This window comes from Drosophila hydei, unplaced genomic scaffold, assembly GCF_003285905.1.
Source record: "Drosophila hydei strain 15085-1641.00,03,60 unplaced genomic scaffold, DhydRS2 tig00000211-arrow-pilon, whole genome shotgun sequence".
NCBI lineage: Eukaryota > Metazoa > Arthropoda > Insecta > Diptera > Drosophilidae > Drosophila > Drosophila hydei.
Genome location: NW_022045685.1, coordinates 533,080 through 670,019, shown reverse-complemented (window position 1 = coordinate 670,019; position 136,940 = coordinate 533,080). Strand labels below are relative to the sequence as shown.

Sequence of the window (136,940 nt, the reverse complement as noted above, 5' to 3'; positions counted from 1 at the left end):
CAGAGGCTCGTATTTGGCCAAGAGCGGGCGCTGCCGCTGAACGCCTGTGGTCAAATCCCAAGTCATCGGCCAATTTGGCCCAGCGTCGATTCTATCGATATCGGGAACGACTCATAGCCCGCGGAATCCATCCAGATGCTGTCGTGCCTCACTGGTGTGTCCTTCACGAAGGACAATGCCTCTGAATGAACTGCCCCTATTCCATTGTTATTTGTATCAAATTAAAAAAGAGACTCGTGTTCTATTTTTAGTGCAATTTTTTTTTCAAATTTCAATAGCTGGAAGACCTATGTCTCTGTCTCTATTTCAATGTCGCATTATGATATATAATATATTAGAATCCTTAACGGCTATGCGCCATCTTTCAGTTCAATCAGTTGCTTAATTAGTAAGTATGGCAACGTAACTCAGCTGTTGTTTTTCGGTCTGGCAACCCCACCAATTACCAGTGCTTGTATACAAAGTGCAGGCTATTTATCTTAGTCATCTGTTTACTATACCATCTGGCAGCCCCACCTAAACAGTATTTGTCTCAATCAGCTGTTTATTGGCCGATCTGGTATTTGTATACAAAGCCGGTGCATTTCCAAGTCGTCTTATTAAATTCAGTAGAAAATGCTTTTACTGCTTTATGTAGCTTGCTTTGTAAGCTTCCTGCACTTTGGCCAATCCAATAATCCAGACTGCAACAACAATAAGAGCAGCGATAAGAATGCCAATGGCACTGTTCTGCCCGTCGTACTATGGCATGGCATGGGCGACACTTGTTGTTTCCCGTTCAGCCTAGGCTCCATTAAGAAACTAATCGAAGAACATACAAACGGCACTTATGTGCGATCCTTGCAAATAGGTGCGAACATTGTTTTGGACTATGAGAGTGGCTTTTTTATACATCCGAACAAACAGGTGGATTACGTATGTCAGCAGCTGGCAGAAGATGAAAAGCTGGCCAATGGCTACAATGCCATTGGTTTCTCGCAGGGCGGCCAATTTTTGTATGTAGCTATAATAAAAATTTGATTTCATTGTAAGCACAGCAAGCTATTTCACAGACGAGCGCTGGCCCAGCGTTGTCCCAAGCCACCAATGCGAACACTCATCAGCCTGGGCGGTCAACATCAGGGTGTCTATGGTTTGCCAAAGTGTCCCACGCTTAGCGTCAGCAGCTGTGAATATATTACCAAACTCCTCAATTATGCAGCCTATGAGGAGTAAGTGCAAAAACATACTCCATACATATAGTCATTGTTAATTCGACTATGATTCTCTTTTCTTAGCTGGGTCCAAAACGAACTGGTGCAGGCTACATACTGGCATGATCCGCTTCATGAGAACAGCTATAGACTAAAGAGCAGCTTTCTGGCCGACATCAACAATGAGCTGTACATTAATGAACGCTATGCAGAGAATCTTAACAAGCTAAAAAAGTAAGCTGTTGGACTGTTTTATTTGGTATTTTAGTCTAATCGCTGATTTTATTGCAGATTTGTAATGGTCAAATTCCTCAACGACACCATTGTGCAGCCCAAGGAGTCGCAGTGGTTTGAATTCTACGCACCTGGCCAGGACAAGCACATACTGCCGCTCAATCAAAGCAAAGTCTTCAAATATGTAAGACGTAATCTTAACCAGTATAGTAAATGTAAAATTAAATTATTACTTTGGCTTTAGGTTGGCTTAGAACTTATGCATAAATGTAAGAAGCTGTTTTTTCTCAGCGTTGAAGGTGATCACCTGGACATATCGAAGGAGTGGTTTGTAAAGGAACTCGTACCATTTCTACTCGAAGTTGACTAGAAATAACAGTCACCCTGTTAGACATCTGTGTTTTGTCATACGCGCAAACAAAGAAAAGTTTTAATAGCATATATAGCTGATTAACGTACGATATGGCATATAGAGTACGTTCATGCAATATTCTACATATATATATTTATTAGATGTGTTAAGCTGGTAATTAATATTAATAAATATTTACGGGAAATATTTAATTCAAGGCAGTCGCGTGATCCGACTATGATTCATCGCGTATCGTAATCATATTAATAACGTTCTTGATATCTACATACATATTTTTATATTTATATGTAAGAATATATATATAATGTATATATATATATACATATATATATATATGTATATAGCTATGTACAATTAGCATTTAACAAAAGCTTATTGACAACCATAGAATTATAGGATTTACTTTTGACATTCAATATATTAAAGCAAAACAAGTAGATAACCAAAACCAGCACAGATCCAGTGTAGCACAGAAATCGGTGTACATGGTGTAATATGGGAGTGAATATGGTGATGGTGCTTCAGAGTAAGACTTCATGTTGGTTCCTTTTTGGTAGATGCTCTACATCCACAAAGCATTGGAGCAGCGATGTTAGCAAGCACATCATAACTTGGACTTTGTATTCGTATTGCGTGCGAAAAAGATTTCTGGATCCTTTAGAGGACGCTGAATCTCACGGTAATTGTTGACTATCTTCTTAGACTCATCTTTGGGGCATGATTGCAAGTTCCGAAACACGCTCACCTAAATGGTGCACAATGAAGTTCGTTAATATGTATTACTGAGATCTAGCGCTAATCATAAAACACACAGTTGTCACATCTCATTGAAAAAGAGAGATTTTCTAAACATATTGGATGAGATCATCTGTGTGCTATGGTTAGTAATAACATCGATTTAGATGCCTTGGCTACTAACCTGTCCCCGCGAAACATAAATCGGCGTACGGTAGATTATCCACGTGACACTCTCAAAGTACGGTGCCGTTGTCAACGAGCCTTTGTATGTGTAGTAGTGTTTGCTTAACTCCTGTAGACCTATCCAGGAGAGACAATCTGCAAATTGAAAAATTAACAATAGATTAGAGCGAGTCAACGGGCTGTTGCATTGAGCTAGAGTCTTACCCGAATCGAGAGATGCGCTTGTATGTATCTTTTGGACAATCCGTATGCCCTCGGTGATCTTCTTGAATTCGGGACAGTCTTTGTCGCCGCAGGCCTGAATGAAAAATGCGACAACTGCCAGTCCGTCCGGTTTGTTTTTCGCTTCAGCAAAGTCCTTATACTTGGCATTATAGTGAACAGCGTGTGCCTCCATCGAATACTTCATGCCCTCCAACGTGTGCTCGCATCCAGACTCATCCGAGTCCGACCAGTGAAAGTGCAGCTGCTCGAACACATACTTATTTGTGTCCAGTCCGCCCCCAATGATATATGGCTGTTGTTTACGCTTGCTAAATGTGACCACGGCCGAGGTGCCAGTGTTTTGAACGCGGGCGACACCGACCGGCTCCCAATGGCCATGATACTCGAGCGGATCCACATCATCAATATGCTCGATAGCACGATTGCTAATCTCAATGGGCGACTGCACGGGCATACTGTGTAGTCTGTCGGCTCTGATATGGCTGGTCTGGCTGCTCCGACCCGCTACCTATCTATGTAATGTTCGCGGCGTTCAAGTATTTCTTCTTCCTCAGCTTGTAGACACGCCCGCGATCGGCAGCGCTGGCGTCGTCCAAGTGCTCGGCTGACAGAGGTGGCGCTTCCGGCGGCGACGTCGTGATGGCGATTGTTCTCCTCGACGCCGGCGTGTGGAAGGAAGTGTGACGGCTCTAAATCGAGCCCGCCCGTCCAATTAGTTAGATCTCCGCACCGGCCTCAACTGCCTTAACTGCCTGAAAGAGACAACAATAAAAATCAACATGAAAATGTCACTTAGTAATTGAAAAACAAAAAATAAATAAAAGTAAAGGCTACAAATTGAAAACTGACAACTCGTGGCCGACAATAAAAGCAATTAAATGGTTCAATACTTCCGTGACCACCAGCTGACCAGCTGACCAGGACCAGCTTAACAGTAGTAGCGTCGCCTGAGCTCTTTATTTGCAATTGTAATCAACACCTACGACAATGCATTCGACCACCCCCAAACCCCCCACGCCACCTCGCATCCCTGTTTGAGAAGCCATTTGAGAAATTGAAAAGGTTTGCGTGAATGTCTTCATTAGCTTGGCGACAACCCAATGACCATTCCACTTGGCCAGCTTTAAATATTTAGCGGCTTCGGCTATACACATACTGCTGCCTCCATTTCTTTCTTGTTTGCACCTTTCATAGCTTCGCTTCGATTGATTCGTTAGCTAATCGACAGCTGTTGCATATTTCATAAGTGACAATTGATGGGCTACAAATCGCTTTTTACTACAGACAGCGCTTTCTAAATTGCGTGTTCTGCATTTCCAGTGTATGAATTGAAGAGCCCATTTACCTTTCTTTGCATACCCATTGAAAGCGGGGTCAGCAGCCAATGCCAATGGAAGGGTAGAAGGGTTTCATGCCACTCTATGTAACACCTAGTAGAAAGTTTCTTTAGTAACAACAAGATCTAAGATTATACATCTGTCTATATATCCGTTTACTTCAAACGCAAACGAATCGATATTACGGAATATAAAAGATATTTTTGCGAGCGTGGAATCCGTCTTTGAGTATTTATCACTAATTATTTACGACTGGAAACTTTTTAAGCTCATATATCACATAGTCTACATAGATATTAATTTCTTACAAAATATAGAATATATATCTATATATATTCAGTATAATATTATATACATCAAATTCGATATCTTTAAAGATGTAGAGATAAGTCTTATGATTAAGTATACAGAATTTCGAACATTTTCCAATCAACCTTTTTACTACAAACCAAATCAAATTGAGAACTTTTGTGAAATAACGAAATATAAATTATTAATAATTTTGGAATATTCTTTTTTGGACACTAGACTAAACTGGGATTTTGACATATTACAGTTTTGTTGTCAACACGATAAAAAATAATATGAAATTCCTAGAAAGCCTTGCACGTAGTTTCTATTTTATGATTTGAGTATTCTGTCCTTAGATAGTGCTCAAGAGCTGGTCATAAATAATTTGAAAGGCATTAAAAAGTGCTTAGTTAAAGTTTTTAGCACAGATATTTATACATGAATTGATAAAATCAAATATGATTTTAATTGACATTTATACAATGCATTAAATACTCGCAACAAGGGCTAATCGGGCTGCTCCACAGACAGTATTGGCCGCTAATGCCGCGATTGCGAGATGCGGGCGAGGCGAAAGGTGGTCTCGTTACCTGCTGATTGGCGGTTCACGGGCTTGTAGACTCGCAGCAGAATGTGAATTTACGACAGATACTCAAAGCTTATGGTTATTATAGGTAGACATACATATGTATGTGCTCATATCAAAAGCATTCACTGATAAGCCAAGGAGGTCGAGAAACCAGCGGTAATATTTTTTCGTCTGATGTTTCGCCTGGTCACAGTCAATTTCCAGCTAACCAAGCATTCGCAAAGTAACATTGACTAACATTTCAAAATTTCCGTTCATAATGGGAGTGTCAAGCATTATATTGTTCTTTGGACTCGATTTTGGAGATTTTAGAAAACAGAATAGAATTCGATTTGATATCTTATCTTACACATGGCATCTAGAGCGAGTGCAATATGTGGCTGTGGCTGTGGCAATGGCTGTGGCTGTGGCTGTGGCTGTGGCTGGCTACGCGCGTCATAAGACAGCAAAGACAAACATATTAATCCTATATCAATGTTATACATATTAACGTTATATAACCATCACGTGATTTGTTTGCTGTTTGTGCTTAATGGATTCGTTACGTGATTCCACATTTGATTCAATTGGTACAAGCTCAAGAGATTCATATCTTACATTCGGATCATAAGCTTATCTGTACGCTTTACCAAGCGTCCCAAATTATATTCATGTATATATTAATGCCCCGAATATACCCAATTCGATTGGGATTATAATCGTCTAATGGAATTGTCCACTTTTAATACAAATTGATTGCCGTAAACCTGAAAGATATACCATTTGTAAGTTTCTTGTTAAAACAATAAAGATAGATACAAACACATACCCGACCATGCATGGCCCACGACTCAGGCATCCTTCATGAAATTTCTTATCTAAATAGACTTACACAGTTAATGGTTTAATAAGCAGAGACCAATATATTCATCTATCTACGATATTTTATTCATTTGCTTTATCTGTATAATCTATTATTATGCAAAAAACTAAAATGGGCATTGAGATAAGCAGAAGGCACGTTCTCAATGCTGCCGAATGGAACATTGATAGAAGTACTGCTATATATATACCCATATATATATATATATATATATATATATATATATATATATATATATATAGATAGAGATAGAGATAGAGCTGGTCTGAAACGATGTGGAAAATGAACATACAATAGTCAAGTGGCGTTTAGATATATTAGTTAAGGTCATGTGACGGCAGTTATCTGACTGATTGATGGATCAGCCAAGTAGCTTCAAAAAGAAAGTGTAGTTAATTGATAAGTCTTTACTTATCATTTTATAAGAACGAACACGTACCAGCTCAGCTAAGTATGCCAGATGTATGACTATATCCACACACATGCACACACACACACACATACACCGAGTTGGATTGAGTAATTACTTAAGTAAGGGTTCTACTGTGATAAACCATATCAGTTGGATCAACGTCGACAGAGTCATACTTGTAAGGAAAAACAAATATATGTAGAGAAACAATTAAGTAATAACTTTGAAATGGCAATCGAAAACTGTTCGAAAGAAGTAGAGAATAAATAGAACCTAAAACCTCCAAGTAGCATGCAAATTTAGCTAACTTTAGCTACGCAATGACCTCATCCAGTTGGCATGCGTTTTATGGGACAGCAACAGGAGCAACATCAGCGATATCAGCAGGAGCTACAGCAACAGCAACTGCGATGAATTGCCAACATCGACCAAATAACAGCACTACCTCGCCCTCTCTAGAAAACTCTCGAACTATGCGAATGCTCTGTAAATAGTTAAATATCAGTTCGCTATTCGCAAAAAAAAATTGAGATGTTTGCCATAAAAATGAAATTGAGAAGTATTATGTTTATTGTATAATTTTAACAATTATATAATTAATAAATACATATAATTAAATAGAATCCAAAGGTCTGTTTGTAACTATTTACTACAGGGTATGGCGAATGTAGTAGTATAACAGCTGTTATTGTAGCTGCTGCTCCCTAAGCAAATCAATAATTAAGCGCCAAGTGCAGTGTCACCCACCATACACACGTACGTGCGCACACTTAAACATATGTATGCATGTGTGTTTGTGTAGCTGACCTTCGCACTGGCATTTGAGGGGCGAGCGGCAAATGTGATGCCGGGCTGGAAAATGTTATTAGCGAAGTGGAGAGAGAAATTCTATTGCCCAATTGCCCTACCATTTTACACCTTTACCTACAATGTTTTTAATTTTAAAGCGCAATTTAATTTGTTGCTGTCACAATGACAGCAACAATCGCTCTCACTGCCGGCATTGTCTTATTGTTGTTGCTGTTTTTGACATTTTGCTGTGCAGACAGACATTTTTAATAACAGAGATGCTCAGAAATACTCGACATAATACATTTACATATATATGTGTATGTACGCACACATCAAAATAAATGCATATGTATATAAGTGTGCCGATGTATTCATGCCATGTAGATAACTGACTAATCACACATACAGAGATACATAATACAATATATCTACATTCATATGTATTGCACGTACATATATATAATTGCACATACATATGTATGTCCGATTTGTATTAGTATATTTACCTGTTGATTTTGACTTGCTTTTGCTTTTGCACTTTGTAGTCGCCGTTGCTGTCGTCTTGCGTTCAATTAAAAAAAAAACTAACAACGGGTACAAATAATGTATGTAAATACAAAGAAATATGTTGACACACACGCACCCAATTGTTTTTTTTTTTTTTGGTTTCTTGTTTTTTGCGCGTTATTGTTGATTAATATTTATTTGTATATATTATTGAGTACTAACAAGAAATACCGCATTGCAAATACGTTTAATGTTGCGTTAGAAAAAAAAAACCACCGAACGAGGACAAGAAACAACGCAGTGTTGACAAAAATTAAGCGCAACAGAAGTCGGATGTTAATTAACAGTTTCAATAACTGCTAATGAATCCGTTGAAAACTGAAAATAAAATTCTGTTAACAAGCTGTTGACTGGATATATGAAATTCTAGTAGTTTTTACTGGTATTTCAAATGTGACCAGCTTATGTCAGCGGCGATAAATATATATCGATAACTTACTTCAAGCATGACTTCTTAAAAAATATAATTATTTTGAATCAAATATAAATATTACAAAGTGCTAACAATTATACAGAAAAAGGCAAAATGCCTTTCGGAAATATTTATTAGAAAATTCGTAATTATATGTCAACCAAACAGCTGCTGACCGCTACCGCTCAGATTTTTAACTGGAATTTCCCGTGCTTACCTATAAAAAAAGAATATCGGAGAAATTCATATTCTTTTACGTCGTATAAAAATACGATATATGCCATTCAAACTGAATCGAATGAATTTACAGAGTTGCAGCTCTGGCCTTAATACACTTATCGATTACATATGAGTCGCAAAACGCAAAGTACTTTCGGACGTGTATATTTTACAATAGATTAAATTTTAATTTATATTTCTTAGAGTCGAGTTTGTTGCGTGTTTTTTCATAGCGAAGAGACCTTAAATTCAAATTAAAATAAAAACTTGTTTTAACCGAACTTCACTCTTTTCCAAATTTGTTCAAATCTTACATTTTATTTGTAGCTGTGGTAAGTATGCGTGACATAGACAATATACGCAGACTTTGTAAAAAAAACTAATTTTAAAGTAATATTGTGATGATATTTTCTTAAAATGCATGTGCATGCGTTGGTTAATTGTTATTTTGCTATTTCACAATTCGAAGTGTGTATATTGGTGTGTGTGTGTGCAGGTTTTGTGTAACCGGACAGATGCGTTTATTTACAGCAAGGGCTACGCACACACACATACGCACATGCTTATGCATTTACATATTTAAATGCTTCCCGCTTAGTATTTTGAACATGAATAAAAGAAAAGATAAATGTATAAATTGAACCATTGCTGAATTTCATCGTTTGCAGATCAACATGCCGAACATCAAATTGCAATCGTCTGATGGGGAGATTTTCGATACCGATATACAAATAGCGAAGTGCTCCGGTACCATTCGCACTATGTTAGAAGACTGTGGTATGGAGGATGATGAGAATGCCATTGTGCCATTGCCGAATGTCAATTCGACCATATTGAGAAAGGTGTTAACTTGGGCCAATTATCACAAGGATGATCCACAGCCTACTGAGGACGATGAGAGCAAGGAGAAGCGCACCGACGATATCACGTCCTGGGATGCTGATTTTCTCAAAGTGGACCAGGGCACACTTTTCGAACTGATCTTAGCCGCCAACTATTTGGATATCAAGGGCTTGTTGGAGCTAACCTGCAAGACTGTAGCCAATATGATTAAGGGCAAAACACCCGAGGACATTCGGAAGACGTTTAACATTAAGAAAGATTTTACTCCGGCCGAGGAGGAACAGGTGCGCAAGGAGAACGAATGGTGTGAGGAAAAGTAAATTATGCACCCAGCTTTGTCGCGAAATGGTATATGGCTTCGTAATTAATCAGAGATCCACAACAAGAATTTGCAAATTAAAAGGATGAAATACGATTCATTCGCAAGCAACACGGAAATTGCTTGAACATTTGCGTATTAAATAACTTTTATCTAGTTTATGTATAAGGTTGAATACACACATGAATATTTTTTCTTAAAAACCAAATTTAATTATATATAACTTGAGCAGAAAATTGCAATAAAATGTAAACATCGGTTGAACATAATGCGTAAAAGATACATATATATGTATATATATATATATATAAATTTATATATATATATATATTTATATATATATATATATATATATATATATATATATATGTATAATTGCTATAGAAATATATATACGGTCCATTGTATATTTATAATTTATAGAGTGAATCATAAGATTGGCATACCTTAAAACAGTCGTTTCTTGATTAAGTATTATCTGTTCGAAGTTATCTTTACCACAAATATCTCAAAAAAAGATTACCGAAGTATACAAAATGGGAAAAACAATTTTAAAGCATTCACTTTTAATTTCAATCGTTCTTTATTTTCCTTTACTAATGTCTTTCATTTAACCGAAATCGAATGAATAAAACATAACCTAGTTTAGAATTTGTTGTAGTTTTTGTAGATTTTAATCGATTTAGATATCACTTGATCGTGAACCGAAAAGGTTGGAAATCGTAGTTTCACCGTCTTAAGCAAGCGAACCTCATTTGAGTGATACGGCAGTGTTTTGAACTCTACTTGGAGCTTCCATAAAAAAGCTCTATTTAAATCTCTAAGCCAAAATGTTTAGCCTGCTTTTTGGCCTCAAAATCAAGGCAGTTGGTACCGTTAGTTTTTACTTTGATAGAGTTGAGCGTACAAATAGAGAACATCTAATACACTGAGTTGACTATGCAGGTGATATAACTCCGAGTCTTGGCTTATATAGCTGTATATGCAGAAGATAATCGTTATATATCTACGATTTGGCTTAGGCGCATATATCATAGCCTCGGTTTAAGGTGATTCCAACGTTTATCTGGTTAGCCAGAGTATTGAATTTATACACATACAAATGATGTATCTGTATATACATGCATCTCTTTTGCTCCCGCTGCAGTTATCTGTCTCTTTCTGATTGATACTTTTTCATTTAAATTTTTACGCATTTAGTTGGTTTTTAATTTTATTAAATTGTTTTAAACACTACAATTAATTTGTTAAAAGGCCATAAACAAAAATTTTTGTTCTTAATGTGTGTGTGTATATGTGTATGCATGTGCGACTGGTTCGTCTGTGTGTATGTGTTTCTTTGCTAATTTTGCAGTTATTATATTTTGGGCTTTTCTGTTTGGGTTATAATATGTATAATAATTTCTTGGGTCTTATAATTACAATGGCAAACAATAATTACATTTCAATACGTATTCTTTTCTTATATGCATAATAATGCGCCAAACATGAATCATTATTATTATTGTTGCAAAATTACAATTAATGCGTGTTTGTTCCTGTCTGTCCGTGAGTGTGTGTCAGTGTGTGTATGTGTATGTGAGTTGGATGTATTTGTGTGCGTGCATTTCTCTCTTTCTGTGTGAGTGTGTGTGTATGTGTGTGGGCTGTGTTAGTTTCCTTTTCTTAGTTTTTATGCTGAATTTTTTTTTTGTTTGTTGCATTTTTTTGGTTGTTTTTTAAACGTTTTTCAATAAATTATCAATAAACAATTGAAAGGTGTTTGAAATAAAGATGTGCATGGCAACATTTTGCCGCTACTCTTGCTCTAGTTGTTGTTTTTTCTCTTTTTTTTTTTTGCTGTTGCTGCCTTTGCATTAGTTTTTCCTTTTTTTTCTTAATTTTTTTTTATATTTTTTGTATATTTTTTTTTTTTTTTTTTTTAATTAGGACGTCAATTTAATGAGGGCATGTGTCCATCGTGCCAGTTGATCTCAATGTTGGGCCATTTGGTCTGCAGGCATGTGACCATCGGATTTGAGGTGCAAATCGACTTGAGATCGCCCTCTAGCAATATCGCCGAGCCACAGTAATAGCGCACCTGTAAGGAACAAAAGAAGTATCTAGAGTATTCAAGCGATAATAGAAAGAACGGCAAAGTAATTAAGCAATTAAATATCAAATCGATAAAGAATTCATACGTTTTCGTATTTTTATATACATGATAAGCTTCTAATCGTATTGTTTATCGAATGTAAAGACTTTCGATTCGATTTCATTAAACTATATTATTTTCTAATTGGCTGGATACGTAAAGCTAAAGTCTACATCTCTTATATGCCAACTGGCTTTGCTTATATCTGAGATGCTGCACTTAATATATCGTTGCAGTCTTAATATATACATTTTTCTTATCTGAATAACACAATGTGACTTTCACATGTCAACTATATTGAAAAACGATATACATATATTTCGTGGACGACATTAGTAATCCAAAAGATGTTTACCTTTATGTTGAAAGCATAGTAAATGAAAAATAGAGCCTGCAGTCCTAATGACAAATCTATGCAAAATGTTATAAATTCAGTTTTAAATTTAAATTTGGAAACTAGCAGCAAATATCCAGTTAGCCGCAACCTCACGCTCTCCCCATTAAGTATATGTTTTGCTGCGCTACAAAATCTTAAGCAAGTCGAATGTTCGTTCACCTTGTTGTTATCATTAGAGCCGGGTATGCCATTGTAATGCAAAAGCTCGAACGTATCAGGCGTTGAGCGGCGCTCCAATGGAAAAAACTCGTCCATGAATGCATTCAAGAGAATGATACCGAGATTCTCTGGATCCAAACGCTTTTGCATGAGACTTACACTAGGAGATGAGATGAGATGAAATAATTCTGTTATTTAGCTAGCGTCAGAGATTTGGGAGAACTTACTATCCCGGCTCGCTGACCAGATTCAATGCGGCCAGCACATCCCGCAGCAAAGTGCTCGATATGAAATTGTTGCCCTCAGGATCGTATGACTTGAAGATCCGACGTCCTGTCTCCGATGGTGTCTCTGGAGAGACAAGCCTCTTTTCGTTGCTAAACAAAACTGCAACATATGAATGAATAAATGTAAATATAAAAAAAATATATATATATATCTAGATCTATGATATCTGAGATTATGTACCAGTTAAATGCGTATCTGAGCCCATTACCCAAACTGGATAGCGTGGATTCTTGAAGAACGAGCCCACTGTACAGTAGCGCATCTGCTCCATTAGGGTTATAAATCCAATATCGCTCTGCTCGCAAATGCCTCGTAGTTTCAAGCCTCCCACATCCTGCTCATTGTCCCAGACATGCGCCACGGCACGTCCAGTTAGCATTAGATTAATTAGCGACTGTGCCCCATAGCCATATGTGCTGTGTATCAGCGGCTCCGATGTGTCCGATATATCAGATGTCACCTGCTCCGTGCCCTTGGTTAGGAATACCGAATACATAAACAACAGCACACCGTACGTATTCGATAGCTGACTATAGTTGTCCACATAGTAGCGGGCCACCTCGGCAATGTGCTCAAAGTGGAGCGTATGCAGGCGCTCATGAAATTGCTCCGGTGTCAATTCCAAATTGAAACGTGTGACCATAGCTGCATCGTTTTTGGTAGAAGTAGCAGCAGCTGAAGCCGGATCAGCAGCATCAATACCAGTTGACTCCTCCGCTTCTACAGCATTTTCAATTGGATCAGTGGGCGGCGTCAGGCGACGCTCTTTGGTTGATCGCCGCTGTAGTGTGACAATTATATATCGCGGCGCTCGACAGTTCTTCAATATGTTGCATAGTGCCTGAATGAGTAGACTCTGGCATTTGTCACTGGGCAGCTGGTAATGAGATTAAATAAAAATTTAATTTCTGTTGACATTAGGAGAGTGTGGGCGGGAGGGGGGTAGGGAATAAGGGTGCTTACCTTTGTTAATTGAATGCCTGGCATGTCCATGATAATTATCTTAAGCAAGTACGCCTGCACGGGCGCTATCACAGCACAAGGACCGCCCTGTTTTTGCACCAAAGCCGAGGGCTCCACATCACTAAACTCAAAGCCTGCAATTGCATATAGTATGTATTATATATTATACAGAGATACACACACAAAAAGCGCGCGCGCTCGTTAACGGCTGCCACTATCTGTTTGGGTGGTGTAGTCGAGTTAAGGTTCGGGTGTGGGTGGTGCAACAGCAACTTACCTTGAGACCAACGCTTGAATACATCTTCGCGCACACTGGCGCCCCACAGCAAGTGCTTAATCTCGCGCAGCTCTCGCATGTCACTCTCACTGGAACGCAAATGCGGTTGTTGTCGTCCAGCAGCTGGCGCTATTGACGATGGTGTACTGCCACTGGCCATAGATAATTCTTGTTGTTGCTGCTGCAGCTGCTGTTGTTGTTGTTGCTGTTGTTGCTGTTGTTGCTGCTGTTGCTGTTGCTGCTGCTGCTGTTGCTGCTGTTGCTGTTGCTGCTGCTGTTGCTGTCCTACTGTGTTGTGTGACTGCGATTCCAAGGCTGTTGACGCCAACGTCATCGACGCCGTAGCTGATGCAGTTTTCGGCGAGGCGCACTTTTCGCTGCGCTGCTCCCGTTCGCATGCGTCGCTCATCTCGAGTCGTTTTCTTTGCTGTAGGAGGAAGGGGTGTACGGGTATGGAATCACAAAATGTATTCGTCTTTATCGAAATCGAAATACAATAAACGCAAAGTCAACTATTTAGGTTGGCATTTTTTGGCTATGCAAATGCAACAGTGTAGGGATGTAGAAGATATGGGTGCATCAATTGCTATCGATACGGTTGCACGATATCACAAATGCAAGTGCTGCCAATGCATGCTAGTGATGTCACTCAAAGCAAAGTTTCATTCGTGACATCTATCGATTGCTGTAAGCACATTTATCGTATCGTAATTGGTAATATTAGCAAACATATTGAATCTAAACTTTTTCCGACCAGCTAAAATTTAGCAAAAAAACGAAATAAAATAAGTTCAACCCTTTCTTCTACCAATTATTACATGTTTTTCTAAATGTATCGGACCAATAAACTTCAGTGTGTACAGATAACGCGTATTCAGTATCGATCTATCGATAGTCTAGCCATAAATTGTATCTAACTGGGCACCCGTTTATAAACACAATTAAGATATTGGCGCGCCATGGAACTAAGAAGCATATTGCCAAAAACTTCAAATACAAATAATAAAATCATCTTGCCTACAGTATCGAATGTGAAGAAACCGGAAACTGGTCGTCTCTACTACTGTCGTTCCTGCCTGGTGGCGTTTCCCCGGTTCCTTGCTTGCAAGGTACATGAGCAGCTGTGCGATGCACGTATAGCCCGGCTGCACATATGCAAATACTGCCTAACGCTGTACGGTGATGAGCAGCTGCATCAGCGTCACATCCAACGCAAACACACGGATCGGCGGTATATGTGTTTGCAGTGCGGTACATTTGGTAAACGCTATAGCTCCTCGATATTCCTCTTCAAGCACGTCGTGTCGTGGCATGGCGAACAGTCGCTCTTTTACTGTGCAATGTGCGCGGATAACTGCAACGACGCGAAAGCGTTTAACTGCATGAATAACCTGATTGCTCATGCTGAGAGCGAGCACAGTCTGCATGGCGATGGCAGCGTTGTGGACGAGACGGAGGATCTGGAAATGCTTGAGGAGAACATTGACGAGCTGCTGCCAACGGTTGACTGGGATGATGACTTAACATTTGGATGGCCCATGGATTTGGATAAAGAGTCCTGCATCGCTGATCCAAAGCCCAAGCCCAGCGCCTACGTTTGTCCAATTTGCGCCAATGGATATACCGGCAGCATCAGCCTATTGAAGCATATTGAAAAATCGCATCAGCGTAATCCTCTTGACTGCATCTTCTGTGGCAAATCGCACAAAAACCGCGAGGCCGTAAGAGTACATTTGCAGCGCCAGCACGTTCTACTGCGCGCCCACATCTGCAAAGTGTGCCAGGCGGACTTCACCACCGCCGATCACCTGTTGAAGCACATGAGAAGCCAGCATCTAGAGCGTGCCTATGTCTGCCCCGAATGCGGCAAGTCCTTTGCCCAAATAAGTCATCTAACTGAGCACATGATGTCCGAACGTGGACATATCAAACATATCTGCACTCTATGCAATACGCAGTTCTTTCGATCCATCGATCTCACGCGGCACATTCAAAGCCAACACTCTGCGAATCCCTAGCAAGGTAAGTAAAATCGAACATATTGCTCGAATACTATGCTTACTGGCATTCAACTGTTACAGAAGCAGTTACAGGTTATTATATCTTTAGCAAACCAGAAACATCCTTCTTTCAATCGTTGACAAAGTGTAGAAGAAACTATTACTCTTAATTTGCAAGCTTATTGATAGCCTGAGGGCGATCTGCTGCCAGAGGTAGAGGACCGAATACGTGCAGAGTATGGAGTAACGTTCAAGGCACATTTATTTCATATATATAAAAAATAAAATAATATATTTTGTTAGGGTTCAATATAATGAGTATGAATTAATTAAAAAAAAATGACTCAACAAATTATATTTATAAAATTATACTCATAAAAAAATGAATCTATTTACAAAACACCATCTATCCAACATTAGCTTAACAGCACTTTAATACAAATTGCCCTATAAAGCTCTGCACATACATACATATAGATAAGTAGATACATACATAGATTTAACATTCATAAATATGCGTGTACAAGTGTGTGCAAAGTTGTTTCGACTGTTCATAAAAGCTCCTGCGAACGCTCTGTTAATTAACAGTGCACCTATGCAGGGTGCAGTTTGCATACATACATGCACGTCAACCAGCCTTAACAGTTAAAAAATTTCAGCGACGACGATCGCAGCAGCCGACATGTGAGCGCCTCGTCCGTTCAAAACTGAGAGCGTCAGAGCGCAACAACAGCAGCAGCAGAGGCAACGCCAGCGGCGAAATAAACGTTATTGTCATTAAAAGTCTCGCTGTTGGCCCACACAGGCGACAGTTTTGAACGAATTGTGCTTGTGTTTGGAGTGTGCGTCGCCCGTCGCCGTCGTTGTCGTCGTCGTCGTTGAAAAAGTTAATAAAATAAATTCTCGTTTTGTTTTTAGTTTTTTTTTGCTGCGCCAAAAAAAGTTAGATAATTAAAAGGCTTGTGTCAAAACATTGAGAGCAGACAGCTACGTGTAAGTGCATATTAAAAAACCAAAAAAATAAAACTCATTAAACTTTACGTCAAAATAATCCATTAAAACTGGCGATCAAGCAATGCGACCCTCAGCCGCCAGCAACTTTTTGTTGTTTTTATTTGGTATACATTTTTGTTTTTGTTTTTGTGACTGTTTTTGTTACTGTTTTAACTAAACGGGCTCAAAGCTTTTGTGCTGCATGCATTTGGCGAGTTGCCTTTGTTAACGGTTGATAATGTCGCTTCGAAAACTCAACTAAAAATTAGAACAACATTTGATCACTCATCGAAACGAATTGTAATTTCTGACGATTGTTGTTGATGAATATACAAAAGTAAAAAAACCACACACAAATTACAAAAAATAAAATAAAAAATTGAAAAAATCCCGTGGAAATTGTTGCGCTTGACTGAACGCACGTTGTATTTTATTTTAACCTGTTGTAGAATCATTCTGAAGTTGAATAATAAAAAAATTCGAATAAATATTTAATTTACATTTAATTAATATTTGTAAAAATAAAAAAAAAACCAAAAGAAACTTAAAAAATAACTATGAACAATTTCGATATGCGAACGTTGAGAAAAGCGAATATGTAGAGTTTACCTGAACACACCTGAGCATTATAACACACCCAATCGGATTGCATATCACAAATGTTGTGTTTTGTGTTCATTTTAAACAAATAAGCAGTTGATTATTAAAAATAAAACCCGCTCTAAACTGGACTTGCAGGTGAATCAAGCATTTGAGCCGGTCGACAGGTTGACAGCAATCGTTTAATTATCATAACGAGCAACAACTGCTAATAGTTGTTGTAATACGATTTCAATTTGAATACACGGAAGGGCGGCAGCAAATATTATCCAACTGCTTATCAAAGCCGAAATCGAACTGCTTATCAAACTCGGGTTTTTGCCCCCGGACCAACGATCTCAACTGAGCTGAACTGTGCTGAACTGAACTGAGCTGAGTTGAGCTGAACGATCACTTTACCGATCCGCTTGGGAACCATTAAATCCATAATTTATGTTGCCCTTTATACCTCAGCTGTTGCAGACATGCTAGTTATTAAACATGCAAAACATCAAGCTGTCCCCTCGATGTAGTAAGAATCATACTACGATGCCCATTGCAACATGTAAAGGGCATCGTAGTATGATTCTTACTACATCGAGGGGACAGCTTGATGTATATATATATATATTAACCGGCACTGTAATAGTCACGAAGTTGAAATGGCTATCAAATATACATAAATATTGCAACTAGTCTGTCAGATCGGCGGTGCCATCGCTTTGGTTAGGGTATTAGCTAGTCGTGCCTTCGCGACTGCAGCACTTTTTTTTATAATTGTAATTGATTTGCCTTTTTGCGTGCGCAGACGTTGCTCTTATCTGCCTCTTGCTATGTCCCTTTTGTTTTCTGTTGCTGTCGGCCGCTGTGGTTTGTTGTTGTTTGTTGGCCTGACAGCGCTGGCAATTGAAATTGGCGCTCGTGCGCAATAGCCGAGCTATGCTGACGAAAATGGCTGAGAAGCTTTAGCCAGGTAAAGCGGGATCGCAGTATGACGCACCGCTCTGCTATGTCTCTCTCCGGCTATGCGGGTAAAACCGACATCGACGCAGCAACAACGACATCGATCGGTCAACGGCAATACAAATGCAAACTCAAACGCATTAACTTATTAATTAAAACGTGCTGAATTTATAATCTGTACGCAGGCAACGTACTTACAGAGCAGCATTGGCATGCGCTGTTATTGCTGCTGCTAATGCAACACATGACTAAATATTGCACGATTTGTGTGATAAGCGACGCCGGCAGACGCACGCACACACACGCACACACACATACACTGATATATGCACGTCTTGTCTACACCCTGGCAAAATAGCACAAAAGAAAATTGACGAAAACTACAGACATCGCACATTAATTTGCATTTAACAGAATTTGAGTCACTGCGCTCTGTTAACTGACTAAGTTTCATATATTTTTACTGCTGCTTCCTGCAGCCACCCATGATTCACGCAGGTGAACAACAACAAGAATAACAACAGCAACCACGACTACAGCCGAATCGCTGTCATATCAATCAGCATTTGTTTACTCAATGGCAAAGAAAAGAAAGACAGAAGAAGAGAAGACAAAAATGCTGTCGCATTGATAGTAGCGCACACACGATTGTTGTTTTTGTCTCGCTGATTACATAAATAAACACTTCTACGCGTGCGCATGTGTTTTGTGTGCAGGCATCTCCACTGTGCTGTATACACAACAAGTGTGCTTAAACATAAGCATTTATGCTTTTTTTCTTCTTATTGGCTATGCGGTAATGCGAAGCTTTTTTAAATACCTTTAAATAAATCTCTTCTTTAATCGCTGCGCTGCTGTTCCAAGTAAGAGCTTGAGCTATTTTTAAATAAAGTGCAGGCCCACAAAATACACACACACATACACGAACACGCACACATACATATACACCAATACACTGCTTAGCGTACTATCGCCCGTTACTTGTGGTATTCCGTTTGTTTTTGTTGCTGTTTTTTTCCTTTTTGTCTCTTATGTGCGTGGTGCATTCTTAAGCTCGCGCGAGCTTTCAAATTTGCCTGCCACAACTTGTGGGAGGCCATTTTGCATATATTTTTTGCATTTTTATGAATGAATTGCGATGCATTGTTGTTATTATTGTGGCTGCTTAGTTGATAAACTGCCTTGAGCGTTTCGCTATCAGCGTTTGCATATATTTCATATATATTTTTGTGTTTGTTTTTGTTTTTATTCTTTGCACCATTATCTCCACAACAACACCAGCAGCAGCAGCAGCAAATGAAAGTGAAACGCGCTAACTGACCTATAATAAGCATTTTCAGATTTATGCATGCCATATGTATGTACACACAGAGACAGACAGGCATACATAAATATGTTCATATTATGTATGTATATGTGTAGGAAAGGCTACACATAATATCCCTACGCACATGCACACATTCATATATACCCATAAATCAGCATGCACACGCCTGGTGCATATGAATCTTTAATTAAAAATTCATTTATTCCTTCAGTTTTCGGTGTCTTCGTTGAAGTCACGCATAAGAAATACTCTAGTAAAAAGAGTAAATCAAATTTATATTTACTTATGTAGAATGTAACCATTATATGTCATAGTTCTCCACTTTAATCAATTTTGATGATATATTAATGATATAATAATAACTGTTCAAGTGGAAGTGTAATCCTAATAATTATGATCAATTAATCGCTATCAATATCTTGCCTTATAAATTGACCCGATCTGTGTGGAATGTGACCTTAGAATAAAAAAAAACTTTCAATATCTGTGCTTAAATTAAACTTTAATTTCTTCAGGCTACAGAATTTCGAAGTCAATTTAGTATATAGTCATAAATGTAGAGCTACGAAAATGTTAGTCTCTTTTTTCTAGCTGTTGCCGCAGCTTAAGTTACTTTTTACTTTAAAAAACTGTTTATTAAAAACTATATATAAAATAATATAGAGAGATTGTAGACAAGAAATAAGAGCAGTTACTTATATGATATATACAATCATGTCTGCCCGAGTGCAAATGTAAATCAATATCAATGCATTGCACGACTGCGAAAGAGCATTTCGTAGTCGGCTGCATTCGAGTGCAACATTCTTAGATGTTTTTCCTTATGCACTTCGACTATTTTTACTGCTTCCGGACAAGAAACCCACCCGCTCGGTAACTGCTTATCGAAATGGTCAGCTGATTGAGGAGTCGGATCAACCAGGCCAAGAAAACAAACATTGTTCATTCATGGCCAAAAGCGGCAAATAAGCATTTGTGTCACGCACTCAAAATGTCCTACAATCGAGCAGTATGCCAAAAGAGGGTATGCACGACAAATTCAAGTTAACTGACAAAAAAAGGACTTGATATATATGATATGATATACATATATATGATCTATGTGAAGCAATAAAAATTCTATGAATTTAAAGTTTTTCAGTCTGCTCAACTGATATATGGAATACAGGGTATTTTCAAGTTCATCAATTTGACTCTTACATTTTTGTAATAATCAGCTTGCTGATGATTTACTTATTGATATGCCCAACACATAATTGTAAACACCCATACACACACACACACCCCCGCACACACACATACTTTTGTCTGTATGTCTATTTATGATAACGCTGCATTTGTTGTTGTTCTTTATATATTTTGTGGCGTGTGTACTTTTGTATCAATGTCAAGTTAACCATACACAAAAAAAGGTTTTGTCATCTACAGTTGACAACAACAACCGCAGCAACAACATTTACTGACCCCAATTATTAAAGTTACGTTTGTCTGCCAATTGGCGTGTGGTATACGGTGTATGCCAGAGTGTTGGTGTGCGTACACCTGTTGCATTGACTCGACTGTAACATAAATAAATCAGCTGTCAGAAGGGCAGCCACATCTTGGCTGACGCCTCTGCCGCTCGTCATAAAAAAAGCCATAAATCATCGCCCAAACAGAAGTGAAAAGCTTAACTATTTACATAAATGCTAATGAAGTGTTGTTCTTCCCTCTCACTCACTCTTTACGCTGCTCTATTTGCAGACAACAAAGTGACAGCTAGCGATAATAACGGTACATTGGTTAACAGCGCAAGAACAGCCGCTTAGCCATGACACAAACCCAGCACACGATGCGCAGCTGCAGCAGCAGCAGTAGTAGCAGCGATTTACAGCATGCGCAACAGCGACGTCGACGCCAAATGTCAACGCATTTTTCGACGCTGTTGCTGCTGCTTGTGATCAGCTGTGGCATTTCCGTTGCCGCCGCTGCGACAGCGCAGTCGCGCTTCTCTCAAACCCAAGGCAGAATACGTCCGCCGCGCGAGATATATGACGACGATGCCGGCGCCGCTGCCGCCGACGCAGCCGCAGTCGCCGCTGGCGTCGAGGCTGCGGAGGCAACAAGCTGCTGCCAGGGCGCAGCAGCCACATCTGTCGAGCCTGTCACGGTAAGTACACATACACACGTACACACACACATACATACACACACACATACCCGCTGGGAGTTGGCGCCAAAGCGCCGCACCTCAACCAAGACGTAGACCGAGATCGAGACGTTGCATATTTGGGTCAGCTGCAGTTGTCGTCGCCGTTGCTGTTGCCGTTGCCATTACAGTTGCAGCAGCAGCAGCGGCAGCAGCAGCAGCAGCTTTTTTCACGCTCGTCCATTCAGTCTGTTTGCCTGATAAGCCACGCAAATGGACAGCGGCGCCTCGCTGGCAGCCTAAGGCTGCCCTGGCCTGGCATTGATAGTGGCCGCCTTGACTCCAAAGCCAAATAGCTGGCACTACGCCTTAACAATCGGGGGCGTTACTCATGCTCCCACCTCGCACGCGTATTTGCTTAGCACTTGTGTTTGCAACAATTAAAAGATAAATCCCTCTGCTTCTGACGCCTATACCCTAGCCCCTTCCCCGCCTCTGGCTCGACATCCCTCGCGGCGAAAGTCGCAGCGGAAATGAAAATGCGATTTTGGCTTATTTGTGCGAGGCGAAGCTCTTTACAAATATTTACTTAGATACAGTTGCAGATACAGCTAGAGATACAGTTACGGATACAATTACATAAACGTAAGCAAATACGGTTATCGGAACTAATCGGATCGTATTACGCGGCTTTGTACGCTTCTCAGAACGGGAGCGTCGCTAACTCTAAACGGGAATTTTGTGTATTCGGAATTTCTTCTTCTCCTAAATAGCTATAGAAAATCTAGTTTCCGATTCGGACTCCATATGACCGACCATATGAAAGCCTTTGGAAAATTATAGTCTGCTTTTTGGCTAGTAAATCCTATTGGCCGTAAGCCGCCCATTCTCGCAGTTTTAGTAGATCAAAAATTGTATATAGCGAGATATGGAATATGCAAGATATCGGACAAATTCGGGGTTCTTTAAAGTGTCATGGACTAAGGAATATGCTTGGAGTAAAAGATCTCGGCTTCCACTTACCACAAGTAGGCTCCACATGAATGCAAGTTGTTTGGTTTTGATATACGGATCCTTATATAATTTAGTTTTGTGTTTTTCTTTAATATATTTTGTGTCTGGATGGCATTTGTTGTACTATTGTGATTTGACTTGGATTTGGATTTGTGTTTTGCCTTCTTTCTAAATGCTACTACGATCAATGAATTCATATACATTTTTTTCATTTGTATACCATTGGCAAGCGGTCAAGGCCTACTAACACTATATACGAGCCGACGAACCTAGTGAAAAATGGGAGAACCTTAAAAATGGACGATTCCACAGATATATAGATATAGATATAGAATATAGAATATAGAATATAGAATGTAGAATATAGAATATAGAATATAGAATATAGAATATAGAATATAGAATATAGAATATAGAATATAGAATATAGAATATAGAATATAGAATATAGAATATAGAATATAGAATATAGAATATAGAATATAGAATATAGAATATAGAATATAGAATATAGAATATAGAATATAGAATATAGAATATAGATATAGATATAGATATAGATATAGATATAGATATAGATATAGATGCATATGTATATGTAGCACAAGAGCACTGTAGTCAGGGTATTTTTTAGTCGGGCAGTCTGGCATAATAATTGAAAAGTGTGAAGTAGAATGGAACGCAAATATATTTATATTTCAGGCAAAATAGATTTAGTTGTATTCAATAATATTTGCAGTTTGTAGTGCTTTAAATACCTATGTTTTCTTCCCGCTCGCTCTCTGTCTCTCTTTCTCGCTCTCGCTCTTTCGCTTTACCCCTGAACTTTACGTGCTAATTGGTTAGAAGCTAAATAACAGTTGGCAGCAGCAGCTGGGACGACACTGTGAGTCGAGATAGAGAGGAACGAAGGAACGAGGAATGAGAAACGAGAAACAGTGAAACGTCGTCTGACGCCAATGTTAGCGACGTGTCAATTGGTCAATCAGGCAATAGCTGTAACAGCGACAGTGGAACGTGTGTAGAACTCTATTGGCGGGCTCTAGAGCGAATGCCTCGCATACCCTTCGGGCCAGTTGACTCAGCTGGCAAAGATGTGGGCACAAACACCAACAGCAGCGCTGGCATTTCGAAATGCTGCGTGTGTTTCCATTGCTAGCGCATTGCTTGCGACAGCAAACTGCGATGTTGCGATGACTAATCGACAGCTTAGCTGAGACGATCGAATTGTCGCTACCGACGCACGACAGGTGTTTTTCTATTGTTTTCTTCAGCTTGAGTTGTCCCCAGAGCATTTTTGCAGCTGTTTTTTTTTTATTTTCATTTTTTGTCTGTTCAAAACAGCAACTGAAACTAACACAGGAAACTTTGAATATGCTTTGCTAGCTGAAGCCTGCCTAGAATGGCTAGGACTAAAAGAAAATTACTTCTTACTAAGAAGATCAGCATCGATCAGTGAGCGAGCTCCACAAATCCTTTGACTTTTTCACTTATTTTAAGTTTCGGCGAGATTATGTCGAAAAAGTGTATAGGAGCTGTGGCACAGCTGTTCTATAAGGTGAACTAGCGATCTTTAAGCAGCTGACCCACTTCATATCCGTGCGCCTGTGCCCACCAGTTCGGAAAGGTATTGCCCAATTCTTGTTAAACAAATATTTTGGACTGTGTTTTTTTCTTTCAGAATTTACTGTTGCCAGTTCCCTTTGCTTGGTGTTTGTGGCACTGGCTATCCCAGTCAAGCCACTCTTTACTGGCCACTTCAATAGCCAACGATCTTCATCTATCATAATGCTTGCAGTTTCAGTTCTATGTAGCACTGAGTCAATCTAAAGCTTTATCTGTGATCACACACACTTAATATGATTCATAATAGAAAACAGTTAATTGTCGCCTTCCTATTTGCTATTGACTTAATTCTTAAGGTGGCTTATTTTATGGCTCTTCCAAATGACAATTTTAGCGGATGTTGTCATAAAGGGTTTTATTTTGATATTAATATATATATAACAACAGTTATACATTACTTATCATAAAGCGATTGGTTATTGTTTTATGATTACCTGATATTTTACACGTTAACGTGTTTCATTCTTACCTTCTCTATAAATGCATTTATTTTTTATCTATCAGCCATAAAAGATATGTCTCACTATTCGAAGCATTCTGGATAGGTCTAGTCTATATGTGACTAATAGTTTATTATACTTTATTATAGTTTATATATATTCTGAGTAATATATATAGATATATATATATATATTTATACATATATTTATATGTATATATACCCTGACCTGAATGAAATGGGCATTCATCCACCAATTTATTGTTTTTTGAACTCCGAATTGTGATATTATACCGCCAACGTATTGAACTCCGATTTAATACATCGATATATACCTTTTACTCCGAATTATGCCGTTTTTTGTCCGAATTAATCGATTGATATATAAATTTCACTCCGAAATTTGCTGTCGCCATATTTAACTTCGAATTATACCGTCGACGTATGTATGCATTTCACTCCGAATTATGTCCTCAACGTATTTTATATGCTTTTCACTCTGAATTAAGCCATGTCGTTGCATTTTACTCCGAACAATGTCGCTTACTTAATTAACTCCGAATTATTTTGTCGACCATCATCAATTTACTCGATATATTTTACTCCGAATTATATAGCTAACATAATTAACTCCGAAATATGCCGTCGACATATGCATTTTAGTCCGAATTATGTCGTCAACGTGTTTTAATACGAAATATGCCGTCGATATATGAATTTAACTCCGAAACATAATATACTCCGAATAATGCTGTCGACATATGCCTGCATTTTACTAATTTACATAATTTACTCCGACTTATGCTGTCGACATATGCATTTAATCAGAATTATCTGGTTAACATAATTTACTCCGAATTATGTCGTTGAATCATATCGATCTCTCGACATATTCAACCCCAAACTACATCGTCTCCGTGGCTTTCACTCCGAATCATCTTGCCGTCATATCTCTGTGCATTACCCCAAAATCTAGTGACATAAGACACTGCACGAGCCGCAGAGTAGTCTGCAGAGCGAGTTTAACTTGTTTCCTAATGTTTCTCTCTCTCTCTCTCTCTCGAACAGCTTTCGCTGGAACTGGGCAATGTGACAACAGACTACGATGGCTCCGTCGAAAACTCCTCCAAGGGTAAGCTAACAGACAGACAGAAAGAGGAAGAAACAATCGAGCAGAGGAACTAATTATAGCATTGCTTTGTTTTTGTTTTTCTATTTCATTGCCACAGAGAACTTTAAGCGCAGCGTGGCACGTGGTAAGTGTAAACAGAATGAATATTCGACGCTTAGCTCGTTGCTAATTAGTTTACATTTGAATCTGTTTCAGCTGCCATTCGGAATGCGACGCCAGCGAGCTGCTCGCCGCAGCCGACGATTGTGGAGCTGCGGCCACTGACGGAGCAGGCCGGGGAGCAGACGGCTTCGAATGTCTACTATTCGCCGGCGTGCACGCGCATCAATCGCTGCAATGGTTGCTGCGGCTCCACGCTGATCTCGTGCCAGCCGACGCAGATAGAGACGCTGCAGCTGCGCGTGCGCAAAGTGGAGCGTTTCGGGGCGAGCAGCAAGCGGGGCTATGCCATTGTCAATGTGGATCAGCATTTGGCATGCAAATGCGATTGCCGCATCAAGGCCGAGGACTGCAATGCGTATCAGGAGTACCGCAAGGATCTGTGCCGCTGCGAGTGCCAAAATACGGACGCGCGCGACAAGTGCCTGGAGCAATCGGATCACAAATATTGGGACGACGCCAACTGCACCTGCGCCTGCCGCTACAACCAGAGCTGCACCACCGGCACCGTCTTCGACGAGACCCAATGCAAATGCACCGATGTGAGTGACGTGCGCCAAGTGCTCGCCAAGCTACCAACTCGATAGTTATAGATAGTTCAAAACTGTTAGCTCCGGCTTTGGTTTGGCTGGCTGGGCTCGGGTTCGGGTTCGGGTTCGGGTTCGGGTTCTGGTTGTGGGTTTTTGTTCTTGTTCACATGACTGGTAAATGGTTTTTACTACTCCGAAAGATGCCCGTTAGTCATAGTGGCACAACCCGACTCCTTATCAAATCCAGCTATATGAATATGTCTAAGTTTGCGGAAGTGCTTCTAGTTTCGCTTAGCTTCGGCTTGGCTATGTTAATTTGATATTCGATTAGCTTAAGTTGTATTGCCTCCATGTGTTTTCGTCTTAATTTACATTGTGTTTCTGTTCTTGTTTCTTTTATGTTTTATTTTAGATCAAGAGTCTCGAGTATTATTCCTAGACTACGTACATTTCATATAAAACTTACTTAAATAGTTGTTGTTGATGTAGTTGTTGTTGCCGTTGTTGCTGCTGCTTGTTGTTTGTTTGATTGCAGAGGCAGCTTTAGCATAAATCACTCCAAATATTTAGAAATAAGCATCATAATCAATGCAGCGACAGCAGCAGCAGCAGCAGCAGCAACAGCAGCAACAACAGCAACATTGATGACATCGACAATATTGTTGTTTCAACTACAATGTGATACGTGAAAAATTGCCAAATTGGAAATTGATATCGAAATACAAATTTGTTTAGGAGCATGTTTTTGTTTTAAGGCAATTGTAACTTATAGCTGAGTTGAGGCCAAAAGAGAAAAGCTAAAAAATGAATCAATCAAAGTATGAAAATATGATCAAATTCTGTTGCATTGTGTGAGTATTCGTTATAATTTACGCATCTACATTATCCATACATTTAATCCTGCATGTGCTTGAGTATTCCCAATCCCGCCCGGCTTGACTTTATCTGCTTTGTATTCCCATTTTAGTTAACACAGCTATTAACCAATTGATTAATTTGTTTATATGCCTATGAATATACTAATTAATTGCATCTCTCTCTTTCCCACTCTCTGATCTGATCGCAGCCATCGGCGCCCAGCGACGTGGCCGACCGCAGACGCTTCATAATACAGGCCGTGGCCGTGGAGCCGGACAACAGCACCATCTACAGCGTCTAGCAAGGCGACAACTAACAACACTTATTTATAGAACCTATAGCTTTACTATATACATAGCTATAGCACAGATATATGTACACACCTATACACATATATCCCGATCATTTAATTCAGTATTGCTACTCCTTTCTTCCTTGTGTGTACCTGGCTCCCAGAAGTCGTGCATTCCTTTACCATTCATTTTATATGTTCTATCTTCAAGTTTTAGAGTTTGCGCATTTTAAACCCACTTCTCTGTCCATTTGGCTCTTTGTCTATCTTTGTATGAATTAGTTGTAGACTGCATTATAATATGTTACCATAATTCCTATATTATATATTATATAGAACATTTTCGTTACATTCCAAAAGCCAAAACAAAAAACATTTTTTAAAGGAATAAAAAAATTATAACTAAAACTATTGAGTTTTGCTTTGATTTAGCAGTAAGCTGCAACTACAGTGATCTATCATGAAGGTGAAACCTTGATTCCACTCAAATTTATGTTCATTTCCAGCAAGTTTTTTATATTTTTATTTGGAGGAACTTTGCTATAGAGATACATAGGAAATCCGAGAACCTTTCGAGGCCTTAACCCATGATTTGACTAACTTTAAGCTCTTTGCTTAATAATAATCAGTTGCATTTATTAACTAATCTGTTGCTGTACCATTGAAACTAAGTAGCTAACTGAGAAGTTTGAAGACTCAGGGAAAATAGAGTAAAGCAAGCGGAAGCTTTTCCACTATTCAAGCATTTTCGACTTTCTATCAATGTTTACGAATATTAATTTATTATAGCAAATTAGAAGCATCGTCGTTCACTTCAATGGCAACCTGAGTTAGTAGAACGTTTAGACGGTGTTTGATAAGGCTAATCGATAGCAATGAAGCACTCATAAATCCTGTTACTGAATGTGGCCAGATAAGATATCTGAAACGAGCACTGAGCACCGAGCGGCGAGTGGCGACTTCTGCGATAGTTTCTTGGCCAAGCGCAAATGCCTTATAAATAGACAATGGCTAAGCAGATGTGGCTATAAAAACCCATTGGCTAGCTGTGTGGCGACTCAGTTGGTGCCACGATGAATGACCGTTTGCTGCCTGTGATTGGCTACATACTGCTGCTAGTGAGCGTTGGGCAGACGGCGCCTGGTAGCCTCAATGGACGCATTGTTGGCGGCGAGGATGCCGCCAAGGCGCAGTTTCCGCATCAGATATCGCTGCGCAACGCCGGCTCGCACAGCTGCGGTGGCTCAATCATTTCACGCAACTGGGTGCTGACCGCGGCTCACTGCGTTTCCTATTTCGATGACGACGGCGAACTGGTCATCAATCCGGCCAGTCGGTATAGCATTCGTGCCGGCAGCAATGATCGATTCGACGGAGGCGTTCTGCTTCAGGTGGTCGAGATCGTCGTGCACGAAAAGTATGGCAACTTCCTTAACGATGTGGCCGTGCTGCGTGTGGAGTCGCCTTTCATCTACTCGGCAAGCATCCAGCCCATCGGACTGCCCTCCAAGAACACGCCAGACAATGCCGATATCATTGTCTCGGGCTGGGGTCGCCTTACCCACGGCGGTGATATACCACGGTATCTCCAATGGACCACACTGACATCGCTGTCGCTGCAGGAATGTGAGAGTCGCATTAAATATGGATATCCGAACATCTTGTGCCTGCTGCACGAGGCGGACAATGGTGTCTGCAATGGAGATTCGGGCGGCCCGGCCCACTACAATAATGAAGTCGTTGGCATTGCCGGATTTGTCTACGGTGGCTGCGGTACGACCAATCCCGATGGCTATGCTCGTGTCTACGAGTTCGTGGACTGGATTAAGGCCCACACCGACATTAAGTAGGGTCACACTAGCGGGCGAACTTTGTACAGCTCGAAATACATTTAAAGATTGAGCTTCATAAATACATGGAAATAAAAATCGATTTGTGTTTTAGAGGGAGCGATAGCTGGCAGCAAGCATGACGTAATTCTAGACAAGCTGAACGATCGATTGGGGACCGAGACGTGCCCACTAACTGATCCATTAACTACTGGGCCAGCTAATTGGTAGTCAGCTTAAGTAATTCTCATCGTAGGTACAATTGAAACAAGATTTAGTTTTAATTCAAGTGATCCACTAAGATACATTAATGTTGTATGATTTGATAGCTACAATTATTGGAATCTCGGACATTATTAAGGTATTTAAGGTAGAGCACAAGTGATCTCGCTGGCATTACTATTGGGCATCATATTCAACATAATCATTATCGTCATTGCTATCCAGTGTCGTCGTCGATTGAGACATTGTTCGGACATTGCATATAGATTTGTATATCTAGTCTATAGCTGAGATGCTCGAGCCGACGTCGAGCGATCGGATCTCATTTGACGTCGAGCGTGCGCTGGAACATGTGCATGGCCAACGATCGCAATCCCTCGCTGACAATGGGCACGTTGCGTGGAAAATCGCATTCGCGGGCGGGCAGGCCGCACAGTTGGCGCCGCAATCGTAAATCCTGGCGCGAGCTTAACGCCCGACTGCCCGGACCGCAGACATTTCCGACCAGACGCTGTCGCTCGGCGGCGGCGCTGCGCAAGCCCATCTGGACACAGGCAAGCGGCTCCACATGCTCGGTATCCAGCAATTCACGATAGTCGTGAGCCGGCGTCGTCTTGCCGACCTCAACCGTGTCACGTTCGTGCTCCGACTTGACAAGCGCCTGACTTTGTCGCGCTTTTTGCTCCTCCAGCAGCAGCTGCTGTCGCGATTCCTCGATAATTTGATGTGCATATTTCGTGCCAGCCATGCCAAAACTGATGCCCATATCAAGCAGTACACGATGTGGCTGCCACCGCTGCTTGGCCGATGTGTTGCGATCGGCGCCCTGCTGTGCTGCATGCTCCGTCGCCTGCTGTCGCGTCTCCGCAATTAAACCCTGCCAGTCGACGCCCAAAGCATCACCAATGCCTGTAAAGCGAAGTGCATGAATTAAAATTGTGCTGTCATCCTGCATCCAACATTGCTTGGAAGGCAGAGGATTTATTCATCCATTCTTATCTTAGAGTTCTTGCTGTTGCTGTCTCTTACCCTTGTGCCTCGCGTCCTCTTCCAATTCGCCATCGGATATCTCCTCAAAGTCCAGCACCTCGTCCACCTCCTCGTTCTTAATACTTGTCTGTGACTGTGACTGTGACTGAGACTGTGACTGCGACAGTGACTGCGACTGTGACTGCAACTGAGGCTGCATCTCGCCTTTGATGTGCTCTTCACTGTTAGACAATGTGTCGGTGGACAGCTCCTGTGTGCCAACCAGCGCACTATCCAGTTGCAGCTCGCTCTTGGGCTTCACCTTATCCGTTTTGTTAAGTATATCATCGTCACTATCACTAATCTCGCTTAGCTCGCCGTTTGGCTTTGGCTCTTGTTTCAGCTGGCGCAGGGATGTGTCTACAGCCTGCTCTGCTGCTGGCTCAGTGGCTCCGGTACTCTGACCGAGCTCTGGTGTGTCAATCGAGTCCTCGGATGCATCTTCCTGCTTAATGTTTGGCAACTTGCTGACCTGTGCCAATATTCCCGGATTGGTGGTGGCATTGGCGGCGCTCTGGGCCGCTGCCTTGGCTGCTGCCACCGCAGTGGTGGCCGCCGCTACAGCACTGGCCTGTGCAGCGGCATTACCTGGCTTGGGCTGGGCATGGGGCGGCGCCTGGGCTGTGGACACTGCTGTAGTGGCTGCTGTTGGGGGCAAATGTGGGTGCTTTTTGAGAAATGAGCCACCGCCAATGCCGCCGCCTCCGCCATAGGGTAGACGCTTGTGCGGAAAGCCACGCGTGCTGCCACCGCCTCCGTGATACCCACCGGGCGGCTGCACCGGCAACGTCATTAGCGGCGGTGGATGCGATCTATAGCCACGCTCGCCATGTTCATGACCATGCGATGGTGCACCGCCACCACGTCGAAAACCGCGTCCACCGCCCCGCTCGGCGCGTGTATGCACATGATGATGCGGCGAGGATGATGGCGGATGATGAGGCGGCTGCACCTCACCACCGGCGCCATTGCTGCGACCGAAGTTCGGCTCATCGTTGTCACGCCAATCACTGTTGGACTGCTGCCAGGGCCGTGGCTTCTCGCGTTGATCGTGCTCTAGCCATGCGGGCTCATTCTTTACCACACCGACGTTACCGTCACCGCACTCTTCGCGCTCATCTGCATCCCAATCGGGCTCCGAGGCGGAATGATGCTGTTGCTTTCCTGGCTGCTGATTTGGAGGCTTCGGCCGCTTAGGGCCGCCCACGAAACCGGCGGCACGTCCAGGTGTACCGTTGCCATTGGCGCCACCGCCACCGCCACCACCGGCATTACCGCCCCCACCGCCGTTATCCTCATCCCAGTCGCGTTCCCATTCGGCACGATAGTCGCCGCGAGAGGGCAAACGCTCGCGTTCCCGTTCTCTGTTCCGCTCACGTTCACGTAACATGCGCTCTTCTGCATAGAGAGCATCATCTGCGTCCAATTCACGATAGTCGCGCAGCTCGCGCGCCTCCAGCCACGCCTCTCGATCCCTGGAGTAGCGGGCATCCAAATACGCACGCTTATAGGCTCTGAAATAAAGAATTGCATAAAATTAGGCTTTGACATGCGAAGCATTTCCGAGTAGCTAATCTTGAATGAATGAGCATTGCCAGGAAGAGATTTCATTTAATCTTTGCAAACTGTTCCCGATTCTCGGGCCTCTTTGGGCAGTGCAAGTGCTTTAGGTCAATTTCTGTGCAGGGGCTTAGATGACAACCCTCAAATACAATATATAGTTACCGCTCTCGCTCCTCTTCTGAGTAGAGATCGCGTGGATCTCGAAGACGCGGCGGATAGTGGTCGGGCAAGGGGCTGAGCTCGCGACGTCTCTGATCACCGTAGCGGCGCATCTCGTTGATCAGACCGTGGCGTTCGGCCTCGATGAGTTCCTGCTCCCGTTCGTAGACATCCAAGTCGCGCTTATCGCGCACATGACGACCGGCGCGCTCTACGGTTTCCAGCGAGCGTTCTCGACTGCCATATGGCATGGCCATTTCTATGTCGCGTACGCCTGGAGCGCCATACGGCTTTTTGCCCTCTTCCTCCTCCTGGCGACGCATCTTTTCACGGGCCATGCGCTCACGTTCCCGCTGCCGTTCCTGACAGCGCGCCAGCGCCTCGGCTCGCTCTTTGTCACGAGCTGCTTCACGCTCGGCACGCTCTCGTTCACGATCTCGCCGATCCCGTTCCCGTTCTCGCAGCGATAGGTCATCATGGCGCTGCAGCTTGTGTTCGTGCCGCTGCCTCTCGTGTTCTCGCTCCACACGCTCGCGCTCCCTCTCTCTTTCGCGCTCTATGCGCTCGCGTTCGCGCTCCCTCTCACGCTCACGTTCCAAGGATGGCGTGCGTCCGCGCGCACGCGTTTGAATTATGATCTTCTCGCGTGACATAAGCTGATGATGCATGCGGGCGGCGGGCGTACCATTTGGACCCAAGCCCGAACCAGGACCGGGACTTTTCTGCCGCTTGCCCACCACATCCTGATGTATGCGAATTTTTGTGGTAGTCGTGGTGCTAGAGGCGCCAGTGGGTGAACGACTGCTACCTAAGCGATGATGATCTCGATCCCGTTCGCGTTCCCGTTCTCGATGCACACTCCGTAGCTTTTCGCGCTCCCTTTCACGCTGCTCTTTGCTGGCAACGCGCAAATGCTTGCGCTCCGCCAGCTTCTTTAGTTTGGCCTGTGTGGCTGGGGACAGGGCGCGATGGCCGTGTCCGCTCAACGCTGCAGCTGCTCGCTTCTTAAGACGCGCCTCCTTGAGCTTACGCTTGATATGATTGCGCTTGGCCACCAGCTTCTTCTGGACATGATCTCTGTCTCGATCGCGATCGCGCTCTCGTTCACGTTTATCGCGCTTGCGGCGCTCGTCGCCCGACGATGTGCTGCCTGTCCGACGTGAGCTCTTCTTTTTCCGATGATGGCGCTCAGCTGCACGCTGATGCGGATGGGCATGGCCATGATGGTCGCGCTCGCTGTCCGAGCTGCTGTACGAACTGCTACCGCTGTCGGTATCCGTGCTGGAGCTGTCGCTGCTTGAGTGTGTGTGTCGTGATTTCTTATACCGACGCAATTGGTCTTTGGCCTTTTTTTCCATCTCCATTGCGATGCACTTTAAAATTAAAACACAATTTAGTTGCACAATTCCCGCGCTTTCGCCGACTCCAATGCTTCTTTTTCCTTTTTTTTTTTTGTTGATGTTTATGTTTATTGTTTGGCGTCGTTTATTTTGCAATTTTGTAGCCACAACTTGTCAGCTTATTTATTTTTCTAATTTAGAATTGCATTTTTTGATAGTTATCGATATATTTATAGCGTTGTCAATGCGTTGGCAAAGTTGTGCGCTATTGTCAACAGGTGTCGCCCCAGTGTGCATACATCGTAGGCGCCAAAGGGTATGCAAATTTAAAATTAAATAAAATAAAGAACGAAAACGAAAAGAGCAATCAATTATCCTACGTGGCTAAACATTATTGTACAATTTCACTTATATTTATATTTTTCTATTTTCTAAACATGTATATATTAGTCAGCTCAGGTCCAGGCTATAGCTGCAATATATAAAATAACAATGTAACTAATAAAAGCCTCGGATTTAGTTTAAGGCATTTAGCTTATTGGCAATTAACGGGTTTTACAATAATTGCTACAATTTGAAGATTTAATGTACATTATGATGCTATGCCACGTTGTTTTGTTTCGATTGTGAGTGTTTTCTGTTTGTAGTTGCGCTAGCTCGGTTCCAATTGTGTGTTTGTATGTGGTTAATGCAGATTAGCTCAGCTCATGCCAAAAAAATTATTTAACAAAAATATAACAATAACAACTGCAATTGAAAGAAGGGCCAAGCCGGCGTTAAGTTGCTCTAGTGCTAGAGCTTGCGGAGTTTTTCAGGCACAACTAATGGATTATCACGGCGTATTTCGGTGGCGCCCATTTCGCGATAATCGAAGCTGCAATCGTGGCGATCGCTATAGCGATGGAATGCACAAAATGTGCCACCGCAACGGCAGGAGAATCCGCCGGTCAGGCCAAATTTCTTGCCACACTTGTCGCAGCCCTTCTGTTTCGGCTGCTCTTGTACCTGACCTTTATCATCATCGGCAGGTGCAGCAGCAGCCGCAGCAGCAGCAGCAGACTCTGGCTCCCCAGACGACTGCTGATTGCCGCCTTCGGCTTGCTCATCAATTTGCTGATGCTGCTTTAAGCCGTGTGCAGCATCGGCTACTTGCTCATCTGGTAGCTTTGCAACGCAGTCAGATAGAGTATCTGTCCCGGTGCCAGTTACATCCAATGGTGCGTTTGATTCCATGATCTTCGACTTGAGTGTGCGCGTGGTGCTGCCGTCATTAGAGATTGAATCAATTGTGTCCTCCTTCGCTTTGCCAAAGTCGCGTATTTTTCTATTCTCCATCTTAACCGGGTTTTCAGATTCGTTTGTCAAAGCCTTCAGTATAAAATTTATTGAATTTTGCTGCCCAAGTCTACTACGACTTCCAAGTGTCTGAACAACCAGCAGATGAATGTGCATTAAAGCTAAAAAACCCAAAATTCAGTTAGATATGGAACAATTGCTCCATCCCGACCGTAGCTACCTATCGATTATCGAATTTACTGTACTTATTTCTAGTTAGATCGAATAACACTGGATTCTCCAAATAGTCCTAATCAGTTTTCTCACTTTCAAAAGAGTTGACCAACACCAGAAAGGCCAACAAGTAGATGCAAATTGGCCGTATTCATTTAATCATGCTTCACAGCCCCAGCCACCTAGGCATTGCCATTGATGACATCTAGTATATGGCGTCGGTACCAATCGCCCACTGTGGTGCGCAGCACACAAACAAAGGCGCCATAGCACCAGTCCTGCGGCGTCCTAGCCGACCGACGAGCATGCGCGTTGCAGCCATTGATGGCTGGCACGGTTTGTTCCACATTCAGACGTCTCGGGCCGCCGAAGCTTTCAACGATGCGCATCGAATCAAATCCAGTGCCATCCTGCCAGAGCTGAAGGCGCGTCCAAAAGCAATATACATAGCGACGCACATACGGAGCATTACTGTACTGCTGTCTGTCCAGAGCCAAACGCTGTTTTGGACTAATCCGTTCGCTGCGAAAGCATTGATCCCGAGCTCGCAGTATGGCCAGCGATTGAGCGTTCCTGGCGGATAAAGTTGGCGGCGGCAGGGCGAACAGGCTGCAATGCGTCAGCAGCGACAACTGTGAATGTTAAAAGCAATGTGCAATTGTAAGTCTCGTGCTATCGATAACAGTGTGTTGTAACTTATTCGATAACAGCTTACATAGCGCACGGTGCACTGTCGTTGGCTTCAAAGTTCATCGAGCTTAAACTGGTTTTCCTTAACATATAATCTGACCATTTAAATTAGTTTAGTTTAGGTTTTGTATGCATTTATGAACTAGTTCTATATAAAGATACATACAGTCACAGTTAAAAGTATTTGCTCTACGTATTTCGCTTTAGAACTTATTTGCCCAATCCGTGCTAAAGTCAATGAAAAAACTGAACAGCAGAACAGTTTGTCGAGTGAAATCTTGCTTTTTGGACAGTCTCAAAAAATTGAAAATTATTTGGATATTGGAAACGAAATAGAAATGTAAAAAAAAGGGAATCGTCAATTTATATCTGATTTTATATTTCAAAAAATTGATAGAAGAAATAGGAAATTTACACAAAAATCGGAGCGAAAAATGTTGACTAGGCCGGTCGCCATATGAGAAACTATATAGTTTTGGAAGTCATCAAAAAGCGTCTAGCGTCAGCCCTAATTGAGCTGATGACTACTCACCAGCAGCGACATCGAGATCAGCATTCGTATTACTGTCATCTTTGCTGGACCAATAGAGCAGCACTGAGCAGCATCCGGATAAACGCATACAACATCTGTAAATTGCTGATTGCGCTTATCAAGCTGAGCATCGTCAACGGCAGCCTGCTAACCTTTCCCTTCCACACAGCCGCCCACCAGACCACCAGGTGATCGACTGCAGCAGGAATGACGTCAGCAAATTGGCATTTGGCACGTAACGTACGTAGTTGAAGCCAGAACCATATCCAGTTGGGTAGGCAATCGAATTGGATTGGCAGTCACAGCTGCCGTTCGTCATCTGTTTTATGTTAACACATAAGTCGGGCATATAATAAGTATTCACGATCTCTCCCTCTCTCTCTGTGTGTAGATAGATGATCACTTATGTAGATCATGTGCATATGGAACGCAGCGGCAACATTTTTGTAAGATTCCACACTTGTATTCGCTTGTAAACAATATTTTCGTTTCACTTCTCTTCTCCTTATATATATATAAATATATATATTTTGTATTTGATATTTTTGGGTGATCTTGCAAATGGCGCAGAAGCTAAAAATTTATATCCAAATCGAAATCCCCTGCCCCTTGGCCTTCTGCTGGCCATCACATCGAATAGCAAATCAAATTGAATTCGATTCGACAGGCAACCGAAACGAGCGCATTAAAATTGATTGCGTTTAAGTATATTAAAATCTAATAGAACTTTAGAGCAAATCTCCAAGGCTGCTGGGTTCTGCCTGTCTGCCTGCCTGCCTACCTGTGTGCCTGCCATCTGGACGTGATCACCACGTGTAAGCGCTCCGCAGTCTCCTCTGGCTGCGATCACTAACATTTTGTTGCAATGTTTTCTTAAAATGCCTGTGGCATTTGGCGTCGCAAGATCAGTCAGTTACAAATACGGAAATACCACATGATATAATATGTTATACATATTTATTATTGATATAGGACTTAATGATCTTCCAATAATATGTTATTCCCCCTAAAGGGAAAGGGAATTTTGGACTCTCTCTCTTTCTTTATACAGCAACAGACAGTTACAGATATTTTAATGTTTTTGTTCTGTTTTTAAAACTTTTCTCAAACTGAGTCTCTCCATAGTCTATCTATTTATATATATATATATATATATATTTTAATAAGCCATAAACAAATACTATCGAAACTTCTTCATTGTTCATTTATTTGCATATTCAAAACTCATTTTATATAGATTCATCTTGAATCACAAAGTGTCGACTTGCTTTACAGTTTACATAGTAACAGCGGATAGCAATCTTAAAAAAACGTGGAAGTTCCTATCTCGAACTTTTTGTATACCCTTAATTCACAAAAAATGGGAATTCTGGGTATAATGACTTCGGGAAAATGTTCGTAATTGGCATGAAGAAACGTAAAATAATGTAGGTCTGATTGGCTTCCGTCTATCCATCCTCCATCTGTCCATCTCGTAAGCTAGACGATTGACATTTGTAATTCCTGCATGCCAAACGCAGTACGAGCATTCTCTTTCGATAACTCATCGCATTTCTCAATTATCGATAACATTCGATCGTAAGCATAGCTTGGATACCACTAAAAACGGAAACTAAAAATTTACTGTTCACTTACTGTATTAAATACTCAGATTTACTATATATACTTTGAATTTTAGATACCACCTAATTTCCCCCAAGTTTTCAAAAGCCGTATTTCAAGTACCAGAGCCTTATGCTAAGGCAAACATACATCTGGTTGTTAAACATACGTCTGATTGTAAATCCGCTAAGCGCAGACCAAGAGCACCGCAAAGGCAGCCGAAAAGCAGCTCAAGAACAAACCAAGCGCAGCCAAAGAGCAACCGAAAAGTAGCCAAAGAGCAACCGAAAAGCAGCCAAAGAGCAGCCCAAGCGCAGCCCTAGCGCAGCCTTAGCGTAGCCTTAGCGTAGCCCTAGCGCAGCCCTAGCGCAGCCGAAGAGCACCCGAAAGGCAGCCGAAGAGCAGCCCAAGCGTAGCCCAAGCACTATCTAAAAGCGAAGTCGCTGCGTAAACTGCGCAGTAAGCAGAGCTTATGTCTAAGTATGCGTGTGTGTGTGTGTGTATATGTGTGTATATGTGTGTATATGTGTGTATGCTTGCGTTGCTTATCTATGTATGCATAAATGTAGCTGAGAATGACTGGAATAGCAGCTCTGGAGAGGGTCAGGGTATCTCCTAGTCGGGCACTATCGACTGGAGCACTCTTACTTGTTTTAATTTATCTTGTTTACACAATTCGTTATTTGCAAGTCATTTATTCTAAGTATATGCAAACGTAATGGAGCAAGAAGAAAACGCATTTTTCCCTCACTTACAAGTACTTACACACACATGCAAACACACTAGTAGACTGTGTGAGCAGTGGCTGGGGGGTGGGGGAAGTAGGAGAGCCAACTTGTGATATGTGGATGTCAACTCAACGCCAAATTTGCCGCCATCAACTGACGTCGCCGTCGCCGTCGCCGTCGTGACAAAGTCGCGCAAATATTTTAATTGCAATTTTTTTTGCGAGTGCCGTCGTGTTGGTCGCATCTCATCGTATTTTCCTACCTTAAAATTATAAGTTAAATTAACAATTTTTAATTGACTCTGAAAATTAAAACAGCAACACGACGCGAGCTGCATTCAAATTTTTCGCTTTTTTTCAGCAAATTTTCATAGATATATTGTGTAATAAATTGCAAAATATTATTTTAGATTTTAAATACCCTATAAAAAGGAATTAAAGACTATATTGACTCTCCTTAACAACTTTTTTAGACGAAATTGCTTAGAGAAATTATGCACAAAGTAACGAAGCGAAAGTTTCCATAGTCAAGACAAGCACATTAAATATATTTATATTTGGGCTTATTTATAATGAAATTAACATATTTATAAATAGTTTATATATATTCATTTATTTATATATTTATTATATTTCATTAACAATCTTTAAATTGAGCGCAAAAACCCAGCCCCAAAATACTTTTGTCAGCCTGAGAATAGTTTATAGCTAATATTATCTATTTACTATTTAGATTAACTATGCGCGCAAGTTACAGGGTATCTAGCAGCTGAGCTATGCTGGCAATGCAGCGCCTCTACTTTTTGTCTTTAGGCATTTACAGCAATTTGCTGCATTCGTCCCACGCGGCGTATGAGTGGCTAGATATATTTGTGTGTGTGTGTGTGTGTGTGTGTGTGTGGGTGTGTGTAAGCATTGAGTGTGCGAGCTGCTTTTCAAATCTATGTATTTTATTTTGATTCTTTTTTTAGACATTTTTTTTACATTTTAGCAGCGGAAGCAGCGCTGAGCACATGACACTGGGCAGAGGATGCAAGTGGCCAAGTGGATGCAAGTGGCCAAGTGGAGCGCCTGCTCGACTGCTCGACTGCTTGGCGAGCTGGAGAGCGGAAGCGGCTGCCGGCTATGAACTGTTGCCGTTATTTGGGCGACAATTTTTGACATGGCCGCTGACATGGCAATGCCGATGGCGATCTCGATCTCGATGGCGTCAAATTTTCAATGGCCAACGGCGCGTATCGCGGAACGCGTGAAAGCGCCAACAATTTGCACTTGTTGTTTTAGCAAGGCAAGCCACAAATTGTGCCAGGTATATTATTATAATATTATTATGCAAACATATTTCGGCTGTAGACGTGCAATTAATAAAAGCAACAGCAGCAGCAGCAGCAGCAGCCGCCACAGCAGCAGCCGCAGCTTGGTGCTCGCTTGATTTGTTTGGCATATTTAATTCAATTTTATTAAATTAAAGTTGCTGCCGTTGCTGGCACCAGTAGCCGGCAACGGAAATCTTGCGCCTTGGCAACGCTTGCGCCGCCGCCGCCAGACCAACCTGCCGAGCACCGCGGCTGCCTGCGAGTGGAGCCAAGTGTGATGAGACGATGTCAACATGGGCGTTAGTCAATTGTCATGTTGTTTTGATCTGAAAGCAAACAGCAAATTTAGCTGCAGATTCTATGTCTGCTTCTTCTTTAACACAATTATTAGCCCCGTCTTAATGTCTGTATATTACGCATTTAAACTTTTGTATATTAATTAATGCACAATTAGCAATTAGCCACTCTGCTCGACGTCTGCCTAGACACAGAAATCTCTGCCTGCCAAGTAGCCACCAGGTTGTCTGGCTTCGGCTGCGGCATAGGCAAATGGCTTAAACTGGCTTTGTTTGAGCCATGGCTAACTCTAGGGCATCTCGAGCTGCCGCTAACTGAGCCAAGATTCCTCTCGCTCTAGCAGAAGCCGCGCTCTAATGTAATACTATGCCAAGCCTTGATGCTACTGCCTTTAGACAGAGTACTTAGGCAGTTCAACTACTTTACTCAGGCCCAATTGCTGTTGGCTTAAGCCAGCTGCTTGTCCATGATAACTAAAAGGCAAACTGATATTTCTGGCCTTTCTTTGCCTTTACAAATATTGCACATCTATTAAAAAGTCATTCTAATGCCTTGCCACCTGCGTGGCCCAGGTATAACGAGCTCAAGCTCGCTGCGGTTCCATAGCCTTGCCTTTAGTTAGTTTGAAATCTGAGAGACTCTGCTCTGTGCTCAGCTTGTAGATAGAGTATTTACTACCTCCACTGTCAGTGTTTCGCTCTGATGTCTATGATTTGTGAACAGAGTGAAGAGAAACCGCTGTGATTGAGTTACTACGATTTGTAAGCTTTATTTTGTATGTAAGCATTGCTCAGGCGCTGTGATTCCTAACCAGTTTGGGCTCGTTGGGGCAGTTAAAGGTCACCTCAATGCCATTGGGCAGCCACGATCTGTCCCAGATTTCAACATCGCACACTTTCGTCTCCTGATTGCTATCGATCAGCTCCACGTTGTATCGCTCCAAGGTACCAGCGACGACCTGAACGCTAGCCGACAAAATCCTCGAAACCCTATTGAGAAATCGAGACAAAGAAAGTCACTTTAGCTGTGTGTGCGGCTCAAGCACATTGGGCAGTTAAATCTCTACCGGTAGTCGGGTCCTTCGCCAGCTGCCAGCTTAGTAAGCGAGCGCTCCAGCTTCTCCTTCGATCTTTCTAAGCCGTCGCCTGTTATCTGCCGAGGTGCACCAAATCCATCCGGAGCGCCGCTGACCAGCACAACAGCCGCACAGACCAACAAAACTTTTGCCACAAACATTGCTCACTTCAAATGCCGAATCAACACTGAGTCCAAGCACAGCGAACTGGAATCGATTTATATGGCATCAGTCCGATGCCTTATCAGCGCTTCATATAAACAATTTAATAAGCGCTTGACCCAATTGTATCAAGTACAATAATCTTTTCTAGACCTGCAGTAAAATATAGTGTCATTTAAATAATATAAATAAATAAATATATATATATATATATATATATATATATATATATATATATATATATGTGTGTGTGTGCACATCAATTATATAAAAATATGTAAATACTAAAATTTGTTTTGAAAATTTTGGGCTTTTGGGTTTTTGAAATGCGGTAGATGAAATACGCTAAAGCTTAGGCTTGAATGAGTGAACGAATAGGAGAGCTAATAAGCTATATATGTAAGATGTCAAGCACAATATATTTCTATATATATCATATATAACTTAAGCACTCATGTGTCTATATAGCCATTGGCATACAGCTGTGTTCATAAATTTAGTGATAATAATTCGTAATTCTCTTCTTTAAATTCTATTTTAACATAAAGTGAGCAACTTCTCATTTTTCAAGGTAAAAAGTACTTTTTTCATTTGGTTTATTTTTTTTACTACTATTTTTATGAACACAGATCTTTGTAGGTTATACTAATTAAGAAATGTTGTTCATATATTATAAATATAAATATAATTAGTATTTAAAATAATAAATCAATTCGAGTTCTTCGTTGTTTCAGAGAAATTTCTAATTAGACAGTTCCAATTGGAATTCCCATTTGCTTCCAAATTGAAAACATTATTTATTGTGCTCAGCGGACCTTTAAGATTTAGATTAAGATTTTGTTAGGGTATTATTAATATATTTGTATTTATTTTAATTAAGCATTAAATTTAACCCGAAAGGGGAAAGATTGCTCTTCGTATTTAGCTAATCTTAAGGGTCGCCGGCTTTAGGTGATTTTTTTATACTTTTATAAATCGCACATATAGCCGGAATCACTCACCTAAAGTTTATCAAGTCTATAATATATATTATAAATATATAATATTTATCCACAAATTTGATAAACTAGGAAATTATTTACATGACAGATCAATGTGCATCCCTTCCGTATGCTGCTGGGAGTCGTAAACCCCATAAATTGCTCAGCTGGAGGCGGCTGTTGCTTCCTCCCGTGGCTGTGGCTGTCATGTCCAATACGCTCCGTAATTGTGCACAGATCAGTCGACGGAGACGATTAATTGCGGATCGCATCAAAGTACGGGCACGAGTGTGCAGGGACAACGGACATTGGAACAAGAATGTCAAATGATTTGAGCTTGTCGAGTCTGTATTCTGCATCTCTCTCGCCGCGCTCCCACTCCGATCGCCCATTCATTTTTGGCGCTCCTCCAGCGGGCTGTCAGAAGTGCACAAATCTATGCCCCTATGCCTCGGGCACGGGCACAGGCACAGGCACAGACACAGCCGTGTGGTCGTCCATTCAACTGCCAGCGCATTTCAGACATTCAACCGTTAGGGGGTTCGGGCTCGCATTTGTTGGGGACCCGTGCCCATGGCTTATTCATCAATCCATCCAGCCATAGACATCTGCAGCCGTTGCTGTCAGCTATAACTTGTCGCCCCGTTATTTTATTATATATATTTTTTTCCGCCAGATTTTTGCGCTTAACACTTGTAATCCGTTTCACCTCTTGAGTGTGACGGCGCCAATGGCGATGCCCCCAATAGCAGAGGGGCAGAATAGCATTTTGACTGGGGCGTGGGCGTTGGCGTCGTTCCACTTCTGATTTATAGTTGCATCTCTCTCTGTCTCTCTGTATCTCTCTCTGTGTCTCTCTCTCTGTCTTTCTCTCTCTCTCGCTCTCTCTGTCTCTCTGTATCTCTCTCTGTCTCTCTGTACCTCTCTGTACCTCTCTCTGTCTCTCTCTGTACCTCTCTCTGTCTCTCTCTCTGTCTCTCTCTCTCTCTGCCTCTCTCTCTCTCTCTGCCTCTCTCTCTCTCTCTGTCTCTCTCTGTCTCTCTCTGTACCTCTCTGTCTCTCTCTGTCTCTCTCTCTGTCTCTCTCTCTCTCTCTCTGTCTCTCTCTGTCTCTCTCTGTCTCTCTATGTCTCTCTCTCTCTCTCTGTTCCTCTCTCTCTCTTTATTTCCTTCCTCAGCTCTGAATTTCTAACTTTCTCTTTATCTCTCAGGCTCACTCTGTATTTTCCCTTACATTTCTCTTTTGATTTCTCTCACTCACTCTGTCTCGTTCTACTCATATCTGCTCCTCGTTCTCCCAGCTCTCGCTCTGTATCTCTCTCACTATCTCATTCTCTCTCTATCTCTCTACATCTCTCTCTCTCTCTCTCTGTCCCATTCAAAATCGCTTTACACATGTCAATGCAAGTAGCTTCATTAGACTAGCAACATTGGCAGCTATCAAGAAATCATCATCATCAACATCATCATCATCATCATCATCATTTTCATCACGAACATTATCTACTGTTTATCATAATGAGCTGCTGCTGCTGCTGCTGCTGCCGTTGGGTTGGCTCGTCTCTGATCCGACTCGGCACTCGCCTCGTGCCATAAGCCGAAATGCCAAACGATAATTTCGAATTTTCGGATTTTCGCGCGAAATATTTTCCGACTTTTCACATAAAAATCATGTAAGGCTGGAAAACGGCGACAGTTTGCGAACGGCAGCCGTGAAACTCGTGGCAAGTGGCAACAAATCGAAGAATATAATCGAGTGTTGAAACTAAATACAAAATAAAAATTATTTTTGAAAAAATTGAAATTTAAAGAGAAATTGAAAATTCAGTTTGAAATTCCGATTCCGATTCAGATTCAGATCGAGAAGCAAGCAAAGCATTTGGACTTTTGGCAACTTTTTTCATTTTTGTTTGGTGGCATTCGTGAGATTTTGTGGTTGAACGCAGTTGCAGCTGGTATTGGAAGTGTTTGACTAGTGAGAATGATCTGCCCGAAACGCACCTCGGAGCTGCTGGATCTGCATCTGGCGCCGTTCAAGGACAAGGATCCAGCCTGGGAGGTGGGCGTCTCAAAGATAGCCGGCCGCGGCGTAATGGCCACGCGTCAGCTGAAGCGCGGCGAGATCATCTTCCAGGATAGCCCACTGCTGATCGGCCTGGCTGCCCACGAGGAGGATACGCTGAATGCGTGCAGCGTCTGCTTCAAGATGCTGCCCGATACGCGCTTCATGTGCCGCCAGGGCTGCGGCCTGCCCGTCTGCAGTCTGTGCGCCAAAAAGAAGCAGCACAAGACCGATTGCGATATGTTCAAATCGTGGGGCTCCAACGAGCCGGATGTGGCCAATTCAGTGATCATACGGCTGCTGTGCGTGGCGCGTGCCATCAACTTGAGCAAAGATCAGCGCGATCTGATCTATTGCCTGCAGGCGAATCTGGATAACAATCATCGCACCGAGGTGCGCAATGCGGCCAAGTGCTTTAAGAACTTCCCCACCGACAAGAAGATCGTGGAGATCATGAATCGCACCGTGGCGGTGCTGAGAACGAATGGCTTCGACAAGACAACAGATCGCACCACCGACAATCAGGAGTTCAACTATCGCGCGCTCTATCCGCTGTTCGCCGTCATGAATCACGATTGCATTCCCAACTCGTATTACACCTTTGAGGAGAAGACCAACAACATGATCGTGCGTGCCGCCGTCGACATTGCCGAGGGCGAGGAGATCACCACCACCTATACGAAGCTCTTTACGGGCAACATAGCGCGACATCTGTTCCTCAAGATGAAGAAGGGCTTCACGTGCAAGTGTCCACGCTGCTTGGACTCTACGGTAAGTTGAGCTGCGATCAATGTGGATCGATGTTAAGAGAAACTTGACTGGGTTTATACTGATTAATCGAGTAACTGATCGACTTACTGATCGGCTAACTGATCGACTGACTTATCGAACTGATCGAGTGAGTGAGCGATTGGCTTATCGACTGACTGATCGACTGACTGATCGACTGACTGATCGACTGGCTTATCGACTGACTAATCAACTGGTTTATCGACTGACTGATCGACTGACTACTGATAAATGGGAGCTTCAAACTTGTATAACGACTAAGTCTAAGATCGAATTGGGTTTTCTGAGCAGAACTTAAATTGCAGAAGCTAATGCATCAGGATTGAGCCAATCTATCAATGTGGCTAAAATTTCTTCTTTCTCCAAATTTACTGCCAATTGACAAGTTTTTTTTGTCTCAAATCTGTAATCGATCAAATTATTCGAATATTCATTGCGGATTGCCTGAATTGTTCAGATTTTTTTTTAGAATTTCCGATTAATTTGTTGAGTTGGCTTTTTAGTTGAACCGAAATTGCAGCTGCAATTTGTGTTCGCTCGGCGTCTCGACTTGATTGAGTGGCCAACGATTTGCAATTTCAACGCGAAATACACAACGCCGAGCAGGCACAATTTACAGTCGAAGGTGTTGACTGATCGAGCAGCTGTATAAACTACTTGTTCGACCACATGCGAGTACACACAGCAACACACACGCACACACACGTGTGAGTTATCGTCTCTATACCCTTACCAGACAAAAGCAGACATCTATTGTATTTAATAATCATATTCACATTGAATTATTATTAAATTAACTATTAAACTGACTCTAAACGGACTCTAAACTGTCGTTGCCATCTGTGTCATAAGCGAAACAATAACTTGGAGAAATATTGAATGCAAATTTGTTAGTCAGATAAGTCATATATATATATATCGCTAGTCGCAGCTGACTCCAGTCTTCGACAAGTGTATTTGATATTCGAACAGATTGCGTTTCTGCATTTATTCGCGAATTCTACAAGTGCTGGGCACATGTCGTGTTTACTTATTCCGCAAAACCTTTGAAATCAGAGCTGAAAATTTCAATATACTTAAATTTTACTTTTAACATGCTCCATAATGTGTTTCGAAAAAAGATTAGTAAAAAAATGTTAAAAATATTTTTAAAAAAATATTAATAAAAACGTGAAAAAATGTTTAAAAAAAATATTTTAAAAACATATTTAAAAAAATATTTAATGCTTTATAAAAATAGTCAGTACTTAAAAAAAATATATATATTTTATTAAAGTATTTTAAAAAAATATTTTAAAAAATATTTAACATTATTAAAAAATAATTAATACTTTACATATTCTTCATTATTTTATATAAATGCCTAAAATTTTGTTCAAGCGTTGCATAAAATTCCACAAAACATAAATTCTATCAAATTCTATTACAAAGTAAATTTTTTCTATAATTTGAGCACTTTTGATTCATATAGAAAATATTACTTAAGTTTTTATATTACTATACAAGAAAGAAAAAGCTTAAAGAAAAAACAAAAGCAGCTAAAAAGACAAAGTCTTCGTGTTGAAACTGAATTCGATAATAGAAGAAATATAAGAAGAACCGAAAAAAAATCAGAATAATGTACTCTATGTAATACTGATTTCTATAGCAAAAATATAAGAATATGAGTAAAACAACTAAAAGACGAAATTTTGTGTGTCGAAAATATCAGAAAAAAAACCGACCAAAGGTTTTCTGTGAAACAAATTGCAAAATATAAGAAATATTTAAAAAAGCCAGACTAAAGGCCTTCAAGTGCTTCTATAATCACATTCTAATATTATGGAAAAGAGTATCAAAGATAAGTTTAGTCTTAATATTCCAGTTGCCAGTGATTTCAATATCAGAATGCTACAAAACTTGAAGAACTCAGACCAAATTGAGTCTCCTCTATGACACTGACTTCGATATCATATCAGAAATGTTGGAAAACTTGAAAAACTAAGCTCAAGTATTTCTGATAATATAGAAAATATCACAAGAACTGAAAAGCAATCTAAAATAGTTCTATAACATCAGAAACACAGACTAAGTTCTACCACCTAAGATGAATATCAATATCTAATATTTCAGATAGGAGACTAAATAGAGCGATGGCATATAAGAAATATAAAAAACTTAAGAACATGCTAAAGTTTTCTGCATATATAGAAAAGCGTAGAGAAGGCAGACTAAATAGAGTTTTCGCTGCTCGCTCAATAAATCAATAACTTAATAATTACTTTTGAAATATGAGCTAGCCAAACTGTACTCTATAAGGTCTATAGCAATATATATATTTATATATATATATCTAGACGCACATATGTTTCCACATATAAATCAAGTATTTTTATTTCCTGACTTGTTGTCTGTAAACAGGCGAAGTCCCGGCCAGGGGATGGGCATGTCACTTGGAATGATCTATTTACGCTGAGAAAAGTCGTAGGAAAATGCAAAACTGCTGCTATGTTTTTCTTTTCGCCTTTTCCGGCCGAAGCAAACAGTGGCGAATGTACATTAAGGATTTCCTGTGCCCATCCACAGCCATCCGAAAGCGATTAAACACACACATTTTTGCAGGCAACAGCGCCATTCTGGCTGTTGTCTAGTTGTTGTTGTTCTTAGTCTTGTTCTGCTGCTTCTTCTTCTTGTTGGCTTTGCTTTTGTTGTGCTTGTTTCTGTTTTCGCTGGCTGGGCCATAAATTTGACCAGCTTCCAGGCGCAACAAGTGGCAAGCAGCAAAACGCGCCACGCCATGCAAACAATGCCAACAAACAAGCAACACAATACAAATCAAAATATAAGTAAGTGTGCGCTGTGCTCGCAGCATGACCGACTGCCCAGATGCCCTGCACGAGTGTTAACACTCAGATATAGATATGCACTGAGTGAGCCATGCCGCAGTGCTCAGCGCTGGAGCCATAGTCAGGCTCAGTTGACCAATTGATATCGACTTAAACTGCATAGATCTTTAGCTACAGCTGTAGCTTGACTCTGCAGGAACAGCAGCTTCGCTCTGCATAGTCTACAGAGTTGCAGTTCAACTCTTTCAGAGAGACACCTCTGCCAAGAGCCTGGGCTAGATACAGCGCCGTACAACTGAATAGGCTTGAAATATTTCGAAAGTTCGAGCAGTTATATCTCCTCAACGAAAACATCGATTTGCATGAAATAAATTTTGTTATATACAAAAATTATTTAGCTACAAGATAGAAACATTTTTTATAATTTTTTAAATTTTTTTATAATTTTTGTAAGTTTTTTCAAGCACAGCTATTTATTATTATTGCTATTTCTTTAATATGCCAATAATATCAAGTATACGCCTGGTTAAACAATTGAAATGTTTTTAATTTCTCTAAGCGCAGTAATGGAACAGTATTCTAAAATTAATGCAACTAAGCTCATAGAGTGTTCAACGTCTCATTTCATAGGGGAAATATGACAGCAAAGAAACTTTTGCCGTACAGTTTCAGGCATCGACTTGAGAAACTGCTTTAGCTATGACTCGACTCGGTTCAGTCGGACTGAGCTCGAACTTCAATATGCCGCACTCGCTGTTGCCATAAATGCAGGGTATAGGAAAAACAAACTGAAAAGCCAACAACGCCAACAACAACAACAACAATAATAATAATAATAACAAGAGCAGAACGAAACTCGATGTGTTTATTTTTAACAGCGAAAGCAATTCAATTAAATCACAAATAAATATGTAAATTCCAAAAAGCTTTTAATTTGCCCGAATATTTCTAGCATTTCGCACGCCTGCACACATCTATTTGTATCTGCGTATCTATAGATCTGCGGATCTATAGATCTATGGAACTGTTTGCTGGCGATTGTCTAACCTAGGCGCATCTGAAGCGCCTGTGCGTATCCACTACGTATATCCGCATCCGTTGGCAAATGGTTTTCATGCTGATTTTGATTTTGATTTCTCGCTGATCTACAGCATCGAAAATACTCGCCAAGAATTCCAATTTCCCTTCCAGCTGCCCGCCTGAATCGCCGTTCAGCTGCGGTGACAGTGGTTGTCGCGCGTTTTATGACTTTTAAATTTTTTATTGGCATATTTCATGCGCAGCTATACACACATTATATATGTATATATATATGTATATATAGTTGATTCACATATTGGATAAATAGCTTTTCTTGGCCATGGCCATAGAGCGCATACATGTCGCTAGTCATGAAGACGTTGTCGTTGCCGTTGCCACTGTCTAGAGGCCCAGCCAGACTCACTTACAATTTAGTGAGCAATTATAAAAGCAATTTAATGCCTTTGAATATCTCATCAAGTGCCTGAAATAGTTGCTAAAGTCTTTCGCCCTCAGCTGTCTATGGGACGGGGGCCGCAGGCCTTTCATGCTGGGGCCGGAGCTGAGCAGAAACTCAAGTTCATGTGGTTCACTGAACTTTTTGGGCGCAAACAGATTTGACACAAAAAAATGTTAAAAGAAAAAAAACTTTGTAAAATCCTTTACTAAATTTGTCAGCAATATCCAGAGCTATCAAAAGTTGGGTTATTCAGTTCATTTATGATTTCTATAGAAGTCTGTAGATGGGCATTTTGTATTAATATTGAAACTGTCCAAGAGAGTTCTGCTGGAGAGACATAAATCTAGCTATACATATGATGGCGTTTAGTATTAGAATTTAATTTTTAATACTAAAATTAATTTGAATAAGAACAAGGAATTCTATAAGAATTTAATAAAGAATTTAAATATATTTAATAACCTTTTCATTCAATAATAAATACTTTTTTTTTCGAAAATATCTTAATATATTGCAATGTAACGAACTGCTTAACAAAGATAACTGATATTTGACCTCAATAACAGCTATAGATAGACGTATAAATGTATATGGATAACTGAGTTATTTGAAGTCTAAAATTCCTTGGTCAGATATATAGCAAATGATTTAAGCTGAATATGATATATAACTAATTTTTGAGTTAGCTTAAATTATACATTTTGGATGTTAGCTTTTACATGGCTAATTCTTGAGCTCTATAGATATATAACTGAAGTACATAAGCCTCATATAATATATAAGATATATAAATATATATAATATATATAAATATATATAATATATAAGATATATAAACATTATTAATATCAATATAAACTGTTAGATAATATGTCTTTGATCTATATCAAAACTATTATAGCTATCCATACTCTTTCCATTATTTGGAATTCAAAAATGATTCATTTCTATGACCATGATAATAAATAACTAATTTTAGAGCTAGCATCAATACTACAGTGCGGGTATTACAATGGCCCGTCCTGAGCTATGCGACGTCTATGGCATAGATATGACTTGGGCTGATTATGAGCTACAACTAATTGGCTAATGACTACGCTTCGGATATCAGCTGGTAGATGATAATTTCGATAATCCCTATGGCCATATAACTGTTGATAGTTTTCGGGTTATTTGGAAGTCCATAACTCACTGGGACTTATTCAGTAATTTATTACTGTCGTACTTTTCGCCGAAATTTATGGTTGGCTAATTAGCGCAAATATTCGGAGACCTCGAAGCGAACAAATTGGATTCGAAGAGCAGAACGATGACGTGGCCAACCTTGGCGCAAGGAGCACGATCCGACTAAAGCTCTCCGAAGGCGTACGGATCTCTGTCAATCTGGCGGCGATCTGTTCCATGCGATCTCTTATTAAGCATCATGTTTTTTATGTGTCACATTATTTACGATCTGCATAGAGGCGGACGCACACAGACATAGGCGTACATACATATATATCTATATCTATATCTATGTCTTAGCTATATCTGTGGCGTATTTTTAGCACATCTGCTGCGAAGGAATGCCAAATATTTGTATATATGATTAAACGCAGATAATGCTCACACTGATCTTTGTTGTCTTTGATCTGGTCTTGCAGGAGAAGGGCTCCTTCATATCGGGCCTGTACTGCCGGGACACCAACTGCAGCGGGCTGGTGGTGCCGGAGATAACCGGGCTGCCGCATCCCAATTGGAACTGTTTGGTGTGCAAGCAGAAGTCGACGCACGCCCAGATGATGAAGTCGCAGGACTTCGCCAGCGGCGCCATCAACGCCAAGGTCAATTCGAATTCGCTGCGCACCCTGGTGCACTATCTGAACGAGAAGAGCGACAGCTTCATACCGAGCAGCAACTATGTGGTGATCGATGCCAAGATGTCGGTGCTGGCGCGCCTCGCCCAGGGCCGCGAGGACTGCAACGAGGAGCTGGTGTCCAGCACGCGCCTGCGCTACAGTCGCGACATCACACAGATCATGGACCAGCTCGGGCTGGGCGACTCGCTGCTGCGCGCCCAGCTGGAGCAGCAGCTGCACAAGGAGGAGGAGCGACGCGCCAAGAAGCAGCAGGAGCTGGCCAAGAAGCAACAGGAGCTGGCCGACCTGGAGCAGAAGGCAGCCGAGGCCGATAAGCTGCTCGCCGCGCTAGCCGTTGCCGAGGATCCAGCCGCTGCAGCAGGAGACGGTGCGGCGGCAGCGGCAGCGGCAGCTGCTGCTGAGCAGGCCTAGAGCCCATGCCGATCGCAGCTCTTGTTCGTTTATTCTCTATTCTATATATATATGTTTTTTTTTCTTATCGTATCGTATCGTATCGTATCGTCTCATACCGAACATAAATGTATTTGTATTTATTTATTTATAATCATTTAAAATATATATATATATGCGTACTTACATTGAAAGTGGTTTTCCTTTCATGTTTGCCTCTGAGATCGGAGATCTGAAGCGATCTACAAATAAATGACGCATCTGTTAAGTGCCAAAATCACATTTTCCGGGGCTTTAGCAACGATTTGTCAAAACGCTTTCTAATCCCAATGTCAGCAAATGTTTTTTATTATATTATTATTTGTTTGTTCTTTAACATTTGTTTTCTTTCTCTCGTTTCGCCTCGTTGGCATGTGCCGCAGAGTATATTCGCTTTCTGCTTAGAGGATTATGGGCCAAGGCTGGATGAATTTTGGTGACTTTTCCTGATCGAGGCCAGCTTAGTTCCAGGCCTTTGGCTGGCTTTCAAGCGCGTATCGCGCAGTCGGCTACCCTCGGTGTTGGAGCTTTATTTCTTGTATTTGCCATAAAAAGTTGCAGAGGCCGTTAAAGTTTTGCTTTGGGGGCCGCATCTATTTTGGTTGTGGCGACGCGACGGCCTCCTTTATATATTTTTATGCCTCGGCGCTACACACACACACACACACATGCACACACACAGTGTGTGTGTATATATACACTTGCATTCTCGCCACTTACATGCTGAACGCTTGTAATAAATAAATTTGACTGCGACTAAATTGCTCATTAAAAAGAAATTTGCAAAAATTTTCATTAAAATTTGCTGAAAATGTTGGAAAAGTTGGCAGAGATAACTTAGCTTAATGCAAATAGAAAGCTCTACTAAAGCTGCCAGTGAACGATATAATAAATACATATAATCTGTATATATATATATGTGCTTCGCAAGATTCTGAACTTTTCTTTTTCTACACAAATCCCAAAATGCCAACAATTTGATGAATTTTAGCGAAATTTATTAGCAAACAGAAAATAATTTTTTCGTAAGTTTTTCGACAAGCCCAAATCGAATTTGAAACGTGATCTATCTGGCCCCTGAACATGCCAAGTATCTGAAAGTGCCATGATCCAAACCCAGTTTTAAAATTTTAAAAAAATCTTTATTTCTCACAGAGCCAAAGAAAGCCATGAGCGAGAGGGGAGTGGCATATGGGTGTCAACTGGACAGTTCAACAGATCAAATCCCTGTGATAAATGGGAATGTTTACTTAACAATTTAAATGAGTTTGTGGAGCCGAGGATGTCCTTCTGTCCATCTATCTGTTTGTCTGTTTGTCTGTTTGTCCTTCTGCTCCTTTGTCCGCCTGTCCGTTTGTTTGAACGCCTCCAACTCAGAGCCTTCAAGCGCTAGAGACTTCAGTCCAGCACGCACACATCGAGTTGGTTTTGAATAATCGATAACTTTTACCGATTCATCGAAACAACTCGTAAGCCTAGAGCTTTCTTGTTACAGACTTTACTTTGGCAAAACATTCAAATAAATGCAATGCTTTAATTCTTGGCTACTCAGTTCTGTTGGCCTGTGTAATACCAAAACATTGGAGCAATCAATGGCAGTAGAAAAGCTCATTTCTACAAACTACAATAATATTAAATAGCAATATATATATATACTACCCATTATATTTATTTATATATCTACTAAATCTGTCTAATCACATAAAAAAAAAACAATAAACTGTCATGAATATTTGCTAAAGCAGAACCAACAACAGCAACAGCCAAATTTTGAGAGCTGTGAAATCGTAAATAAAACTGTAATAAAAATCTCAATAAATTACGCTACATATAGATTAATGAAGCAGCTATTCGCTAGCAGCCAACTGTGTATATCAACTATATCTAAAATATCTAAAAGTAGTACGAGTATGAGTATCTAACGGACTCCGACCCGCCACGCCCCGTTCCATCCCGCCCACTGGCATCACTTGTCTAATCACAAATTGCTTTTAGCATTGGCTAAAGTGATATTTAGATGTGTAAGACTAAAGCACTTGTTCTACAAGATATTCATCATATATATATATATATATGATATTCAAACAAAATTTTAAGTGACATTTTATTTATTTGGTTATTTAAAATTATTTGTCAATGTTCATTTGATATAACATCATTTGATGCTCCTCCTCGTCTACTTCTTTATACTTGAAAGATAGATGACGCGTCTAACTCGTATTCAGCTGCACAGTCGAGGCTAATTAGTTAGGTGTACTCATGAGACGAAGCTAATTTTGCCGTCAGCTTTGATATCGAACAACAGATGGCGCACTGATATTTGGCCACTGTCAAGTGATATCCCATGTCAACATTAGCTGGGACATTAACATTTGCTCTGACTGTCACTGCCTATCCAGTTGACGGCCATTGATTGGCGGCATTTATGTTCATTCTGTCAAGACGATTGACGTTTGACCATCAATCTGAAATTTTTGCTTGCCAAATGGCATGTGAAATTGGTGAAATAGTCATTAGTTGTTGGACTTTGCTTATTTTTCTTTTTAATTTCGCTGCAATTTATTATCATCTGTTTCATACAATATTAAAAGCATGCATTTTACGGTTCGACTTACCGCCCATGGCCAGAATCTCAGCAGACACCCCGACCTCCAAAGTAATTTATGCATTTTTAATAAACCCGAAACAGCCAAAATTATTGAGCTCATAAATTGTGCAATTACAACGCCAGATGGCGGCACCAACAGCTGCCTCGAATCGATCTATAAACATATATATTTCCGATTATTTGTGTTTCAATTATATTTAGGCATCGCCCACAACAAGGAGATTAAAAGAAGTTTCAACGTTGAAGTTCAAGAAGTTGACGTTGTCCTAAAGAAAAAAAAACACTCAAAACAGTACGAAATAAATGCAGCTGGAAGAATATATAACAATTTATGGAATTGCGAAATATTTAAGCCATAACGGTTTTTAAGCTTAAGTAAACTAGCAGGCTGCATCGATCCGCTAGCAAGTTCGAGTTTGATAGCAACAAGCTGCAAGTCGTATGCGAGTATCTCACCACGAACGCAAGCGCGGTGAGAAACTGTTCGCTAGCAGAGAGGGGCCCACGGATTAACGGAAGTGCACTTACATTTGAAATATACCAAATTCACCACTAAAGGGGCACGAAGACGTAATCATGAAAATTAAGAGAGTTTTTATCATTTTATTTATCATTTTATTTATCATGAAACTTGAAAAAGCAACGTTTTTTATGGAAGAATATGGAGATAAAGTGTAAGACAGACACAATATACGGTAGATTGAAGAGTTGTAGACAGACGCAGACACAGAATGATAACAATATATATATAACGTTAGCCTAACCTGTGCTTCTACTTTATCTTTAACTTTACATTTACAACATAATAACTGTTTAAGCTCTTTGACTCGTCACAATACTTTAACAATGTAGAGTTTTCCAAAATAAACTGCTATTAAAAATTTGAGTCTTTTTGCTTCGACAACTATTCCTGAATTAGAGCATACTTTTGAGGCTAGACGAACTGAAAGCGATAACTAGAATAATCCTTTAACATCAGGCTATCAAAAATCTGAAGCTTAAAGTTCAAAAATTGAGTTTTTAAGTTGAATATATCTGAAAACATCTTTTAAGTTTACGCTGAAGTCTCTTTTAACGGATGATACATCGATATCGGTATCGATATTAGACTATGTTGGTTTGTCCAATCGGCGCGAAGAATCTGGCTTGCTCAATCAGTGCGGCAAATTTAGCGGTTTTTGTTTTAAAGTAAACAAGATAACAGAAACGTATACATTTTTAATTGCAATTTTAACTGATAGTTGACAACGTTTTCCGCAGTTATTTAATAATGCATATATATATATATATATATATATATATATATATATATATATATATATATATAATTCGTGTGCTTTTTTCCAGCTGTAAGCTTTCATCGAGCTTTTACAAATGCTACAAGTGTAATGCGAAAGATGATCGAACGAACGAAAGAAAAAAATAACAATAACAACATAACGCCGACACCCAAGCGTATTGTATGTGTATGTATATGTAGCTGCAATGTTGGTGTTCGGTTAACGCCGACGTCGACGCCGACGCCGATGCTGACGCCGACGCCTCTGCCAGCCGCCTTCTGATTGTTTTTAAGCAAATATTTTCACAAGCAAAAAACCATTTGGAATCGGGCGTTTCCAGTGTGAAGACCGATTTCAGTTTTTTTTCCGTAAACTCGTGCAAAACTCGAAGAAAATACAATTTTTTTTTTGTTTTCATCTTCCATTCACTAAGTGCGAGTGAATGAGCGAGCGCCGTGTTGTAATCAGCGGATCAAAATCAACAACTATCAGAGGAGCGCATAGTTCAACTACGCAAAAGAGGTTTGTTCTAATTAAATTCAATTGAATCAACGAAAAAACTGACTTCAACAACATGCGATAAAAACCGGAATAGTTCAAGCTAAATATTAGAATAATTTTGGCATTTGTATGTGATCTTTACGGAAAGAACTATAAGCGGGCGAACGACGAAAATGAAACTGGATTTCCAAATAATATTAACTGTCAGCTGATAATGGAAGCTTTTTAAACAGACTAGGTGTGGGGGGGGGGGGGACGAGTCTTTATTTGCAGTGGCCATACAGTCAACATACACTATGATGAACTCGAGTCTATTTCAACCCAAACTAAAGTGGATCAGAAAATCAAATTCATTTAGTTTTGGAAAATAATCATTCTATAGACATTGTATGTAATTACGTAAAGAACGCTATATATTTCTTATCAAATTAGACCTAATCTAATTTGGCTTTACGCGATCAAGCCTGCTCAGCTAGTTCCACATTTGGTAGTGTCTATATCAACTTTGGTAGTCGCTTATTCAGACTCCTAGCTATATAGTTGTTAATCAATGATAATAGACTTAGACCCCCATGAAGAAATCTTCAGGCAAAGAGAACTTAGAAAACCAATGATAAAAATATATTTAAAAACGAATAGCTTGAATAATTATATAGAATAATTATACCCTGAATCCATTGAATATGGGAAATCGCCTATATATATTATAAAGTATTACTTGTAAGCAAATGAAAACAAATTTACGAATTGTAAAATGACGTGTTGTTTGTCATATGAGATGATACGGTAATACATAGAAATATATATATATATATATATATATATATATATATATATATATATATATATATATATATATATGTGGGCTTGTATCTGCCGAAATATATATGGGTCTTGTGTAGATTGTAATATCACGTAGTTGCTGCTATATATATACACATAGATACAACAATTGGTGTTGGCAAGCGACCCGATCGGCTGCTCGAAGCTGTTAACTAGCCTAATCTTTCAAGTGTTCGGCATCGAACCATGCCCGCTTGATAAGAAGGGCCCGAGCTCTATATACTATATATAATATTTTTCTAAATACGTATGTGTGTGTGCGAGCATAAATATAAAGTATCAACTATAAGACCCCTGCGTTGCGATTAGATCTTTTTCGTTTTCAAGACCAACTAAATAATATATGTATATTATATGTATCTGAAACAATTTTCGCAGTCGAGCCTAGTCATCCAGCCAGGCAGCCAGAAAGCGAATCGTTAGCCAATCTTCAATCAAGATGAGTCCGCCGGCATTACTAAGCAAAGACGCGCCCGATATTGAGGTAGGTCGCAACAATTTGTGTCTTAGACTTGTTTGTTAGCGTGTGAGACTTTTGCGTAGGATCTGTTGGCGTTGAATCCGCGCGTTAAGACGCAGTGCAGCGTGGTGCCCACCAAGCAGACCAAGGAGAATAAGAAGCACTGGAAGCGCAATGTCGATCACATGGCGGTGCCCTGCACCACATTGGCCAATAACTTTGAGGACATTAAGCACACGACATTGTCGGAGCGCGGCGCTCTGGAGGAGGCAGCCCGCTGTCTTAAGTGCGCCGACGCGCCCTGCCAAAAGTCCTGCCCCACGCAGCTGGACATCAAGAGCTTCATTACGTCCATTGCCAATAAGAATTTCTATGGCGCCGCTAAAGCCATATTCTCGGACAACCCGTTGGGCCTGACCTGCGGCATGGTCTGTCCCACGAGCGATCTTTGCGTCGGCGGCTGCAACCTGCAAGCCTCTGAGGCGGGCCCCATCAATATTGGCGGCCTGCAGCAGTTCGCCACCGAGGTGTTCAAGCAAATGGGCGTGCATCAGCGACGCGCGCCAAATCTGAAGCCGCTGGCGCAGCCGAACAAGAAAATTGCTCTGATCGGCGGCGGACCTGCCTCACTCTCGTGTGCCACATTCCTGGCCCGATTGGGCTACAACGACGTTACCATCTACGAGCGTCGCAGCTATCTGGGCGGCCTAAGTGCTGCCGAGATACCACAGTATCGTCTGCCCATCGATGTGGTCAACTTTGAGATTGATCTGGTCAAAGATGTGGGCGTCAAGTTCGAATTGCAGCGTTCGCTCAGCACCAAGGATCTGACCATTGAGGTAAGTGGCGGCCACTTCACAACATCCAAACATAATATATTCTCATAAATACGTCAATCTATGTACAACAATTCAAAAGAAGCTAAATCATATCTATTCTTGAAGCAGCACTGTACGACAGTCTTTTGATCTGTTCATCTCCGATTATTATAGGAGCTAGAAGACTTGAAATTTCAAGCTCGGAAAAGCTCATATCTAGTTAGCATACACACATACATGTATACATACACACATATATATACATGCATACATTTATACATACATACATTCATATATGCATATACATATTTCTATATAAATACACACGCACACATATTCATACACACATGCACATATACCTGCATACAAACATACATATATAACAAGCATATATGCATGTACATATGTATGTGATATCTCTTTCTCTCCCACTGTATGAGTATACATATATCGTACGAAATCCAAATTGATCCTTAATTATCGATATCGTAGCATTGATAAGCATCGATAGTTTGAACTGTTTACTTGCAAGCATTACAATAACGTAAATAAAGCTCAAGACAGCAAACTGATATATTGATATGATTATGAAACACTTAGTTCTTAGAATATAATCGCGATTAATAACCAATACTCATGCCGAAGTAAGCGGCTCAGTGTATGGCTGTGTGCAATCGTATGCTTGAAGCATATGCACAAGAAAGCTAATACGAAGAGAGAGAGAAATGACATTCGCTCCATTGTGTGTGTGTGGGCTTGCGTTTATGCGTGTATGAGTGTCTTTTTTTGCACACCCTGTAAGACTTTGTTTTTGCTACTCAAAACTTGTGCTACTCAGAAGATAAAGTAGTTCCAAATGCATGAAGACTTTGAGTGACCATTTAACTGGGTACTATGGGATGTATAACTACTTAAGGTTCAATTTCAGCAGCTGCTAATTGTTGTCATTACAATACTGAAATAAATAGACCCAAGATTTATGGATAAATATGTAAATACGTTCTATAATTTTAAGTTTTACGTCTATCCATATGAAGCTAAATTAACAAGCAAGTTTTTCATGTCATGAAAAGTTTCACTTGGAAGCTTAAAGCTTCAAACAGAAGTTTTGCCTGGGCTTTAGTAGCTCACTCAAATTAGCTTAAGTATAAATTCGTGAAATGCCAAAGTTTCATGACATAGTATATGTTATATATACATATATATCTTTGCCTATCCATCCATATTGGGTTTGGTAGCTTTCAATTAACTGTAATTGAATGGACTTATTTACAGGGATTACTGTCTTCAGGACACGATGCCATCTTTGTGGGCATTGGATTGCCTGAGCCAAAGATCGATCCAATTTTCAATGGCTTGAACACTCAGGCGGGCTTCTTCACGTCCAAGAACTTTTTGCCATTGGTTTCGGACGGCTCGAAGCCAGGTCTGTGCGCCTGCAAATCGGCCCAGACACTGCCCAAGCTCTATGGCAATGTCATTGTCCTGGGTGCCGGCGACACGGCCTTCGACTGCGCCACCTCGGCGCTGCGCTGTGGTGCGCGTCGTGTGTTCGTTGTCTTCCGAAAGGGCTCGACCGGCATTCGGGCCGTGCCCGAGGAGGTGGAGCTGGCGCGTGAGGAACGCTGTGAGCTGATGCCATACTTGAGTCCGCGCAAGGTCATTGTCAAGGATGGCCAGATCACGGCAATGGAATTCTGCCGCACCGAACAGAACGATAAGGACGAATGGGTGGAGGATGAGGAGCAGACCGTACGTCTCAAGGCAAACTTTATTATCTCTGCCTTCGGCTCGGGCCTGCAAGATGCGGACGTTAAGGAGGCGCTATCGCCGCTATCATTCCTCAGCGGATTACCCGTAGTGGATCGCCAGACCATGCAGAGCAGCGTACCAGCGGTCTTTCTGGGCGGTGATCTGGCCGGCGTGGCCAACACCACCGTGGAGTCGGTGAACGATGGTAAGGTCGCCGCCTGGAGCATTCACTGCCACCTGCAGGGTCTGCCCCTGGACACACCCGCCGCACTGCCGCTCTTCTATACGGACATCGACAACGTTGACATATCCGTCGAGATGTGCGGCCTGAAGTTTGAGAATCCCTTCGGCCTGGCCTCGGCACCGCCAACCACCAGCGCAGCGATGATACGCCGCAGCTTCGATCAGGGCTGGGGATTTGTGGTGACCAAAACGTTCGGCCTCGACAAGGACATGGTCACCAATGTCTCGCCACGCATAGTGCGCGGCACTACCTCCGGCTATAAGTATGGGCCGCAGCAGGGCTGCTTCCTCAATATTGAGCTGATATCGGAGAAGCGAGCCGAATACTGGCTGCGTTCGATTGGCGAGCTGAAGCGTGATTTTCCCAAGAAGATCATCATTGCGAGCATTATGTGTGGCTACAATGAGGCGGACTGGACGGAGCTGGCGGTCAAGGCCGAACAATCTGGCGCCGATGCCCTCGAGCTGAATCTGTCCTGTCCACACGGCATGGGCGAGAGCGGCATGGGCTTGGCCTGCGGTCAGGATCCCAAGCTGGTGGAGGACATCTCGCGCTGGGTGCGCAAGGCCGTCAAAGTGCCCTTCTTCATCAAGCTGACGCCAAACATTACAAACATTGTGTCCATTGCTGAGGCAGCGCATCGCGGCGGCGCCAATGGTGGCTCGGCCATCAATACGGTGCAGGGCCTGATGAGCCTGAAAGCGGACGCGACAGCCTGGCCAGCGATTGGCAAAGAGCAGCGCACCACGTACGGCGGTGTCTCCGGCAATGCTACACGCCCCATGGCGCTGCGTGCCGTTTCGGAGATAGCCAAAAAGTTGCCAAAGGAATTCGCCATATTGGGCATTGGCGGCATTGATTCCGGCGAGGTGGCGCTGCAGTTTATTCAGGCTGGAGCTACGGTATTGCAGATCTGCTCATCCGTACAGAATCAAGACTTCACGCTCATCGAAGACTATTGCACCAGCTTGAAGGCGCTGCTCTATCTGAAGGCTAATCCGCCGCCAAATAATGGCGCCTTCTGGGATGGACAATCGCCGCCAACACCAGTGCATCAGAAGGGCAAGCCGGTGGTCCACTTGACTGGCAGCGGCAGTCAGACGCTGGGCTTCTTCGGCCCCTATCAGCAACAGCGCGACATCAAATTGGCCGATTTGCGCAAGGAGAAGGGCGCCCTTTGGGATGCCGAACGGACTGCCGTTGACAGCTCCAATGCTGGCGCCGTCATCAAGCTGGCGCCCAAGATAGCAGATGTCATTGGTGCGGCACTGCCAGGCATTGTTTCCTACAAGAGTCTTGACAACAAACAGCAGAAGGTGGCTCTCATCAATGATGTAAGTGCCTTGACTTATCCATACATTTACCCACTCAATCAAGCCTATATATATATATATATATTTCTGCTTGTATTAGGACATGTGCATTAACTGTGGCAAGTGCTATATGACGTGTGCTGACTCCGGCTATCAGGCAATTGAATTTGATAAGGACACGCATTTGCCGCACGTCAACGACGACTGCACCGGCTGCACGCTCTGCGTCTCCGTCTGTCCCATTATCGATTGCATTCGGTAAGTGGACACATTTGCGATAAGACTTGTAGAGCGACCTCGACTACCTGTCTGCTGCCAAATATCACTAATGAGATATATGAGTAAAAATTCTTATTTCCTTCTTTTAATAGCATGGAACCCAAGAAAATACCGCACGTTATCAAGCGAGGAGTCGAGGAGAAGGACAAGACATTCTACACGCATGCTCTAAGCCAATGTCAATAATAATACTAAAGGAAATAGGAACCATATTGATTTACTATAATAGAATGAGCTAAAAATTAATTTTTGTGCTCTATGACCTTATAATTTTTTTTTTATCAAGTGCCAATAAAAACTATGAACAAGAAAAACTCAAATGTTTTATTTTTAAAAAATATTTACCATCTTTTTCGCTCTCCCGCTCTCTCTTTCTCGCACACACTCTGCCTCTCACTCTAACTCTCCCTCTCATTCTCACTCTCTCAACACTCCCCCTCCCTCTCTGTCAGTCTATCCATTCGGTATATACTTCTGTTAACATCAGTTTTCGTAAGCAAATGTTAAATTTGAAAAAATGGCGTCAGTTATGATCTCGCGCTCTATCATAGACAAAAATTAGATATAATAATGAAACTAGTTCATCTTAATCTTACGCACATAGCTGTGTGTTTGCCCATATATATTACTAGCTAAATTAACAACACCGTTAATGTCAACAAATTAAATTAAACAAATTGTTTGGCAAGGTCACACAAAAGAAATCAGTTCAGTTTCATACAAGGTTAGGTCGCTAACTGAACAATATGACGTCACACTTTCAGTAATTTGTATGCCGTCTTTGAACAGTAGTAACCTCGTAGCTCGTTTGAGCCTTCACATTCACACATACAAATAGTGGCAGTTCGTTGTGAATGGCGTATTAACAGCTGTTCATTATTAGTTTGGCCCCTATGTATTAGCTAAAAAGTTATTGTTAATGGCCACCGCAACACAGTGTTCAAGTCCATCAAATGCACCCACAGATGATAATAATGGATTACTTTCGGCGACCGTGATAGCTGGCCTAAAAAACTTGGGCACCACACTAACAGCGGTCATAAGCAAAACATTGATTGCCAATTCATTGAAATTGACGCTCCATCCAGATGCAAGTATGCTACTTAAACATGGCTTAAATTTAAACTGTCGTGCATGAACAATTTGTGTACTAATAGTTATAGCACCAGTACCCGAAATATACGCAACGAACGCAGCCAGTGCGAAACAGAGCGAATATGCCGTGGTCACACTTTACGCCGTGGCCACCAAACATGGTTGGAGCAGTATTACGCTGCGCCAGCAACTGGATGCACTGGAACTGAATGCCAGTGCCATTGATGAACTAACCCGTGTCTACGAGGACAATCGAAAGGATCTCGTGCTGCGACAATTACAGTTGGGCCACAATTTCCCGCACATCACCGATGTGCAGTGGCGTATCGTATGCGACGTGAAGTCCTCAACATCGGACTGCAGCAGCGGCGCGCCACATTTTAACATCAATTTGGGACATTATCGCCAGAGCAGCGGTGAACGCGTCACCGTTGTGGAGTTTGTATGCAATGCCGAGGAGCTGCAATCACTAGTTAATCGTCTGAAGGATATCGAGAGACACTGCAATCAAGTGGCCATTACTTAAAAAATAGCGAAAACTTTCATATATATATATATATAGATATATCTGTCAATAATATATATATATATTTATATATATGCATATATGTATATTTATACATATATATTTCATATATACATATACATATATACACACACATATATATACATATACATATATACGTATTTTAATTCATGTGCATTACAAACTTATGAGGGTGTAAATAGTTTGTACACAATATTTGTTACAAGTCGGAACAAAAACTTGACTAACACATTTGTCACCACAGCTAAGACTTGTGTTATCCTATGTTGATATCTGTCGCTGGCCAGCCTTAGCTGCATGGAGCCATCGCTGTCGGCTTAACTGAAATTGTACTACAAAACTGTATAGCTTTCCAATGTCATTGAGGCACATCTTCAAATCTGATTTTGAACTCTGCGGGCGCGAGCAACTCTACAAGCAAACTATAGTTATTTGGCGCTGTGCAAAATATTGTGCCTGAGAAGTAAAGACTGTCGTTCTCTTCAGCAGCTATAAGGACACACTGGTTGTGGTTGGATAGACGCATATTTAGACCACGAAAGCGATAGTCCTGTGTATACAATATCGAGGCGTCTCTAGGTAAAAAGTATGGCCTTCCACTGAATGGGTTCAGGAAGTCTGCCCAATAGCCCAATGAAAGTAAACGGTCACTGATTTCTCTGGCAGCAAGCACAAACTGTAAAGCAAAAAAGCTTCAGAGAATGATTTTGATTGTGAATGGGAGGTGCTCACCTTTGCTGCACCTTGTTCGATGTCGCCTTCGTAACTTAATGTTAAAAGTGTTATGGCGTAGTCTTTTTGGCCAATTGCACGCACTGGGAAGAGTTCGAATATTGAATCACGTATTAGCAATGGACACTGGCAGCAGGAAAACTCTAAACGAGACTTGTCCAGGTTAACGTCTTTAAAGAAATTGACTAGATTTGCCAGCGGTTCCAATAAGCCGACAGTAGATGTATCGCCCTGCCATGCAGGACCTGTGGCATTTGGTAAATAGAAGCGATTGTGACGTTGCGATGTCAATTCCCAATTGGGTTCTTCCTCAAGACTGTTGACATCGTCTGCCGAGTATTTTAAGTAAATATAAAAATGTTAGACACACAATATTTAACTTACCATCGTCGACTCCGCGTGATTTTGTCACGGTTTTGAAGGGTTCACCTGCATCCGGTGGTGGACCATTTCTCTTGGAATAGGATGCAATGCGTCCACCACACGCCGATTGCATTGGCTGTGGATTAAGCAGATTTCGCAACATACTATTCGCCTGCATCGGCTTCACGTAGGACTGGCCCAAAAGGCACCTTCCAAATAATTGGCTCAACGTACGCGACATTATATCATAAGCTCTAAAAGCAAACGCGCAATTTATTTGCAGTAAAATTACTTCGATCGACAGACGGTCACACTGGTGTACTCACTAACAGCTGCAGAATGACGAACAAAATTACCGAAAATCAGTCTGTTATTATAATTTCACGTATAATTTTGTTTATTTTTTTGGGAAAATCCTCATTAGAATGTCGAAACTATCTTCCGATTTTTCTATATATTTTTTGTTTTTCTTTTTACGTGTTGCGTCGATTGTCGATTGTTCAATCGAAACAGAAATTTTACACCCAAGTTGCCATCTGTCACAAAAAAAAAAAAATCAAGTCTAAATATTTTTTATATTTTACGCATACATATATACATATATATATATATAAATATATATATATAAATTATTTAGACTTGAATTTTTTAAATAAATATATGTATATATATATATATATATATATATATATATATATATATTTATATATTTATAAATATATATACTCTTGAATTTACAAGCTCAAAAATTAAAATAAATAATTTATATTATTTTGCGAATCGGCATTCAATTTTTATACACAAACAAAAATAATAAAATATGACATATTTTTTAAATGAATAGGCAAAATTTTAAATATGTATTTATTACGTATATACAAAAGCCTATGTGACAAATACAATTTATATGATTATAAATAATAAACATAAACAATAGTACATACATATGCATACGAATGACAATCGGATCATCAAAATCCACCTTTAACGCAAAAGTTATAATAGCATTGGAATTAAGTTATTGTGCCATTTAGATTTATTTAGTTTCAAACTCGATAGAAACATTCAGTTGCCCGATCGGCACATTTGTCGTAGGGTTTGAACATTGGATCACTTAGCTCCTCCTCAGGTACGCAGGCGCAGTGAAAGTTCTTGTTGTCGCGATTATAAAGCTTGCGGGGATATCCAGACCATTCGCGTACCTTGCCATCGCCACTGGTAGTGGTACACCAGACACGAGTTCCCTTTGCTTCGGACCACTCGATGTTGCAGCCTGGATATCTATCACGGAGCTCATCAACTTGCGCCTTCGCTATCTTTGCTTCGTCCAGAAGTACAAGGTATTTCTGATGGTAGGCAGTCGACTTGCCAGTTTCGTCAAAGAAGCGTCCAATTAGCTTGCCCTTATATGTGTACTCCTTCTCGTAGAATTGCTGCCACTTGGCCAGCTCAATCAAGTCGTTGGCCTTGAGGCTAAGCACATCATCAGCCGTCGCTGGATCATAGTGCTCGAACTCACCGCTGACAAAAGAAACGGATGCATCGCGACCAACAAAGAAGTTGTAACTGCAGCCAGGCCCATAATGCTTTATGCCGCGGCTGACGTCGAAAACGGCACCAAGCAATGCTAAATAGATAGGTGCTCCATTCTCGCCGTTGTACGTGGATAACTGATCCGATGTGAAGATACTGTCGCGGGTATCTGTGAACTTCACTGGGACAGTTTCTGTATGCTCGTTTGCGGCGGTGTTCAAATAACGCGCAGCCGCTATTTGTAAGAGCTGCACAATATCTTTCTGGTAAAGTTTGGCCAGAATGGCTATAAGAATTAATAAGAATGCAAGACGATATTTTGAAAGCCCTTTTACAAAACCAAACATTCTGCTGCTATATGTTAACTTACGAATGTCTACTTATGTATGTGGGTACGTGTGTGTGCGTATAAAAATATTTAACCACGAACGCTTAGTATGCTGATCACTTGAAACAAGGCGCGCAGCCACGTCTATATCATCATTTGAACTATCATAATTTTAAGTCTTACTGTTTTATTTTCGTTATAATTATATATTTATGGCAATATTGTGTTTAAAATATATGTGTATCGATTATTAAGCTTGTCCGCAAAATTAAGTTGCAATAAACATAAACATAAACATATTATAAGCTGCATACCTGGCGCAAATGAAGCTACTGTTATGTTATGGTTGTCAGCACAGCTGATTTTTACCATTCAAAGCTAACTCTCAAATTGTGAATGGCAACAACAAAAATCCGTTACTAAAGAGATGCCATTTTAAGCAGTTACCACAATTACTAATTAATTAGTAAAGTTTGAAAAATGAAAACCGACCATCCCGTGGTGTCTGCAATCACCATTGATGCGGCCAAAGTGAAAAAAATATGGATTCACTGCAATTGCTGTTTTGAACATTATGTAAATGAAAAAGCTGTATTCTTTTTACTGGCATGTCAACACGTTATATGCGAGAAATGCGTTACAGCCAGTTTGGGTCGCATTCCAGGTGATGCACCCACATATGTTTGTCCAATTTGTCAAAAGATGGTGCGTGGCCGTCAGATAAACAATGCGTTGCCATCAAACCTCAAGGGTATGTTTCACCCAGCGCCGTGGCATGACGGTTTGCCACACGACCTCATCGACTCGTTCCAGAGAGCAAACTGTAAAAATTTGGAAAAATTTATATTAAAAAAGGTGAGAATCTTGAATACAAGCATTATAAACAACAATTTGAATTACTTACTTAGGAAAAAGAAGAACAGAAGTTGGATAAAGACTTATTATTGGCCCGTGGAGTATGTCAAAAACAATACTTGGAACAGCATAGACTTCGTAGGATGCGTAGAGAGCTCAAGTGTTGTGTGCGACATATAAGTCAAAAAGTTAAAATTAAAAAAAGGAAACTTTCGCAAGCTCGGTAAGTTTATATGTGACATAATTTAAGAAGTTAAAAATTCTTAACTGCTCTTTCTGCGTTCAGGCGGGTCCAGCGTTCTATTTCAGTTTCTTCAAAAAAAGCCGACAAACAAATAAGTAAGCATTCAATGACAGAAGTAAAGAGTGCACCCATAACCAGTTTTGTACATCATAATAATTATTCATTTGATTTGTAAATATCAATAAATTATCTTTGCTACGTACATGCATCACGGCCCAAGCAAGGGCTACATTTGAATGTTATTTCTACATTTTACGCGCCGTTTTCCAGCACTGTTTGTCATGTTCTTCTTCTTAGTTTGCGCTTGCGACAAACATCTACTGCGGACGCCATTTTGAAGCAAGCGAGACTCTGTGACTGTGCATATGCCAATACAATTTGACTGTGTGTTTTTATTAAACTCGAGCGAATAGAACACGCGAATGGCAAATAGAAAAGAAGTTGCGCATTAAAATCGGCGCTATACATTGCAATTGCAAACAGTGGCAACAGCAGTAGAAATTAATTTAAAAACGAAACAAGCTGGTACAGCCATAAGCGAAAATGATGAACGGCAGTAAACCAGGCGTGGTTCTTAATTGCCGCACATGCACCCGTGCATGTAAACAATACAAATCGCTGCAAGACGAAATTGAGATCGGACCTGAGGGCAGCACCACGCTAGCCAATATGCTTAATTTTTGCTCCAGTCTGTCATTCGAGCCCCAAGATGGAGCTGCGATGCCCCAACACATTTGCATGCACTGCCTGCAGTTACTGGAGCAAGCATTCAACTTCAAGCGCATGGTCATTGACTCCGATGAGCTGCTGCGACTTGGGCTTGAGGAGGTTGACAACAATGCCAATGTCAATACTAGCAACCAGGAGTATGTTATGATCGAGCTGCTTGGTGATGAGGCTGAGCCCGAGTCTGCCGCCAAACAGGACTCCAGCGTGCACGATGTCGCTGCGCTTGTCGAATCATACAGCGAGCAAGAGCCAGAACATGAGGAATTTGTCGTTGAAGATGTTTGCGTAGATGCAGAAGAAGAAGTTGGCGCAGAAACAGAGACAGAGGATACTATCGAACCACTTAACGATTTTCAAGCGGCTGACATTGAGTATGTGACAATCAAAAGCGAATACGATTCGCAGGTAGAGGACGAAGATGACATCGAAATTATGGACTCCCCACCTCTCGAAACTGTCAGTGAGCAAATGCAAATTCAAATGTTGGATGACCAAATGGTCATGATGTCTGGCGAGGAGCCTATCGATGAGGTAATTGGCGAAGTCGAAGGTGACGATATACTAGATATCGAGCGTGAGGAGCATTTGGTAAGCAAACGTTTAAAATATTGATGAAAGTAACCTTGAAGTTGTTACGTGAAAATGAAAATTAATATTGATAACTTTTAGTTGACTGGCGATAGTGAGGAAGGCGAGGAATTTCTGGATGATTCCGTAGATGGTTCTACCTCGAATCCAGTTGTTGCCGGACCAGGAGTCGAAGTGCTACCGCATGTTTGTCATGTGTGCAACAAAGCATTCCGCCAACAGTGCCGTCTAAATCAACATATGCGTTCCCATGTGGACGAAAAGCTTTACTCGTGCGAGATATGCGGCAAAAAGCTGAAGCATTTGCGCAACTACAAGGAGCATATGCTGACTCATACAAATGCCAAGCCGCATCAGTGCTTGGTCTGTGCACGTTTTTATCGCACCACATCTAGCTTGGCTGCACACATGCGTACACACGCCGAGGATAAACCATATAAATGCGATCAATGTGGGCGCAGCTATGCGGCATTCGATCATTTACGTCGGCACAAACTGACGCACACCGGGGAGCGTCCCTATGCATGTGATCTGTGTGATAAGGCGTACTATGATTCGTCGTCACTCCGCCAGCACAAAATCAGCCATACAGGAGAGAAGGCATTCACCTGTGAAATTTGCGGCGTTGGACTGTCACAGAAATCTGGCTATAAAAAGCACATGCTGGTGCATTCCGGCGAAAAGCCGCACAAATGTCACATCTGCGGACGTGCCTTTACCTTCACCAGTAACCTGAATGCCCACGTACGCTTGCACTCCGGCGAGAAGCCGTTTAAATGCGACAAATGCATGAAGGCATTCCCTACCAAAAAGCGCCTTAATAGTCATATGCGTGTCCACAACAAGGAAGCGCCAGTTACCACAACAAGCAATACCATCGGCACAAATACTGGGCCCATCGGCAACATGCATACTGATCGTGTGAACGTCGTGGCGGCTGGCCGTCGCACAGCCATGAATATGCCCGATGTTATTGATCAGCAGGTCTCCACCTCCAAAGTAGTTGTCGTGCTTTAAATGCCGTAGTAACTAAGCCTAGCTTTTACATTTACAATCTAGAAATCTACACCTACCTATGTATATAGCTATAGATATTTGTATGTACGTACACGGTCATGTTCATCTATCGCTATTTGCCAACGACAAGCTTGTGATTTCTGAAACCGTAAATGTGCTTTACAAAGAATCGCAGACTTAAGACAAATATCCTGATCCACGAATACAGATAAAACTAAAAATTGTAAAAGAAAAAAATTTTACATTTTTTAACGTAATCCCATATTTATAACAAATATGACGTTTTGAATTTTTTTTTTGTTTTTAAAAATTTGTAATGTAGACTTTGAATTGTTCACAAATAAATATATGTGATTTGTCGGCCATTCCTCAGCTAAAGAAACATTTTTGTAGATTTTCCGGTTAATACATCACATATATATGTATATTCAAAAGGCTGTAATTAGTTATACTCGGACGGAACGTGTATGTATATAAAAGGAAAACACAAATTTAAAAACAAATAAACGTTTTTTAAATCCAAATTCCAATTGAATTCTGTAACGCGCCAGAAATCAAATGAAACATAAATATAAAGCTGACGTAAATAACTGGATTTCAACCAGGTTGAGAATCTGATATATACTTATAGAGATTAACACTTGCTAAATATATAAATTAAGGAAAGAAATGCATTCGGATTGCCTTTCAATAACAAACTTAAACTACATTTGTCAGTAATTGTCTGATCTATGTACAGTAAGTTTCTCTTATGAATATGTATTTTAAAGGTTTCCTTAAATAATGACAATTATAAATTGTTATGTTTAAAATGCTAAATAGCTCTTTTATTTGTAGTTTTTTCGCTGTTGGTAGCAAAGTTTCAGTGGGTTCACGTTTGGGCCGCTCTCAAAGGGTTTTTGTTGCTTGTTGCTGTTAGCTTCGGGCTGGTGGGAGTTTTTCGTGTATGGGAGCGCTTGTGCGCTATCAGGTTGCTCGAGTAGCGGAAATTGCGTCCACATGTTTCGCAGTTATGCGGCTTTTCACCCGTATGGGTGAGCATATGCTTCTTATAGCCTGACTTTTGTGTCAAGCCCTTGCCGCAGATATCGCAAGTGAAGGGCTTGACGCCACTATGACTGTAGAGGTGCGATCGCAGCGATGATGCCTGCCTATAGATTTTGCCACAAAATGTACACTTGTTGGGATTGTTAGGATTGTGTAGCGTTATATGGCCATCATAGGCATTTCGCGTCTTAAACGAATCACCGCAAATGCTGCAAACAAATGGCCGATTATCGCCGTGCAATTGCATGTGATATTTGAACGAATTACTGGTGCTTAGTTGTTTGCCGCAAATCTGTAAGGAATCGATTAGTTAGAAATTATGTAGAAATTCCTGGAGTATCGGGTTTTTTAGTGCTCACCGGACACTGGAGGGCAGGATTGAGGGACTTACGGCGCTGCTGCGAACGCAGCTTGATCCCAATGTCGGTTTGTATGTTATTCGATGCCTGCTCATTTTCATAGTCCTCGGTCAAATCGTAGTCTACTTCAAAGACCTCAACAGTGGGCTCATCACTTTCAAAGTGTAATTCACTTTCTAGTATTTCCTCTGGCACAGGTTCGTGATCGTCATCCTCATGATTGGACGCGACGCTGTCCACTGGCGATTCCGTTTCCTCTAGCACGTAAACATATTCATCAGTACCTGCTGATTCTATAACAGCATTTCCCTCAGCCTCAACATCGACATCATCGTGCTCCAATTGCACAAGATTCGCTGGTGATGGAGAACGAGATATGGCGACTCTAGATAATCTTGCATTGCGCTTTCTAAGCACGTGGTCCGTACGCAGCGCAGTACGCTTGAATTCATACACTTGTGTGAGCAATTCCACGCAGGTCTTACATATGTGTGTGGGCAGGAATTGCTCCTCCTCGAGCACCTGCAAATTGGCGCAATAGCTTAGCAACGCACCGAGCGTTGTTAGTTCGCCGGCGATGATATGTGGCTTGTAAAGTGAAAAGGATTGTATAGATGGCACATTGCAAACACGGCAAGACTGTAGTTCTGCTATTTCTAGTGATACCTTGTCCTCAGAAATGGACATGATTAGTTGAGTTTATTTTTGTTGCTGTTGTGACCGTGTTTGGCTTTCGTGAGCTTGTTGTTTATACACAATTTTTGTCAGTTCTAATTGGTAGAGTTGCCACATCGTTTCGATAAAAAGTCAGCTGATGCAACCAGTGTGACCATAAGACAGAAGCATATGCAAGATTTTTCGCTGCCAAGCCGGTTAAGTCCTAGGGGGTTCGACCTGGGCAACTAAAGCAATTAAGAAAACTGCATTAAAGAAAACTGCATTTTTAAGTGAGAAAGCATTGGAATTTGTGCGCATCGCTTCATTAACATTAAAATGAGCATGGCACCCGTTCTAGTCATACAATTAGTTCGATTAAATACTCCACGTGCTTCCTTCAACACACTTGCTAACCGATTGCGGCGCACATTTGCATTGGGTAATCAGTCGCTGCCATTGGCGTCGCCTTTGCATGTCCGTTCGCTATCATCGAGTGCTTCGATACTTACAAACACAGTACGGGTTGCAAGTACGGGCAGAAGATGTTATAGTAATGCCAGTAAGTAGTTTGTTTTTACTCTAACCCAATTGATTACTCAACACTTAATACACGATTGGCACAGAGGAACCACCGACTGGAGCATCAGAATCAACATCGCCATTGCTTTCAAAACTTTTTCCACAAACTTCGCCCGATGCCGACAGCAATGCCGAACAGGAGCGTAAGAAGCGTGAGGAGGATGAAGCCAAGGAGAATGAGCGCGCTTGGAAGCGCATGAAATTGGGGTAAGACTAATCAACTTAACCTGCTTAAAACTGAACCATCACTATAACATTTCCTTATAATATGCCTATTAGTTTTGCCATTTTTGGAGGCGGCGGCATTGCCACTGTACTTTGGGGCATATATAAGTTTGGACAGCCTGAAGTGGATGCAGAAGGTCAGACAATTGAGGATGAGTTTACAAACAAGCCACTGGTACAACAGTATTTGCAGCGTATGTGGAAATCGCTGCATTACTATCAAAAAATGATTCAGGAACCGTCGCGTGCTAAACTATTACCAGACCCGCTAAAGTATCCATATGTGCAGCCGCGCTATACGCTCGTGCTAGAGATGAAGGATGTGCTGGTGCATCCAGATTGGACATATAAGACTGGCTGGCGCTTCAAGAAGCGCCCCGGAGTCGATCGCTTCCTGCAGGAGTGCGCCAAAGACTTTGAAATTGTCGTGTTTACTGCCGAACAGGGTATGACGGTATTTCCAATATTGGACACCCTCGATCCCAATGGCTACATTATGTACCGCTTGGTGCGCGATGCCACTCACTTTGTTGATGGGCATCATGTCAAAAATCTGGACAATTTAAATCGAGACCTGAGACGCGTAAGTCTTGCCACTTAAACTCTAGCTACTTTATCCTATTAAAAATTTGATTTTGTTTCAGGTTATTGTAGTTGACTGGGATGAAAATGCCACTAAAATGCATCCCGACAACACTTTTGGAATTGCTCGCTGGCATGGAAACGACGATGATAAGCAACTACTTCATTTGATAGCCTTTTTGAAGAGTAAGCCGAACATAAAACATTTAAACACTTAGTTAATCATGAAAATCATCTTTGTCTGTTGCAGTCATAGCGCAAAATGATGTGGACGATGTGCGAGAAGTTTTACATTATTATCGGCAGTTTGAGGACCCTATTAGTCAGTTTAGGGAAAACCAACGTAAGCTGGCAGAGCAGATGCAGGAAGCTGAACGTATCGAACAGGCGAAGGCTAAGCCGATGGTCAAACAATGGTCACGCAGCATTTTGGGGCGCTAACTGATGTTCCATTGATGCTGCTATTTCCGTCGCTGGTCGCACCACGCTAACCCACACAAAAGCCATAGTCTATTTATACAGCAGCTTTATCCAGTTACAAACTATATATACATACACCCAAATTCCAATTCCTTATGATTTAATGAAGAGCATGGCCATATTGAGGGAGGCGTCGACAAAAACCCCAATCCGAGTGCTGCTGGAATAATGGCAAATGTAAAAGTTCTTGCGTGTAAGCTAAATGCACTTTATTCTTTTATACACAACAAAACAAAATATTAAGCAGTTGTTTTATTAATCTTTTTCTTTACGTTCCCTAGTTTTATTTTATTTTTACTTTTTTTTTGCAATGTAATTATCGAAAGATGCTATTATTTTAATATGAATAAAAATGATTAACATCTAACTATAATATATTCTTAAAGCAAATCCACCAGACATATAATATAATTTATTTTACAGGTAACTAGTTCTTAGTGTTTGCTTTCAAACAATTTTATTGTAACACAAGCAGAAATGCATTTTCGCTTATCGATAAGTTTCTAAAGCATTGCGAAAAGTATTTGAATTTTTGCGGGTTCTTAGTTTAGCGTCATTTGAGACTGTTGTAAGTACTCAGATGCATATGTATATTTACATTTAAATGTGTGTTTTCTGTACTCCACTCCAGAATGGAGGAGCATGCGCTATGCTTGCTTTCCTTTTGTAAATGTCAAAGTTGAACTCTATATCACTGGATACAATAGATTACAGAATACATGGACAAAAGACAGCACTAGTATGCGTGCTTGTTTGTTTGCTGGCTGATTTTCTTGTTTCCGCAGAAACGACGCAACAACGTCATGAACGTATGTTTATGTTGATGGAGTTCCCGTGGCTGCTTATTGTACACGTCTTAATATGTTTGTATATACATATGTATGTACGTAAATAGCTATGCAAATAATTCATTATCTAGTCACTTTTTGCAAAACCATATTAGCGTATATGCACATTTCTAAGTGGGATGCTTGGCAGTCCAGCGCGACCTTTACGTCAGCTATTTGCCCCAAGCCATCAACAACCCCCCTTTTAAAATAGACGCCAACGGGAATGATTTGTTCTCTATCTGTATCTCTCTCTCTCTCTCTCTCTCTGCCTCTCGATAAACAAGGACGTCGGCACCTGAGTTACGTAGATGTAAGCGTGAATGACATTTAATAGCAAAATCTAATTTGCAAACCCCTTTCGTGAATTCCCGTTGCCTACGGCCACTTGCCATAAAACTTCGTATTTGCTCGGATTCCGTACTTTCAGACTCGATCAACAAAGACAAGGAACTCCACAATCACTACGCGTCAAGCGTACGGCCGAGATGGTCGATTCTGAAATTAAGTGCCACTGTGCACAATTTGTAAGCTTACTCTCTGTTTTCCGTTCTCTCAAACGTGTATTTACATGTATTTGTATGTGTGCCAAGTAGCAGTGCACAAAAATTGAAATTTGTTTACTGAGAGGTCCCGTTTCTTCCCTTTTCAGAGGAGAGTTTAGCAAAATCATGAGAGCGTTTGCCACGCTTATAGAACATTTTAATATTTTCATATCCATTTATATACATATAAATTTCATGCAGATTTTATTCTTTTCATAATTGGCTTTATGGATCGAGCCTGGAAGTAAGGAACATGACCATTTTATGAGCTGAGGAAGTTTGTTCTCGACACAAGTGAGCTAAGACATAAGTGAGAGCGTTGTGCTTACGTTCAGACGCTTTCTCGCACGTTTTCTCTGCTTTGATCAAATCTTACGGGCGTTCTGGGATACATTAGCCAAATTCGTTCACTATCACAAAATGCACACATATAACTGAATTATATGCACCCATAAATATTAAAAAATAAGAAAACCATAAAAAAATGTCAACGAATCGTTTTTGTTAATATTTTATGGTGCCATTAAATGTATTGACTATTTGCGTAATAAACATTTTGTATATCAAATAAAAACGGTTTCGCGGAGTATTTTAAATTTAAAATTATTATATTTACTTTTATCTGATTCATTACTATAGTAATGTTTTTTTATTTAAATATATATGAATTACCGAGCTGAAGCCATAGCTGTATTTTCTGGAATACCCATGAGTTCCATCTTTCTCTCTCTCTCTTTTTTCTGTAAATCAGCTTGTTGGCGCTTCTGCTTCTGCTGCTGCTGCTGCTGCTTTTCAGCTGGTTCTGTTTCGTTTTCGTTTTTAGTTCAAAAGCGAACGCGGACGTGAGTCGGTCGTCGCAGCCGTCGCTCGCAACGCCTACGCTTTCGTTCCCTGTGTGCGTTTTGTGATTGCAAAAAGCAGCAGCAGCAAAAGGCAAGAAAACTTAATAAAAACAAATTTTCTTCTCGCGTGTGTGGATTTTTGCTAAGCAGCGCGTTAAAAACAGTTTTTGTAAAAAGCGTTTTCGTGATTGCTGTTTTCTTTTTAATTTCTGTTTTATTTTATTTGTTTTATATTGATGGTGTATATATATATTGTTTTTAATCGCGCACAGCTGCTGGCAATAGATATGTGAGTTCTCAAAATATGCATCAGTAGTATGTTTTTTGTTTTGTTTTTCCTGTGCTGTGTTATTATTGTAAAATTGTTGCAATCAAATTAAAGAAATGCGTAAAATAGTAAGGATAACGATACTGTGTGCTGCAGTGTGCTGATGGGTGGGTGGTTGTTTGGTTGTGAGCACGTAAACGTAAATGCGTAAGCTCAGACCCTGGACTAGAGCTTTGCTCTCTCCAGCTCCCAAGGTTTCTATCTCAGCACCAACAACAACAATAACTACTACAAGGCATGCAACACCAGCACGCACACGCACACAAGCTTGTGTCATGCGTATATATGCAATACACATGCGTATATATGCACTACACATGAGTATGTATGCGTGCGTGCGTGCGTGCATGTACATACATATGTGTGTGATAAGAATTTTCTACTAGATTATGGCATTTAAATTTTCTGCTTAGCTTTTCCAGCCCAATTTTTCAAGTTCTTTGCGTGACTAGACGACCTCACACATCCGTGTGATTTGATTTAAGCTCCCAAAACGAGGCACAGCTAAAATTTAATGTTTTGTGGCTCCCAGTTGTATCATTGAAATGTTCTCTTGTGCTTGTGCCCGTGATTTTTCTGTTGTTGATATTTTTGCTCGTTCACGAAATGAAAGAGAACATATTGGTTGTGTCTATTACCCACCTCGTGCTGTCGGTCCATATATAGTCACTTCATAAGCTCCACTAAACATAATTTACTAAATTAGAAAATAGTAGTTTGTTGAAAATAAATCTGTTTTGGCACAACTGAACAACTGTTTTGCAGTAAATGGCGCCTGACTAAAGCGTTCTTACTTGATTTTTTGTTTTTGTCTTGTGGTTGGCTGCTTTGAGCCTAAGGCTAAATTATGTATAATGAGTGCGTACGCATGGACTAGGTTGTTGGTTGTTGTTGTTGTTGGCTGCTGCTGCTGCTGTAGCTGGTATATTTATAAATTATTAATAAACATAAAGCGCGCTACAGGTGTGCACAGAGAGCGAGTGCTCGACCTCTGCGAGTAACACACGTATATGTAATTGTATTTGCGTGTCTTTGCCTCTATCTTTTATTAGTTACTGCACGCTTCTGAGTGTGTGTGTGTGTGTGTGTGTGTCTGTGTGAGTGTCAAAGTCTTGTCCAGTTTTTGTTGCTGCTGCATACACCGTTAACCTTTGTATTTTGCAATGACTTTACCACCACCGCGTTATGCTTGTGTGTGCAAATTCGGCTTATCTCTCTCGTATACATATGCAAGCAGTACGAAATGCAACAGCACACTTAATGATCACCCATACATAAGAAAACTCTCTTTCTGCTGCTTCTTCTCCTTCTTGTTCTTTCTTGAAAGCGCGCTAAGTTACTCACACTCCTGTAGTGTAGCTGTTTTAGCTCTTTCTCTCTATGTCTCTCTACCTTTCATTATTTTACTTCCGGGGCTTTCACGTTCAATTATTTCTGCCTCAATGGTCGGCGGCAATACGGGAACGCAGCGCTTATTGCCATTTGTGCTTTTCGGGGTTTCTTCACTTTTTTTTACATTTGTTTGCGTCCAATTACTGTGGCAATTTATTCATCAAGCAGCAAAGCGTGCAAACAATAACATAATCAGACATTAAAAGCGAGGCCCAGCAGCAAGTTGGTAATTTTTTCTTTTTTTACCACTTCTGCTTTTTCATTCTGTCCTGTGACTGCGACTGTATAAGCGCATTACGTGCATTTTTATTCTGTTGTTTGTTTGTTTCTTTTTACCGTTGCTATGCAAACTTTGTTGTCACACACCTTATAATATTTTCAGTTTATTTTTCTGCTGCCTCCCAAACTTCCCGCTGCGAACTCTTCCAACCGCTTGACACACGCTTGATCGTCATAAAATAAACTGTAGAATGACAGACAGGCTATAAACACGACCCGCTCTCATGTTACGTGCAAAGTGCACAGATTTATACATGGCAAAATAACTAGTACATATGTATGTATGTAAGTGTGTGTACGCGTATGTCTGCCTGTGTGTGTGTGCACATATTTATTTACTCAATTTGCTGCTTTCCTTTATAACGGGGCATAAGCAGACATCTGTTCTGATATCTGCTAAGATAAATTGGCGAATTTTTGATTTCTGCTCTTTAATAGCACATAATAAGATTTCTTATCGTGCATATATATCAATTAGACAATATCGCTTGACAAATTTATATACTTTTGTTGAAGAACAATTCGCTAAACTTTTGTTAGCGACTCTAAGCTAATTTCTAGATCGAAACGCGCACAGAAATATGAAAATCTTTTTAGCTCCGATTTTTTATCGACTTGTGCTAATTTGATCACTTATCACTGGAAGAACTAAACTTAATTTTTATTAAGTTGCCATCAATATTATAATCTAATGAATCTTGAGATCTATTTTGAAATATGCTGTGTGTGTATACATTTATGTGTATATGTATAGCTTATGTGTATCTATTTTCCTCCCTAATGCCTTCTTCCATTCTGTCACTGTCGTCGTCCCTCATAATTATTGATTACTGCTTTTGTGCCTCCTTTCAGTGGGCACACGTCCAACACATGATGTCTGCGGCGGGGGCAGCGGGTGTGGGCGTGTGCCTGATGGACAGTTATATTATGTGGGTGCTCAAAGGCAATGGCAAAGGCAATGGCAAAGGGAAATGCAAAGCAAGACAACATTGTCAATCATGAAATGTCATTAATTAAGTTCCAATTGCCAGAGACAGCCGTAAAGTGGCCTGCAGGCAAGGCTAAGTTCATTACGTGAATAGCCTTTGGTATCGATAACTATATGAATATATATATAATATATCTACACACATGGCACACTTGCAAGACCAAATGTACTCAATTTACATTCTGAGACATATGTAAAGTTATCCAATCATTACACTATACTTTTTCGTAGAATTTTCCATTACAATATTTCGTTTACCTTAACAAAAAGCTCTCTGGATGCATGATCTAATGCTATATCAATGAAAATGATCAGAAAAAATAGGCATATTTTAGTTTCTGATTTAAGAACGCTTAAAACCCTGGGAAATTTATACTCTCGGTTCTCACTTTACGGCATGGCAAAAACATTTTAAACTTATGCAATCCAAGAATATATAAAAATTCAAGTTAAGAGTCTAGCTTTATATCATACTTTCGTTTTAATTAAATTAATTATCAGACATGATACGATGAAATTTATATGAACATTTTATATATGCTCGTTGCCGCAGTGGAGCTGTGTAGCTTTATAGGTGGGGCCCAAACGGTTTCATATTACAGTTACACACTGACAAGCGCATGATGCCACGCCACCGTCCCCTGCCCCGTGCCCCCGCTTTGAATGTGGCTTAAAATAAATAATTGATTATCCGCTTAGTTGTTCTAGCTAAACTAGATCGTGTAGCTACTTGTGAATCGATACAACAGCTATAAATATATCGTATATCGTTAATCGTTTGCTGCTTCGTAATCTTTATGGAACCCTTAAAAAGAATTACTTTTGAATTTACAATAATTTTTGTACTTCTTATCGACAAATGAGTCTAGTGCAAATTTTGCTTAGACATTGACCGAAAAAAATAAAAAAAAAAACAACAAAATCGTATTAAGCTATGACTTTACGGCGCCAGAGGTTAAGTTCACTTTAACAGTTTTTAGTTTTCAGTTTTCTGTCGAAACATTTATTTCGCTGATATTTCAGGTATTTCAATTGTCTAGACCATAAGCCATCCCATAAATCGCAATCGTTGTTTACAGTTTTATCTTTATTGGCCTAGTTAGCGAAACCATTTAATGCATAGCTAAGCATTTGACTCAACTAATGAATTACCATGGTGATCAGTGTGCTAAGCTGTTTTTGTCAGAGCGATTACACTAGAGAAAACATATGTGCAGCAAGTGATTTATAACTCGATCATTCGTGTCTAACGGTGAATAATTATAGCTGGTATTATGTCTAAGTCGAAGTGAGTGAAGAAGTTAGCCAGAGTCAGTAAGAGCTTGTCTGTTCGTCAATTCGCCTGCTTATCGATAGTGTGCGTAATTGATCGATAACTTTCGCTGCTGCTGACGCACATTTTCTACAGGGTATCCAGCTTCGAGCACGCTTACTTGCTTTCTTTGTTTATCGAGTAGGTCAAGCGGCGACAGCCACAGCCAGGGGAGGGCAGCTTACGTTCTTTGTTTTTGTACCGTTGTCGGTAGTCAACAATAAATCCAATTAGCAAAGCGGTTCAAGGTAACAGCACAAAAAATTATGCACGATAAACCAAATTCGCTTCAAGTGATGCTCTTGCTATACCCTGTAGACAAAGCGATTTTCTAGCAATTGGGTATAATGAAATGAGAATGAATTTGAAACAGATAACACTAATTATATATATATATATATATATATATATATATATATATTTATGCACATATATATAGTGTGAATAATTGAATAATAAATTTCTGTCAATTCTAGTGCAGCGTTAGGTCAGGTCGAGCCGTTTTCACCACGCTTTCCATTATATATTGTGACCTTTTACCATAGATTTTCAATTCTCATTTTCATTGTGCTTCGTTAGCTCTGATGGACAGCGCAAAGTGTTCCGTCTGACAGTCAGATTGTGCGGCAGTTGGACGCTTTGCTTTCTCCTTGGACGGAACATTAAGCGAAATGGTAATTTACATTTTAAAGCTCGCTTCGTGAAGCGCACATATTGCTGCACATTACACGGAAGCCATAACAATTAGCTAAGGCAATGGCCACATATATATATACCCCTAGGCCACAGCGCCTCGCAGCCCCAGGCCAAAAATTTAATCCAACCTTGCCACATTTTCAGGTCATAGACGCCACCAACGCCTCAGCCATGCGCAGCACAAACATCAGTGGCAACAACAATAGCCAGCATTATAATAATAACAACATCAGCAGCAGCAGCGGCAGCAGCTTCAACAACAACAACGACCGATGATTGCCTGAAGCGAACAGAAATCCATCAGAAAACGACAGAAAGCCAGCTTAAGCGAGAGCAGTTAAGAATAACCCCGCCGTAATACACCAAAGACGCTGACCAAAACCAAAATAAATATATAGAAAAAAGCATCCAAATATGCTGATCAAGGAGTACCGCATACCACTGCCCCTCACCGTCGAGGAGTACCGGATCGCCCAGCTGTATATGATAGCGGTAAGCCTCTCGACCTGCACAATGTAGACAGCACATGAGATTGATCTATCCGAGATGAAGAAACCAACCATAAATTACGAGTAATATTATTGATATAGACACTATGAATCGGTATTTGTATTAATAGTAGAATGATTAGTGATGGCATTAGTATTGGTATATAGGTGTTAGCTTTAGCATCAGCATTGACATTAGCTTTAGCATTAGCCTTAGACCTTGGGTTAGCATTATCATTAACATTATACTTAGCATTAGCATCAGCATTGTCTTTATCATTAGCATTAGCATTAGTATTAGCATTAACATTAGCATTAGCATTAGCATTAGCATTAGCATTAGCATTAGCATTAGCATTAGCATTAGCATTAGCATTAGCATAAGCATAAGCATTAGCATTAGCATTAGCATTAGCATTGGCTTTAGCATTAGCATTAGCATTAGCATTAGCATTAGCATTAGCATTAGCATTAGCATTAGCATAAGCATAAGCATTAGCATTAGCATTAGCATTAACATTGCCATTAGCATTAGCATTAGCATTAGCATTGGCATTAGCATTAGCGTTAGTATTATCATTAGCATTAGCATTAGCATTAGCATTAGCATTAGCATTAGCATTAGCATTAGCATTGGCATTAGCATTAGCATTAGCATTGGCTTTAGCATTAGCATTAGCATTAGCATTGGCATTAGCATTAGCATTAGCATTGGCTTTAGCATTAGCATTAGCATTAGCATTAGCATTAGCATTGGCATTAGCATTAGCATTAGCATTAACATTGGCATTAGCATATATATTATTATATTATATATTCACATATAGAATTAGTATTATCATCAGTAATATCTTAACTTATCTTTCGAGAATTGAATTCAAATTGTTAAATTGTCTTTGACATATGTTAAATTCAAAGAAACGCAGTAGATACTTTTATATATAAATACCTATTATATATAAATACCTCTTGCAAAGTTACTTTCGGGCTGCATATTAATTTCTAATCTCTATTGAAAATGTCCTTTCCAAAGGAATTAATTTAGGTTAAGAAATGATGATCCAAATGATATATATAGCTAAATCTAATAATATTAAATCTGTCACATTTTCTACACACAGAAAAAGAGCCGAGAGGAAAGCCATGGCGAAGGTAGTGGAGTGGAAATCATAATCAATGAGCCCTACAAAGATGGACCCGGCGGCAATGGGCAGTACACGAAGAAGATATATCACGTGGGCAGTCACTTGCCAGGCTGGATAAAAAGTAAGTGAGCTTGGCATAATGAATAGAATATATATATATATATTTAAATATCTATGATCGATATATGTATCGATATCGATATGTGTTCAGCTCTGTTCATAAAAATAGTAGTGCCGCACTTTTTGTTAAGATAGAATTGGAATAGAGTAGAAAGCAGGAAATTACAAAAAAGTCCCGTTACTTTCAGTCAAAATGAATTGGTATTTGGCGATTTTAGAGTAAGCATTGTATATCAGGCGTTCATAGGAATAGTACTGCTGAATATGTGAAGTGGAAAAGATCAAATAGATTATAAAAAAATAAAGACTTAATTAATTTTATTTAATTTTGATATATTCTTCTAATTTAATTTGATTTGATCTATATTTTCAAATAGTTTTTCTCGCCGAGCGAGTCTGTAGGACGATTAGAACTTGAATCGTTGTCAGTTTGTCAATCGATAATCGATTTTTGTTATCGATTTTTTGCATAGTCAATAAAATACTATATATACTATATAGACTTCCCAGTCTTGGAGTAATGTATATAATTTTCTTTTTTCGCTGCAGGCTTATTACCAAAGAGCGCACTCACCGTTGAGGAGGAGGCATGGAATGCCTATCCTTATACGCGCACACGCTACACCTGTCCCTTCGTGGAGAAGTTCTCGTTGGACATTGAGACCTATTACCATCCAGACAATGGCTACCAGGACAATGTGTTTCAGCTGTCTGGCAGCGATTTGCGCAATCGCGTTGTGGGTGAGTCTCCCAAATGTGGCTGAGCTTAAAGCGCTTGATTTGTTAACGGTTCGGCTACTTGTTATTATGTTTGGACAGATGTGATCGATATTGTCAAGGATCAGCTATGGGGCGGCGATTATGTGAAGGAGGAGGATCCCAAGCATTTTGTATCAGATAAGACGGGACGTGGCCCGCTGGGCGATGATTGGCTGGAGGAGTATTGGCGCGAGGTGAAGGGCAAGAAGCAGCCAACGCCCCGCAACATGTCCCTGATGACTGCCTATAAGATCTGTCGCGTCGAATTCCGCTATTGGGGCATGCAAACCAAACTGGAGAAGTTCATACACGACGTGGCGCTGCGGAAGACCATGCTGCGGGCCCATCGCCAGGCCTGGGCGTGGCAAGACGAATGGCACGGGCTCACCATTGAGGATATACGCGAACTGGAGCGTCAAACGCAGCTGGCTCTAGCCAAGAAAATGGGCAGCGGCGAGGAGTGCAGTGATGGTAAGCAAATGCCTGTCAACAGACTATCGATCAGTCCTTTGAACCCATCTCATCTCATCTTTGATGCCAACAGACAGCACGTCGGAGCCATATGTGAGCAGCGCAACAGCGGCCCCAGCACTGGGCATGAGTGAGCGTAAGAAATCTGCGCCGGCTGTGCCGCCGATTGTTACCCAGCAGCCGCCGAGCGCCGAGGGCAGCTCTGATGAGGATGACGATGACGACGATGAGGAGGATGAGAATGATGGCATGGGCACCAACGTCGAGCTGGGTGCCCAGAGCAGTGCCAATCAACGCTCCCGCTCCCAAAGCATTCAATTAGCCAACAAGGGCAAGTTCGGCTCAAAGGGCGCCCTGCATTCCCCAGTGGGATCGGCGCACAGCTTCGACCTGCAGGTGAGAGGCGCCAGAGCAGCTAATATCCAACTGACCCTGCACTCGCAGAGCAGCTACTGTCCATTGACTCGTCCTGCATCAATGCCGTCTCTCCTGTACTCTGTGTATTTTTATCAATGTTTCGGATGGATGCTTTTTTCCTGTCTTGATTGCCGGGCAACACGTTCGTTGTCAACATTTGTGTATAAACATCTCATTTGTTTATAAACATTGTGTCTCGCTGCTGACTCGCCAAATTTCACTTTCATTCATGTCATCCGTCCGCCGTATACCTCACATGTGCACATAGAACCAATCGTGCCAATTGAAATCCAATATTTGTATATATTTCAATAATGAAACACATTAGTCATGACGTTTTGCCTTCTGTTCGAATTGAATTGAATTGATTAAAATCTGTAATATTTTGGTTTATTAGTTTTACGATGTATTTATATCAATAGCTTAATCAAAAACTCCATCTATATGTTTCTGTGTATATATCCTTTGTGTGTGTCTGTGTGTGTGTTCTACCATATAAATAATCTTTGATTTGCTCTTGTCATACAAAATAAAATCCAACAACCACCACAAAACACTCAACACCGAATACCGATTAACGTATCTGAAACCAACCCGATATTGAGCAGTCCAAAAAAGCGCATGCAAAGCCAGCAGCACGCCGACATGTAAGTTGCGATCCAGCTCCGCCATTTAGGACCCTAGTCGACCACGATAGCAGCTCGAATATGCCATTGACAATTGTGCAGCTATTAATGAGATCTGTTTGTGCATTCATAGGTGGCCAATTGGCGCATGGAGCGTCTGGAAGTGGACTCGAAGTCGAACTCAGACGAAGAGTTCTTCGATTGTTTGGGTGAGTGTGACGCCTGTCCGATGCCTCTGTGTGCACCACTCAACTAATCGTTGCGACTTGCAGACACAAATGAAACGAACTCGTTGGCCAAATGGAGCTCACTGGAGCTGTTGGGCGAGGGCGATGATAGTCCGCCCCCGCATGGCGGCAGTTCCAGTGGCAGCGGCGGTGCTGGCGGCGTAGCCGGACGCCACAAGCAGGAGGATAGCATATTCAATCAGGACTTTCTTATGCGCGTCGCCTCGGAGCGGGGCAACAAGCGGCAGCTGCGCTCATCGGCCAGCATCGATCGCAGTCACGACTCATCGCCACCGGGCTCACCGAGCACGCCCTCTTGCCCCACAACAATACTGATGCTGGTGGTGCACGCTGGCAGCGTTTTGGATGCGGCCAGCGAGCTGACCGCCAAGAAATCGGATGTGACGACATTCAAGGGCTCCTTTGAGGCCGTCATGCGCCAGCACTACCCCAGCCTCTTGACGCACATGACTATTAAAATGGTGCCATGTCCCTCAATTTGCACGGATGCACTGGGTATCTTGTCCAGCCTCAGTCCGTATTCGTTTGACGCGTCGCCATCGGCAGCGGATATACCCAATATAGCGGACGTGCCGATTGGAGCTATACCGTTGCTGGCAGTGGCTTCTCCAGAATTCCAGGAGACGGTGAACAAGACAGTGGCCGCTGCCAACATTGTCTATCATGAGTTCCTTAAGTCCGAGGAGGGCCACGGCTTCTCCGGCCAAATAGTCATGCTGGGCGACTCCATGGGCTCGCTACTGGCCTATGAGACACTGTGTCGCTCCAATGGCAGCCAGTCAACTGCAGGCAATCCATCGCAAGCAGCCGGCCACAGCCAAGCCGGCGGTGGCACTGGCGATTGTAGTCGCATGTCGCGCATGGATGACGATGAGCGTTTCATTGATTCAGATTTGGATGCGAAACGCTTGCTTGTGGCGCCATCGCCGCGACGCCGTCGGTCCAGTTCCTCCAGCGATTCGCGTGCCACCAAACTGGACTTTGAGGTCAGCGACTTTTTTATGTTTGGCTCGCCGCTCTCTGTGGTCCTGGCCGCACGGAAACTGCACGACGCGAAGGCGGCGCTGGCTCGTCCTAATTGTCATCAGGTTTACAATCTGTTCCATCCAACTGATCCAATCGCCTCACGTCTGGAGCCCCTGCTAAGCGCACGCTTCTCCATACTCTCGCCGGTCAATGTGCCGCGCTATGCCAAATATCCGCTGGGCAATGGGCAGCCGCTGCATTTATGTAAGTGGGGCTCACACGAACTACAGTCAGGCATGATCTCATATACCTCTCTCTGTCTCTCTCTCTCCCTCCGTCTCACTCTTTGCTATGCAGTGGAAGTAATACAATCGCATCCGCAGCATTTTAACGATGGCAACAATTTGCTTTCAGCTGGCCGGCGCCTATCGGATGCATCTATGCAGAGCACCATCTCAGGTCTCATTGAGAACGTTTCGCTCAGCACCATACACTCACGTAAGGCCAACTTCATTGAACTGCCCAAAGGCGCTTAGCTGATATCAACAACTTTCCGCCGATTACAGTTCAGAACAAATGGTGGGGCACAAAGCGTTTGGACTATGCACTCTACTGCCCCGAGGGGCTGAGCAATTTCCCGGCACATGCTCTACCGCATCTGTTCCATGCCAGCTACTGGGAGAGTCCCGATGTGATTGCCTTCATACTGCGTCAAATTGGTAAATTCGAGGGTATACCGTTTGTGGGCTCGAACGATGACAAGGACAACGCTTCGTTCCATCCGGGACAGCCGCGCGAGAAGTGGATTAAGAAGCGCACATCCGTCAAGCTCAAGAATGTGGCAGCTAATCATCGGGCCAACGATGTCATCGTGCAGGAGGGGCGTGAGCAGCGATTGAATGCACGATTCATGTACGGACCGCTGGATATGATAACGCTGCACGGCGAGAAGGTGGACGTGCACATCATGAAGGATCCGCCGGCGGGCGAATGGACATTCCTTAGCACCGAAATGACCGACAAAAATGGACGCATCTCCTACAGCATTCCCGACCATTTGTCCCTGGGCTATGGCATCTATCCGGTCAAGATGGTGGTGCGTGGCGATCACACATCCGTCGATTGCTATATGGCTGTGGTGCCGCCGCTGACCGAGTGTGTCGTGTTCAGCATTGATGGCTCCTTCACGGCATCCATGTCGGTGACTGGGCGGGATCCAAAGGTGCGCGCAGGCGCCGTTGATGTTTGCCGCCATTGGCAGGAGCTGGGCTATCTGCTAATCTACATTACCGGACGGCCGGACATGCAACAGCAGCGCGTTGTCTCCTGGCTCAGCCAGCACAATTTTCCCCACGGCCTAATTTCGTTCGCCGATGGCCTCTCCACCGATCCGCTGGGCCACAAGACCGCCTATCTGAATAATCTCGTGCAAAACCACGGAATCTCAATTACCGCCGCATACGGCAGCAGCAAGGATATTAGCGTTTACACCAATGTGGGCATGCGGCCGGAACAGATCTTTATTGTTGGCAAGGTATATACCGTATTCCTCCAACCGAGTGCTTAGTCAGCCTCTGATACCTGGTTATAAGCAAGATAATAATCAATCCGCTCTTAAAGGTGGGCAAGAAGCTGCAATCGAATGCCACGGTGCTCAGCGAGGGCTATGCTGCCCACCTGGCTGGTCTTCAGGCAGTCGGTGGCTCCCGTCCGGCTAAGGGTAATGCGCGTATGGTCATTCCACGTGGCTGCTTCAATCTGCCTGGACAGTCGGCAAATCCGCGCCGCAGAAGGTAGGTCTCCCTGTTGCTCCGCGCTGCAGGTTCGATGGCGGCACGAGACTCCCTGGCAGCTGCTGTTCGAGTCTTGTGTCATCGCTCGATGTAAATTGTACATATGTATGTGTATGTGTATGTGTTAGTGTTAATCGGCAAATAATTTTAGAGAGTATATTGTATTCTAAGCATTTGGTGTTTTGTGCATCTTTATCTTAAGTTGTTTGTTAACTATTTTGTTTGCTTACGCTTTCGTTGGATCGTTAACTTCATAATTACTGTCCCATGTTTGAGCTGCTGAAGCGGCGCATGCTCAGCCAGTGTCATCCGTCCAGTGCTGCGCTAACCGTCTATAAATCTATGTATGTGTGCCCGGTACACCAATAACGCATTCGTCCTGGCCATGTGAAAAGCCGTTTGTAATCAAATTAGCTAACTTTATTTGAGCTAAGCTCGCACTCTCTCTCTTCGGAGTCACCTAATCATGCATCATGTCTCCTTCCAAATGCCCCGCCACAAACACCATCCAACATCCATCGATGAGCAGCAATGCGTTCGAGGTGCAACAGCTGCCCGCCACGCCCAACAGCAACAGCCTTGGCCAGCTGAACGAGGGCAAAGAGTTTGAGTTTGACGCACCGGGACTGGGACTTGGCTGACTCATCAGCTTTATCTGATACCTGGCCAACGTCGTCGGCCCCGCTGCCCCTGTCCAACCGTCCTTATGCGAGCAGCAGACACAAAACTTTGCCTAGTCGACCAAAAAAAAAAAACAAAAGAAGAAAAAAACAAGTATTTTATTTTGTTATTATTATCATTGATTTAGCTCCTAAGTTATTGATAATTGAAATGCCGTATTATCATATGCTAAGTTCTAGTATTATATTGTTCTTATTTTGATAAATGTATATGTATATCTATATATGTATTTATTAGTGCTTTTCATATTGTATTATTTGGATTGATATTATTGTTATTGTAATTAATGCGAACAAAACTAAAAAGAAGTAAACCAGAGACAAAATCTAGCCAAAAAGCAACAAGCACACATACGTATACGTGTATTTAAACACAGACTATATACCACAGATATATATAAATATATATATGTACAATAAAAATGCTTAGTATTTATATACATATGTATATTTCATAGAATATAATTTCGAATTGTATCTTTTCTTTGATTTTTCTTGATTTTGATAATCAACGCTTAAACCGCTTACCACCACACGTCACGCCTACCCCTTCGCCGTTGATGCGATTTGCACACACACACACACACCCACCCACCAACACATACACTAACTCACGAACTCAATCCCCAATGAAATATTTTTATATATATGTGAATGTGTGTGTATATCAATACAGGCTGCATGAACAAGCAACGAACGAAGTTTAAATCGTTTACCAACACTGTAGATACGCAACACCGTGATGCATTAGAAAAACCGTTATAAAACCAAACACGAAAAAGAAAGAGACAAGAAAAAAAGAAGAAGACAACATCGAATGCAAATTTGGTGTTTAGTGTTTATAAATTAATTTCTTTAGTTGAGTTGATTTGTTTGATATGCTTTTAATGCATTTTAGACGAGCATTGTGTTATTCTGTGTTGTGGCAGCAAACAAAAAAAAACGATATGGAAATAAAACAGAATATATTTATAGCTACAATTGGAAAAACACTATCAACTGAAATCTTTCTCAACTTTTCCTCTGTCTCTTTTTTCACAAAAACAAAAATAAATCCCTCCAAAAATTTTAACTGAAAACATTTTTGCATCAAATCTACATAAAAACCCTACACACACACGTACACACAACACGCCACAAATCCATCATCAACATCGTCTCGAATGTGCAGCAATGAGACGGGCCTATCGTCGCCGATACGCAGTGGCTACCTAAAACGCAAAACCTACTTGAGCCATCACTAAATCGATCACAGCAGGAGCAACTTAACAGATAGCGTCATAATAGACAAATGAAAGAGCGAAAGAGAGCGAGAGCGACAGCTAGAAGATATGTGTGCGTGATGAGTATTGCATTTTAGTTTATAGCATATCGATATGCAAAGCTATCGATTAATATAACGCAACCAGCAACTCCCACAAATACAAGCCATGCAACTTGCAATCAACTATATTTATATAATAACATATATCTATATATATATGTATAAACGAACATATACCTATCAAACAAAACGCTTCGAACATGTTTAGATGGCATCTAAAGATACTATTGGATCAGCATTAGTTGCAGTTTAACAACAAAAACAACAATAATAAAAACAAGAACAACAACAACAACATCTCAGCATCGATTGCCACCATATACCACATCTGTGTATATACATAAAGCCCGTTATATTATGCGCCATGTAAAGCAAACTACATATATGCTGTATATACAATATACAAAATACAATATGTAAAAAGAAAAAAACCAAAAAAAGATAAAAAAAACCAAATCAATTGTACAACATATAACAAAAGTCAAATGTGTCACGCGGTGAGTAGATAATCGATTTCAGTTAGCTGCAATTACCGTTATTTAAAGCATCAAATCGATAATAGATATTACGTATAGCTTATGAGAAAACTTTTTAGCTTGCATACACAAATGAATTGGACTTAATCAAAATCAGAGAATTAGTCTAGTTCAGTTAGATCAAGAATCATCAGTATATATACCGTTAGTTTGTTCCGCAAAAATGTTTAATTGTAGCTCAAGATATGTTTACAAATGAAAAAGATTTGCCGAACAACAATTAGTTATCGATTAAATTCCTTATCGATAACTAGAGATCTGCTTTTTAGTTTGATAATGGAAACCTTATGTTTATGTTAAGATCAATAAAGATATACCCGAACTAAGAAGTAAATATATGTAGAGGCAGATGAACTATGATGATCAATTAGATATATATATGGAATCGTATATACTTCAGAAAAAATGAAATTTGTATTTTCCCAAGAGAATTGGAATTTATGTCAATTACTTTAATTTACTGTTTCAGAAAACAGTTATTCATGGCAGGATTTGATTGGACATTATTGAAAATCAATTATTAATTGTAATTTCTGCTTAAATCTATTTCTCAGGTACCTGGAAAGAAAGACTGTTTCCTCCTGTTGTTTGATGGTTTTTCAAACCACATAAAAATAAAAACCAAAAACAAATCACAAACAAAATTAATGAAAAAAGAAGCAGCTAAACAATATATATATATATACATATATATATATATATATATATATATATATATATATATATATATATATATATATATAAATATATATATATATGCATATATATATATATATATATATATATATATATATATTTATATGCATATACATACATATGTATGTGTGGGCACCTATATGTATGATTCTATGTATGTGAGCTTATATGCTATAATTGTATAACAAAAAAAAAATTATATATATATATATATATATATATATATATATATATATATATATATATATATATATCTATATATATAAATACATAATTACACATATTTACTCATATTTACTCAATGAAACCGTTTAACATATGAAACCAAAAAAAAAAAAAAAAACAAATCGAACAAAGTTCAATAAATGTGGTATAACAAGAAGAAGAAAAAGAAGCAGAGGAAGCGGTAGAGCAAGTTGAATTTTGAGTACAACTAGAGCTATTACGAAGAGATCTCATCCAGTAAACGGCTCAAAGTGGCTGGCAAGGGAAAAAGCGTTGCAAAATCAAATAACAAATTCAATGCATTTCTTAAATCGAACAAAATTATTAGAGAAAAACAAAAAAATATGAAAAATGCTTCCGAAAAAATGTATTAATCGCTCGACAAAGATTCTATTTCTATATATATATATATATATATGTGTGTGTAAAACTAAAAAAAAAATGTTCCCAAATGCAAAAGAAAACAATCCGTTTCTAATTCGAGTCCTTGAGGAAACACCTTAGAAATCTCTCTATAATTGTGATAGTTTGTCTCTACTGCAGATAAAAATAAAAACCCAAAAATGATTAAACAACTATGCAAAAGTAAAACATAAATAAATAAAGTATATATATATACTATATATATATATATGTATTTATAAAAAAAAAAACAAGCAAAATTATCAGCTGCAAAATATTTGTAAAAAACGTTTTTGGAATGCGATTTCGTTAAAAGTTCAGTAGCTGTTAGTGTTATCTCTTGAGCCCTATATATGTGTATATATATATTTTGTTGAGTATAATGCGTATATACCTAAATATGTATGCATGTAGATAAACATGATCTACCTTTAAGCCGGATGCAACAACAGACAAACAAATAAACAACGCTCATTTGTGATAAACAATAATTGAGTAATCATAGTATACATTGATATTGATGACAGAATCTTCAACTAATCCTAAACTCAATGCGACCTGATCAACTGCGAACCATATATATAACCATATATATATATATGTATATATACATTTATATGTATATATAGTATATATTGTCCACACAAATCTAACTAAATTATATAAACTTGCAACACAGCCGGAACATAATGGATCCAAAGATTATGAATGAAAATTAATTTATATATATAGATATATGATATATATATATATACCTACGTTATACCTAAACTTGTATTTAAACGAAATGTGGGAAATGATTGAAAAAAAAAAACAATTAAATACGTTCCTCTATATATATTAAAACTCTAAACAAAATGAAGATATATTTAAATATATATCACATAAGTTCATCCATATTGATATTATCTAGTAATAGACTCTCTCAGTTCACAAATGAACCAGAAAAAAAATGAAAATAATATGATTTTCAAACAAAATTTTCCCAGTTTCCAGTCGAGTTTTCCTTGCTTTTTTAAAAACTCTTTTATAGACTCTTTTATGCTTCGATTCCTATTCTAATTGTGCTTTATAGAGCCTAAAACAATTCTAATTATACTAATAATTTAATAACCCACCATTTAGCTGATAAGTCCCAGCTGAGAAGTCAAACAAAAGAAAAAAGAAAAAATAAATAAAATGTGAAAACAAAAAAAAAAACCAAGCGTTCAACTCGTAATATAATATATACACCATATATATATATATATATATATATATATATATATATATATATATATGTGTGTGTAAATAGCAAAAGTCCAACAATATGCATTATATACATATATTTATTGAAAGTAAATGTTAGATGAAAAATACAGTAATAGAAGAAAAGAAAAGTAAACATAAAATCAAGACAAAAGTGGAGCAATTCCAGATGCAAAATCTATTTACAATACAAAAACAAAGAGAAAACTAGGAAGAGTCGAGAAAAGTCAGCACAGAAGGCATATATATGTATATATAAATATAAATATATATATATCTAGATCTCTCTCTCTATATATATATATATATTTTCCACAAAGTAAACTTTGTCAAGAGAGATAGGACGAGTTATTGTTGAACAACTGGACAAGCTGTTGGCCAAAGATCGTGCTTCAATCCAAATTGCAGTCCAAATATTTTTCGATCTATGTTAGCTGTTTGTTAAATGCCCGCGCGGCAGAGAGCGAGAAGGCAATATGCAGTTCAAGTAAATAATGTGCAAAAAGAAAAATATATATATATATAAAAAACCAGAAAAAAAAATGTTCATAAAAAAAAATTAAAATGTTCTATTTGATGTTACAAAAATGAAAAAAACCAATAAAAGAAAAAAAGATTTGTGAAAACAAAAAATACAAACAAGTAATTTTTTATGCACACTCAGCGTGCGGCGGCTCTTGAACCGTAAAGCAAAACAGACAGCTGGAGGCAAGGGCCAGTCACCGAAACGTATGATTGAGCTCGATCTGTGTGGCTGACTAATTGAAAGCTGGCGTAGCTGAATTGCTGATAACCCATAGGGGATCACATGAGTGAGTGACTCTGTCAGCGATCAAAAATTTCACAATTGTTTAAAGATTATGTTATGCTTTTCTCCGATATATGCACATAGATATACAATTTGTTCAATTTATTTATTCTCTAAAGTCGCAACTAATTGTTTTACATACAGTATAATGGTATTGAAAAGTCTGTAATATCGTACTATCATTATTTGAAGGCATAAAGCAATATTAAGCAGTTAGTTGAATTTGGAAGGTGTCTTACAATTTCGGCAGGCCAGCAGAGATGGCGCTTTCAATGCCGCAATGATCTTCGCCGCGCACAATACGGAAGAAACCATTATCACCCCAGTCGGTGTTCCATGAGTTGCCAATTAGCCAATAGGGCACTTTGCTATCGCCCCAAACGCCCCAGCCGAGTATGCGTATGGCATGACCGCCCAACTCTTTTCCGTGGACATGCTTGTAGACGCCAGTCTTGTACAAAATCAAATCTTCATAGACTGTGAATGCACCCTCCACGGGTCCGTTGGTCATGATTTCGCGTTGAATATCGCGGGGATTGCGACTGATCGAGTATGACTTGGAACCGAAATGTTTGTCCTTAGCATAATCAACGGAGTAACTGGACTCACATTGATGCTGGCAGCGCGGAGTTTTGCCATTTTTGCAGGGTGGTCGTGTTCCGTTTACGTGATGCTCACAGGGTTCGATTTCATAGGGACGACAGCCCTGAAACATACAAAAGGCCGATTAGCTACTTTGAACTGCACTGCAGTGTTCTGTGAGTTTACCTCATTAGAATGATAGGAGCCACCGCTCACAATACCCTTGTGGGTCCAGTAACTCCAGGCAGCGCCAGGGAATCCGCCATTGCAGCCAAATCCGCAAGTATGGCAACAGGAGACCAAATCATCAGCCGAGAAATGAAAATTTACAGTGCCATTGGAATGTATGCACACCTAAAAATGAAACAAGTCAACAAATTTCTCAATCTAAACAAAGAGCCTACGCTAGCACACACACAAAGCCATACAAACAAATAGCAATGCAATGCAACGCAACGCAATTGTGTGAAATCGATAATCTAAATAGTGATAAGCATAAAGCAGCTGCGTCATCTGCTTTGTTTTTTTGTGGGTATGTTGAGCGAGGCTTGGGTCAGTGGGGCATCGCAACTTACACGATCAGACATCGCCTCAACGGCACCAAAGGCCCAGCAGGATCCGCATGAGCCCTGATCACGTATTTCTCCGATTGTTGGACAGTTGGGCCAGGCAGTACGTGCATCAAACGATTCGGGCAGCTCGTCCCCATCATCGCCTACCAGATTGCCAAGTACTTGGCTTTTTTCGGGCAGCGTAAACTTATGCGCATCGGGATGGACGCCCATAAGACCACGTATATGAAGCTCGGATACAGATTCATCAAAGTTGCGACCAGCCTGAGATAAACATTATAATAATAACCATTTTAGACACATGTATGTCACGTCATCAACTAAAAACAATAATATTGGCTTACCGTCCATGTCTTTGCTTTGCTGCGCACTAGCTCTATAAAATCATCGCTAAGCATATGCGGATCATCCTTAATAGCGGCAGCTATAGCTGCCAGGGCCAGCAGTGCTACAGTCGCTGCAAAATATTTCATTTTACAGCTGCGTATTCGTCAAAATGGCGCTGACAACGCAATTGAAAAATTGTCAGAGAATAGCCAGCTAATCGTATGTATATATAATATATATAAATTTGTCAATATAGATAAAAACGTAGGCCTCTCGAATGTTATTTAGTCGACTGACAGCCACCAGCAGCAATTGCAAACTGTTGAACAGTCTAGTTAGGCTTAATTTATATGCGTTGTTTCTTTTTTGTTCAAAGTAACTGATAAGCGGCCATTGTAGTGATGAGAAAAATGATGTGGTTCTCTTATCGATATATCACAGCTGCGATATTTGTGCAGTACTGGTCATATTGATATTTTATTTTTATTATGAGCAAGTTTTTGGCCAATTTGAAACTATCTGGTTGCAATACTGAAATAATTTATATATAATAATAGCCATAATATTATGATCTGAGTTATCAATCCCATATATATGTACAGTCTATGCGGACAATTATATCTGTACGAACATATCTAACTTATTTATTTAAACATTAAAACAATCAAATCATATTATCTTAACATTTATTTTATTTACAATGCTTTTACTACTTAATATTATCACAATCCCACATACTTTAGTTTAGACATATGGATTCCAGTTACTACCGTCTTCCGGTAACAAATTATTCGTTATAAGCAATATTACGTCTATAATCCACCAGACGCCAACGCCGCCCATTGTCAATAGTTTGCCCACAGCAGTGCCGGTTTGGCCCAAGCAAAATCGATCCATGCCCAAGAAGCCCAGCAACATGCTGTAAATCAGTGTGGTTACGAAATAGTGATCTGTGTAACGTACACATGGCACGCCATCCCGAAAGAATGTGCGTGCCCCGTAGCAGTCGATATCCGTGTAAACTGTGCATTGGACTTTAGTGTGCTCCACATCCTCATAGTTGGAACCACCAAAATGAAGACAGCCGTAGCCCTTCTCATTTTTTGCCGAATCGTTATTTCGATGATCAATTGGCTCTTTGCATTCTAGAAAATCTCGAGGTAAAAAGGAGCACATTACATTCGGTCCCAACGGATTGAACGCCGAGTTGGTTGCTGAAGCTGCTTGCGAATTGGAACCAACTTGTGATTGGGCCTGTACGGGTACAACCGATTGTACAGCCGTACCGGACACAACCGTTTGGGGCTGCTCCTTGTCACTGCGCGCTTGAATAGCATGGCTGACCGGATTAATGACTAGAAACGGGATGACAACGCTGAACAAAATCAGTTTTCGATCCATTGTTTTCTTGCAATCTGTTGCAGTGCACCACAACTAGAGATGTGAGAGAGACAGCTAGCTACGTGCCAAAAAATCATCGCACGCTGTAGTCTATCACGATTGCAAATCATCGATATTTCCTCAACGCTGCTTATCATTCTATAATGGCGTCCCTAAAATATGATAGCTTGTGGTATTATAAACTGCCGGCGTAATTATCTGATCGTGATTTTTTAAAGTATACATTTAGAATCAATAAGCAGAAAGTGTCAAAAACGGACGAATACAATGTCCTTAGTCAAGTTTAGTATATGTTATTTCCATGCTATACAGATTGCAAAACATTAACATTTGCAATGGATATTTTTGAAAATATATGTCGCACTTGCGGCAACGACTGCTTGGATGCAATGAACATATTTGAGGATAACATTACGGCACTGGAGAAGAGCATTCCTATATCTGAAATATTGTCGACATGCTTGCCCACGTCTGCATCACTGCCAGTGGTGAGCAAGGACGATGACTATCCCAAGCAGATATGCCGTGTTTGCATCAAAAAACTGATTATGATATACGAATTTAATAATAAATGGATAACGGCAAATAATGAATTCACCGTGGCATTGAAATTCGAGCAACGCCGCAATCGATCCCGCCTTTCGCAGTCAGTGCCATTGGCTCCCGACGACCAGATACCACTTAAATGTACTGTGCAGGCGATTGAGGCAAATGTTGAACCAATTGCACCAGCCAACGCCACTGGCATTAAGGCAGAAACCATTGTGTTTAAACATGAGCCACATGAAGGTAAGCTCTGCACATTGAACAGATTCGGGGCTTGAATTAAAAATTGTTCACTTTTCAGGCACTGAGATAGGAACACTCATCGATGAAGCTGAATTGAACCACGGACTGACCGCAAAGACCAACTCAGAAATTGCTTCGACAATCAACTACCAGTGCGCCTTATGTGATGAATGCTATCACACGCTTGCGGCCTACCAGAAGCATCATAAAGTCAGCCATCGCAACTCTCAGTTCCTATACTATACTCCAGGACAATAGAGCTATCTCTATATTGACATAAATAAATAAATATATATATATACCGAAACTATTTGTATACATTTGTTTGTTTTACTTAGCTATTTTTTATATTGCGGCAGCGCGTAAGAATGAAAACAAAGGGTACAGAATTATTTGACTAATTATCTTCGTCGTTGCGCACTTTTTCGGCGCGTGGATCATCGTGCCGAAAGACTACATATCCCATCTTGTAGCGACGATTGTCACCATCCTTGGCGTAGTAGTTAGTCAGGCCAATGCCAGCCATAACAATGCCTGCAAGAGCTAGGGCCGAACCGCCAACGATGTCGGGAATCTCATTCCAGGCGCGCTTTAACAGGGACGTTGTGCCTCGGGCGGCGGGTGCTGACATCGTAGGCGCCTGCAAGTTTAACTTAAATGTAATAATATTCTAATATCAACTAGTAATATTATTATACTTATTAAATATACGCGTTTCAGTTACACAACAAGAGCAATCCCGTTGTTTAGCGATGTGGTTTGACAGCAGTATTTATAAGTGTTATCGATAGTTGAAAACAACAAACTCAAAGCAGCACAGTAATTCATGCAAAGTTGCCAGTGCTGCTCAATTTCTCCAAATGCCAACTTTTTATTTGGTTTGCTGACAATAGCCTGTTTAAAAAATTAAAATATACATCATCTAGAAAATAACTGTTTACTTCATATAAGCATTTGTAATGGTTCTTTGTATAAGTGATCCGAAAGTACGCGTCCTGACAGTAACTTAGCAAGGCGGTGAAATGTACAAAAATTTGCAGTAATACCCGTTTGTCCGCCAAATTCTAAAATATATCGACTATTTCATTATTAACCATGTAAGTTTCTACAGAATTTTAACAGAATTTGCTCCTCCCTTTACAGACATTTCAACTTATCGCTTCCAACAAGTGTGTAAATTTCACTCATCTTTATTTCTGTTTATAAGCTTTTTATGGAAACACCTCAAAGTTAATCGTAGCGGCAATACAATATGACGGCCGTACCGGGACGTGCTCTACATTATGTTTTTAAGATTGGTGATCGCAGTAAGAATTCGTTCTTCTTTCGAACAATTCTGGGAATGCAGGTAAGATGGAGAGCAGTTTAATTGGCAAGCTGCAAAACCCGGTTATAATGAACGGTGTAGACAAATGTGTCTATGTGTCAGCTTGCATGTGTGAGCAATTGGTACACTGTGTTGGAGCTACAGATATATATTTTATCTGAATAACGTGACTTTGCAATTTCTTTGTTTATTATGTACTAATAGATGTTAGATAAGGAGCGACTGATATTCATTTATTCTTTTTCTTTTCAAATAATCAACAGGTCTTGAGGCATGAGGAGTTCAAGGAAGGCTGCGATGCTGAATGTAATGGGTATGCGCCAAGTTGAATGTGAACGCGATGCCCTCTAAAAAAATACTCATTCTGTACTTTTCATGCGCAGACCTTACGATAATCGCTGGAGCAAGACCATGGTTGGCTATGGACCGGAGAAGTCGCATTTTGTCATTGAGTTAACTTACAACTATGGCGTGAAAAGCTACACGTTGGGTAACTGCCTCCAGTTTCATCTGATTCTTCTCATCTCAACTCAACTTCTCATCGTGCACTTGCAGGCAATGACTTTGGCGGCATCACCATTAAGTCCAAGGATATATTACCGCGTGCCTCCGAGTTTGCGTATCCTATTACCAAGCAGGGCGATAAAAGTGTGCTAACCTCGCCAGATGGCTATAAGTTTTACATAGATGACGCATCGAGCGGCAGTGATCCAATGGAGCAGGTTGAGCTGCATGTGACTGCATTGAAAGAGTCACGCGCGTTCTGGGTCGACATTCTCAAAATGCAGGTGCTAAATGAGAGCCAGGATTCCATTGTACTCGCATATAACAAACAACAGACAGCTCTTCGCCTCACGGTACTTAATGGGAATCTGGATCGCGCTAAGGCGTATGGTCGCATAGCTTTTGCGGTGCCTGCAGCTGTTCAGGAGCCGCTGTTCAATGAAGTCAAGAATGTGGGCGGGACCATATTGAAGCCATTGATAGCACTGGAAACACCCGGCAAGGCGACGGTGACGGTGCTAATTTTGGCCGATCCCAATGGCCACGAGATATGCTTTGTTGATGAGGAGGGCTTCTCGCAGCTGTCCGAAGTGGAGCCTAATGCTGCCGCGCAACTGGACAAGTACATTCGCAAAGATCCATTCCAAGACAAGACGCAGCAGTAAACTAACCATCAACAGTCAGCATTGGGCCCACTTAAGTAATATTAATGAAAATATATAGATCAGACAATTAATATTATATATATATATAAATGTATATTTTCTTAAATAATGTAGACAAAGCTTAAGAAAATGCATAATTTTATTTAAGTGGGGCAATTGTTAATGATGTACGCCGTTCATGTTAAAGCTTAATGATTAAATCTTTGATGTATGTATGTCGTTTTGCATGCATACATACATACATACATGCGTACATGCATACATTCATATACATACATATGGCTTTACATTAAAGTTAATATATATGACTAATTTAAGTGTCTCACACTGAGATCTTTAGCGAAGCGATAATCGGTTCGCAGAGAGTGGACTAGTGGGGAGTGTTCGACTTGGGAATACCCTGCATACATACACGACACAAATATGACATTTAACTCGGTGTGTCCCATGGAGCTGGAAGTATTATTATATTTTTGCTCTTGTGGTTCATATGTGAAATGATTTTATTAATTTGCATCTATATAAGAACAGAAAGAGTTTGATGACGAGTCAGTTGTTCAGCAGATTGATCAGGGAAGCATGAGCGAGGGTATTACTTTAGAGTTCTGTATATATGAAATTATGTTTGACTTGCTTTTGGAACAAAGGTAACTGGCTTACCCTTGAGTGGATAACTGTCTACTGCCTTTATAGACAGAGCTATAATATGTATAAAAATACCCGACTTTGAAATCAAATTTAGCTACACACTTGTCCATTGTACGAGCATCCTGCAGTTGGGTGTACCCGGCCTGTGTTGAACTATGTTCAGAGCTTTGTCTTAAATGACAAAGATATATTATATATAAATATATATATTTTTAAAAACAATAATAAAATAAGAATAAAGGGTCAAAGTATTCCGTATTTATTTGTCATTACTTTCTGTTATTTTTCCACGTTTTTTAAAGTTGATTTTAGTTTGGTTTAAATCTGTTTTCAATTTAAATATTTTTTGTTTAATTTTTTCTTTTTTTTTTTAAGAAATTTTCATTTATTTTCTTAACCAAAAACGCGTTTTTATTTACATTTTTTCGAGTCTAATTAGTGGCGTCATGTCAAATTCCTGGGTAGTACCGCCAGCTGGTGTGGCGCCACAGATTCCAGCGTGGAAGTTAAAGGGCTGGTCGGAGCAACAGGAGCACGCGATGTGGCGAAGCTGGGCACAGAACTTCGCCAGATCTGGGCACAATGAGGCTGCCAATTATTACTTTGATAAATGCATCGACGGGGCGAATATCAATGACTTTATGGCCCGTTCTCTGCGCAGTAATTTCTATCGAAGTATTGCCAAGGTGGATCAGGCTCTTGAGGATAGCAAGCGGGCAGCTTCGATAGCGCCGGCCAATGCGTACGTCAATCTTCAGGTGGCCGATGCGCTCTACGATCTGAATAGGTTCGAGGAGAACAAAGTGTCATTGTACATCAACACGACCTTGTACACGGGCACCAAGCTGCAGCCGTACAATCGTCGTCTGCAGATCGTGAATGCCAACTTTCACAACAATGTCGGCGATAGCTTGCGTCCATTTTTTCTGAATAACATGTCGAAAATGCGGGAAATCTTTGATGCGACAATGAAGGTGGATAGCCAAATGGAACCCGCCCCACGCTGGAAGGTGCTTAAGGACCTCAATAAGTGCGAAGTTCGCAGCATCCAGGAGAAGAATGTGGTCCGGATATCGCCATTGGAGATGGCTAGACGCAAGCGCAAGACGAAGATCTATCATCAAAACTACTTGAACGGCTCATGGATCGATGTGGCCTTTCTCAAAGCACTGCGCAAAAGTCCCATTGTGCTATTGGATAAACATTACAAGTCCGCCAAGGAGCGCAGACAATACTTGGATAATTCCTATGCAACTGTCAAAATGTTTAGCAAAATGCTTCACAGTCGCAGTCCCATGTTCAGTGAGCAATACCAGCTACCTAAGACTATGGAAAGCCTCCATCAATCCAATATGTATCGCATACAGTATCAGACACGCAGGAATATGCTATCGATACTGCGCACTATTCGCGCCATACGTGAGCAGAAAGACGTACAGGTGAGTCGGACGAACGGCCAAACGGTACCCATTTTGCCCGAATGCTTGTGTTGTCAAGTATGGAACATGCAGCAGCTGGCATGGCTGTAATTCACAGTTTATATGCATTATGCTTGGTCAGCAGCATTAGACCGAGTCGATTCAGCTTTGTCCGGACTGATGTCCTTCCGAATGAGTTGTTGGGCTCTGAAACTCAGCAATTTAAATATTCAATTATTGATTAAAATCATGACTAAGATTGTTACAGTAGGGCGTCTGTCAAATGGACAGACGGTCGGACGGACAGTCGGATAGACGGAAACGCGGTGGGACAGATAGTCGGACAGATAGTAGGATAGACGGTTGAGCAAATAGACGGACAGACAGGTGGACAAATAGTCGGACAGACAGTCGGACAAATAGTCTGACGGATAGTCGGACAGACGGTCGGATAGATGGTCGGACAGACAGTCGGACAGGTAGTCGGACAGGTAGTCGGACAGATAGTCGGACAGATAGTCGGACAGATAGTCGGGCAGACAGTCGGACAGATAGTCGGACAGATAGTCGGACAGACAGTCGGACAGACAGTCAGACAAACAGTCGCAGAGACGGTTGGACAAATGGTCGGACTGACGGTGAGCCGACCAGTCGGACAAACAGTCTGACGGATAGTCGGACAGACGGTCGGCTGTGCAGTCAGACAGACGATCGGACAGACAGTCCAACAGAGGATCGCACAGACGGTCGAAGCGGACGTTCTTAATGCTTCATAATTATTTAAATAAAATTCAACGTGCAGCGTCTGCGTAAGTTTGTGTCAAAAGTCATGTTCGAGTTCGTTGTGCTGAAGACGAAGAGGGTAATGCCCTGGAAGATAGAGTTTATGAACGAGGTGTACAACCACTTGGCATTGAGTTTGTGCGAAGCGTATAAAGTGCCGAACTATAAGGTGTCCCCGTATGATTATGACTCCATGTGCCGTCTGCTCGGCGTCAATCCGTTCAAGCCCACCGAGGTGCACGAAGTGGTGTTTGGCAAGCGATCGTCGTATGTTTATGAAGACCACGGATCTGTATTCGACCAGGGCAAGGAGCTCAGGTGAGCTGCACTTAATCGTAGATGAATGAATGCAGATAAACCAAATCGGCATTTGCCCAGGCTGGCCAAAGCATTGCTGGATAAGCGCTTGTATTTCTCCACGCTGCCAATCGAGCGTAGCTATTTGCTGTTCGAGATCGCGGACTGTTTGCTGTCGCAGAATCATCTGGTGCAATGCCTGCTGTATGCCAAGCGTTCCATTGAGGAGGCCAGGCGAGCCAATAGCATAATCTGGGAATTTCTAGCCACCATGGTGCAGGCGAAGGCGCACGCCATCCTCTGCAAGTTCGAGCGTCAGGCGGAAGTGCTCAATTCGGCCTACCATCTGGCCAAGGGTCTCAAATCGGCCAAACTCTGCACCTTCATCGAGCTGTGTCGCATGCTCAACAAGGATTACATGATGCTACGGAAAATGGCAACACCCGCGGCTACTAAGCGAACGCGCTACCGTCTCTCGAATCGCTCCAGCTACGTACAGTCGTAGTCAAACGCCAAGCACGGGCCAATCGCGCCAGTGGAGCGAGTGCCGTACAATGACCACAATGCGGGACTTCCCTGCATTCCATTGTACAGCACCCGCTCCACTCTCTCGACTGCAGCTCTAGCACGGCGTAACTATTGCACTTCTTTTATTTAACCAAAATCAACAAAAAAAACTTCAAATTTTATGCTAAACAATACAAATTGATATTACAAAATTGTGTAATTCAAAAAGAAAACCCAAAAATAATTATGAAATGTTAAATATTTATTGAACTGTTATAGATCAAATTCAGAAAATTTTAAAAATAAAGATTTATTATTTTTTTGTTGTTACAAATTGAACTCATGAGAACTGCATAGAGGGGCAAGAAACGGACAATAGTGCTCTCACCTTGGTAAATATAGCTCAGGTTCGATTCGAGCTACTTTGGCTGTATTTCAAGCATACAGAACACACTGAGATTTCAATACACAAATATTTTTTGTTACGATTTCGTTGTGTAACGTTGAGAGGTATTCAAAAAAGTTTGTATCTTAATTCTAAGCATAGTTTATGAGAATTTATTTTTCAGATTTAATGCTTAACTTTTATAGTCTTTGAGTTATATTTAAAAAAGTATTACTAAATACTACTAAATACTACAGCTTATTTTCTCCTAAAAATTTCATGAGATGGACGCTAACGGCATTTGCTTATAGCTATAAAGACTTAGCTCGTTGTCTAGAACGGAAGCAAGAAGTCTTGATGATTGATTCTTTGGTTCTGTTACATAAATTGAAGCAAAAGTAAAGATTGATGAATATACCAAGTCAATATTTTTTATATAATACACCTTTGGACTCGATCCTTCCTCTAATATTATACCATAAAAATCCGCATTTATTGATGTGATAATAAATTCGAATGGAAGCTTTAAAAAAAGTTTCTTTTTTGAGTCTGGAATTACTATATATAACAGCTATAGAACATATTTAGGTTTAATTGTGTACCATAAAATTAAGAGAATGCCATCAATGCAAAAAGCTTACTGAACAAATTAATAGCTCATTTTTTATTTACATTTTTTCAGTTTAATGGACAAATTTTTGGAAAATATGTTGACATTTAGTTATTTATATACAATAATTATTTCCCCAAAATTTTTTAGTCAAAATTAGAATGTTTATTTTACTGCTAATTAATTGCTAAATACTAAAATGCCTACATTAATTATTTGTTGATTTATTAATTTAAGCTGACAAAATTAGAGTAACAAAACATTAGAACAATATGAAGGGAATACCCCTTATGTTGCTGCTAACGAGTCAACTAGACTCTTTTATATGCATAATCACGATTTTCTTTTATCAATCGAGTTTTACAATAAAACTTAGAGTTTTAAAAATATACTACAGGGAATACCCCTAGTTGTTGCTTATTGACTGAACTGCGATTAGTTATATGCGTATGTAAATGTTTATTTTTTTATATTCTGTCATGCATAATTTACATTAGAAACTGTTAATTATATAGGGAATACCACTAAATTTTTTTATACTTTTTTATAGTCTTATAAATTGCTTTTGATCATATTTAACTGACAAAATTAGATTTGTAAATTGGTATTAAAATATATAGGAAATACCCCTTATGCCATTGCAAATCACTCGACTAGAATTTGTAATATGCTTTATTAAATTGGCTTAATTATTAAAATTATTTATTATTAAAAATTTTATTGAAATGGCGCAAATATGCTAAAATATGCAGGGAATATCCCTAGTTGTGGTTTATTGACTTAACTAGTTTAGCTATATGCGCTTCCAAGCGGGTTTCAATAAACAATTTTCACGCGCAAAAGTTACAAATAACAAAATGCCGCCACAATTTATAGGGAATACCCCTGCTGACAGCTAACGAAGCAACTGTACTATTTTATAAATGTTGCAAAACAATTTTCACAAAATTACAAAATGTAACAACAATGCATGCATAGGGAATACCCCTAGCCACTGCTAAAACCGAACACCCATAGAGCCAGCCACCTAAATTTCTAGTTTGCCTGCGCCATTTACAGGGTATGCGAATGAAATTGAATGGGCCAACGGCTGAAGTGAGCATAAAATATGAATTGATGAACACTTATAGGAAATCCGTTCATTTGTAATTTCATTTCCTCAATGTTTGCAGTGTCAATTTGCTGTTGCATTGAGCACGTATGCGGCTCGGCGGCATTGTCAGTTTTAAATGCCATTTAATATTTTATTTTGAACTTTTGGCACGTTGTTGTTTTGTTTTGTTTTTGTTTTTTTTTTCCCTATTTTTAATGGATCTGCACATATATTTATTAGTATGCCAAATGCAATGCACTTGACTCCATTCAATTTGAATCTGAGTGGGACGAGGCATGGCCGGCGTTGGGGCTGGCACTTGTTTTCCATCGATGAGTTGTCGCATGTTTGCTGCCCCAAACGACATAAAATGGCCAAAAAAAAGAGAAAGAGAGAGAGGGAAATAATGAAACGACAATCGAGTGACGAACCAAGCGAACGAATCGAAACGAACGGCGAGGCGAACGTTTCATTTGTCGCATGCAACGCGGCCGCAAATATGCAAAAGAGCAAAATGCGTCAATAAATGCAGAATGCTACACTTGCAACACAAGCGGCACGAATGAAAAATGTGCTGAAAAAGTTTTATTGTGTCAATGCTGGCCGAGAGAGAGAGAGAGAGAGAGAGAGAGAGAGAGAGGGGCAGAGGGAGAGTGAGGGACAGGGAGAGAGAAAGCGCGCTGAGTTGGCAAGTCCTAATGGGCCAAACACACACACACACACACACATATATATATATATATATATATACATATGCAAAACATGTTTTACTCTCAGTACTAACACACACACACACATGTATATACATATATATATATATATATATAGTTATGCATGTGTGTATGTACTTGCGGCTCATTATGCCCGGCTGCCATTAAAAATGAAAATAGACGAAAAATACGCAAGTACACTGAGCGAAATTGTCAGTTCGAATGGCCAATGGCTGTTAGAGTCGATGCTATGTAGGCCTTGCCGTCCACTTCAGTCCGCTGGGCTTCGTGCCTTGCACTTCAATCTGTTGCCAAAAAAAAAAATAAAAAAAAACAACAATAATAAGAAGAACAAGCAGCAGCAGCGCCAGGCATGCCACCTGCTATGTGGCAAAAAACGGCAACCTTATTGGCCAAAATTGAGGTCAACAGAAGAAGGTCGCATCGACTCGACTAGTTGCAAGTTTTGCAACTCGCAAGACGATGCCAGTCAACGTCGGTTGGCAAACTCTGATGGCAACGGTGACGGCCACGATAACAGCACAAATAATTGGCCACGGCAACCAAAGAGCCAAATTGCATTGAATGTTAAGTTGCCATTTGTGTGCCGCTCGGCCAGAGTGCGCCACAGTGCCACGCGGGCAGCTGTGCCGCACAACTTCCCAATGATAGCATACACACATACATATACATATACAAATACATATAGCAATAAACAGTTTTCTTTAAGAGTCGAGTCTAGCGCTAAATGGATTCATATTTAATATCGTGCAACTCAATTCGTTGCGTGATCCCGTCTCAATTCGAATTAAAAACTTCGATTATTCCATTTGCCACACACAAATCACGTTGCGGCTAACGAAGTTGCCTTAAATTTAGCATTTCTCTCGAGCTTAGGACGAAATTGAAGCCACTTGAAACTGGGAAAGTTTCCTTAAATCGAACATTTCTCTTAAGCAAGTTGTTTCAGATGGAAATTTCGCTTGAACTTGCTCAGCAATTTATTGATTTTATTTCTTTATTTAGCTATAACTAAATAAATTAAGTTAAGTCATGTTTTATATTAATTTTTTTATATATTTATATTCATGATCAGCACGACAAGCTGCGTAGTTAGAGTCAAGTCTGTTCCTCTGTCTGTTCGTCCGTAGGAACGTAGCGATCTCATAAGCCACTAGAGCTAGAGGCTTGCTATCTTATATATATGTTATATTCCTGTATGCCATTGGCAGTGCGAGTTAAGCTTTTTTGTTAACTAATTCTATTTTATTATCGATAATAATCGATAGTTTGATATCGTTCGACAAATGATAATCTTAGTTGTGCCGGATTATGACTGCCTCCCAGTGTTCCTCACAAATAAAATAGTAGAGTTTTAAGCTAAGGCAAATAGACTCATTTAGACTCATTATCGTGCTCTAAATATCATAAAGTTGAACTAGAAGAAGAGATTTTTTAACAATTAATCGCCCATAGTAGAACCCATGCAGCTGAAGCGTATAAAAGAAAACGCAGAATGCTTCGAAGAGCAGCTTTGGGCAGGGTATTTTCTAGTCGGGCAGCTTTGAGCAGGGCTCAGGGTATCTTCTAGTCGGGCAGCTTTAAGCAGGGCTCAGGGTATCTTCTACACACCCGACCAGAGCCATTTCATGGCGATGCATTTTTGAAATACTCGAAATACTCGCAACTCTTTGACTTTGGTTGATTCGTTTGTATTTTTTTCAGTGTATATCTGATGTGTGTGTGTGTGTGTGCTTGCTGTGGTTGGTGGCAACTACTAATTTACGACTGGTTGCCTGGGTTCCTGGGAAGACTCTCCAAAGATTGCAGCAATTGTCGACCCTCTCGTGGCACGCACAGCGCAGTTAAATGAAAGCGAACCACCAAAAGCATTAACCAAATAACAAATACTAACTCCAACCGAGTACCGAATGCCAGAATAAACAAATATCCATTTAGATAGAAATAGGGGCATTAAGTTTAGGTAAGACACTCGATCATTTTCGAGGGTTTCGCAACGAGCTAAGGCTTTGAGCTAGGATAATAATAAAATGTAATCTCGTCTGAATTAGAATCAGTCAGATTAAAGAATTTACTGATAAAAAACATTATTGGATAATAAATAACATAAATAATACATATATAACTTATATACCTTGTATTAGTCAAAGCTGCGGGGTATATATATATTGCAAGTAAACCATTTGAACAAATGCGAAAAATGTCCAAAACTAAAGTAAAGCAAATACACACACACACACACACATGTAGATATGATGGCTCGTGGGCGAATAGGCGTGGCTAGTGGCATTTAGTGTCCCCAATAGGCACATGCAATGCATTAGGCCCAGTTGGTACGCTAACGCCCTCAATACAATCAATGGACCCCACCAAGGTGCCATTAGCCAAAACAAACAATAATAGCAGCTGGCTTGAGCGATGTGGATGCAGCTAAACAAATAAAATTAAAATATTATGTCGAATGCAAATAAAACTCTAGTACTTACCATGCAAATCGAATAACAAATCGAGACTCGATGGACACGGACAGAGACAGAGGCGGAGACAGACAGAGACACGGACAGAGACATAGGCCAAGATTGGGCCAGTCATAAAACGTTATGAGTAATCACAGACGCATAGCTGACAATAACAAAAACAAGCACGAGCATCGCTTGTGCAAAGCCGCACCGCTAATGCTCTAACATAGACATTGATTCAATCAGATTTCAGGTATTGTCGTATGCTGCAAGAAGTCAATAACAATGACAATGACAATGACAATGACAATGACAATGACAATGACAATGACAATGACAATGACAATGACAATGACAATGACAATGACAATGACAATGACAATGACAATGACAATGACAATGACAATGACAATGACAATGACAATGACAATAACAATGACAATGACAATGACAATGACAATGACAATGACAATGACAATGACAATGACAATGACAATAACAATGACAATGACAATGACAATGACAATGACAATGACAATGACAATGACAATGACAATGACAATGACAATGACATGACAATGACAATGACAATGACACTGACAATGACTGACAATGACAATGACAATGACAATGACAATGACAATGACAATGACAATGACAATGACAATGACAATGACAATGACAATGACAATGACAATGACAATGACAATGACAATGACAATGACAATGACAATGACAATGACAATGACAATGACAATGACAATGACAATGACAATGACAATGACAATGACAATGACAATGACAATGACAATGACAATGACAATGACAATGACAATGACAATGACAATGACAATGACAATGACAATGACAATGACAATGACAATGACAATGACAATGACAATGACAATGACAATGACAATGACAATGACAATGACAATGACAATGACAATGACAATGACAATGACAATGACAATGACAATGACAATGACAATGACAATGACAATGACAATGACAATGACAATGACAATGACAATGACAATGACAATGACAATGACAATGACAATGACAATGACAATGACAATGACAATGACAATGACAATGACAATGACAATGACAATGACAATGACAATGACAATGACAATGACAATGACAATGACAATGACAATGACAATGACAATGACAATGACAATGACAATGACAATGACAATGACAATGACAATGACAATGACAATGACAATGACAATGACAATGACAATGACAATGACAATGACAATGACAATGACAATGACAATGACAATGACAATGACAATGACAATGACAATGACAATGACAATGACAATGACAATGACAATGACAATGACAATGACAATGACAATGACAATGACAATGACAATGACAATGACAATGACAATGACAATGACAATGACAATAACAATGACAATGACAATGACAATAACAATGACAATGACAATGACAATGACAATGACAATGACAATGACAATGACAATGACAATGACAATGACAATGACAATGACAATGACAATGACAATGACAATGACAATGACAATGACAATGACAATGACAATGACAATGACAATGACAATGACAATGACAATGACAATGACAATGACAATGACAATGACAATGACAATGACAATGACAATGACAATGACAATGACATAATGACAATGACAATGACAATGACAATGACAATGACAATGACAATGATAATGACAATGTTATAGTAATAGTAATCGTGATGTTGACTTGACTGCTGCTGACTTGACATATACCCTATACCCTACCTAACTCTATAAAAAGAAGAAGAATAACAAGCCAAATAAACACATAAATAAATCAAACATGGACCACGACAAATCTCGGTTGGCCAGCACATTAAAATATGGCCAATAACAACCAAATATCCATGATACGATGATGATGATGATGATGGTGTTGTTGATGATGACGATGTTTGCTGACCATGGGTAAATGCTTGGTAATAAGAGACATACAAAAAAAAAACCAAATCTTGCAGTCGGATTTAACTGACTGCGCAATACTCTGTTCACGAGGCAATTGCAATGAAATCAACGGAGAATGTCCATTCCGATTATTGATTATAAGAAAGTTGAAACGGACTTAGAGTCAGATTTGCACAATGCTCGCAAGCCAATAGACTCCTGTTGACTTGGCGAGCCGCGTCTGAAAGTGGAAGCAAAAAAATTCAAAACCGAATTCGACTTGCACATTTTTGTAATCAACATAAAATCCAATCATCCGTCATGGACAGCGGCCAACAGACGTTAGGCGGCGTTAGGGGCTGCGTGGATGGGTTGGGCGACGATGCTGTGGGTGGCCAAAGGGATTTTCATACCTTGTAGCTACCGACCATGGGCCATGCACGGCTAGAATAGCTGTTGATTGTTGCTGCTGTGATTGTGATTCCAGAAGGCATATCTGTTCTGCGTTATTTCATATTGATTTTGCTGCAAGTTTCATATAATCAGCTCTGGCTCTGCTAATCGTAGGCCAACTTCGGGCTGCTCTGTGCAGAAGCAGCTATATCAAGCTGCTTGCTCTTATGGATCATGCTCGAGTTAGTTAGCTTAGAGGGTATCCAGCCCTCACGTACCTTCGACTGCAGCACTCTTTCTTGTTGCTGCTTTTGGCCCGAGTGCGGTCGGTTGCTGGGCCTGGGGCAAGTATGTAAGTAAGTAAGTTCTTGCGCTGCCTTTAAAAAATGCCAAAAAACGAAAATTTTGATTTATGAGTTGGAGTAGCAAAACCAAAATATGCGCTGCTCATTTATAACGCGCTTAAATCTAATACGCTCAGTTCTCATGCGAGAAGTCGGACGCAATGGCGGGTAGTCGGGTTACACACTGTCTCGATGTCTCGTTGTCTCGCTGTCTCTCTGTCTCGCTGTCTCCCTGTGTCGCTGTGGCGTTGTCGTTGTCGTTGTCGTTGTCGCAGTTCTGGTTCTCGCCCTGGTTCTCGTCCTGGTCCCTGTTCGGTGTCCTCGTCCTGTTCTATGGACGGGCTTGTCTTCTTGGCGCTGTCGTGTCCGTATCCGCCAACCGCCAAACGTGCGTAAAGCGACGCGTGTCCGCTTTATGATTAATATGCGCTACAACACAAAATACACGATAAATAAGCAGGAATCGCTGCAGCTGGAGTGGGAGCTGGCGTAACTGACGCACAGTTGCCGGAATGCCAGATGAAAGATGAAGACAAGGCACAGACGCTGTCTCGCTTGATGCCCAGTATTCTGCGCTCATAAGTAGGCAATGCTTTTTTCTTGGCCCACATACCGAGAGCTTAGGGAATTTAACGTTGGCAAGGTTACCAACGACTCCTTTGATTGAGAATACTAGGCATCCTTTAGGTATCCTCGAGAAATCCTCTACTATTCTAGTATTTTAGTATTTTAGTGTTTTAGTATTTTAGTATTTTAGTATTTTAGTATTTTAGTATTTTAGTATTTTAGTATTTTAGTATTTTAGTATTTTAGTATTTTAGTATTTTAGTATTTTAGTATTTTAGTATTTTAGTATTTTAGTATTTTAGTATTTTAGTATTTTAGTATTTTAGTATTTTAGTATTTTAGTATTTTAGTATTTTAGTATTTTAGTATTTTAGTATTTTAGTATTTTAGTATTTTAGTATTTTAGTATTTTAGTATTTTAGTATTTTAGTATTTTTAGTATTTTAGTATTTTAGTATTTTAGTATTTTAGTATTTTAGTATTTTAGTATTTTAGTATTTTAGTATTTTAGTATTTTAGTATTTTAGTATTTTAGTATTTTAGTATTTTAGTATTTTAGTATTTAGTATTTTAGTATTTTAGTATTTTAGTATTTTAGTATTTTAGTATTTTAGTATTTTAGTATTTTAGTATTTTAGTATTTTAGTATTTTAGTATTTTAGTATTTTAGTATTTTAGTATTTTAGTATTTTAGTATTTTAGTATTTTAGTATTTTAGTATTTTAGTATTTTAGTATTTTAGTATTTTAGTATTTTAGTATTTTAGTATTTTAGTATTTTAGTATTTTAGTATTTTAGTATTTTAGTATTTTAGTATTTTAGTATTTTAGTATTTTAGTATTTTAGTATTTTAGTATTTTAGTATTTTAGTATTTTAGTATTTTAGTATTTTAGTATTTTAGTATTTTAGTATTTTAGTATTTTAGTATTTTAGTATTTAAGTATTCTATTAGCCTTTTAGTCCCAGTAAGCTAAGTCGCATCAAGGCTTAAAGCACTCAAAGCGTCGAACTACTATTCCCAGTTGACCCCTTCTGTTGTTCTGTCACTCTCTCTTTCCTGATCGTTCGCTTCCGCTCTCCCGCTCACTCCTTTGCTCGCCGTCTCTGGCTCTGCGTTTTCGAGCTGCCTTTGTGCCGTTGTGACAATGGTGACCCAGCTTCAGCTTCAGGTCCAGGGCACACAAGGAATGATAACGACAAACAAACAAATTAGCACAACTGCCGCAACGGCATTTGTGGCACTCAGTGTTTGCGCCAAGATGTGTGTGTGTGTGTGTGTGCTTGTGCTTGTGTGTGTGTGACCAAAACTAACACCAATTGCTCAGCTCTTAGCTGGATTCCAACTGTGTGCATGACGCAGTCGATGCTGAGGCTGAGTTCAGAGTTGGTGTTGCCTCTAAAGTCAGGTTTTGGTGCTGCTAGTGCTTCTGGTCTTGTGGCCTCTCTCTGTGTGTGTGTGTGTGACTTGGAGGCGCTTCCCGCCCCAAGCATAATTTTATCGCCTGCATGTCATATTCTATTGTAGCATTCGCTGTCATTGTAATGTAAAGCAGCGCCACACATTTGTTAAAGGCCAAACGAGCGCACAAATGAAGGTGCGAACTGACCCAGGGCCTCATGGCCTGGGCCCCAGTTCTTTTGTTATAAATATTACTGCGTGCTCTCTGTGTCTCTATGTGTGTGTCTCTGTGTGTGTGTGTGTATTTTGTTAGTCCTTTTGCTGCTTTTGTATTGTGTGTGTTGTGTGCTGTGTTGCGGTCAGCTTGTTCTATAGCTATCCCTATCTTAACGCCCATCTCTGTCGCTCTCACTCTCCCTCACTCTCTCAGTTTTTCACTTTAGCTCGCTTTGCATTCACGTGTAATTCCTGTGCTTGTTTTTGTACCTAGTGTTCTATATATTTCAGCCAACAAATATATATTAGCACAAAATACACACACATACACATGTGCTAGGACAACGCTTTCACTTGCCTGCCACACACACATATGTATTATAGTTAGTATTCGTTTCAGTGGCCCCACTGTGCGCACCGTGTGGCAGCAAAAGTGCAAATGTCATTCGATGCCTGCCGCATTTAAAGTATTACGGAATTAACATTTCGTTGTGCCGCTTTTTGCATATGGGCGACGAACTCTGTCACTGCCGCTGGGCCCGTTAGTCCGTCTCCCGCCGCTCCTCCTCCTCTCCCTCCCATCCACTTGCTCTTACTCCCCGCGCGTGTGTGTGTCTGTGTGCAAAAATTGCGCTTCCTTTTGTGCCGTCGCTTCACATTTTTCATTAGTTTAGTGGGTTTGTGGCACATGACAGTCACCGTCAGGCAGTGCACCGGCCTCAACACACACACACACAAGCATGCACACACAACTTCCCACACGCTGTCTTGTGCCTTTGGTCGCAGCCTTTTTAGTCCTTAGATGTCGTGGCCTTATGTCCTCTTACTTTCTAGACACTGTTAACCAGATGTTACCCATTCGATATCGCTTGAACTTCGCAAATGCAGTCGAGTTTTATAAAAACTAATTTCATTTATCTCTATCGATTACTTATCGATAATTATAAATATTTCTATTGAATAAGAAATAAAAATTATTAGCGCATAAATGAATTTCAAAAGCAAGATTTGATTAGCTTTTTCGCAGAACTACAAAATTGATCGATATATATCGATAGTTAAGTTATTGACTTTTGATACTTTAGAAGAAGTACTTAGGCAACTTTTGAGATCAACCCAGCTGAAAAGACCGGTGAAGCTGAGGTCTGTTTGAATTCTTTATCGATTCTTGTGAAATTTGTTTTAAGAGCATTTAAGAGTCCATATTGCTACGTGATGCATTATCTTGGTACTTGTTTTTCTTGTCTGCATATTATGCCTGCCACACACACACAGAGATACCATGCGGCATTGTTGGAGCTGTTGTAGTTGCTGAATTGCTGCTGTTGTTGTTGTTGTATTATTTTACTCTTTGGCTTCCATTTTCTTCTGCTTACTGCATATTTCGTAAATGATTTAAATTTTGTGGGCTCACTCTTGTGGTAAAAGATGTGAGGGTTGTGGCGGAGGAGGAGCAACGGGAGTTGCAGTTGCAGTTGCTGCAAGCAATTACAGCGCCAGATATGCAAGCAGATTAGAGCCTATAGCTCTCCTTTCTCTCCCTTTCTCTCTCTCTCTCTCTCTCTCTCTCTCTCTCCTACACTAGAATCGGTCTTCACTTAAACTCATCTTTAACATTGACAGCTGAGCTTTTCTGCATGTGTAATTGATGCATTTCACTTTAATTTCCTATCTTAGCTGCGCCCAACTACCTGAGCCAGGTATGCACAGTTCTCTATACTCTGTCAATCAATGACTTGATTGATAAACGATGCATTTTCCTTTCATTTCTATTCGTTTTGACGACTTAAAATAAATACGTCGACTCAGTGTCATATGTAATCATTTCAGCATATATCTCTAATTGTATTTATATATTGTAGTTCTGTAATTGGAATTCCTGTGAAGATGTGCTCTAATATCTTTAAAGGAATGGTTATAAAATATTATTTATATAGATACATATGATTGCAGAACTAGATGAAAATAAATTTGGCTCAATTATTCTATAGGTATTTTCTCTTAGTAAACTATTCATGCATATGTTATCCTGCAGTTACTGTTATTCTTAATTATAGCTAATTACAGATATACATAGAGAGCTGAAAGTATATTGAATACTCAAACGCTTCTGTTTGTCTGCCTGCATTTCTACTTACTTAAAGTATTTTAATAATACTCTCTCTCTATAAATAACTTACTGTGCCTTCTTCAATAGTTGTCAATATATATATATATATATATATATTACATATAACTTTAAAAAATAATATATGTAACAGGTTTATTTAATCATTGCAATACCAGCTGCTGTCTATAAGAATGAACTCCGTTCGGAATGTCGATGTCTTTTAACAGAGGTTTCACTGTATTGTAAATATTTAATTTTATTATTTACATACATATATTCTAGCTTAACTCACATTCATATTCAACATGTTTATTTTGTTTTAAGCCTCTTTCAGAATAAACTCTTAAGACTTGAGAAATTACCTGGGCAAATATGAATTCATTTTGTTAAAACCCAAAAGACAACAAAAATAACTTGAAATATAAAGAAATATAAATATTGCGCAATTGCACTGAGCTTCATCATTTATACCTTGGAATCATTGAAAATGTTGAGTAGGGCATTTTGTTGCGCTAAATAAGCGTGCCACAAGCTATAGAAGGTGTTTCATAGATAACAGATAATATAGATAACACAGATAACATAGATAACATAGATAACATAGATAACATAGATAACATAGATAACATAGATAACATAGATAACATAGATAACATAGATAACATAGATAACATAGATAACATAGATAACATAGATAACATAGATAACATAGATAACATAGATAACATAGATAACATAGATAACATAGATAACATAGATAACATAGATAACATAGATAACATAGATAACTTAGATAACATAGATAACATGGATAACATAGATAACATGGATAACATAGATAACATAGATAACATAGATAACATAGATAACATAGATTACCTAGATAGCACAGATAAGATAATACAGATAATAGATAAACATAGATAACACAGATAATATAGGCAAATCTTGGATATATTCGACTCATACAGCCTAAACCTTTAAGCTACCAATTTCAATTTGGGTTTCTGTGCGCGCGGAGGTCCAGGGTATTTGTTAGTCGAGCAGTGCCGCCTCGAGCAGTGCTTCTTGCTTTTTGATAACAATTTGTAACATTCAATTGAATGGTACTTGCTAATCCTTGTGATTGTTTTTATCTGAAGCTGCTTATGTGCGATATAAATATTCAGGAAACTTGAGCTTAAGGCAATCAGAAATCCGGATGTGGCCAAGACGAAAGTACATTGTCTGTCAAAAGTTTTCGGCTGCCCTGCTGCCCGGCTGCCCGGCTGCCCAATTGGCAAAGTTGTACATAAACAATTGCTTAACCAAACACTCGACTCGCACTCCAAATTGAAGATACACATATGTGGCTGGGCAGCTGCCAGGACCAAGAGGACACACGCACACTCACGCTGAGAGGAAACCTTTGGGCAATGCTTAATGGGCAGACAGGCGGGAGACAAGCAAGCAGGTTTTTATTTGTTGTCGTTCTTATTGATTCATAAATATTTCAAAGCATTTCTAGACACATAAAGCAGAAGAAGAACATGGCGAAGAGGAAAAAAATAAATAAATAAATAAACCGAACCACTTTCAATGAATATATCAAAACTATAAAAATACCATAAAGTGTTTTTCAAACATGGCCAATGCTCACCTTAAGCTGCACACCATCTGCAGTGTGTGTGTGTGTGTGTGTGTGTGTGTCTGCATCCCCTTTTGCTTTTCCTTTTCCATTTCTTTTCCTTTTTTCTTTTTTGTGCCGTAATGTATCAACAGTTAAAGATTCTTTTTTGTTGTATTTTGCAACGCTCCTTGCACTTCGCTTTGAATTTTCATTTTTATTTATTTGCGCATATTTGATTTGCCTCCTGTGGGGGCAGGAGTCCTGTTGATGCCACATGAGCCGTTGGTCCACGAAGCTTATGGCTTTTTATATGTCTTGTTTAGCTCGCCTCGTGGAACATATTGAAGTAGGCGTCGCTGCGAACGGACGGACTCTGCACCACCTTGCCCCGCCACATCGCTGTGGCAACCACACATTTGCCGTACGCTTACTATTTCTACCAATAAAAAACTATCACACACACATTGAGACAGTGAATCACTGGGAGACAGAGAGAGAGAGAGAAAGAGATAGAGGTAGAGATAGAATTAGAGTTAGAGTGAGTGAGAGAGTCATCTACATTTAGATAGCCGTCCCCTCGGAGGCGGCGTCCGTCCACCTTCATTCCGCCTACAGCTTACAAAGTTATAAAGCATATCTTTATACTTTTGCCCTGCCATCGATGTATTTGTAGTGCCTTCTATTCTCATCTATTGCCATATCTGAGTGTTTGTGTGTGTGTGTGTGTGTGTACTGTGCTGATTTAAATATCTTTGGCGAACTGAGGGCTATGCTAAATATTTATGCATGACTGCTTTTCTGTGACATCAAATAAATCACTTCTATATATCTATATATATATGTATATATATCTATTTTTTTTGGTGCACGCTAAGTTTCCATAGTTTCATAAATTTGTCTTCTTATTTTAAAGTGGCTTTTTTTTAAGAAGCTTGTCTACTTATGCATGCGCCAAAAGTTTTTATAGTTCTCTTTTTGTCTCATTATTTGCTTAGGCAAAACTATTTCCAGGCGATCGTATTTAATCGAATTCCTATACCATATATATATTAGAAACTAGAAGAGTTGTAAACTCGAGAAGTATTAAAATTCATGCATTAGGAACTACGAAAGTTATCGATTCCATTAACACGAATGTGAATGTTCTCTATTTGATTATAGATTTTCTATATTTATCTTGCATTATCTTGATACTTCAGTTTAATAACAATGACGACAAAACCGCCCGCTCTGATTGTTTAGTCTTTTTCTGACAGCTGTTTTGCTTGAACGTCTTTCGGCGCGTCTTTCACTTTAGCCTCTTCCAATTGAGCAAGGAATCTATATCAAATTTTTGGACAAGAGCAACTCTATAATGACTTTTGCTGCTAAAAAAGACCACAAATAATTAGTTCGTTGAGGATTGAATGTGATCTTGGCTCAAGTCTCTAATATCTCATAGGGATTAACTATTCACTTCAAGTGCACAAAATAGATACAAAATGAATAGAATAATTTTTGTTGAAACAGCAAGTTCGAATAATTAAAGAGGGGAATTAATATACAGCGCAGGTCATCAGAATAGCGTCGCCTTTTGCATTCTGGGTTTTAAGATTTTAGGCCTATATTTTCAAACCAAATGAGTAGTGTGGAGTCTAAGCTTCCGCATCCTCCACGTTACAATTTATGTTCTAATATACTTAGCTTTATTCAAATATTCAAATAAAATTAAATTTTACTCTGCATAATTTTAGGAAATAATTTTGGAAAAAATTTAGAAAAAAGCTTAAACGTGGGTTACTAAATGTACTTGTATAACTTTAATATAATTTAATAAAAAACTATTTTGATGCTTTTGATTGACGTCATTTTGGCATTGTTTGGCTTTGCCTATGCGTTCACGTTCTTCGCCAAACATTCCTAAGCTTGGCCAACGATATTTAGGTCAGTTGACTTAGGTGGCTACAATTTCCAGAACCATAGCATAATCATGTGGAAAAGTTCGTTTTAAGTTTGGAATTAAGCTTTGATATCCCTGAAAAGTGGCTTTCAAAACTCTTTTGAAATTCTTTTCATTCATAAGCGAAGTCACGAAGATGCAGTCACCTAAATATATGAGCAGCCTTCCAGGTATTGCTTGAAGTTTTTCCATATTTTACAAAGGTCCTTTGTTAGCCAGATAAAATTGTTAGGCAGAGACTGTGACGAAGGTAATAATTGCAGTTATCCAAAAAGAGAATCTACAATTAAATAAAACAACTGCAATGCAGTTCACTTGCCCTAAACATCATCACACATCAACATCAACATCTATCAGAACTATTTATTATTTGAGTATAAGAGTACATTACGTGCCTACATACAGACACAGAATAATTGCGTTTTACAATTTATTTTACAATTTATTACCTGTGCAAATGCTGAAACTATTTTTAACCAATTTCATTCCATTTTCACATATCAAAAATTCTCACCGCAAATCAAACTAATTTAGTTTTATTTCTGTTTTAGATTTAGGCTTATGCTAACAGAAGCTGTCTGTTAATAGCCAAGCATAACATAACATAGCCGGCTACTGCACGTTAACATTAACAGCGGCAGAGAGTGAAGCAAGCGCGAGCGCTCAGCTGCATTTGTGCAGCGTTTTTTTGTGCAGTTGCAGACGGTCGGCATAAAAGCTTCTGGAAAAGCTTGAGCATTAGGCCTTTGCTCTCGCTGTCTCGCTCTCGCTCACTCTCACTCTACCGCTCTGTCTCTCTATCTGTTTGTTATGCTCTCTGCTTCGCTGCTGTTGCAGTGCAGTCAGTCGGTTCCCGGCTGCTTTGCACTCCTCTACAGGAGCTGCTGGATGCTGTCGCTGTCTCTGCTGCCGTCGGCGTCGCAGTTGCCGTCGCTGCACAGTTTCATGTCTTCCGGTTGCAGCATATGTATGTTGCAGTTGGCTCTGTCGGCGTTGCTGTTGCCACTGCTGCCGCTGCTGCTGCAAAATGTTGTAACTTTGCAGCTTATCCTGGAAATTACGTAAGCAGCGGCAGCAGCAGCAGCAGCAGCCGCCAGGACGACGACTACTGCAATGCTGTCGCAATGAATAAGGCAGCAAATCAAAACAAAACTAAATAAAAAAAAACATATCTATATAAATGTAGATATAGATATATATATATATATATTTTATATATCGACAACCACGCGCACTGTGCGGCTAAGAAGAAGGCGGCACAAACAGCAAAAATAGACGAGAGCGTCTAGAGACGCGCGTGCTTTGTCCTCTACGACGTGTCACGACCGTGTCAAGAGTCACGAATCTGTTTCAAGTTAATAACAAAACAAAGCAAAGCTAAACTTTTATTAGTTTTAATTATGTTGGCTTTCAGATTTTGTTAAGTAAATAAATGATGTATATATGTATTTTGTTTCAATATGTTCTTGAAATTCGATGTGTGTATCGTTGGGGCACGTGCTGCCTGCCTGTGCTCCTTTGTATATGTGTGTGTGTGTCTCTGTGTGCGTGTGTGTGTCTGTACGGGTCGCATATTAACATGCCCTACCTGATGGCGACTGTTGTCCGTGTTCCGAACGCAACTTAGTGGGAGAAGTCAAACTGTTTTTGGTATTTACCGCTAGCAGAGAGCTTTCCAGCTATACAACATGACTTCCGGGTCTATGTATGTGCGTGCGTGTGTGTGTGCTGTGTGAGCATGCTTTTATGTTAGCTAAACACAATCAAATTGCAAACAATTAATATTGATATGCAACTTCCATGGTAAAGTTGCAACATTTTTATGGGTTTCACTTATCAAAAATCTTTGGCAACAAAATATTTCAGTTAATTATAGGTTTATTGACTACAATTTAACTGTAAATACCAGAGAGGGCAGCTGATGACATGAAGAGCAAGTTGAAATAAATTGAAGAAAATTATATAGATATGATATCTATCAAATATAACTATTAAATGTTGAGTATATATTTGAGCAATATACTCTATAAATTCAAAAAGGCAGTTATGATATTTGGAAGCGCCTTTAAATTGCTTATAAATTACAAAAAATATTTTAATGTTTTTTTTTTTAAATTATATTTTAATTTTGAAAAATTCCTTACTAAAATTTTTAAAAAAATATTTTCTTATAAACTATATTATATATTACATATATGTGAAAGTCTTCTTTAAAACGGCTTAAAAATTTTCAAAAAATATTGTTTATTGTTTAGATATATTGTTTAGATATATTAAAAATCTAGAAGACAGTTCCCTAAAATTATTGGTAGAGTTAAAAAAAAATTGTTTTGTTGAGCTATTTTGTAAAGTTAGAAAGGAGTTTACAAAATATTTGATTTGTTTAAATATTTTATTCAATTAGAAATATTTTCTCTAAAATTATTTGTAAATTTAAAAAATATAAAATATGTTTATAAAATATTATTAAAATATATTATAAAATTAAAAATCTTTTCTCTTTGTAAATTAAAAAAAAAAATACTTTTTTAACTGCAAAGAGATATGTGAATCTAAAATAATTGCAACTAAATACTTATATTTCTTGGAAGTTTTCTGGCTTTCTAATAATCAATTTCAATAGAGTTACCGAAGGCATTTGCTATATTTGAGCTGATTTCTGAGTTTTCAGCCAGAGTGAAAAAGTTTTGCTATAGCTCAGAATCTTGAACTTTGACTGCGCCTTCTGCCTTCGTTCGTTTGTAACTTTTTACTTACAATTGTTGATTTAATTTGTCACTTTTTTTTAGTTTTTGTTTATTTAATTAATTTGAGCGTGATTTGGCGTTATCTGCAGAAATCATTGCTAAAGTTTGATTGTCTTTTGCCAGCACTTGGCTAGATGCTTTTCTATACTTTGCTCTACGCGCTACGCTCGGCGTTCTCTCTCCGTTATCTTGTTAATTGTGGGCTCAATTGTAATTTTGAAGTGCTTTGTAAGTTTCGCACCTACAAAACATTTTGCTCTTGCAGCTACCGTCGACTTAATTAGTTTGTTATCCCCGACACGGAGTCTAATATCAACTCTGGACTAGCACTTGGATTGTGGCGCCTGGCCCCTGGCCCCTGTCTACTTGCTCCTGGCCCTAGCAATTGCGCTGCTTCTGTCTTTGACTCTGACTCTGACTCTGGCCCTGGCCCTGGCCTTAGCTTATGTGTGTCCTTTGGCTGCCTCTGACTGCTGCTGCTGCTGCTGCTGCTGCTGCTGCTGCTGCCGCTGCTGCTGATGATGGTGTTGGTGACGATGGCAACGGAAGTGGTTTCACAATGGAACTTAATGAGTATAAGCGGAAATTTAATCAGCAGTATAAATAATGAAATGACAGCTGAATGGCTGCCTCGCATAGCAGATAGATGTCCGGATAGATATGTATCTCTACATTCATACTTACACACACACACACACACATACATATACACGTATATATATGTGAAAGCTGTCTGACTGATTGGTCAATGCACAGTCCAAGTTATTCGAACTGCGTTTGCTCACCAAAAGTTAACTTAAATTGCACAAAGCTAAACGGAAATTGCCACCAAAACTCAGCTCAGCTTGTATAATAAAATTATTTTTATTTTGCACTGTGAATCAAAGCACTAAAAGTAGTGTAATCAAGCCACAGCAAGCCATATCAAAATCTGATGAAAAAAAGTTCTATTTTGAACAAAAGACTTACATCTGCAGCCTGAGGCCAAGTCATTGCTTCGGCAAGCAATTTACTTTAAATAATATTTGAATTCAAGAGCTAAGTGTTATCAGAGGTGCCAGTTCTTTTCCTTTATCATCTGATAGACTTGCCTCTAATTCTCAACTAACTAAGTAAAATATGCTGTGAAATGCGAAGCTGCAAAGCGTGCAAAATCAACTTGGCTGAATGGTGAGGTAAGGCGTTAGCTAGCTGTGCCATATATATATACATACATATATATATCTGTACTCTATATATACATCTATACTCTCTCTATATATATATGCACTTGGCATTAGATAGTCGTCGTCTGGCTGCCTGAGCCACCCAACGCTGCATTGAAACAAAACTAATTTGTCGCGTTTGTTGTTGTTCTCTTTTGCTGTTGCTGTTGTTGTTTTTTGAATTGTTTGTTGGTTGTCGGTCAATCAGCGATGCCAAGGATTGCAGCTGAATGACAATGGAGCTGTTGGTACGAAGTGTTTGGATGCGTTTTTCCATTAACAAGTTTAGCTGCCATGGACAACTTTTTCTATTGTTTCTAAATAAATACAAATAATTAGGAATTGATTTAAAATTTAGAGAAACTTAAAGATAAGTTTAGTTTAGTTTCCAAATTGTCTTCAGTCTTGGCGATTGCCTTTCATCGGCGCTAGTCATGAATATTCATGCACAATATGTCCAACACGTTCCTTTGATATCTTTAGAGCCTCAGCTATTTCGATCGAACTAACGTTGTGGTCATTTCAAGTTATTTTTTGGTAAACGTCGCAAATAATTTTTCAATGTTTGGTGCTTCTAATGCCAATTCCGAATAATGTTTATCTAGACAAGCCTTGGCTCTAACAGTATTTTTGGTGCCACAAAGCAATGCCTGGTTAACACGAAGCCCCGTTTCGTTCACTTTCTTCAAGCTACCAAAGGTCACTCGATTGAGGAATGTTGCCACTCACGAGCTTCTTAGGGCTATCTAAAAGTGGTATGAATTTAATGCTAGCTATGCTTATGCTTCAAAGCTTGTTTTATAAAATAATAATTAACTAAATTTTAATATTTTTTCTCTTAAAGCTTGGTTTTTTTTTGCAAGAATATCTTGACTTGAGTTGTTGTTGAGCCAAAAGAAAACGAAAGAAAAAGTTTTCGAGTGGAATAAAACAATAGTCAAATTGAAATGGAGCTTGGGCGGGGTTGAAGCAAGTATGTGAGGCATGAGTATGTGTGTGTGTGTGTGTATGCATGTGAGCGTGGGCGTAAGGCGTTTCTGATTGTGCTGTGCTGCGAAGCATGCAATTTGAATTGAACTTTTCGCCAGCAAATAAACTTTCATACACACACACACTCACACACACACATTTATATATGCATAGAGTCGCAGTTAGAAATTTAATTTTCCAATTCATAAACAATTTATGCAATAAAACGAGGCAAGTATCAGTAATAATAGTAAAAATAATAAAAAATAAGCATGCCACAACATAAAGACCCACTTGGTTTTTGGCTTCAAGTGTTTTCTTCTATTTTTTTCTTCTGCTTTTTTTTGGTTTGATTTTTTTGTTTTATTATTATTTGGGCTGCAACGCCCAGTTTCAGTTTACAAGTGCCGCCATCCAAATCCCAGTCTTAGCCTCATTCCCATTTCCATATATATATATATATATATATATATATATTTATTTTCTTTTGGCTGTGCTTCGCATGCGTTAGATTGTTGGGCGTGTTTGTCGCCTCTCAACGCGCTTTGATTTGCTTTTGGCGTTTTCCCTTTTTATGTTTTTTGTGTATGTTTTTTTTTTTTGGTATTTTTTGCGGCACACAACAAGTATCCTTTCATAAGTCAAGTCATTCGCTCTTGAATTCGGCAATTGTTCTTGCCAGCTCAGCTCTTGTCGTTTTTTGGCTCTCTGACTTTACGACTTTACGACTTTGTAAGCTGCACAAATCGCTTAAGTTCGCTTTAGCACAACAAGAATTGCCTCGATTCACAAGTTGCCAAGTCTCAAAGCACACAAATTTGCCTACAGTCTCTAGTTTTCTGTTTCTGTTTCTGTTTCTGTTTCAGATTCAGATTCAGATTCAGCTTCAGATTCAGTTTCTGATTTGTCTATTGCGCATTATCGCTTTGGCAGCCAATTCGAGTCGAGAGTCGAGTGTGTTTGCAAATTAACAATTTATAATAATTTATTTAAACTGCAGTCCACGAAACGCGCACATCGAGCATCGGGGCGGCTGGATGTGGATGCCACATGTTGTATCTGTAGTGCTGGCTTAAATAAGGCTTTTACTATTATAATGATTATGGCAAATTTATGTATGCGAGTAATAATGATACTCGAATTCATCTTAGAATACTTGAAACATATCCGAATCGATATTTATTGATTAGATAATAAAGTTTATTGAGCCTGCATCATCGAAGGATAGTTTAAGCTTAGGTAAAGTTATGTTGCCCTATTTAACTCTTCTATGGCATTCGCTTTACGTTCAAGTCTAATAAATTATACATAGCCTCGCTATTTATATCAGCTGGAGGTAGTCTAATAAGCTCTAGATACAGAATATAATTTTCTATTCCTAACTTTTGTTGTAAGCGAACGCAAATTTAAATTAAATTTCTTGGTACAGCTGTGGTTCGTAAGGAGGAGCGATAGTATCGGCTAACAGCTTAAATTGCATCTCTCTCTCTCTCTCTTTCTCTCAGAGAGAAACGGAAAAGCGAGAGTGCGAAGGGAAATCATTCTCTCTGGTCTGTTTCTCTGCATCTCTCCGTATCTCTTTAGGTATCTCAATCTTTCTTTGTCTCTCATTATATTTTCCTTTTCTTTTATTTTCTTTTACTCTTTCTCCTCTTCTTGCTCAGTTTTCCTTTTTCTCTCTCTGTTATTTCTCTTTCTGTCATACTCTCTCATTTGTTATCTATCCTTCAAGATAAGCATATCTGCGTTTGGGGGACTTCATAGGTTTGCTCTTTAGTTCTGTCAGACTTCAATGTGTTCTGTGTGGGAATCGAATTAGCTCGCGCCGTAATCGGAAATAAAAAGTTCGTTGAAGAAGTGGCAAAAAGCATGAGGCAATTACTGACCACTAAGCAGCAACTGAAAACGGAAATATGGGCAGGAATCGGGAATTAGGAATCAGAAATCAGTGACGAGGACATAAACATTGGCGCCTAAGTGGTCCAATAATCACTTCAATCACGTTTGCATAATTGTTCAATTATGAAGCAATTACGGGAATCCGAGCCTTCGAGCCAGTTATTGTTGTTGTCGTTGCTGTAACTGTTGTTGCTGTTGCTGTTGCTGTGGCTGTTGCTGCTGCTGCTGCTGCTGCAGTTGGGCCGTCCATTACCGGGGCTGTTATCAGATATATGCCAAACCGAATAACATTGCCGGCCAGCCGCGTCGCCACCAAAAATCGCCAGACATTGAAAATTGCCAATGGGTCTTGCCTTGCTCTGGTCTGGTCAGCATCTCCGCCCCGTTCGCCGCACGCTCCACAAATGCGGTCCCTAACGCCTGGCCTATCCCTGGCGCTTTAGTGCGTGCTGATGTGTCATATTAATTAAGCGTCTGATTACTAGCCGCACGGTTTGCAGCCGAAATTGGCTTCGATATATTTTGTGCGCGTATTGGGGAGCTGGCACATTCGCTTTCAGTAGCAAGTTGCAACTGGCATTGCCACACGCACAGGAGCTACAGAGTCGGCTAATTGCCTGCAATTTTTATGGATGTCACACGGCCACGTTGCGTAACACTATGCTTGTAAATGTTGCAGAAACGATTGAGCCAGCACTTTACCAGCTATTCAATTAGTTCCATTCGGCTCTCTATCCAAGTTTAAATTACTTCTTTCGAAATGTTGGCGAATTATCGTGTTGCCTTTCGATTTGTCGAGGCAATGGCGATAATCGCCTGAAACTTATGCTTCTATAGGTAACTTACTGTTTTATATATAGACAGATAATGAAAGAGATCAATGATTTTTTCAGTCAATCAGACCATGTTGATATCATCTGCCATTCAATCATTCCATTAGTCTACAAGTCTATCACTCGATTCGTCAATCAGTACGTCAATCAATCTGTCAATAAGACAATTACTCTACCTGTTAATCCATCAATCATTCAATCAGTTCATATATCAGCCAGTCAGTCAGTTACTAATTCAGTCAATCGATCATTCAATTAGTCAATCATATAATCTGTCAATCAGTCTATCAATTCAAAAGTCAATCACTCATCACTTTCAGTCATCTGTTCAGTTAATCAATCAGTCAATCACTCAAAATATATCAGTCAATCTGTCATTCATTAACTCCATCAATCACTAAATCAGTCATGTAGTCAGTTAATCACTCGGTCAATCAGCTGATAAGTCAATCAATCAATCGGATAGTATAAGTTAAGAGGTCAATCTGCCAATCTGCCAATCTGTCAATCACTTACTCAGTCAATCTGTCTATCCATTAGTTAGTCAGTTACTCAGTTAGTCAATCAGCTCAGAAGTCATTCACTTAATCAGTCATTTAGTAAATCTATCAGTCATGTTATCAGCTAATAGCTTAGTCAGACGTCACTTCAATCAGTTGGCCAGGATTTAGTTGAAACTATTTATGAAAAGCAACTTATTAATGTGTCAATCGTGATTGTAACTGTTATTTAATCATTCACTCAATCTGTCAATCAAAGTTATAATTACAATTATCTATGAGTGCTGAAAATATTCATTATCCACTATCAATTATCCATTTGATGGCAAATAATGAAGCTATAGCATGATTATTAGCTAATCACCAAGACCTTTTCTATCGATAGGCTAAGCGATATATTATCGATTGCATAACAGCCAACTGTGACCGTGCGAATATGAATAGCAATTAGGCGAGTTGCCTCAGTAGCGCTCATGTTGTAGCTCACGGCCATAATCTAAATTGCAAATGGTCCTTAATGACAGAAACTGAATGTATTCACATGGCTACACACACATATGCTCAGATAGCCGCTTCATTAGAGCCAAATATTGCCGTCTGCCATTGGGCTAGTTATTAAAATGAAGCAAGTGCATAAATTAAATGAAAGCCCAGTCGACTGACTGACTGACTGACTGATTGATTGACTGACTACTGATTCAGGTGACTCACCTGCTGACCCATGGCCACTAAATGAGTGCTCATCATCAATTAACGTTGACAAATGCAAGAATATATATACATATATATACACATATATATATATATATAAATATATATGTATATGTAGCGGTGTATGGCACAGTTCGCACTCGTTAGGCGGCTAATTGGCAGCCAGCTGAAAGTCAAACAAAAGCCAGAGAAAATACCAATAAAGCCGGCGATTGAAGCAAAATGCGTAGCCGAACAGGACGACGATATCCTAACGATGTTAAAAGCTGCATTAAGTATCAATCATACAATATGTAAGTATGTGTGCGTGTGTGTGTGTGTGTATCGAACAATGCACATATAAAGGAAACAGCAAAAAAAAAGGAGGCAGCCGAAATTGAAGAGGTCCACTGACACGTGTATCAGCTCGCCTGTGTGCGTGTGTGTGCGTGTGCGTGTGCTTGCGTGTGTGCGTGTGCGATTTGGGTGCGTGTCCTGTGATTATCGGTCGCTTGTTACACGTCTAATCTGTTAAATCCTGTTTACCAAGATTACAAATCAATTGTGGCCAGACATAAAAACACATGTGACCAATCCCCCCGCAACCCCTTGCCCCACATCCCTGCGCCTCCATTCAATTCTATCAGACCCTTGTGCCAAATGTACGCTTGCTCAACCGCATCTATCCAAAGTTTGCAACACGTACGGCACTAAACTAACTAATAGCAGTTAACCATATGCTAAATAGGCACTTCAGTATGAAATATATAGACTTTGATAAGGTTGAATATTTTATATCCACTTACAGCTGAGCATAGCAAATATTCATATTGAGTTCAATTGATTGATAACAAGTCAATTTGAGCACAGGCCTAGAGTAGAGTATAGTTATACTAGACTGTATAATATTTTATGCTAAACCTAGTCAACTTCGGCCCGACGTTCTACTCTTTCATGTGATATCTCGAAGTAACTTTAAGAATTTCAGATTCGAATTCGGCTCCTCGACAGAAAGACTTTGAGTTCTGAACTGAATGCAAGTTAAATAACTTTGGCTTATGAAACAGAGCTCTATACTTTACCTTTTTTACAGTTAAATATTTAAAACTTTTGCTGCCATCTGAAAAATATCGATTTTTGTTGATTTTTATCGATAGTCAAAAGTAACATGAGATATGGCAATATAAGCATGTGAGCTTCATCAATGAGCTTCAATGGACGCACAGACAGACGAACAGCCCTGGATTGATGCGGCAGTTAATATGCCTTATAGGGCCGTTCATACCTCCCTTTCTCTGTTATATACATTTTAACAAGTGCTTTATACACAGGACTCACAGCTTCAATGGTTTCAGCTCGTGCACACATACACACTCATATATATATATATATATATATATATATATATATATTTAGTTCTACGTTGATTATTTTTGTCGTTCAACGCTTGAGCTTAACTCGTCAAAAATTGCTTATGCACTAAAAAAATGAGTTCGTTTCATATTGATATATATATATATATATATATATATATTTGTGTGCGTGCGTGTGTATCTGCAATGTGTTGAAAATGCTTTTAACGCTCGGCTGCTGTAGAGCGAGGCAGAAAAAAAGGCGAAACTAAGTGTGATAGAAAAAATAGTTTTTTCCTCTGATAAAGGCATACGGATATCTATGTTTATTAAGGTATTAACTGAGCATGGGCCAGCATGTAATATGACACTGATTAAAATAGTGAAAATTCAGCACATATGCATTTATCGTGCGAGCCATCTGATAAATATTTGATGCCTTAAAATTACAGCAGGGAAAAAAACGCCCTACCCAAACCCAACCCAACGCATTGTTCGCTATATTAAGTCAAACAATTTGTATTAGCAGCAAAATATAACCATGCAGGACATGCATACACAAACAAGGCTGCCCCCATATGCCTTGTATGTAGATATGATAGACTATGGAATACTCTGCATCCGATAAACTAATTTTTGAAGCATTTCAATTCGTCCAGTTCGCTCGCCTTGAATGATAAATTGCAATTATCAGTTGAGCTCGTCTTGTTCTCATAGCGCATGCTGTGCAGGGTATCCGTATGTCAGGCGTATACTGTGAAGAGAAGACCGCTCAAAGAAATTTGTATGAGTCCGCATCGGGTTTCAGTTAAATCAATGACAATATTGCCCAGGGGTGTTGTGTGGCATCGTGGAGACTGGGGCTCCGCGACGCTGGCTCGTGTTGGGGTTATCGCTGCAGCTGCTATTGGAGACTATAATTGATGTTATCAAAATATTGTATGTGGTATAATTTATCAATAAACACCAATCGGGTGGAAATAATTTGATTATGCTTGATTTGCTTTTGAGCCATATTTGTGGTGTAAATAGTGGAATGCTCCATATAAACACACGCACACCCACATCCATGTGCACGATAAACAGCAAAGAATCTATGGGAAATAAAATACGAAAATAATGAAAGCAAGAAGAGCAACATTGACTTGCATACAGGCATTTAAAGCTCACGCATTAATTGGCTTTCAATCGAACTAATTGGACTTAAGTTTCATTCGTTCTGATTAGCTAAACTGTGATTTAGTTGTTTATCTATATCTAGCCGATTGATAACTATTATTGTGCCCATAAATTCCCGTTCCCCTACCCATATCCTTGCCCTTTCCCTTCCCTTACCCATTCCAATTCGTATTCAAATTCATATTCAAATTTATTCAAGCGTGCTTAACAAATGTTTTCAATTAGTTTTACATATTTACATTTCGGCATTACGTAAATTATTTTCAAATATCGTATTTCTACATCTTAATTAATAAGTGCAGCACTTAAATATTTAAATATGATAATTGCGTTTCAATTCAATAAATATAAATATTTATAAAATCAAATTATGATTATGCTGTTAAGCAATAAAAAATTTTAACATTTGATTCTACGAAAAAAAAAACAATTTCTGTTTCTATTTAATTGCACTTTGAGTAAATTGAATTGAGTCGTGAAAATGTATAAATTTATTTAATCATATTATAATTAAGCGATTATCTTATAAATATATGTATATAAATTTATATAAATAATAATGCAGCATTAAATTGTTATGTTCTTTAATCTGTGTTTATTCTTCTTTTTGAGTAAATAATCAGCTTTCAATAAACCTATTTGGCTGGCGCATAAATAAGTTTGTAGAAAATATTAATTTAATTTAACTATATGTATAAAAATTACATGAATTATTTTGTGATATAGAGATTTTAGTTCTGTTTGTTTACCTGCAACGCGTCTTCAGGTAGAGGACGTCTCAATTTGTAGCGAAATAGTTGGCGCTGACTAAGCAAGAGTGATGCTATTTAAAGCAGCTATATTTAAACAGTTATTCAAGCTATACAGAATAGTTGAATATTAAAGTATTTGTGAAGACCTGTCATTTGATTATGATCCATTTTGAGACACTACTCAGCAGTAATTTTTGATGAGTTATCTCTCAGTTATTTTCTCTCTCAAACTTAAACCACTCATTAAGCATATCTGTCAGAATTTTCTAAAACGTTAAGTTCTTTTATTTATAAATGTACAAATTTAATTGCTAAAGAAGCTATATCTAGGCAGAGCCTCAAATGTATCCCAGCATACGTATATGGAAAGCAGCTCTTCACTGCTTACAAATTCAAGCTAAGGTTCTTGATTGCTCAGTTTCATTAGCTTTTGTTGACCTGTGTAATCAGTCAGGCAGTCAGTAAGTTTGTCAATTAGCCAGTCAAGCAGTCAGTCAGTCAGTCAGTCAGTCAGTCAATCAGTCTATCAGTCAATCACTCAATCAGCCTGCACAAACAGTCTCCGCTTGCCGCTTTGCCTTTTGACACCGCCGCTGCTAACTATGAGCAGAATAGTTTTTGCCAGCCCGCTTTGTTGCTCATTTTGCTTTTACTTAAGCAAACACAGGCAAGGGCACACACAGGGTCGAGGAGCGGAGCAGGCCGAAGGCCAGCGAGCGGTCGGTGGGGGAGGGGGACAATGGCAGGAAGATAGCATGTCGGTGAGACACACGTGACTAACGCTTTATTACCATTTCTCTTCATTAATTTAATTTTTTCGTCTGCAGTAAACTGATTTCGTATGCAATTTTATTGTACTTTTGTACTCGTGCCTGGTGCGCATTGTTGTGTCGTTATCCCACTCGCCCCTAACAGACCCCTCCAACCCCCCTCCCCACCCACTTCTTTGCTGTTGTTGTTTTCGGTGGTGCTTCTCGGTGTCTGTTAATTCAACGCAAGGAGCGCACAATTTTTTTTATTGCCGCGCCAAATTCAAGTTTGCCTGCTTCGCCAGTTGTCAGTTGTTATTGTTCATGTTGTAGCTATACCCTAGCCGGGCATAAATTAAAGGCATATGGCATACGCAAATTTGTTATTTTGGCTATTTGATTGAAAGAAGCTACAGCATTTCCAGTAAATATATTATAATATTTGTAACTTGACGTTGAAATAAAAGAAAAATGAGTATTCTAGTATTTTTATATACATTTTTTAGTATATAAAGAAATCAAGAAATAAAAAATATAAAAATGAAATATAATATTAAATAAATAAAAAAAGAATGTATGTAAAAAAAATCTTAAAAACTCCAAACAAACAAATTAAAAATATATAAGTTAAAAAAAGTATTTTTATTATAATAAAAATAATGAAAAAATTATTACTAAAATGCTAAAATAATATGATATAAAGTATATAAAAATATAAATAAAATCAAATATTAAAAAAAATATAGAAAAAAAAATTGAAGTACAATATAAATAACAAAAAAATCGAAACATTGGAAAATATATAATAAAATAAAAAAAATAAAAATGTATATAAAAACAAAAAGTAATGAAAAATAATATAAAAACTTTATTACAAAATTGATAAACATAAAATATATAAAAATAAATACAAATAAATAAATAATATACAAGCTTAATATATTCGAAAATTAAAAATATTATTCTCGATATATGAAGTTTATCAAATTCAAACTTTATATATCGAGAATATTTAATATCAATACATATTTTTAAAAACATTAAGTTTAGATTTAAGAAAAAAATATTGTTTATTGATTTTTATATATATTTTGTCTATTCTTTGCAGTGCTATTTTCAAATTAATTTAAAAACATTTCTTTTAATTCTTTGTAAATTATATTTAAGTTAGTTTTAAATGCTCAAAGACAACTATAAGAAATAGAGTGTAAGTGAGGGTATCCATTGCTCCGTGCTCTTTGCTTGAAATCCGCTTTGCGCTTTTGTTGTTACCGGAGTTGCTGCTGCTGCTGCTGCTACTGCTGGCTTGTTGGTTTTCTTTGTTTCAGTTAGCCAATAGCCCAATTTCTGCGTTTGTTGTTTGCCGTTTTGTTGCTCTTGTTGTGTGCTGTGCACTTTCGGTTTTTGGCATTGCTTTTATGTGTGAGCTTATGCCTGTCTGTCTGTGTGTGTGCTCTGTGCTTTTCTTAGCATGCCCTTTGAATGGTTTTTTTGCGTTGGCAAATTGTTTGCATTATTTATAGCATATTTTCGAAGATTTATAATGAAGTCGCAGGCTGTTCTTTGTCCCATTTTCTAGTTTCATCTGCATTCAACTCAATAATATATTAATAAGAACGCGTGCTCTTCGCTACACGCTGTCGATGGTCAAACACACACACACACACAGACACATTTTTTTTTGCTCTTAGTTATTTTCTGCTGATTTTGACTAACGAAAAGTTTCGTGCAATTTGTGAGTAGATTTTTTTTTTGGTTCTTTGGTTTATTTGTTTGGCATCTAGAACATTTTACGAGCAATTAGGTGAAAGACGGCTATAGTACTTGCGAAACATTTGTGTACCTAAAAGCTGCAAAAAGTTGCACAACCACGCCTCCACGCGTCCCCTCCCCCTGGCCGCTCTGCACGCGTCCCTCACGTCCGGGACATCATTATAAATATTTAAATATGCGCTCCAAGAACGTCGCTGTGTGTGCGAGTGTGTGAGTGTGCGAGTGTGAAACGCCTGCGCCTGCACGTCACTAAAAAGGCATCAAAGTTTTAACCACACGCTTGCCCAGCCACTCGGTTCACACCACCCGCACCGCCAAACCACTCCAGAGTGCACTGTCGACTCCCGGCTTCTGTGCACTGCAAAAAGTTAATTAATAAAACATCAAAAAGTTCCAGCATTTTATGTTACAACAAACTTTATATAAACTCCACGTATTTTACTTTTACTCTTTTAAATAGCAGCATCAACTGCGCTGTCGCCGTTGCCATTGCCATTCGCTTCATCGACTTTTGCACTGCTTCAAACTGGAAGAGAAACACGGAGAAAGAGAGGGAGAGAATGAGAGCAATCACAAATAGTGCAATATTTCAAGCAGCTTATTTAACATTAATATTTGTTTCGATTCAGTTGACCCAATTTTTATCAATATCCGTAAATTGAAGAAGGCGTCTTGCAACTCAATTGCCAAATTGTTGGCAGTGTCTCATGAGATTAGCTGAGCTGAGCCAAAATCAATATTAAACTTCAGTTTAGTTCATGAATTTCTCGATTGATGCTAGACAAGATATAATTACTTGGGTTGCCTGTATATACAATATGTATGACTTTTTGATTGTCTCTTTATTAGCTTTAGTCTGCAGAATGCCAATTGCAAGTCGTCCACTGATAACCGTAACGACCCTGTCTGACTGACAGTAGTAGCCATCTCGCTCTCACTCCGCAACACACGGCAGTGCGCTTAGAAGCAGCTATCTGTGTCTCTTTCGCGCTCTTGAAGTGATTAACAGTGGATACAAGTGTGTAGCTAAGACGCAAACTCACTCGGATAATAATTTTTCAACAACCCTTAGACTCTAGACTTATCCAACTGCAGCAGGAGGAGGCAATCCCAAATCGGGAAACTTAGTAAATAGACTCTATTATATATATATATGTATATATTTACTTTTAGTGTATAAATATATATTTATATATTTAAATATATAAATATATATATCTAAGAAACAGATAGTATAGACATATGTTTAAATACATGTCAATAATATAATAAATTAACCTAAGACTAACTTGAATTCAAATGAAATTGCCAAGTCAAGATTTTTTTATATGTATATGTGCATGTGTGTTTATATATATATATATATATATATATATATATATATATATATATCTAGGCATAGCAGGGCAATTTTATTTATCCCAGTCAATATATCAATTTTGATGTAAATATTTATATATTTATTTTGCAGATAAAATGAACTTTGCATTGGCTGCTGCTTCGATGAACTGAATAAAGTAGCAGAAACAGGCTCAGTATTTGTCGTTCAACAAAGCGACGTTGAAAGCCAAAGTTTAACCAAAAACTCTTGGTCATTTGTGTTGACTGAGTCAAGCCTTGGCCGGAGCTGGTGCCAGCTGCTGCTGCTACTGCTGCTTTAATTAAAGTACGGCTGCTCATTTAATTGGCTGTGATTTGTGGTGCACAATGTAAACGTATTGACAACATGCATGCTAAAAGGCTGCTGGGCAGCTGGTCAGGTATAGTGGCACACCGTTATAAAAGCTAAATATTATTTGAACAGTCGAGTCGTTAAAGTGAACTTGTTTGGTTTTTATGTGAGTGCTTTTTTTCCAGCTTAGTTGTGTGGTCAGCCTATGTGACGTGTGACCGCAGCAGCCGCAAAATGCTTTTTGCTCGCTGCAAACCCAAAACAGAAACAGAGCTGCGGTAGCATCCGTTGGCATTTGCCGATCCGAACTGCCATATTCAGAAGCAGGTTAAGACAAGCTTTAACAATGTTGCAGCTTAATGGAAAATATGAAATCGTATCGAGGGCGTAACAGCGGGCCCATGGCACAGCCCAACTTTATCGATCAACTCATCTGGCT

The 136,940-nt window shown here is 39.8% G+C and overlaps 27 protein-coding genes across 39 annotated transcripts in view; 15 read left to right on the top strand and 12 right to left on the bottom strand.

The window, feature by feature from the left end:
- Window positions 1-239, top strand: part of LOC111603120 (chitooligosaccharidolytic beta-N-acetylglucosaminidase) — a 2,820-nt gene extending 2,581 nt beyond the window's left edge. Inside the window, exon 3 of the mRNA XM_023320594.2 lies at window positions 4-239. Within this exon, the coding sequence (XP_023176362.1) occupies window positions 4-185 (182 nt within the window). The 3' untranslated portion in view covers window positions 186-239. The remainder of the gene's footprint in view (window positions 1-3) is intronic.
- A 275-nt stretch (window positions 240-514) lies between these two features.
- LOC111603145 (palmitoyl-protein thioesterase 1) lies at window positions 515-2,059 on the top strand. Its single transcript, XM_023320621.2, has 5 exons — window positions 515-995; window positions 1,053-1,211; window positions 1,278-1,427; window positions 1,485-1,611; window positions 1,672-2,059. Exons 1-5 carry the CDS (start codon window positions 616-618, stop codon window positions 1,795-1,797), a joined length of 942 nt encoding a protein of 313 aa, XP_023176389.2. The 5' UTR covers window positions 515-615; the 3' UTR covers window positions 1,798-2,059.
- A 195-nt stretch (window positions 2,060-2,254) lies between these two features.
- LOC111603147 (carbonic anhydrase 2) lies at window positions 2,255-7,863 on the bottom strand. Its single transcript, XM_023320622.2, has 4 exons — window positions 7,736-7,863; window positions 2,926-3,698; window positions 2,720-2,856; window positions 2,255-2,545 (listed from the first exon to the last, which is right to left on the bottom strand). Exons 2-4 carry the CDS (start codon window positions 3,398-3,400, stop codon window positions 2,405-2,407), a joined length of 753 nt encoding a protein of 250 aa, XP_023176390.1. The 5' UTR covers window positions 3,401-3,698; window positions 7,736-7,863; the 3' UTR covers window positions 2,255-2,404.
- A 710-nt stretch (window positions 7,864-8,573) lies between these two features.
- On the top strand, window positions 8,574-9,831 carry LOC111603139 (S-phase kinase-associated protein 1-like). Its single transcript, XM_023320613.2, has 2 exons — window positions 8,574-8,759; window positions 9,096-9,831. Exon 2 carries the CDS (start codon window positions 9,102-9,104, stop codon window positions 9,588-9,590), a length of 489 nt encoding a protein of 162 aa, XP_023176381.1. The 5' UTR covers window positions 8,574-8,759; window positions 9,096-9,101; the 3' UTR covers window positions 9,591-9,831.
- A 1,661-nt stretch (window positions 9,832-11,492) lies between these two features.
- Window positions 11,493-23,007, bottom strand: LOC111603197 (ubiquitin carboxyl-terminal hydrolase MINDY-3 homolog). Its single transcript, XM_023320685.2, has 7 exons — window positions 22,821-23,007; window positions 13,808-14,234; window positions 13,531-13,664; window positions 12,748-13,444; window positions 12,507-12,666; window positions 12,280-12,439; window positions 11,493-11,669 (listed from the first exon to the last, which is right to left on the bottom strand). Exons 1-7 carry the CDS (start codon window positions 22,836-22,838, stop codon window positions 11,523-11,525), a joined length of 1,743 nt encoding a protein of 580 aa, XP_023176453.2. The 5' UTR covers window positions 22,839-23,007; the 3' UTR covers window positions 11,493-11,522.
- LOC111603198 (zinc finger protein 3) lies at window positions 14,675-21,484 on the top strand. Of its 3 annotated transcripts, none has more exons than XM_023320688.2 (2): window positions 14,675-15,829; window positions 15,892-16,061. In XM_023320688.2, the coding sequence occupies exon 1, from the start codon at window positions 14,767-14,769 to the stop codon at window positions 15,823-15,825; it is 1,059 nt and encodes a 352-aa protein (XP_023176456.2). In that variant the 5' UTR covers window positions 14,675-14,766; the 3' UTR covers window positions 15,826-15,829; window positions 15,892-16,061. The 3 variants fall into 3 exon arrangements, with proteins under 3 accessions (XP_023176456.2, XP_023176455.2, XP_023176454.2); XM_023320687.2 differs by lacking the exon at window positions 15,892-16,061 and adding an exon at window positions 21,413-21,484 and having other exon boundaries at window positions 14,676-15,829; XM_023320686.2 differs by having other exon boundaries at window positions 14,676-15,829; window positions 15,889-16,061.
- Window positions 16,250-28,208, top strand: LOC111603200. Of its 2 annotated transcripts, XR_002751665.2 has the most exons (7): window positions 16,250-16,800; window positions 21,413-21,818; window positions 25,945-26,008; window positions 26,106-26,132; window positions 26,204-26,709; window positions 27,110-27,548; window positions 27,764-27,845. XR_002751665.2 is itself a non-coding variant. In XM_023320689.2 (6 exons), the coding sequence occupies exons 2-6, from the start codon at window positions 21,480-21,482 to the stop codon at window positions 27,854-27,856; spliced, it is 1,029 nt and encodes a 342-aa protein (XP_023176457.2). In that variant the 5' UTR covers window positions 16,260-16,800; window positions 21,413-21,479; the 3' UTR covers window positions 27,857-28,208. The 2 variants fall into 2 exon arrangements, 1 of the variants encoding a protein (XP_023176457.2); XM_023320689.2 differs by lacking the exon at window positions 27,110-27,548 and having other exon boundaries at window positions 16,260-16,800; window positions 27,764-28,208.
- A 661-nt stretch (window positions 28,209-28,869) lies between these two features.
- Window positions 28,870-29,777, top strand: LOC111603201 (serine protease SP24D-like). Its single transcript, XM_023320690.2, has one exon. The coding sequence runs from the start codon at window positions 28,921-28,923 to the stop codon at window positions 29,695-29,697; it is 777 nt and encodes a 258-aa protein (XP_023176458.2). The 5' UTR covers window positions 28,870-28,920; the 3' UTR covers window positions 29,698-29,777.
- A 210-nt stretch (window positions 29,778-29,987) lies between these two features.
- Window positions 29,988-34,147, bottom strand: LOC111603196 (fl(2)d-associated complex component). Its single transcript, XM_023320684.2, has 3 exons — window positions 32,653-34,147; window positions 30,928-32,441; window positions 29,988-30,807 (listed from the first exon to the last, which is right to left on the bottom strand). The coding sequence occupies exons 1-3, from the start codon at window positions 34,011-34,013 to the stop codon at window positions 30,221-30,223; spliced, it is 3,462 nt and encodes a 1,153-aa protein (XP_023176452.2). The 5' UTR covers window positions 34,014-34,147; the 3' UTR covers window positions 29,988-30,220.
- A 338-nt stretch (window positions 34,148-34,485) lies between these two features.
- Window positions 34,486-35,600, bottom strand: LOC111603192 (AN1-type zinc finger protein 6). Its single transcript, XM_023320678.2, has one exon. It carries the CDS (start codon window positions 35,439-35,441, stop codon window positions 34,782-34,784), a length of 660 nt encoding a protein of 219 aa, XP_023176446.1. The 5' UTR covers window positions 35,442-35,600; the 3' UTR covers window positions 34,486-34,781.
- Window positions 35,601-35,662: 62 nt separating this feature from the next.
- LOC111603191 lies at window positions 35,663-36,773 on the bottom strand. 2 transcript variants are annotated; one of them, XR_002751664.2, is made up of 3 exons: window positions 36,355-36,435; window positions 36,214-36,283; window positions 36,056-36,130 (listed from the first exon to the last, which is right to left on the bottom strand). XR_002751664.2 is itself a non-coding variant. In XM_023320677.2 (2 exons), the coding sequence occupies exons 1-2, from the start codon at window positions 36,757-36,759 to the stop codon at window positions 35,681-35,683; spliced, it is 489 nt and encodes a 162-aa protein (XP_023176445.2). In that variant the 5' UTR covers window positions 36,760-36,773; the 3' UTR covers window positions 35,663-35,680. The 2 variants fall into 2 exon arrangements, 1 of the variants encoding a protein (XP_023176445.2); XM_023320677.2 differs by lacking the exons at window positions 36,214-36,283; window positions 36,355-36,435 and adding an exon at window positions 36,721-36,773 and having other exon boundaries at window positions 35,663-36,130.
- Window positions 36,774-41,406: 4,633 nt separating this feature from the next.
- On the bottom strand, window positions 41,407-41,938 carry LOC111603179 (sarcocystatin-A). The gene is made up of 2 exons (XM_023320662.2): window positions 41,729-41,938; window positions 41,407-41,651 (listed from the first exon to the last, which is right to left on the bottom strand). Exons 1-2 carry the CDS (start codon window positions 41,896-41,898, stop codon window positions 41,453-41,455), a joined length of 369 nt encoding a protein of 122 aa, XP_023176430.1. The 5' UTR covers window positions 41,899-41,938; the 3' UTR covers window positions 41,407-41,452.
- Window positions 41,939-44,565: 2,627 nt separating this feature from the next.
- Window positions 44,566-52,423, top strand: LOC111603131 (SET domain-containing protein SmydA-8). Its single transcript, XM_023320605.2, has 2 exons — window positions 44,566-45,711; window positions 51,678-52,423. Exons 1-2 carry the CDS (start codon window positions 44,860-44,862, stop codon window positions 52,302-52,304), a joined length of 1,479 nt encoding a protein of 492 aa, XP_023176373.2. The 5' UTR covers window positions 44,566-44,859; the 3' UTR covers window positions 52,305-52,423.
- A 4,118-nt stretch (window positions 52,424-56,541) lies between these two features.
- LOC111603165 (dihydropyrimidine dehydrogenase [NADP(+)]) lies at window positions 56,542-62,725 on the top strand. The gene is made up of 6 exons (XM_023320643.2): window positions 56,542-56,732; window positions 57,933-58,038; window positions 58,098-58,853; window positions 60,108-62,162; window positions 62,242-62,399; window positions 62,513-62,725. Exons 2-6 carry the CDS (start codon window positions 57,994-57,996, stop codon window positions 62,604-62,606), a joined length of 3,108 nt encoding a protein of 1,035 aa, XP_023176411.2. The 5' UTR covers window positions 56,542-56,732; window positions 57,933-57,993; the 3' UTR covers window positions 62,607-62,725.
- Window positions 62,726-63,258: 533 nt separating this feature from the next.
- LOC111603172 (COMM domain-containing protein 3) lies at window positions 63,259-64,078 on the top strand. Its single transcript, XM_023320652.1, has 2 exons — window positions 63,259-63,514; window positions 63,578-64,078. Exons 1-2 carry the CDS (start codon window positions 63,340-63,342, stop codon window positions 64,039-64,041), a joined length of 639 nt encoding a protein of 212 aa, XP_023176420.1. The 5' UTR covers window positions 63,259-63,339; the 3' UTR covers window positions 64,042-64,078.
- Window positions 64,079-64,216: 138 nt separating this feature from the next.
- LOC111603142 (methylmalonic aciduria and homocystinuria type D homolog, mitochondrial) lies at window positions 64,217-65,669 on the bottom strand. Of its 2 annotated transcripts, XM_023320618.1 has the most exons (4): window positions 65,484-65,669; window positions 65,179-65,411; window positions 64,795-65,123; window positions 64,217-64,738 (listed from the first exon to the last, which is right to left on the bottom strand). In XM_023320618.1, exons 2-4 carry the CDS (start codon window positions 65,396-65,398, stop codon window positions 64,421-64,423), a joined length of 867 nt encoding a protein of 288 aa, XP_023176386.1. In that variant the 5' UTR covers window positions 65,399-65,411; window positions 65,484-65,669; the 3' UTR covers window positions 64,217-64,420. The 2 variants fall into 2 exon arrangements, with proteins under 2 accessions (XP_023176386.1, XP_023176385.1); XM_023320617.1 differs by having other exon boundaries at window positions 65,179-65,669.
- A 457-nt stretch (window positions 65,670-66,126) lies between these two features.
- Window positions 66,127-67,256, bottom strand: LOC111603093 (neuferricin homolog). Its single transcript, XM_023320553.2, has one exon. It carries the CDS (start codon window positions 67,035-67,037, stop codon window positions 66,204-66,206), a length of 834 nt encoding a protein of 277 aa, XP_023176321.2. The 5' UTR covers window positions 67,038-67,256; the 3' UTR covers window positions 66,127-66,203.
- A 1,193-nt stretch (window positions 67,257-68,449) lies between these two features.
- On the top strand, window positions 68,450-70,712 carry LOC111603091 (zinc finger protein 436). The gene is made up of 2 exons (XM_023320552.2): window positions 68,450-69,434; window positions 69,516-70,712. The coding sequence occupies exons 1-2, from the start codon at window positions 68,661-68,663 to the stop codon at window positions 70,449-70,451; spliced, it is 1,710 nt and encodes a 569-aa protein (XP_023176320.1). The 5' UTR covers window positions 68,450-68,660; the 3' UTR covers window positions 70,452-70,712.
- Window positions 70,713-71,138: 426 nt separating this feature from the next.
- On the bottom strand, window positions 71,139-72,646 carry LOC111603090 (zinc finger protein 70). 2 transcript variants are annotated; one of them, XM_023320550.1, is made up of 2 exons: window positions 71,858-72,646; window positions 71,139-71,790 (listed from the first exon to the last, which is right to left on the bottom strand). In XM_023320550.1, exons 1-2 carry the CDS (start codon window positions 72,542-72,544, stop codon window positions 71,323-71,325), a joined length of 1,155 nt encoding a protein of 384 aa, XP_023176318.1. In that variant the 5' UTR covers window positions 72,545-72,646; the 3' UTR covers window positions 71,139-71,322. The 2 variants fall into 2 exon arrangements, with proteins under 2 accessions (XP_023176318.1, XP_023176319.1); XM_023320551.1 differs by having other exon boundaries at window positions 71,692-71,790; window positions 71,890-72,646.
- Window positions 72,647-72,707: 61 nt separating this feature from the next.
- On the top strand, window positions 72,708-74,655 carry LOC111603089 (mitochondrial import inner membrane translocase subunit TIM50-C). The gene is made up of 5 exons (XM_023320549.2): window positions 72,708-73,073; window positions 73,138-73,300; window positions 73,373-73,901; window positions 73,963-74,086; window positions 74,151-74,655. Exons 1-5 carry the CDS (start codon window positions 72,851-72,853, stop codon window positions 74,339-74,341), a joined length of 1,230 nt encoding a protein of 409 aa, XP_023176317.1. The 5' UTR covers window positions 72,708-72,850; the 3' UTR covers window positions 74,342-74,655.
- Window positions 74,656-76,697: 2,042 nt separating this feature from the next.
- LOC111603081 (protein retinal degeneration B) lies at window positions 76,698-91,821 on the top strand. 7 transcript variants are annotated; one of them, XR_002751653.2, is made up of 14 exons: window positions 76,698-76,883; window positions 81,734-82,081; window positions 83,199-83,343; window positions 83,892-84,083; window positions 84,162-84,572; window positions 84,646-84,968; window positions 85,598-85,636; window positions 85,749-85,824; window positions 85,888-87,093; window positions 87,187-87,327; window positions 87,396-88,363; window positions 88,450-88,622; window positions 90,474-91,123; window positions 91,717-91,821. XR_002751653.2 is itself a non-coding variant. In XM_030223427.1 (13 exons), exons 2-13 carry the CDS (start codon window positions 82,004-82,006, stop codon window positions 90,007-90,009), a joined length of 3,783 nt encoding a protein of 1,260 aa, XP_030079287.1. In that variant the 5' UTR covers window positions 76,698-76,883; window positions 81,734-82,003; the 3' UTR covers window positions 90,010-90,556. The 7 variants fall into 7 exon arrangements, 6 of the variants coding, with proteins under 6 accessions (XP_030079287.1, XP_023176305.2, XP_030079288.1 ...); XM_030223427.1 differs by lacking the exon at window positions 91,717-91,821 and having other exon boundaries at window positions 89,979-90,556; XM_023320537.2 differs by lacking the exons at window positions 90,474-91,123; window positions 91,717-91,821 and adding an exon at window positions 89,152-89,711.
- A 2,824-nt stretch (window positions 91,822-94,645) lies between these two features.
- Window positions 94,646-96,393, bottom strand: LOC111603094 (cathepsin B). Its single transcript, XM_023320554.2, has 4 exons — window positions 96,040-96,393; window positions 95,699-95,959; window positions 95,310-95,477; window positions 94,646-95,247 (listed from the first exon to the last, which is right to left on the bottom strand). Exons 1-4 carry the CDS (start codon window positions 96,166-96,168, stop codon window positions 94,777-94,779), a joined length of 1,029 nt encoding a protein of 342 aa, XP_023176322.2. The 5' UTR covers window positions 96,169-96,393; the 3' UTR covers window positions 94,646-94,776.
- Window positions 96,394-96,696: 303 nt separating this feature from the next.
- Window positions 96,697-97,513, bottom strand: LOC111603097 (TM2 domain-containing protein CG11103). The gene has a single exon (XM_023320557.2). The coding sequence runs from the start codon at window positions 97,421-97,423 to the stop codon at window positions 96,767-96,769; it is 657 nt and encodes a 218-aa protein (XP_023176325.2). The 5' UTR covers window positions 97,424-97,513; the 3' UTR covers window positions 96,697-96,766.
- A 107-nt stretch (window positions 97,514-97,620) lies between these two features.
- On the top strand, window positions 97,621-98,537 carry LOC111603096. The gene is made up of 2 exons (XM_023320556.2): window positions 97,621-98,212; window positions 98,271-98,537. The coding sequence occupies exons 1-2, from the start codon at window positions 97,714-97,716 to the stop codon at window positions 98,468-98,470; spliced, it is 699 nt and encodes a 232-aa protein (XP_023176324.1). The 5' UTR covers window positions 97,621-97,713; the 3' UTR covers window positions 98,471-98,537.
- On the bottom strand, window positions 98,520-99,001 carry LOC111603098. The gene is made up of 2 exons (XM_023320558.1): window positions 98,911-99,001; window positions 98,520-98,852 (listed from the first exon to the last, which is right to left on the bottom strand). Exon 2 carries the CDS (start codon window positions 98,841-98,843, stop codon window positions 98,610-98,612), a length of 234 nt encoding a protein of 77 aa, XP_023176326.1. The 5' UTR covers window positions 98,844-98,852; window positions 98,911-99,001; the 3' UTR covers window positions 98,520-98,609.
- A 79-nt stretch (window positions 99,002-99,080) lies between these two features.
- Window positions 99,081-100,870, top strand: LOC111603095 (glyoxalase domain-containing protein 4). Its single transcript, XM_023320555.2, has 5 exons — window positions 99,081-99,309; window positions 99,420-99,560; window positions 99,803-99,852; window positions 99,923-100,029; window positions 100,095-100,870. The coding sequence occupies exons 2-5, from the start codon at window positions 99,465-99,467 to the stop codon at window positions 100,706-100,708; spliced, it is 867 nt and encodes a 288-aa protein (XP_023176323.1). The 5' UTR covers window positions 99,081-99,309; window positions 99,420-99,464; the 3' UTR covers window positions 100,709-100,870.
- Window positions 100,871-101,732: 862 nt separating this feature from the next.
- LOC111603133 lies at window positions 101,733-104,578 on the top strand. The gene is made up of 3 exons (XM_023320608.2): window positions 101,733-102,795; window positions 103,577-103,875; window positions 103,936-104,578. The coding sequence occupies exons 1-3, from the start codon at window positions 101,803-101,805 to the stop codon at window positions 104,357-104,359; spliced, it is 1,716 nt and encodes a 571-aa protein (XP_023176376.1). The 5' UTR covers window positions 101,733-101,802; the 3' UTR covers window positions 104,360-104,578.
- Window positions 104,579-136,940: the final 32,362 nt, after the last annotated feature.

Coding starts and splice junctions, on each gene's coding strand:
- LOC111603145 (XM_023320621.2), top strand. CDS start 616: ATGCTTTTACTGCTTTATGTAGCTTGCTTTGTAAGCTTCCTGCACTTT. Junction 1,212..1,277: donor AATTATGCAGCCTATGAGGA/GTAAGTGCAAAA, acceptor CTCTTTTCTTAG/CTGGGTCCAAAACGAACTGG. Junction 1,612..1,671: donor AAAGCAAAGTCTTCAAATAT/GTAAGACGTAAT, acceptor CTTTGGCTTTAG/GTTGGCTTAGAACTTATGCA.
- LOC111603147 (XM_023320622.2), bottom strand. CDS start 3,400: ATGCCCGTGCAGTCGCCCATTGAGATTAGCAATCGTGCTATCGAGCAT. Junction 2,857..2,925: donor AAGCGCATCTCTCGATTCGG/GTAAGACTCTAG, acceptor TTCAATTTGCAG/ATTGTCTCTCCTGGATAGGT. Junction 2,546..2,719: donor TTTATGTTTCGCGGGGACAG/GTTAGTAGCCAA, acceptor TGCACCATTTAG/GTGAGCGTGTTTCGGAACTT.
- LOC111603139 (XM_023320613.2), top strand. CDS start 9,102: ATGCCGAACATCAAATTGCAATCGTCTGATGGGGAGATTTTCGATACC.
- LOC111603198 (XM_023320687.2), top strand. CDS start 14,767: ATGGAACTAAGAAGCATATTGCCAAAAACTTCAAATACAAATAATAAA.
- LOC111603200 (XM_023320689.2), top strand. CDS start 21,480: ATGACACAAACCCAGCACACGATGCGCAGCTGCAGCAGCAGCAGTAGT. Junction 21,819..25,944: donor CATCTGTCGAGCCTGTCACG/GTAAGTACACAT, acceptor TCTCTCGAACAG/CTTTCGCTGGAACTGGGCAA. Junction 26,133..26,203: donor TAAGCGCAGCGTGGCACGTG/GTAAGTGTAAAC, acceptor AATCTGTTTCAG/CTGCCATTCGGAATGCGACG.
- LOC111603197 (XM_023320685.2), bottom strand. Junction 13,665..13,807: donor ATTCAAGCGTTGGTCTCAAG/GTAAGTTGCTGT, acceptor ATGCAATTGCAG/GCTTTGAGTTTAGTGATGTG. Junction 12,440..12,506: donor CTGGTCAGCGAGCCGGGATA/GTAAGTTCTCCC, acceptor CTCATCTCCTAG/TGTAAGTCTCATGCAAAAGC.
- LOC111603201 (XM_023320690.2), top strand. CDS start 28,921: ATGAATGACCGTTTGCTGCCTGTGATTGGCTACATACTGCTGCTAGTG.
- LOC111603196 (XM_023320684.2), bottom strand. CDS start 34,013: ATGGAGATGGAAAAAAAGGCCAAAGACCAATTGCGTCGGTATAAGAAA. Junction 32,442..32,652: donor TCAGAAGAGGAGCGAGAGCG/GTAACTATATAT, acceptor TCTTTATTTCAG/AGCCTATAAGCGTGCGTATT. Junction 30,808..30,927: donor AGAGGACGCGAGGCACAAGG/GTAAGAGACAGC, acceptor TTCGCTTTACAG/GCATTGGTGATGCTTTGGGC.
- LOC111603192 (XM_023320678.2), bottom strand. CDS start 35,441: ATGCACATTCATCTGCTGGTTGTTCAGACACTTGGAAGTCGTAGTAGA.
- LOC111603191 (XM_023320677.2), bottom strand. CDS start 36,759: ATGACAGTAATACGAATGCTGATCTCGATGTCGCTGCTG. Junction 36,131..36,720: donor TGATCTCGATGTCGCTGCTG/GTGAGTAGTCAT, acceptor TAACATTCACAG/TTGTCGCTGCTGACGCATTG.
- LOC111603179 (XM_023320662.2), bottom strand. CDS start 41,898: ATGTTTGTGGCAAAAGTTTTGTTGGTCTGTGCGGCTGTTGTGCTGGTC. Junction 41,652..41,728: donor GGCGAAGGACCCGACTACCG/GTAGAGATTTAA, acceptor ATTTCTCAATAG/GGTTTCGAGGATTTTGTCGG.
- LOC111603131 (XM_023320605.2), top strand. CDS start 44,860: ATGATCTGCCCGAAACGCACCTCGGAGCTGCTGGATCTGCATCTGGCG. Junction 45,712..51,677: donor CACGCTGCTTGGACTCTACG/GTAAGTTGAGCT, acceptor CTGGTCTTGCAG/GAGAAGGGCTCCTTCATATC.
- LOC111603165 (XM_023320643.2), top strand. CDS start 57,994: ATGAGTCCGCCGGCATTACTAAGCAAAGACGCGCCCGATATTGAG. Junction 58,039..58,097: donor AAGACGCGCCCGATATTGAG/GTAGGTCGCAAC, acceptor ACTTTTGCGTAG/GATCTGTTGGCGTTGAATCC. Junction 62,400..62,512: donor CCCATTATCGATTGCATTCG/GTAAGTGGACAC, acceptor TTCTTTTAATAG/CATGGAACCCAAGAAAATAC.
- LOC111603172 (XM_023320652.1), top strand. CDS start 63,340: ATGGCCACCGCAACACAGTGTTCAAGTCCATCAAATGCACCCACAGAT. Junction 63,515..63,577: donor GACGCTCCATCCAGATGCAA/GTATGCTACTTA, acceptor GTGTACTAATAG/TTATAGCACCAGTACCCGAA.
- LOC111603142 (XM_023320617.1), bottom strand. CDS start 65,398: ATGTCGCGTACGTTGAGCCAATTATTTGGAAGGTGCCTTTTGGGCCAG. Junction 65,124..65,178: donor ATCACGCGGAGTCGACGATG/GTAAGTTAAATA, acceptor AATACTCGGCAG/ACGATGTCAACAGTCTTGAG. Junction 64,739..64,794: donor TCGAACAAGGTGCAGCAAAG/GTGAGCACCTCC, acceptor TTTGCTTTACAG/TTTGTGCTTGCTGCCAGAGA.
- LOC111603093 (XM_023320553.2), bottom strand. CDS start 67,037: ATGTTTGGTTTTGTAAAAGGGCTTTCAAAATATCGTCTTGCATTCTTA.
- LOC111603091 (XM_023320552.2), top strand. CDS start 68,661: ATGATGAACGGCAGTAAACCAGGCGTGGTTCTTAATTGCCGCACATGC. Junction 69,435..69,515: donor TCGAGCGTGAGGAGCATTTG/GTAAGCAAACGT, acceptor GATAACTTTTAG/TTGACTGGCGATAGTGAGGA.
- LOC111603090 (XM_023320550.1), bottom strand. CDS start 72,544: ATGTCCATTTCTGAGGACAAGGTATCACTAGAAATAGCAGAACTACAG. Junction 71,791..71,857: donor ATCCTGCCCTCCAGTGTCCG/GTGAGCACTAAA, acceptor GATTCCTTACAG/ATTTGCGGCAAACAACTAAG.
- LOC111603089 (XM_023320549.2), top strand. CDS start 72,851: ATGAGCATGGCACCCGTTCTAGTCATACAATTAGTTCGATTAAATACT. Junction 73,301..73,372: donor TGGAAGCGCATGAAATTGGG/GTAAGACTAATC, acceptor TATGCCTATTAG/TTTTGCCATTTTTGGAGGCG. Junction 74,087..74,150: donor TTTGATAGCCTTTTTGAAGA/GTAAGCCGAACA, acceptor TGTCTGTTGCAG/TCATAGCGCAAAATGATGTG.
- LOC111603081 (XM_023320537.2), top strand. CDS start 82,004: ATGCTGATCAAGGAGTACCGCATACCACTGCCCCTCACCGTCGAGGAG. Junction 82,082..83,198: donor CCCAGCTGTATATGATAGCG/GTAAGCCTCTCG, acceptor TTCTACACACAG/AAAAAGAGCCGAGAGGAAAG. Junction 87,328..87,395: donor GCTCAGCACCATACACTCAC/GTAAGGCCAACT, acceptor CGCCGATTACAG/TTCAGAACAAATGGTGGGGC.
- LOC111603094 (XM_023320554.2), bottom strand. CDS start 96,168: ATGAAATATTTTGCAGCGACTGTAGCACTGCTGGCCCTGGCAGCTATA. Junction 95,960..96,039: donor GCAAAGCAAAGACATGGACG/GTAAGCCAATAT, acceptor TGTTTATCTCAG/GCTGGTCGCAACTTTGATGA. Junction 95,478..95,698: donor TTGAGGCGATGTCTGATCGT/GTAAGTTGCGAT, acceptor TTTCATTTTTAG/GTGTGCATACATTCCAATGG.
- LOC111603097 (XM_023320557.2), bottom strand. CDS start 97,423: ATGGATCGAAAACTGATTTTGTTCAGCGTTGTCATCCCGTTTCTAGTC.
- LOC111603096 (XM_023320556.2), top strand. CDS start 97,714: ATGTTATTTCCATGCTATACAGATTGCAAAACATTAACATTTGCAATG. Junction 98,213..98,270: donor TAAACATGAGCCACATGAAG/GTAAGCTCTGCA, acceptor TTCACTTTTCAG/GCACTGAGATAGGAACACTC.
- LOC111603098 (XM_023320558.1), bottom strand. CDS start 98,843: ATGTCAGCACCCGCCGCCCGAGGCACAACGTCCCTGTTAAAGCGCGCC.
- LOC111603095 (XM_023320555.2), top strand. CDS start 99,465: ATGACGGCCGTACCGGGACGTGCTCTACATTATGTTTTTAAGATTGGT. Junction 99,853..99,922: donor TGCGATGCTGAATGTAATGG/GTATGCGCCAAG, acceptor TTTCATGCGCAG/ACCTTACGATAATCGCTGGA. Junction 100,030..100,094: donor CGTGAAAAGCTACACGTTGG/GTAACTGCCTCC, acceptor GTGCACTTGCAG/GCAATGACTTTGGCGGCATC.
- LOC111603133 (XM_023320608.2), top strand. CDS start 101,803: ATGTCAAATTCCTGGGTAGTACCGCCAGCTGGTGTGGCGCCACAGATT. Junction 102,796..103,576: donor GTGAGCAGAAAGACGTACAG/GTGAGTCGGACG, acceptor TTCAACGTGCAG/CGTCTGCGTAAGTTTGTGTC. Junction 103,876..103,935: donor GACCAGGGCAAGGAGCTCAG/GTGAGCTGCACT, acceptor GCATTTGCCCAG/GCTGGCCAAAGCATTGCTGG.